The sequence below is a fragment of the Salmo salar genome, chromosome 06 (genome assembly GCF_965601325.2).
Source record: "Salmo salar chromosome 06, fSalSal1, whole genome shotgun sequence".
Taxonomy (NCBI): Eukaryota; Metazoa; Chordata; class Actinopteri; order Salmoniformes; family Salmonidae; genus Salmo; species Salmo salar.
Genome location: NC_138296.1, coordinates 85292348 through 85436526, shown reverse-complemented (window position 1 = coordinate 85436526; position 144179 = coordinate 85292348). Strand labels below are relative to the sequence as shown.

The 144179-nt window shown below is 42.4% G+C and overlaps 3 protein-coding genes across 4 annotated transcripts; 1 reads left to right on the top strand and 2 right to left on the bottom strand.

Annotated features, from left to right (window-relative positions):
• The first annotated feature begins 44458 nt into the window (after window positions 1-44458).
• Window positions 44459-82643, top strand: LOC106608202 (brain-enriched guanylate kinase-associated protein). Its single transcript, XM_014206010.3, has 7 exons — window positions 44459-44669; window positions 66738-66959; window positions 69637-69798; window positions 70197-70263; window positions 77684-77791; window positions 78089-78169; window positions 81132-82643. Exons 2-7 carry the CDS (start codon window positions 66889-66891, stop codon window positions 82641-82643), a joined length of 2001 nt encoding a protein of 666 aa, XP_014061485.1. The 5' UTR covers window positions 44459-44669; window positions 66738-66888.
• A 1874-nt stretch (window positions 82644-84517) lies between these two features.
• On the bottom strand, window positions 84518-87027 carry rdh14 (Retinol dehydrogenase 14). The gene is made up of 3 exons (NM_001140521.1): window positions 86635-87027; window positions 85927-86153; window positions 84518-85665 (listed from the first exon to the last, which is right to left on the bottom strand). The coding sequence occupies exons 1-3, from the start codon at window positions 86986-86988 to the stop codon at window positions 85263-85265; spliced, it is 984 nt and encodes a 327-aa protein (NP_001133993.1). The 5' UTR covers window positions 86989-87027; the 3' UTR covers window positions 84518-85262.
• Window positions 87028-89152: 2125 nt separating this feature from the next.
• Window positions 89153-99348, bottom strand: LOC100286606 (cysteine-rich protein 2). 2 transcript variants are annotated; one of them, XM_082976050.1, is made up of 8 exons: window positions 99297-99348; window positions 95155-95249; window positions 93990-94047; window positions 93692-93820; window positions 93497-93565; window positions 93082-93176; window positions 90186-90243; window positions 89153-90045 (listed from the first exon to the last, which is right to left on the bottom strand). In XM_082976050.1, the coding sequence occupies exons 1-8, from the start codon at window positions 99331-99333 to the stop codon at window positions 89969-89971; spliced, it is 618 nt and encodes a 205-aa protein (XP_082832176.1). In that variant the 5' UTR covers window positions 99334-99348; the 3' UTR covers window positions 89153-89968. The 2 variants fall into 2 exon arrangements, with proteins under 2 accessions (XP_082832176.1, NP_001140017.1); NM_001146545.1 differs by lacking the exon at window positions 99297-99348 and adding an exon at window positions 98248-98417 and having other exon boundaries at window positions 89156-90045.
• Window positions 99349-144179: the final 44831 nt, after the last annotated feature.

The following is a 144179-nucleotide window of genomic DNA, read 5'->3' as shown; positions in this document are numbered from 1 at the left end:
CGGAGAGGGAGTATACGTGACAGTTCTCCTCACTTGGATATGTTTTATTATATCATTGAAAGGCCATTGCTTGTGCATTGCTCTAGGTTACATACTGTACAGATGAGTGTATTTCATACAGTTCACAAATCAAAATTAATACATCTAATTCATGAATGAATTACAAAAAAATGTAAAATCTATTTTAAATTGAACACCATATATTTTAATATTTACTTTTCTGTATGGGTGTGATGAGTATACTTGCTTGAGACCATAAGACTTCTTTTCGCTCCCTGATATACTGTCCAGGCTTTAGCTCAACAGACTACCCCAGTTCTGTGCCATGCTGGAGACCTAGGTTCAAATCCTGGTGGGTTACACATGCTCATTGAAGAAACAGATGCCAATGGTCCATGTTCTCCATTCTGAGGGACTGTAATTGGTCGGTAACTGAGGTTATTCCTGACCTAACAGCGTTGATCAGTAACTGATGTTATTGCAGACTTAACGATGTTGGTAGGTAACTGATGTTATTCCAGACCAAACGGCGTTTGTAGGTAACTGATGTTATTCCAGACCTAATGCCGTTGATCAGTAACTGATGTCATTCCAGACCTAATGGTGTTTGTAGGTAACTGATGTTATTCCCGACCTAACAGTGTTGGTAGGTAACTAATGTTATTCCAGACCTAACGCCGTTGGTTGGTAACTGATGTTATTCCAGACCTAACGGTGTTGGTCAGTAACTGATGTTATTCCAGGTCTAACGGCATTTGTAGGTAACTGATGTTATTCCAGACCTAACGGTGTTGGTCAGTAACTGATGTTATTCCAGATCTAACGGCGTTTGTAGGTAACTGATGTTATTCCAGACCTAACGGTGTTGATAGGCAACCGATGTTATTCCAGACCTAACGGCGTTAGTCAGTTACTGATGTTATTCCAGACCTAACGGTGTTTGTAGGTAACTGATGTTATTCCAGACCTAACGGTGTTGGTCGGTAACTGATGTTATTCCAGACCTAATGGTGTTGTCGGTAACTGATGTTATTGCAGACTTAAAGGCGTTGATCCATAACTGATGTTATTCCAGACCTAATGGTGTTGTCGGTAACTGATGTTATTCCAGACCTAATGGTATTGTCGGTAACTGATGTTATTCCAGACCTAACGGTGTTGGTCAATAACTGATGTTATTCCAGATCTAACGGCGTTTGTAGGTAACTGATGTTATTCCAGACCTAACGGTGTTGATAGGCAACCAATGTTATTCCAGACCTAACGGCGTTAGTCAGTTACTGATGTTATTCCAGACCTAACGGTGTTTGTAGGTAACTGATGTTATTCCAGACCTAACGGTGTTGGTAGGTAACTGATGTTATTCCAGACCAAATGGTGTTGTCGGTAACTGATGCTATTCCAGACCTAACGGTGTTGGTAGGTAACTGATGTTATTCCAGACCTAACGGTGTTGGTCAGTAACTGATGTTATTGCAGACCTAACGGCGTTGGTAGGTAACTGATGTTATTCCAGACCTAACGGCGTTGGTAGGTAACTGATGTTATTCCAGACCTAACGGTGTTGGTCAGTAACTGATGTTATTGCAGACCTAACGGCGTTGGTAGGTAACTGATGTTATTCCAGACCTAACGGTGTTGGTCAGTAACTGATGTTATTGCAGACCTAACGGCGTTAGTCAGTTACTGATGTTATTCCAGACCTAACGGTGTTTGTAGGTAACTGATGTTATTCCAGACCTAACGGTGTTGGTCGGTAACTGATGTTATTCCAGACCTAATGGTGTTGTCAGTAACTGATGTTATTGCAGACTTAAAGGCGTTGATCCATAACTGATTTATTCCAGACCTAACGGTGTTGATCGGTAACTGATGTTATTCCAGACCTAACAGTGTTGATTGGTAACTGATGTTATTCCAGACCTAACGGTGTTGTCGGTAACTGATGTTATTCCAGACCTAACGGTGTTGATAGGCAACCGATGTTATTCCAGACTTAAAGGCGTTGATCCATAACTGATGTTATTCCAGACCTAATGGTGTTGTCGGTAACTGATGTTATTCCAGACCTAACGGTGTTGGTAGGTAACTGATGTTATTCCAGACCAAATGGTGTTGTCGGTAACTGATGCTATTCCAGACCTAACGGTGTGGGCTGGTAACTGATGTTATTCCAGACCTAACAGTGTTGGTCAGTAACTGATGTTATTGCAGACCTAACGGCGTTGGTAGGTAACTGATGTTATTCCAGACCTAACAGTGTTGGTCAGTAACTGATGTTATTGCAGACCTAACGGCGTTGGTAGGTAACTGATGTTATTCCAGACCTAACAGCGTTTGTAGGTAACTGATGTTATTGCAGACCTAACGGTGTTGTCGGTAACTGATGTTATTGCAGACTTAAAGGCGTTGATCCATAACTGATTTATTCCAGACCTAACGGTGTTGTAGGTAATTTATGTTATTCCAGACCTAACGGTGTTGATCGGTAACTGATGTTATTCCAGACCTAACAGTGTTGATTGGTAACTGATGTTATTCCAGACCTAACGGTGTTGTCGGTAACTGATGTTATTCCAGACCTAACGGTGTTGATAGGCAACCGATGTTATTCCAGACTTAAAGGCGTTGATCCATAACTGATGTTATTCCAGACCTAATGGTGTTGTCGGTAACTGATGTTATTCCAGACCTAATGGTGTTGTCGGTAACTGATGTTATTCCAGACCTAATGGTGTTGTCGGTAACTGATGTTATTCCAGACCTAACGGTGTTGGTAGGTAACTGATGTTATTCCAGACCTAATGGTGTTGTCGGTAACTGATGCTATTCCAGACCTAATGGTGTTGGTAGGTAACTGATGTTATTCCAGACCTAACGGTGTTGGTCAGTAACTGATGTTATTGCAGACCTAACGGCGTTGGTAGGTAACTGATGTTATTCCAGACCTAACGGCGTTGGTAGGTAACTGATGTTATTCCAGACCTAACGGTGTTGGTCAGTAACTGATGTTATTGCAGACCTAACGGCGTTGGTAGGTAACTGATGTTATTCCAGACCTAACGGTGTTGGTCAGTAACTGATGTTATTGCAGACCTAACGGCGTTGGTAGGTAACTGATGTTATTCCAGACCTTACGGCGTTGGTCGGTAACTGATGTTATTCCAGACCTAACGGTGTTGGTCAGTAACTGATGTTATTGCAGACCTAACGGTGTTGGTCAGTAACTGATGTTATTCCAGACCTAACGGTGTTTGTAGGTAACTGATGTTATTCCAGACCTAACGGTGTTGGTAGGTAACTGATGTTATTCCAGACCTTACGGTGTTGGTCGGTAACTGATGTTATTCCAGACCTAATGGTGTTGTCGGTAACTGATGCTATTCCAGACCTAACGGTGTTGGTCGTTAACTGATGCTATTCCAGACCTAACGGTGTTGGTAGGTAACTGATGTTATTCCAGACCTAACGGTGTTGGTCAGGTAACTGATGTTATTGCAGACCTAACGGTGTTGGTCAGTAACTGATGTTATTCCAGACCTAACGGCGTTTGTAGGTAACTGATGTTATTCCAGACCTAACGGTGTTGGTCAGTAACTGATGTTATTCCAGACCTAACGGCGTTTGTAGGTAACTGATGTTATTCCAGACCTAACAGCGTTTGTAGGTAACTGATGTTATTCCAGACCTAACGGTGTTGTCGGTAACTGATGTTATTCCAGACCTAACAGCGTTTGTAGGTAACTGATGTTATTCCAGACCTAACAGCGTTTGTAGGTAACTGATGTTATTCCAGACCTAACGGCGTTTGTAGGTAACTGATGTTATTCCAGACCTAACGGCGTTTGTAGGTAACTGATGTTATTCCAGACCTAACGGCGTTTGTAGGTAACTGATGTTATTCCAGACCTAACGGCGTTTGTAGGTAACTGATGTTATTCCAGACCTAACGGCGTTTGTAGGTAACTGATGTTATTCCAGACCTAATGGCGTTTGTAGGTAACTGATGTTATTCCAGACCTAACGGCGTTTGTAGGTAACTGATGTTATTCCAGACCTAATGGTGTTTGTAGGTAACTGATGTTATTCCAGACCTAACGGCGTTTGTAGGTAACTGATGTTATTCCAGACCTAACGGTGTTTGTAGGTAACTGATGTTATTCCAGACCTAACGGTGTTTGTAGGTAACTGATGTTATTCCAGACCTAACAGCGTTTGTAGGTAACTGATGTTATTTCAGACCTAATGGTGTTTGTAGGTAACTGATGTTATTCCAGACCTAACGGCGTTTGTAGGTAACTGATGTTATTCCAGACCTAATGGTGTTGTCGGTAACTGATGTTATTGCAGACTTAAAGGCGTTGATCCATAACTGATGTTATTCCAGACCTAACGGTGTTGATCGGTAACTGATGTTATTGCAGACCTAACGGTGTTGGTCAGTAACTGATGTTATTTCAGACCTAATGGCGGTTTTCCACCGAGATCCCAGGAAACCAATCTTACATCCTTCAGAATGGTTCTTCCCTTACTCAATATCTGTTTGCTGGCATCTAGAGGTTACTCTGCAGCATGAGATGGGTTACTGATGTCATATCGACTACCAGGTCTTTACCGTTATGACTTTCACAAGTTCACCTGTTAGCAGTTATTGACACACATTCGTAAGATCATGTCCAATCGAATTTTAAGCTTCAGGAAAAGAAACGATTGAACGATTCTCTAAAATTCTTTCAAACAAGCTGAAATCAATGGTTACTCTGCCTGTGTTTTTTAAAGAGCAGAGAAGTCAGGAGTGTCGTTAAGAAGACGCATAGCCTTAGAGATGAGTGAGAAATTATTCTAGTGGTGTTCCCATACCTCTTATTAATTAGTTCACTGACAAAATGCTATCTATCTCAGGAGGAATGACATTAACTGATTCTGAGTGTGGGGATACAGTGGTGAAGATGATTGCTTTTGTGTCTCAGGGTTGGAGATTTATTTTTCTAAGTGTGATGGGAAATTGCCCAGCTCTTTGTTATCTATCACACAATGTTTGTTGCTCGAAATAAAAAACAACGGGCGGGCGGGCGGACGGACAGACGGACAGACAGACAGACAGACAGACAGAGATGAATGACAGACTGACAGAACAGGCGAGTGTCACGTCCTGGCCAGTATAAGGTTAATTGTTTTTGTAGTTTGGTCAGGACGTGGCAGAGGGTATTTGTTTTATGTGGTTCGGGGTGGTGTGTTTGTGTAAAGGGGTGTTTGATTTAGTATTTCCGGGTTTTTGGTTGATGGTCTATGTGTTTGTAGTCTATGGTTAGTCTGGTGTGTGTGTTTCTATGTTTGGTTAATTGGGGTTGGGACTCTCAGTTGAAGGCAGGTGTTGTCTATCTGCCTTTGATTGAGAGTCCCATATATTAGGGTGTGTTTGTGTGTGTGTTTTGTGGGTGATTGTTCTGGGTTGAGCCTATGCTTTGCCAGACTGTTTGTTGGTTGTTCGTTCATTCATTCTCATGGTTTGTTATTTTGGCATTCATTTTGATAGTGAATAAAAGTCAAGATGAGCCTGCACATACCTGCTGCGTTTTGGTCCTCTTCTCTCCAGTACGACATTTTCAAGGATGAGTACAACTATTTTTATGACAGCGAGGGACCTAATGGGTCTCCTGACATGTCTCCCAGACACAAGCTAATACCATGGTAACTACTTGGAGACACATAGCCTTTTCCATGCCTTTACTGGCCAGCCATTGACCATGGCAATAAGCTATGGCTTAGTCCGAGTGGACCTGCTGCTCCAGCCTGCTCCCTCCAGAGACCACCTGACCAGCCAGTCAAGTTGAGGCATGGCCTGTGCCCTAGAACCAGTCGACCATGAGGATCAAAATACAGTGCAACCATTGAACAAGCATCCCCCCAATTATCTCCACCTCTGCCGCCTGTGTAGCAGGAATTTATTAATTTCAGGACTATTACCCCACGACAGCCTCTCTCTATCTCTTTGTCAGGGCAATACTTATAAATTGGCTACCTCCCCTCTCCTCCTCCTGAGATTGAAGAGAGATTATTGAAGACATTTATAACAGGAGACGCTAAGCCTGTTGAGAAAAATGTCTGGAGATAAGAAGACAGAGAGAGACTCTATATATACATAATATGACATTTGTAATGTCTTTATTCTTTTGGAACTTCTGTGAGTGTTATGTTTACTGTTCATTTTTATTGTTTATTTGACTTTTGTATATTATCTACTTCACTTGCTTTGGCAATGTTAACATAAGTTTCCCATGGAAATAATGCCCGTTGAATTGAATTGAGAGAGAAACAGAGAGAGAGAGAAACATAGAGAGAGACAGACAGACAGACAGACAGACAGACAGACAGACAGACAGACAGACAGAGACACTGAGATAGACTGGCAGACAGAGAGAGACACAGAAAGACACAGGGAGAGAGAGGCAGACAGATAGAGAGACACAGAGAGAGTCAGAGAAAGACAGAGAGAGACACAGAGATAGAGGCAGAGGGAGGGGGAGAGAGCAATATGGAAAGAGAGAGAGCAATAGAGGCTGAGAGAGGCAGAGAGAGACAGAGAGAGAATTGAATTGAATTGAATTGAATTGAATTGACAGAGAGAGAGCGCAATAGAGACAGAGAGAGAGGCACAGGGAGACAGACAGAGAGAGAGCAATAGAGACAGAGAGTGAGGCAGAGAGACACAGAGAGAGGCAGAGAGACAGAAAGAGTCAGAGAGCGAGAGAGAGAGTTAGAGAGAGACAAAGAGAGAAGCAGAGAGTGAGAGACACAGAAAGATTCAGAGAGACAGAGAGAGGCCAACCAACAACATAGAGACCCGGAAAACCTGACTCTACGCCTTCACTATGGTGAATCACTAAAACAATACAGAAATACACTACGGAAAAAGAAGGAACAGCATGTAAGAAATCAGCTCAATTTAATTGAAGAATCCATAGACTCTAACCACTTCTGGGAAAACACTAAACAAACAACAACACAAAGAATTATCTTCTCAAAATGTAGATGTATGGGTAAACCACTTCTCCAATCTTTTTGGCTCTATAACAAAGAACAAACAGCAAAAACATATACATGATCAAATACAAATCTTAGAATAATCTATTAACCTCTCTAGGGTCGGCGGGACGAAATCGTCCCACCTACTCAACAGCCAGTGGAATCCTGTGGCGCGTTATTCAAATACCTTAGAAATGCTATTACTTCAATTTCTCAAACATATGACTATTTTACACCATTTTAAAGACAAGACTCTCGTTAATCTAACCACACTGTCCGATTTCAAAAAGGCTTTACAACGAAAGCAAAACATTAGATTATGTCAGCAGAGTACCCAGACAGAAATAATCAGACACCCATTTTTCAAGTTAGCATATAATTTCACATAAACCCAAACCACAGCTAAATGCAGCACTAACCTTTGATGATCTTCATCAGATGACAACCCTAGGACATTATGTTATACAATACATGCATGTTTTGTTCAATCAAGTTCATATTTATATCAAAAACCAGCTTTTTACATTAGCATGTGACGTTCAGAACTAGCATACCCCCCGCAAACTTCCGGTGAATTTAAATAGCTAGCCCGGCATCGCAGGGCTAGCTATTTATACACCCACCAAGTTTAGCACTCACCAAAATCAGATTTACTATAAGAAAAATGTTATTACCTTTGCTGTCTTCGTCAGAATGCACTCCCAGGACTTCTACTTCAATAACAAATGTTGGTTTGGTTCAAAATAATCCATAGTTATGTTCAAATATCCTCTGTTTTGTTCGTGCGTTCAAGACACTATCCGAATGGTAAAGAAGGGTGACGCGCACGACGCATTTCATGACAAAAAAAATCTAAATATTCCGTTACCGTACTTCGAAGCATGTCAACCGCTGTTTAAAATAAATTTTTATGCAATTTTTCTCGTAAAAAAGCGATAATATTCCGACCGGGAATCTGTGTTTAGGTTCAAAGACGAAAGAAAATAAAAACATGGGGTGGACTCGTGCACGCGCCTCAGCCCATAGTACTCTGATAGAGCACTTGCCAAAAGCGCTAATGTGTTTCAGCCTGGGGCTGGAATTATATCATTCAGCTTTTTCCCGCCTTCTGAGAGCCTATGGGAGCCGTAGGAAGTGTCACGTTACAGCAAAGATCCCCAGTCTTCAATAAACAGAGTCAAGAAGCTCAAGGAATGGTCAGAGAGGGCACTTCCTGTACAGAATCTTCTCAGGTTTTTGCCTGCCATATGAGTTCTGTTATGCTCACAGACACCATTGAAACAGTTTTAGAAACTTTAGGGTGTTTTCTATCCAAAGCCAATAATTATATGCATATTCTAGTTTCTGGGCAGTAGTAATAACCAGATTAAATCGGGTACGTTTTTTATCCGGCCGTGTAAATACTGCCCCCTACCCCCAACAGGTTAAAGACTACCAGAAACCACTGGATTAGCCAATTACCTTGAATAAACTACAGGACAAAATAAAAACCCTCCAATCCAAAAAGGCCTGTGGTGTTGATGGTATCATCAATGAAATGATCAAATATACAGACAACAAATTCCAATTGGCTATACTAAAACACTTTATCATCCTTAGCTCTGGCATCTTCCCCAAAATTTGGAACCAATGACTGATCACCCCAATCCACAAAAGTGGAGACAAATTTGACACCAATCACTACCGTGGGATGTGTCAACAGAAACCTTGGAAAAATCATCTGCATTATCAACACCCTAAAGTTTCTAAAACTGTTTGAATTGTGTCTGTGAGTATAACAGAACTCAAATGGTAGGTCAAAACCTGAGAGATTCCTTTACAGGAAGTGGCCTGTCTGACGATTTCTTGAACTTCTTTTCCATCTCTATCTTTTACTAAGGATCTCTGCTCTAACGTGACACTTCCCACGTCGTCTATAGGTGCTCAGAGCCCGGGAAAAAACAGAATGTCGTCATTCCAGCCCCAGGCTGAAACACATTATCGCCTTTCTCAAGTGGCCGATCAAGGGACTCTGGGCTTATGCGCATGACCCGACCGCCCCTGCCTTTGTGATTTTTTCCTCTGTTTGCCGAAAAGGAGATTCCCTGTCGGAATATTATCGCTTTTCTACGAGAAAAATGGCGTAAAAATTGATTTTAAACAGCGGTTGACATGCTTCGAAGTACGGTAATGGAATATTTAGAATTTTATTGTCACGAATTGCGCCATGCGCGCGACACTTCTTTACTATTTCGGATAGTGTCTGGAACGCACGAACAAAACGCCGCTATTCGGATATAACGATGGATTATTTTGGACCAAACCAACATTTGTTATTGAAGTAGCAGTCCTGGGTGTGCATTCTGACGAAGACAACAAAAGGTAATCAAACTTTTATAATAGTAAATATGATTATGGTGAGTGCTAAACTTGCCGGGTGTCTAAATAGCGAGCCCGTGATGCCTGGGCTATGTACTTAGAATATTGCAAAATGTGCTTTCACCAAAAAGCTATTTTAAAATCGGACATATCGAGTGCATAGAGGAGGTCTGTATCTATAATTCTTAAAATAATTGTTATGCTTTTTGTGAACGTTTATCGTGAGTAATTTAGTAAAATGTTAGCGAATTCCCCGGAAGTTTGAGGGGGATATGCTAGTTCTGAACGTCACATGCTAATGTAAAAAGCTGGTTTTTGATATAAATATGAACTTGATTGAACAAAACATGCATGTATTGTATAACATAATGTCCTAGGGTTGTCATCTGATGAAGATCATCAAAGGTGAGTCCTGCATTTAGCTGTCTTCTGGGTTTTGGTGACATTATATGCTGGCTTGAAAAATGGGTGTCTGATTATTTCTGGCTTGGTACTCTGCTGACATAATCTAATGTTTTGCTTTCGTTGTAAAGCCTTTTTGAAATCGGACAGTGTGGTTAGATTAACGAGAGTCTTGTCTTTAAATAGCTGTAAAATAGTCATATGTTTGAGAAATTGAAGTAATAGGATTTTTAACGTTTTGAAAATCGCGCCACAGGCTGCCAGTGGCTGTTACGTAGGTGGGACGCAAGCGTCCCACCTAGCCCATAGAGGTTAATACATTTTATACAACCATTTAGATGCAAGTCCCATAGCTGAGGCTATTATATAAACAGTATTATGGTAATATGGCTATATTGTCTCTTCTGAGTATCACAAAATTGTACCAAGCGGACCAGTTCGTAGCTGGATTCTTCACCAATCTTTTATACCTTCACCAGAACATAAATGTCGTTCGGTTCCCCAATTCTGTGAGTTGGAAGAATTTCCTGTGTCTCTCTATGAAACCCCTCTCTGTCTCAACTGGGCCTGTTAGGCAGGACATTTCCTTTGGAATTTACAACCGCCTTGACAGGGCCTGGGTAGGGAGAGGTAGGTAGGGGGATGGTGCAAGGGGGAGGGGGTCAACTGTGCTCCCTGTTCCCAGAGAGAGGGCAACGTCATGACAACATCATAATCGCCACCGATAAAAGACAATACTGTGCAGCCGTATTCATCAACCTGGCCAAGGCTTTCGACTGTCAATCACCACATTCGTATCGGCAGACTCAACAGCCTTGGTTTCTCAAATGACTGCCTCACCTTGTTCACCAACTACTTCTCAGACAGAGTTCAGTGTGTCAAATCGGAGGGCCTGTTGTCTGGACCTCTGCCAGTCTCTATGGGAGTGCCACAGGGTTCAATTCTCGGGCTGACTCTTTTCTCTGTATACATCAATGATGTCGCTCTTGCTGCTGGTGATTCTCTGATCCACCTCTACGCAGACGACACCATTTTGTATACTTCTGGCCCTTCTTTGGACACTGTGTTAACCTCTCTGGGCTAGGCGGGACGAATTCGTCCCACCTACGCAACAGCCAGTTGAATCCCGTGGCGCGATTTTCAAATACCTTAGAAATGTGTCGTGTCTTTGGGGTACCATTAAACTGAAGACATGTTTATCAATTAACTCCCTGTAATTATTATCACGCGATTAAACTGATTAATCGTTTAATTGTAATTAACTAGGAGATCGGGGCACCAAGGAGAATATTCAGATTACAAAGCTATAATTTTCCTAATATAACTTTCCTGTATTATAATATTATATTCTATTATAGTATAGGCCGATTATCTTCTGGTTTAAATGGTGTATTTTACCTCGAGTCCAGTCTCATTCCAAACGTCGTAAATTGTTGTATCTGCACGAACCCAGTCTTTACTAAAATCATCCATACATCAATTGTCTTAAAATCATTTATTTACTACACTAAGTAATTAACAGAAAACATACAAACAGTAATTATCGTCACAAAGGATTGGTAGCGTAATGTGCCCTAATGGGCTAAACAGGCCAGTCGGCCTGTTGAACAATGGATCATAAAAGTCAGCTGAGGATGCACACCTACAGAGTTCATTAATATTAACAATTGACAATTGAAGGCTCACTCATTCGGGAACAATTGCAATCAATATATATTTACGCTCAGTGTGTCGTTCTGATTCTTGTTGGAGAGTTCTGTTCTGTTGGGGAGTTTTGTCCGCGTTCTCTCTCTCTCTCTCTCTCTCTCTCTCTCTCTCTCTCTCTCTCGGTTAGAATGGATCTTTCAGAGCGACATTCATTAATGTCGTCATAGAATGGATGTTTCGTTGGTCTTCGCGTTCGATGATATAATTTACTTAGCTGCAGACTAATAATTAATATCAAAGACTTGTTCTTATTCTGTCGGTATCAATAGTCTAAAAGTTAACCACGTGGTATAGTTCACTTTCAGTAGAGGAATTGGATGGTAAAACCTATTGGCCATGGAGTGGAGGCCTGGTCTAAAGAAATGTAAATCAGGTTGGGTTTTATAGTGACCCTTGAACAGGCTTGTCAAATGACGCCTGGTCCTGTATGTGTCCCTGGGGGCGTGCCTATGACTGAGTTAGACTTGGTTACAGAAATACAATTCTATCACATTACATCAGTACATAGCATCTCAATGTATTACAAAAGCTTTATCCTTATTAATACATTCTATACAACCATTATGATGCAAGTCTCAAGCTGAGGCTATTATATAAACAGTTTTATGGTAATATGGCTATATTGTCTCTTCTGAGTATCAAAAAATTGTACCAAGCGGACCAGTTCGTAGCTGGATTCTTCACCAATCTTCCATACCTTCTCCAGAACACACATGTCGCTCGGTTCTCCAATTCTATGAGTTGGAAGAATTTCCTTTGTCTCTCTATGAAACATGTGGTAGGAGATTCTCCTCTTAGGGTTTTTACAACCCTCTCACACAGGGCCTGGGTTGGGGGGAAGGTAGGTTGGGGAATGGTACAAAGGGGAGGGGGTCAACTGTCCTTCCTGTACCCAAAGAGGCCAACGTCATGACAAATGCTATTACTTCAATTTCTCAAACATATGACTATTTTACAGCATTTTAAAGACAAGACTCTCGTTAATCTAACCACACTGTCCGATTTCAAAAAGGCTTTACAACGAAAGCAAAACATTAGATTATGTCAGCAGAGTACCCAGCCAGAAATAATCAGACACCCATTTTTCAAGCTAGCATATAATGTCACAAAAACCCAGAAGACAGCTAAATGCAGCACTAACCTTTGATGATCTTCATCAGATGACTCACGATAAACGTTCACAAAAAACATAACAATTATTTTAGGAATTATAGATACAGAACTCCTTTGTGCAATCGAGGTGTCCGATTTTAAAATAGCTTTTCGGTGAAAGCACATTTTGCAATATTCTCAGTAGATAGCCCAGCCATCACGGCTAGCCATTTAGACACCCACCAAGTTTAGCCCTGACCAAAGTCAGATTTACTATTACAAAAGTTTGATTACCTTTGTTGTCTTCGTCAGAATGCACTCCCAGGACTGCTACTTCAATAACAAATGTTGGTTTGGTCCAAAATAATCCATCGTTATATCCAAATAGCGGCGTTTTGTTCGTGCGTTCCAGACACTATCCGAAATGGTAAATCAGGGTCACGAGCATAGCGCAATTCGTGACAAAAAAATTCGAAATATTCCATTACCGTACCTCGAAGCATGTCAACCGCTGTTTAAAATCCATTTTTATGCCATTTTTCTCATAAAAAAACGGTAATATTCCGACCGGGAATCTCCGTTTAGGTAAACAGAGGAAAGAAAACAAAGCATTCGGTCGACGCGGGCACGCGCCTGAGTCTCACAGTACTGTAACCAGCCACTACCCAAACGCGCTACTTTTTTTCAACCAGAGCCTGCAAAGCCACGATTCAGCTTTTTGTCGCCTTCTGAGAGCCCATGTGAGCCGTAGGAAGTGTCACGTAACAGCAGAGATCCTTTGTAATGGATAGAGATAATCAAGAAGGGGAAGAAATTGTCAGACAGGCCACTTCCTGCATGGAATCTTCTCAGGTTTTTGCCTGCCATATGAGTTCTGTTATACTCACAGACACCATTCAAACAGTTTTAGAAACTTTAGGGTGTTTTCTATCCAAAGCCAATAATTATATGCATATTCTAGTTACTGGGCAGGAGTAGTAACCAGATTAAATCGGGTACGTTTTTTATCCACCCGTGTCAATACTGCCCCCTAGGCCTAACAGGTTAACTAACCTCCAGACGAGCTTCAATGCCATACAACACTCCTTCCGTGGCCTCCAACTGCTCTTAAATGCAAGTAAAACTAAATGCATGCTCTTCAACCGATCGCTGCCCGCACCTGCCCGCACCTGCCCGTCCGTCTAGCATCACTACTCTGGACGGTTCTGACTTAGAATATGTGGACAACTACAAATACCTAGGTGTCTGGTTAGACTGTAAACTCTCCTTCCAGACTCACATTAAGCATCTCCAATCCAAAATTAAATCTAGAATCGGCTTCCTATTTCGCAACAAAGCATCCTTCACTCATGCTGCCAAACATACCCTCGTAAAACTGACTATGCTACCGATTCTTGACTTCAGCGATGTCATTTACAAAATTGCCTCCAACACTCTACTCAGCAAATTGGATGCAGTCTATCACAGTGCCATCCATTTTGTCACCAAAGGCAGAGAGACACAGAGAGAGAGCAATAGAGGCAGAAAGATACAGAGAGAGAGTCAGAGAGAGACATAGAGAAAGCAATAGAGAGACAGAGCCCCATGTACTGTAGGCCATGCTTGACTGTCTTTCCCAGCAGCAGACAGACTGGTGGCCCCTGGGGGTCTGTTGGACTGGCTGGGCTGGAGCAGCAGGCAGGGTGTGGAGCCCCAACACCAGAGGGCCCCCACAGCACAGCCATGGCTAAAGCCTACATAACGGATGGAGCACTAATGATCAGCCTGGAGACTAGGAGATTCTGGGTTTTACCCAGCAAGAGACTCAGAATACAGACTAAAGACATCACAATATACTGTATCCACAGAATTAACTGGAACACTGTTATCCTGTATTTATATATATGGCGGTATCTAGGTTGACTTCACAGTCTGTGATTATGCCATAGAGATAGATAGAGGACTCATCTCTGTATCAGTGCCATTATAGCGTCTGTGAGAGCATGGGCAGCACCAGCATTCTGGGTGTGGTATGTTACTAAATGTCTCCCTAGTTAGGAAGCATGCAGAGTGAAGTACTACAGTACAGGGTTGAGCCCTTAATGTGACTCAATTGGCCTGCTGATCCATTTCAATAAGTAGAGTTCATTGATATCTGACTGTCTGCCACTCAATGATGATCTTTCACACACACCCTTCTGCCCTCACATACACAGAGGAACAGAAGCGTTATCGACCAAATTATGTAACGTGCTGAATATTGATGAACATCGCACACCAGCCCATTATCAGCCTGAAAACGTCGCCCTGGCACGTTTTTGCAAAGGATGACGTTTTTCTATCATATCATGTTGCACACACCGCAAATTCTCCAATGTTAAATGAACACTTAGAGTGTTACATGTAACATTGTTCCAGTGTTTAAACGTGTCCACACTTTTCACATTTTATGACGATACTTTACATATACTGTATCACAAGGCCTTACTTTCATTGCCTAGTTTTACCCTAACACAGTGGTGCTAAGAAACCCCTGGTTTACAAGCCACATCAGGCCTGCAAGTCACATTATTCTGGCTTGCAAAGAGATGTGCAATTCCTATTGGAATCGAGCCAATGTTATCATATCTAGCAGTTAGAATTGTATTCGCCCGCAACCTGCATTCAGAATGACTGTCAGGATTAGGAACATTGATAAAGGAGACTACCTACACCATTTAAACTGGAACAACCATTTCAGTAACGGGTGCAATACATCTAATTAACTGATTGAATTAGTTTAGATAAATGTATGTTGTTAATTTTTGTATATTATAAGATTCATCAATCATTACACAGTGCATTTGGAATGTATTCAGAGCCCTTGAATTTTTCCACATTTTGTTACATTACAGCCATATTCTAAAATGTATTAAATTAATGTTTCCCTCATCAATCTACACACATTAACTCATAATGTCAAATCGAAAACAGGTTTTTAGAAATGTTTGCAAATGTATTAAAAATAAAAAACAGAAATACCTTATTTACATAGGTATTTAGACCCTTTGCTATGATACTCGAAATTGAGCTCACGTGCATCCTGTTTCCATGGATCATCCTTCAGATGTTTCTACAACTTGATTGGAGTCCACCTGTGGTAAATTCAATTGATTGGACATGATTTGGAAAGGCACACACCACTCTATATAAGGTTCCACGGTTGACAGTGCATGTCAAAGCAAAAAACAAGCCATGAGGTCGAAGGAATTGTCCATAGAGCTCTGAGACAGGATTGTGTCGAGAAACAGATCTGGGAAAGGGTACTAACACATTTCTGCTGCTTTTAAGGTCCCCAACAACACAGTGGCCTCCATCATTCTTAAATGGAAGAAATTTGGAACCACCAAGACACTTCCTAGAACTGGCTGGCCAGCAAAACTGAGCAATCGGGGAGAAGGGCCTTTTTTCTGTGAGGTGACCAAGAACCCAATGGTCACTCTGACAGAGGCCCGGAGTTCCTCTGTGGAGATGGGAGAGCCTTCCAGAAGGATAACCATCTCTGCAGCACTGCAACAACCAGGCCTTTATGGTATAGTGGCCAGACGGAAGCCACTCCTCAGTAAAAGGGACATGACAGCCCGCTTGGAGTTTGCCAAAAGGCACAGAAAGGACTCTCAGACCATGAGAATCAACACTTTGGCCTGAATGTCAAGCATCACGTCTGGAGGAAACCTGGCACCATTCCAATGGTGAAGCATGGTGGTGGCAGCATCATGCTGTGGCGATGATTTTCAGCGGCAGGGACTGGGAGACTAGTCAGGATTGAGGGAAAGATGAACGGAGAAAAGTACAGAAAGATCCTTGATAAAAACTGGGGTGAAGGTTCACGTTCCAACAGGACAACGAAACTAAGCAAAGACAACCCAGGAGTTGCTTCGGGACAAGTCTCTGAATGTCCTTGAGTGGCCCAACCAAAGCCACTCAAGGGGTCTGAATACTTTCCGAATGCACTGTACATGAAAAAATACAGATAAAAAAAATATATTTCAAAAATAACTGCAGTAACGCATGCTGAGACTTGATAATGATGGTCGTTGTTTTGATGGGAATGTTTTACTCTCCACAGAGTAAAAATGGTAGAATCACACTCTCATACTCAACTCTGGTTATTAACCCAAAGACTAGAGTTATTTTACACCACTGAGTGTTAATTTAACTCCTGAATCAACAGTAGAAATGTTATATTGAAAAATCAATACTATGCAACACTGGCCAATTTGCTATGCAGCTATTGAATAGAGCATGTTCAGTATTCCTCTTATACTCTAGAACTAGAAAGATAGGATTTGATGGAACATTATTACAGACAAGTATGAATCAGATGGATATAAAATGGAATGAAAGGTCATTAACTGCATAATTAAAGCTACACTCTATCATGAGTGTTAAAATGGTACTTTTCTTTGAGTTCAGGTTGAAATAGCGCCCCCCTCTGGGAAAACCATTACAATTCATCTCAAGACCAATGATTTTGTTTAGATGAATGAAACTTTCAAATAAACACATTATGTTAAAAGCAAAAAGCAATAAAATTGTCTGTAAAACAGTTGGATAACAACATCAAAGGTGACACATATGTCTGTGTGTAGTGAGAATTACCATCAATCAATATTAGAATAAAAAAACGAATGTATTTGGTTGCTAAATTATCTCCATGTTCTCTGCCGACAGGTCATAAGAGGAATTGCAATTTTGAACTGGTTTCTAAACCAACAGAGGGTCTGCAAAGTAAATGTGTTGAAATGTTCTTCAGACACAATCAGGAAGTAGAGACTTAACTGCGTCTTTAAATGTCTTTAAATTGTATATGTCTAAGTTAATGTCCTGTCTCTGGAGACAGAGCTGTCAATACATTTCAAACTTGACAAAATCACAATAAAATCTGAATTTAAAACTATGGTATCTTTACCAAGTCACCTTCTGTCTGATTAGGACGATAGCAAAATTCTAAATAATACATAATACTTAGGAGTGAGATCCAAAGCTCACCCACTGCTTGTGTAAATAAGATATGAATAATTCAGTTATTTGTAAACCCAATGTGCGGGGTTCTAAGTTCGTAGGCCACCTATTGAAGGATATAAGACGCCCTTCTCCTCTTGAACACACACATCAAGGTGGATGTGGTCAACCAGAAGATTTAAAAATATGCATCATATACAAATAAATTGGTCCCTTGCACATCCACAGAAGCCATTTTGTCTAGCATTGTGTGTGACAACAAAGGGATTTAACGTGGTCACCTAAAACAAGACACGTTATCTGTGTGTTAGTAAGTGTGTCAGTATATTTTTTGAGCAACACGTCAGGTTGTTCTCAAGACAGGACAGAAAAATTCAACATATAACAATACATAGAACATATAACGTGGACAAACGTAGGCCTATATCTGGGACAAAGTGAAGGAGTTGCCTTGGCCAAGGACTTCTATCAAAGTCAGTTCAAAAGTGGGAGAATCATAATCTACTATTAAAAATGCATTAAACTCTACTGTTTCATACTGAGAGCTGAGTTTGGTATGGAGAACCAGCCAGGCCAACGTAATTCCCTTTTATAGTGCACATAAAAGGGGTGTCGAGCCGAAGCAAAGAAACTCATCCAAGGACACAGCTTTCCATAGTGTCAGTGATTAGCTAAAATGCTACAAAAATACAAAATAGGTTGAGTCAGAAAAAGATCAAATCTGAAATCAAAGCAATCTTTGCCTCTTTGCCTTGTAAGGGAAATAAGTCAATCATCATTATAACAACAAGTAAACAAATGTAATCTTCTTCTTTTAGGTTTTATTGGCGGATTGCAACCAACAGGTGCATACCCCACCATCTACTGTATTGGAGTGTGAGGCCGGTAACGACCTGTCTATACACTATATTCTCTTAGTCTCTTAATAACCGACCCTGAATTCCGAACAAAAACAACAAACTGTACTCTTTCAGTCGGATTGAAATGTCTATTCAGATCCATACACAGGCTCAGGAACTTGGGAGGGGGAACCTCTTTATTCAGTATTCCCTGTAACATCTCTGCTTAAAGTCCTGGAGATCCAGAAACTATTTTCCGCCTTCACAATGATGTTTAATTTCTTCGATTTTTCATTAGTTTGACTAGTGCAATTTATCACTTGCGCTATAAATGCTACAAAGTCCACCTTCTACACTTGTAGTGTGTGGGGATCCTTCTCCTGCATGGCACTGTAGACTGTGGGAGATCCACTACCATCTCATCTCTACCTCGGCTATTTTCACTGCCTTCACATAGGAGACCTGCTGGATTGACCTGATCTTAGCTACTGCGACCTCCATCTTTACAGGGCACTCCTGGAACTCGGGAACATGATTCCCATCACAGTTACATCAACATGCTTCATCTGACTCTTCAACTGTGACATTTTTATTACCGTAATTTCCGGACTATAAGCCGCTACTTTTTTCCCAGACTTTGAACCTCGCGGCTTAAACAATGACGTGGCTAATATATGGATTTTTCCCGCTTTCAAATTAAAATAATAAAAAAAAAAAAAACATTCTGTGACGTGCTCAGTTTTTTGGCGGCATGAAGCTTTCATTAGACCAATGAAATTGCCTAACGGGTTAAGGTCAAACAACTTTTTTGTTTACTGTTTAGATTAAATCGAGCGCGCTCAAACTTCCCATCATTCTGATTACGGTAGTCATTTTATCACCCTCATCATGGCAAAGACACGGAGAAATGCATATGATGCAGCTTTCAAGTTGAAGGCGATTGATCCGGCTGTTGGAAAAGGAAATAGAGCTGCTGCACGGGAGCTTAGTCTGGAGCAATGGCTTTCTTGGTAGGCTACTGTTTACTGCAAATTTTTTATTTTTTGTTACAAGCCGTGTTTCGTTAAAGCCTATTTATTTTTGTTACAAGCCGTGTTTCGTTAAAGCCTGTGTAAAGTTCATTTGTTTCAATGTACCGGTAGGCACCTGCGGCTTATAGACATGTGCGGCTTATTTATGTTCGAAATATATATATTTTTTAATTCAGTGGGTGCGGCTTATATTCAGGTGCGCTCAATAGTCTGGAAATTACGGTACTTTGACAAACAATTGCCACGTGTTCAAACTTTTTACAATTGTAACACTGCAGCAGCTTCTGTATATACGGTCTTATCTAATATCTCACATACCCAAGTTTTACATGTCAGGAGAACTACTTCATTAGTAAAACCAATAGACTTCGCTCCTTCTTTCCTTCTATCATTCCATTCAATTGACGTGCGTCTACCACTCCTGGCATGTTATCTCTAAACCACACAGCCTTGATGTCCAACGACATGCCAGAAATGACACCTTTAACCGGTGCCCTACTCTGAAAATTATAGCTTACCACATCATACCGAGTTGTGCCACAGAGTTTTCTACTTTTTGCCATCTTTGAGACCGAAGAACGGGTCACCCAAAAAAACATCCTTGCCCGTGAATCACTCTCTAACCATAAACTGCTGTTCATTTCCAACTTTAGCCCTTTTCACTGCACTCTTCTTCCCCATCGTCCCCTCATTCTCATCAACTGTACTCGCGCTTAAAGAATAGCGCAAGTCTTCCAGAGGAAGGCCCTAAAAATTCCCAAAGACTCCAACTGCTCTAGTCATATACTGTTCTCTCTGCTACCGCACGACAAGCGGTACAGGAGCGCCAAGTCTAGGTCCAAAAGCCTTCTCAACAGTTTCTACCCCCAAGCTGCTGAACAGCTAATCAAATGGCTACCCCCCCACCCTCTTTTACGCTGCTGCTATTCTCGGTTATTATCTATGCATAGTCACTTTAACTCTTCCTACATGTACATATTACCTCAATTACCTCGACTAACTGGTGCTCCCGCACATTGACTCTGTACCGGTAACCCCTGTATATAGCCTCACTATTGCTATTTATTTTATTTTTTTTACTTAATACGTATTTTTCTTAAAACTGCATTATTGGTTAAAGGCTTCTAATTAAGCATTTCATTGTAAGGTCTATATATACCTGTTGATTTGATTTGATGTCCGCTTCCGCCATTGCTCTCCAGACATACACCCTCCAGAGTGTCACGTCCTGACCATCGTAAGCTGTTATTTTCTATGGTAGAGTAGGTCAGGGCGTGACAGGGGGGTTTATTCTATGTTTTCTATGTCTGTGTTGTTAGGTTCTAATTTTGGTATTTCTATGTTGGTTTGTTTGGGATGATCTCCAATTAGAGGCAGCTGGTCCTCGTTGTCTCTAATTGGAGATCATACTTAAGTAGGTTTTTTTTTCCACCTGGGGTTGTGGGATCTTGTTTTTGCACAGCTCTGTCAAGCTTGCAAAACGTGACGGTCGTTTTCTGTTTGTTTGTTATTTTGCTTTAGTGTTCTGAGTTAAAATAAATATTTATCATGAGCACTCAACACACCTTGGTCACCTTGGTCTCAACACACCTTGGTCTACTCCTTACGACGATCGTCACACAGAGATCCTTTGTCAGTTAGCGACAGGCCCTGTCCAATTCCCCCAATGGCTCTTTGCCACACCTCTTCATGGAACCAGGAAACTCCTATCAATTACCTTAGACCAGGTATTCCCAAACTGGGGTATGCGTAACCCCAAGGGTATGTGCAATGCTGTCGGGGGTACGCCAAATAAAAATGTGTTTTTGTTTTTTACAAAAAAATAATAAAACATTTGTCACATTGTCAATCTAGATTTTCCAACGGGGCTATACATTTGGGTGAGGTTTTTTTCTCCCCTGAGTAGCCTCGTTTTAGTGCCCAAAATAAAATTAAACCATCTAGTGTTCAGCGAAATAACAACACAATGTCAAGTACAGGTAACCTAGTCAAATAATTAACATCCAATCACATTAACCATTACTCTTTCGCGGGAATTCCACTAGCGGTCCGTATGTAGCCAAACGTAGCTGCTGCTCATTCCGTTTGCTCGAATGGATAAAAAGGCCCATGTCCATAGAGACACATACCAGCTCTACTGGTAGTACTGCTACTACCAGCAGTACTACATCTGCACCTGTCGACGACACAAGTTGTTCTGCTTCCATGAGCACATCCAATGCTAGCATCAGTATTTCTACATTTGTTGTTAGCCCAGCTAGCATGGACACTGACAGATGTGAATCTAATGCAGCCGAAGAGCTACTGCCCCCTTACCCGGGAAAGCACTGAACAACAGGACGTTGGACCATCGAAGAGGCGCAAATATAATGAACTACATTGATTTGGGGTTCACTTATATTGGAAGTAGTGCCTTTCCTCAGCCACAGTGTGTTATATGTGCAAAAGTACTATGTCACAACTCGATGAAACCTTCACTCTTGCGCAGATATTTAGAAACAAACATGCCAATTTGAAAAATAAGCAGCAGGGAGTTTTTTGAGCGAGAATGAAGACGACTTTCGAGTAGTAAGACATGTATAAAAGCAACAGATACCATTAATAAGAAGGGTCTAGAAGCGTCTTATATGGTGAGCTACCGAGTGGCTAGGACAGGTGAGCCCCATACTATTGTGGAGGACTTAATTCATCCTGCTGCTGTGGATATGGCTGGGACAATGCTGGGGGAAATGACCCAAAAAAACTATACAGACAAAGACTTCATCAAACAACACTGTTTCACAACACGTCAGTGACATGGCAGGAGATGCTTTGAAACAATTAACATACAACATACAAGCCAGTGAATTCTACACGTTACAGCTGGATGAGTCAACAGACGCGGCAAGCCTGGCACAGCTCCTGGTATATGTTACGTTTATGGGGGGTCAATTAAGGAAGACACCCTCTTCAAAGGCAACCTGCCTAAATGACCAGGAGGAAGACATCCTCTTCTGCAAATCGCTGGAAACCAGGACAACAGGAGAGGATATTTTTAAAGTACTGGAAAGCTTTGTGACATCAAATGGACTTTGGTGGTCAAGATGTGTTGGTATCTGTACTGATGGCGCAAAAGCCATGACAGGGAGACATAGTGGAGTGGTAACGCGTGTGCAAGCAGTTGCTTCCGACGCCACTTGGGTACACTGCAGCATCCACTGAGAGGCTCTTGCTGCCAAAGGAATGCCTGACAGCTTGAAATACGTTCTGGACACTACAGTGAAAATGGTTAACTTTGTTAAAGCAAGGCCCCTAAACTCTCGTGTATTTCCTGCATTATGCAATGATATGGGCAGCGACCATGTAACGCTTTTGCAACATACTGAAATACGCCGGTTATCAAGGGACAAAGTATTGACACGTTTTTTTAAAATTGAGAGACAAGCTTAAAGTTTTCATTATTGACCATAATTTTCACTTGTCTGACCGATTGCATGATGACGAGTTTCTCACACGACTGGCCTATCTGGGTGATGTTTTTTCTCGCTTGAATGATCTGAATCTAGGATTACAGGGACTCTCCGCAACTATATTCAAGGTGCGGGACAAAATTGAGGCTATAATTAAGAAGTTGTAGCTCTTCTCTGTCTGCATTAACAAGGATAACACACGGGTCTTCCATCATTGTATGATTTTTTTGTGTGCAAATGAACTCAAGCTTACGGACAATGTCAAATGTGATATAGCAAACCACCTGAGTGAGTTGGGTGAGCAATTACGCAGGGACTTTCCTGTAACGGATGACACAAACAACTGGATTGGTTATCCCTTTCATGCCCTGCCTCAAGTCCACTTAACGATATCTGAACAAGAGTGCCTCATCAAAATTGCAACAAGCAGTTCTGTGAAAATGGAATTTAATCACAAGCCACTGCCAGATTTCTGGATTTGGCTGCGCTCAGAGTATCCTGCTTTGGGAAATCGCGCTGTTAAGACACTGATGCCCTTTGCAACCACGTATCTACTGTATGTGAGTGGATTCTCGGCCCTCACTAGCATGGAAACTAAATACAGGCACAGACTGTGAATGGAAAATGATTTAAGACTGAGAATCTATCCAATACAACCCAACATTGCTGAGTTATGTGCATCCTTTCAAGCACACCCTTCTCATTAACCTGTGGTGAGTTATTCACAATTTTTTATGAACAAAAACGTTTTTATATGTTAGATGGCTAAATAAAGAGCAAATTGATTGATTATTATTATTATATTATTATTTGCGCCCTGGTCCTATAAGAGCTCTGTCACTTCCCACGAGCCGGGTTGTGACAAACTCACACTCATTCTTATGTTTAATAAATGTATCGTATAGTGTGTGTGGTAGGCTTACAATGATGGCAAAAAACAACATTTGAGAGTGTGCTGACCCTGGTGCTAGAGGGGGTACGCAGCTGGAGGTCGAATTTTTGAAGGGGTACGGGATGATAAAAAGTTTGGGAACCACTTAGACCATCCTGTGTAGCCTGTCAATGAACAGCAACCCAGCCAGCTGAGGAATGGGACAGAACTCATAACTCACACACATCTTCACAGATCAGATGGACTTGGTCATATGCACAATACGCATAGGAATAGCAACCTATTCAACGAAATCTGTGAGCAGCTGATTAACACACAATATTAAAAGGGTTAAATGTTATAAACATATGTTTGAGACTATATTGTTGCAGCCTGCCCGGCTGTGTTAGAATTACAGTTAGTCTGAGCGTCTGAGCTCTAGGCAACTACATTTTGAGTATAAATCATTGGGGTTGCGTCTGCACCGTTTCTCAAACAAGTCAGGATATTACTCAAATTGGGTTTTCAGGATAATTTGCTCTATAATTACCAGCTCACAACACGCAGTGAGAGGATGCCTATACATTGTAATTGCTAAAGTTGAAACCTGTCCTACGCGTAACCAAGACAACCACAGCATAATTAACCTCCACGTCTCCCAAAAATACACTACGGTCTGTCAAATGATCGCGTTGTCGGTTAAAACTTGCTATTCAGGTTAAAAAAACAAGGAACGCTTCACGAATTAGAGTTTGAATTCATAGAAAAAATTGCTTAGCTCTGTAGCTTGGCTTGTTTGTTTGCTGGAGAGAGGCACGAACAGACGAATCTTATTCAGGTCTGAAACATATTGAATGCTCTGTGTCTAGGTTGATTCCCGAATCCAAGGTTCCATCACTTCCATACTAGATGACCCGTTCCTGTGACAGACAGTACATTGACTGGGAGTGTAAGAGTTTCCCCCTTCGTCCCTCCCCAGATCCCAACAAGTTTTCACTACACGTTGCGTTCGTTTGCAGTGAGCACCCCGTGTAGTGTGCTGTTTAGGGATGACATAGTTAGATTCAACAGAACATGCCTGGTTAGGATATCCTGTCCTATATTTAATATTAGTGGCCCATGTAACAGTTGCTTGGAATGTCTTATCTGCAGGACCCCCCCAAATCAAACTCTTTCTCGGAAGCCAGAGTTGCGTGTTAACATTGTTTGTAGCATGTCATTGTCACGTGATGGGGTTTATTGGCCAGAATATCCTTATGAGAGTTTCCACAGTTTCTCTGCGTACTGCGCGAAAGGTTCTTGTGTGCCCTGCTTGCATGCCTTGAGCCTAGTCCAGTCTGCATGAGATGGACCCCAAAGAGCGAGCAAGTTTGCTTTGAGCCGCTCTGCATTGCTTTCGGTTTCAAACAGATGGTTGACAATTGTGTCATCCTTAACATCATCTGTGGCTCTGTGGCCAATTTCACTTGGAATTGAGAGTAAAAGTACTTGCCATACATCTCGCATTTCTAGGCCATGCACATTGTACTGGGTCCTCACCTGTTTCCACCATGGTGTGAAAAACATTTCACTGAGAGTTGTCCAATATTATTTTGGTGTGAGGTGGCATTACGGTTTGTTAACCGGTGCGAAATGACAGACTGCACCTGCATTGTTTGTCCTTGTCTTAATAACTGAAACATGACCTTCTGCTGCCCTAAATTGACTCGCTAGTCTATGAGAAGTGCGACAGTGGCTGGGAGTTCGAATATGGCGACGGCAGAATGTGTGTTTTGGAGCGCGGCTGGGTTCTCCACACCACTATCGGTGTCACATCACCAGTACCTGAATGGTCGACCTCAAAGCACAGCTGTGGGCCCGGTGATCCAATGTCTGGACAATCATTTTTTAGTGCTTTACATTGCTGCTTCAAAAGCGCCACCTCTCGTTCTAAGGAGGAAACATTGTCAACATTACGCTCATGTTTCCTTTTTGCGACGGATCTCGTCAGAGAGATTAGCAAAACGTGCATCCTTTCCTTCTCTGCCTCCTTTTTATGCATGCCAATTGTTTGCCAGCAATCGAGTATTTCATCGCTTGTCTGATTAATGTAAAGACCTTTCTGGTCTTTATTGATCAGTTTTGAGCCAAATCATGAATACGAGATTCCCATAACTGAAAAATATTTGTTGCCTGCATATTCTCCATCATACATGTGTTCGTTATATATCGGGGAATCAATCTAAAATAAGTAATCAAAACTTCCTACATTAACTCACCTGTCAATAAAACTCAAAATGATCTGTAAGATACAACAAGTTGAAGGTTGCCATTTACTGTAGTGGGATAATATTTGATGTGTATGCACATTATATACACCTCACATGTGACCAATAACAATACAATGCAATTAATATGATTAAAGTCTACTAAACTGAATATCTGACTCAATTTAACATGATAGTAAAACCATGTGCAATCAAGTATGATGTGTTTAAGTTGACTAAGATGAAGGGATGGTCATGAGAAGCAAACATCAAAGCAAATATTATTGAATAAAAAGAATGGATTCACATACAAGGCATAAAGCTTCAGTTACAAGCCAATACTGACATTAAAGCAATATTCTAGGCATATAGATCCTAGGTTAACTTACAAGAACAAAGAGATGAACAAAGAGATGCCAACTAGGCCAGATGCCTAAAAACCTAGGAAATGAGAATTGATAATACATCCTTCCTCCAGGGACTGGATACAAGATAAGAGACAGAACAAAGGAATTTCATTCCATTTAGAACAGCTGAAAACCAACCACCATTGACCAATCAAATGATACCAAGTTTACAGTAACCTGATCACCCAGGCCCAATATCTCCACAGCGTGTCACAGCATCTAAAGGCCTGTGTGGGGGATGAGACCAATGGAAATAGACAATAAAACCCCCCTTGCATCGAGTAATTTACAGTTCACCCTGTACAGATACCACAGAGATCATACATCCATATCTTCAGAGTTTCAGATAGATACCGAACATGGATACTGTAGTAGTATTCTGTCTCGGGCCATTTGCCATTTGGTGACAGAGAGCACATAATGTAGGGCAGAGCCCAGAACAACTAGAAAAATAGGCTGACATTTTTGTAGTCCAAAAAAGTGCCATAAACTTCCTTGTAATATGTCAATGTGATCTAATTTGAAACTTTTCTTCAGTAAAGTTACTAGGAGCCCATTATTAAACTAGACTTTAGTAAACTGAGAAATGCATAATAGTTGTCTCCTCATAACATTGTAGATTATGATGAGGTTTCTGGTATTCTTTTGCCATGATCTGTGTTATTTGTTACTGTGTAAATGTGCCCACAGTAGCCTGTTGCTTGTATGCCATACCAGTAACTGTTTACTACCATAGTGCGGGAAGTCATTTAGGGGTGATGGTGGTGCCACAGTTTATTTTGTTGCCCACGTTACAGACGGATATATCGGTCTGCTAATACAGGACTAGTAAAGGCCCAGTGCTCTACTTTTGTGAAAAAATATTATTTTCAATGTTTTATTTTTTGTTATTAGTTGCAAATGTTCATAAATAACCAGCATGGTCAAATAATAATAATCACAGTTGTCGAGGGTGCAACAAGTCAGCACCTCAAGAGTAAATGTCAGTTGGCTTTTCATAGCCGATCATTGAGAGTATCTCTACCGCTCCTGATGTCTCTAGAGAGTTGAAAACAGCAGGTCTGGAACAGGTCAGGGTTCCATGGCCGCAGGCAGAACAGTTGACCCCTGTCTTAGCCTCCAGTATTTATGCTGCAGAAGTTTATGTGTTGGGGGGCTAGGGTCAGTCTGTAATATCTGGAGTATTTCTCCTGTCTTATCCGGTGTCCTGTGTGAATTTAAGTATGCTCTCTCTAATTCTCACTTTCTCTCTTTCTTTCTTTCTCTCTCTCGGAGGACCTGAGCCCTAGGACCATGCCTCAGGACTACCTGACATGATGACTCCTTGCTGTCCCCAGTCCACCTGGCCATGCAGCTGCTCCAGTTTCAACTGTTCTGCCTGCGGCTATGGAACCCTGACCTGTTCCAGACCTGCTGTTTTCAACTCTCTAGAGACATCAGGAGCGGTAGAGATACTCTCAATGATCGGCTATGAAAAGCCAACTGACATTTACTCTTGAGGTGCTGACTTGTTGCACCCTCGACAACTGTGATTATTATTATTTGACCATGCTGGTTATTTATGAACATTTGAACATCTTGACCATGTTCTGTTATAATCTCCACCTGGCACAGCCAGAAGAGGACTGGCCACCCCTCATAGCCTGGTTCCTCCTCATAGCCTGTGGCCCCATCCGACAATACCCTCGGACAGGGTCAAACAGGAAGGATATAACTCCACTCACTTTGCCAAAGCACAGCCCCCACACCACTAGAGGGATATCTTCAACCACCAACTTACCATCCTGAGACAAGGCCGAGCATAGCCCACAAAGATCTCCGCCACGGCACAACCCAAGTGGAGGGCGCCAACCCAGACAGGAAGACCACGTCAGTGACTCAACCCACTCAAGTGACGCACCCCTCCTAGGGACGGCATGGAAGAACACCAATAAGCCAGTGACTCAGCCCTTGTAATAGGGTTAGAGTCAGAGAATCCCAGTGGAGAGAGGGGATCCGGCCAGGCAGAGACAGCAAGGGCGGTTTGTTGCTCCAGTGCCTTTCCGTTCACCTTCACACTCCTGGGCCAGACTACACTCAATCATAGGACCCACTGAAGAGATGAGTCTTCAGTAAAGCCTTAAAGCCTGTCTTTTCTTGAGATCCAGGTATGTCTTCGGCTGCCTTTATCAATAGCAACGCTATGCTCACTCAGTCTGTACATAGTCAAAGATTTCCTTAGTTGTGGGTCAGTCACAGTTAATTGTGGGTCAGTCATAGTGGTCAGTAGACATGTGACTGTACGAGGATGCCCTGCACCATTACTGTCCCAGACTTATAGAGGTTGACAGAGGTTGGTTCAATTTCCTCAATGTCTAGTATTCTGGGCTTCAATTGGATGTTTGTCCCACATTTTAAAGTCCAGTTTATTGAGTGGCACCCAAACCTCACTTCCGTAAAGAGCTATTGATAGGATTACGCTGTCAAATATTTTGGTCCAAATTCTATTTGGGATGTTGATTTTGAATAATTTCATTTTTATTGCATACAATGCTCTGCAGGCTTTTTCTTTGAGTGCATTCACTGCCATATTAAAGTTTCCCGATGCAGATATGGTCAGACCACGGTATGAGTCATTTTTAGTGTGTTCAATTATGTTGTTCAGGGTGAATTTGTAATGGTCGTCGTTTGTAGTTGAAGAAGAAGTGGACCAAAACGCAGCGTGGTAAGTGTTCATGATATTTATTACCAAGAAACACTCAAACAAGAAATAACCAAAAAACAACAAAACAAAAGCGAACAGTTCCGTCAGACACAGACACTAAACAGAAAATAACATCCCACAAACACAGGTGGGAAAAGGCTTCCTATGTATGATTCCCAATCAGAGACAACGATATACAGCTGCCTCTGATTGGGAACCCTACTCGGTCACAACAAAGAAATATACAACATAGAATGCCCACATCACACCCCGACCTAACAAATAGAGGAATAAAACATCTCTCAAAGGTCAGGGCGTGTGTAACGATCGTCTGACAGAGGGGACCAAGATGCTGTGTGGTAAGTGCTCATATTAACTTTAATGACACTTTAAATAAAACAAGAAAACGAAAGCCAACAGTTCTGCCAGGTGAACACACAAGACAGAAAACAAATACCCACAAAACCCCAAAGGAAAACAGGCTGCCTAAGTATGGCTCCCAATCAGCGACAACGATGTACAGCTGTCCCTGATTGAGAGCCATACCAGGCCAAAACAAAGAAATACAAAGCATAGAAAAAAGGACATAGAATGCCCACCCTAGTCACACCCTGGCCTAACCAAAATAGAGAATAAAACCCTCTCTATGGCCAGGGCGTGACAGTGTGACAGAATTTATATTTGTGTTTCTAACATCTTATTTTCGTTTTTATTTAAGTTTACTGCCAGAGCCCAATTATTGCAATATTGCTCTGGAATATTAAGGTTCTGTTGAAGACCTTCTTTGGTTGGTGATAGAATTACCAAATCATCAGCATATAGCAAGTATTTTACCCCTGTGGCTGGAGAATGGTCCAACATGTCCAACATGGTCCAACATTGATATAAATGTTGAAAAGATTTGGACTCAAACTCTAGCCTGGTCTCACACCTCGACGTTGTGAAAATAATTATGTTCTTTGGTTTTTGATATTTATTGCACACTTGTTTTCTGTGTACATACATTTAATTAAGTCATACACTTTACCACCAAGCCCACTTTGAAGAATTTTGTAGAATAGCCCTTCGTGCCAAATAGAATCAAATTATTTTTAAAGTCAATAAAGCAATCAAATATTTTTCCCTCTTTTTTTTGGTGGACGTGTTTATTAATTCGTGTGTGTAAGGTGTATATGGTCAGTAGTGTGATGGTTGGGGAGAAAGTCAATTTGACATTTACTTATTAGATTTTTTTTCTTGAAGAAAGGTTTGAATTTTCAAATTCAAAATGCTACAGAAAACCTTTCTCAAGTTGCTGTTTACGCAAATCCCCTTGTAAATATTGGGGTCTGATTTGTCAACACTTTTGTGGATAGGGGAGATGAGCCCCTGCTTCCAGACATCAGGAAGCAGCCAGAAGTTAATACCATGTTGAACAATTTAAGCACAGAATTTTGCAACTCAGGTGTGCTGTTTTTCAGCATTTCATTTCTGATGTTATCTAGACCACAAGCCTTCTTTGATTTTATAGATTAGAGCTTTTCATTTAGTTCTTGTTGGGTTAATGGGTAATCTAATGGATTTTGGTTGTTTTTAATGACTGATTCAAGGATGTTCAATTTTTCTTGAGTTTGAGTTTAGTTTATTTTTACAGGGACAGTGCACATTAATCAACGTTTCTTGAATTTCTAATTGGTTCTGTTGTAAGTCTTTTGTGGGATGTTTTTGCAGAGATGATCTAAATATGTTTTCCAGATTCCTTCCTATTGTATGGCTAATTCCTGTGGCTTTGTTGTGTTTAAATTGTTCCACATGTCCCAGAACAAGAATTTGGTCAATTGCGTTTTCAATTTCATCAAGTGTCTTGTTGGTATAATTCAATTTCCTGCGTTTCAGTGCATGTTTATACTGATTCAGAGTTTCAAAGTATTCATATCGTAGCTCTGGGTTGTTTTGCTGCTTATGTTTTTCATTTGACATTTGTCTTAGGTGTTTTCTAATTGTCTTACATTCGTTATCAAACAATTTTTCAGAAACATTTTGTTTTTTGTTTCTGATGTTGCATTTCTTTGGTTTGCTCAAATTTGCTTTTGATGCTGCTTTTTGGAATATGCAATTGACATTTTGAGTAGCCGAATTGACACCTTCTTTATTGTTTTGGTATTGTGAGTTAATGAAGAACTGTATAGAGTTCATCATTTCATTTGAGTTCAATGTTTCACTGAATCTCTCTGCACGGTTTTGAGCACATCTGTACGATTGGTTTATGTTGTAGAGTTTATTGGGCTGTTTTGTTAATGAATATTGCCGGTTCATTTCTTTAGAAACACGTTGATCTGACTGTGATCTGACAACGGTGTCTGTGGTCTGATAATGAATGCACTAATGGAGGAGGGGTCGATGTCAGTGATGGCATAATCGACTACACTTGTCCCAAGAGCTGAGCAGTAAGTAAACTGACCTAAAGAGTCCCCACTGATTCTACCATTAAGCATGTACAGGCCTAAGGCTCGACAGAGATGCACTAACTCCTTCCCATTTCGTTCAGTATTTGGTCAGGAATGTTTCTATTATTTATAATAGGGCTCCTGTACAAGGAGGGGTGTCCACATATGTGGTGGTTACCTCCCTCATCAGTGTAGTCAGGCTCAGAACCTGTTATTGCATTGAAATCTCCACAAAGAAGCACTTTACCCTCTGCCTGAAATGTAATGATTTCTGTGTGGAGATTGTCAAAAAACAGATCATCATAATATGGTGAATCTGAAGGAGGAGCATAAGCTGCACATATGTAGACATCATTGTCACAATAGATTGTACATTTGTTAAGTTTTAGCCAAATGTGGATAGTAACTTTTTTCATGTCATTTAGTGCTAAGTCTTGCTTATGCCAAATTATGATTCCACCTGAGTCCCGGCCCCATTTAACATTTTTATGTTTGATTGATGGCAGTAAACTTTCTCTATGGCCTGAGGGACACTGAGTATCTATGTTTCCACGACACCATGTTTCCAGTAGGATTATGATGTCCTGTCCCTTGATGTTTTTAAGATATTCTGGATCTGTCTGTCTGTCTGTCTGTCTGTCTGTCTGTCTGTCTGTCTGTCTGTCTGTCTGTCTGTCTGTCTGTCTGTCTGTCTGTCTGTCTGTCTGTCTGTCTGTCTGTCTGTCTGTCTGTCTGTCTGTCTGTCTGTCTGTCTGTCTGTCTGTCTGTGTCTCTGTCTCTGTCTCTTTCTGTCTCTTTCTGTCTCTCTCTCTCTCTCTCTCTCTGTCTCTCTGACTCTCTCTCTCTTTCTGTCTCTCTTTCTGTCTGTCTCTCTGTCTCTCTCTCTCCCTGTCTCTCTCTCTGTCTCTCTCTCTCTCTGTCTCTCTTTGTCTCTATCTGTCAGATGCCACGTGTTTCTATATGAGATCAATGCCCTGTTGCAGCCACTGACCTGAAAAGGCAGAAAAAGCCTCATTGGCCCCACTGTTATCAATAGATGTCTAATTAAGGACTTGATACTTCCTAAGAGCTAAACCTACATATTCTACTGCTGCTTGTTTTGCTGATTTTCTGAGATAATATTAGAGGAAACAGAATTGTTGCTTTTTTGCAGTAATGCTGGTTTCAGCCTGTTGTAGGGTGGTGGATTTGTGATAGTAAATAACACATCTTTCAGTTTAGCCTGGCTGTTACAGGGGGGATGGGGGCTGTATTATGTGGGCCACATATCAAGGCTAGAGTGCTCATTTTGTCAGACTGGCAATGTGGCACACCTCACAGGGGGCCCTAGTTTAATATCCGATTTGGGATGGTCCTGGGACAGATTGCCATGGTAGGGGGCCACTTATTTGGCCTGGAGTGTTAATGAACTAGACAGGCCCTAGGTCAACCTGACCGGCAGAAGAGGACAGAATTGGGGATGAACACTTTAAAATCAGTGACGTGCACTGAACAATGGTTCAGTCATTAATGCCAATTGAGAAAGTGAGGGAGTGCTGCAACACTTCCCCAAACTGTCTAGGTAGTAGCTACCATGCAGAGGAGCTCCAAGCTGACTGACCAGACAGGGACACCCTGCTCTCCCAGGGGGCTGGGCAGGCCACCCCCAGGCTTCTGGGCCTCCTCCACCACCTCTGGCTCCTGCCCTACATCCATGCATTTCTGTTTGGAGGAATCTGATGTTTCAGCCTCCTCTTCCAGCAGGTCCTCCCCATGCAGCCTGACATCCAGCCCCAGCCCTAGCAATGCTCAGAACAGCAGCAGCCCGATCAGCAGCAGCAGTGAGGCTTACGACAGCATGGACAGCTGGAGTTCCGGGTCCACCTGCCTGCTCCACAGCTCCATCAGTAATCACAGCCAGGAGACCTTGCAAGCCAGATTCAGCAGCCCCAGCTCAGCCAGAGGGCCTCACGGTGGAACTTGTGCACACAGACTCCAGGGAGGGGCATACTGCCTCGTGGGGCTACATGAGGGGGCAGCACAGGCAGCACTGGGAGGGGTAGCATGGCTGGGGAGAGGGAGGGGGAGGAGGGCTGGTTCTGTGCACAGCCTGACCTCCAGTAGCCAGTACACCACAACTGCCACCAGCATTAGCAGCAGTTGCAACACGATCAACACATCAGTGTGTTATTGTTGGCTGGAGCAAAAGTTCGAAGCCAAACTTAAGTTCTCACAGTTCCTGGACGACGTGAGCGGAAGAGTGCTGGTCCCAGGCAACCTGGAGGCTTTTAGGAAACTCCCGCCGCCCCCTCCTCCCCAGAGATCCAGCTCCCTCAGCCCCAGAACCAGCCTCAGCACCACCACAGAGTCCAGAGATGTGATCCAAGTGGAGTGCCAGTGGAGCAGCACTCCACCATGCTCGGTAACCCAGCAGCGCAGCACCCGGACTGGCGAGAGGATGCAGGAAGAGCAGGGTCTCATTGAGACGCCCGTGGAGAAAACCTACCTGGAGACGGACATTGATAGCGTCCGTAGGGAGGATGAGCTGAAGGACATTAAGATCAGGAAGGAGAAAACGTTGTCAACGCTAGAGAGGGAGAGGAGAATGGGTGTGGGAGGAATAGCACCTCCTCCAGAATTCCGTCAGGACACATTGGGAAGGTATAGAAATCCCAGTCCAGTTTTGTGGGATGAGGGATTGGTGATGAGATATCCCAACTGCTCTAACTCTCTCCCCAGAGGGATCAACATGGTGAGTAAGGTTATACCCCGTTGTGGTGTGCCATTTTTTTATACACATCCCGTATGTCTACTGAGCATGCTCAGTACATTACAGTGATTGCGCAATAGTGCGTAGTACAATGTGTGTCATTACAAAAAGCCTGATGCACAATAATATCAGATTGTCTTCAACTAAATAATGTCTGAAGCGAATAAAGGCTAACATTTTAAGTTGGAGAATTTTGCCTTGTTCAAACACCTGAAACAGCTTGTTCCTGCAATCTAGAGCCATAATCCATTTTTTTTGCATATCTAAGCATACCTCTTGAGCTGTCTGTATCCTCCTGACTGATGGTGTTTTTTTAAAGAAACTACATTTGCTTCTCTGCATCTCTGCTAAAGTCTGGGTGAAAGATTTCAAGGAATGTGAGTCTTATTCCACTACATTTCGTTATTGCTTCCTTTTTAAAAGTCTAGCAACCTTGCCAGCAGGCATGTCAACTGAGATAAGCTAGCTACTCTATCTTGACTGATAGCCTGAAATGGCTTCTTTGTAGCTAGTTATTTATTTCATCTTTATTTAACTAGGCAAGTCAGTTAAGAACAAATTCTTATTTACGATGACGGCCTACCCTGGATCAATTGTGCGCCACCCTATGGGACTCCCAATCACGGCCGGTTGTGATTCAGCCTGGAATCGAACCAGGGTCTGTAGTGATGCCTCTAGCACTGAGATGCAGTGCCTTAGACCGCTGCGTCACTCGGGAGCCCTAAATTATGAGGTTGGGAGATTGGGAACCTATCTGGGCTAGCGAAAGCCAACTTCATAAAATTGCTTGGTGGGTAGTAGTTTATATATATATATTCCATTTGTATTTTTTAACTGGACAAATCTGACTGGACACGTACCCCTGTGTCCCCTATGGGCATTATGCCTGTGATATTACAATTATATTTGTACGTTTCATTATGGATAGCACTAGCCAGATTCATCACACAAACTACTGAACCATAGAACCATCTAGTCACTTACTAATTACACAAACTACTGAACCATAGAACCATCTAGTCACTTACTAATTACACAAACTATTGAACCATAGAACCATCTAGTCACTTACTAATTACACAAACTACTGAACCATAGAATCATCTAGTCACTTCCTAATTACAAAATCTACTGAACCATAGAACCATCTAGTCACTTACTAATTAGACAAACTGTTGAACCATAGAACCATCTAGTCACTTGCTAATTACACAAACTACTGAACCATAGAACCATCTAGTCACTTACTAATTACACAAACTACTGAACCATAGAACCATCTAGTCACTTCCTAATTACACAAACTACTGAACCATAGAACCATCTAGTCACTTACTAATTACACAAACTACTGAACCATAGAACCATCTAGTCACTTCCTAATTACAAAATCTACTGAACCAAAGAACCATCTAGTCACTTACAAATTTGCTAATAACATCTCTATGTATGGCGTCTATCATTTGTGACTCAGTTGGTAGAGCATGGCTTGCAAGGTCAGAATTATGGGTTTGATTTCCCCTGGATTCCCGCTTACCTTGGCACTTGCAAGGTCAGAATTGTGGGTTTGATTCCCGCTGGGAACATATATATGAAAATATATGCACCCATGACTGTAAGTCGGTTTAGATAAAAGTTTCTGCTAAATGGCATATATTATTGTTATTACCATTATTAGAATTATTATTATTACTATTATTGTTCTTATTATTACTATTATTAATACTATTATTACTATTGCCTTTATTATAATTATTATAATAATTATTATTACTATTATTATGAGTACCATTATTATAATTATTATTACTAATATTAGTATTACCATTATAATAATAATTATTATTACCATTATTAATACTATTATTATTACTTTATTATTATTATTATTATTATTGCTACTGCTATTATTAAAGCTATTATTATTATTATTAATACTATTATTTTTACTATTGTTACTATTATTATTATTGTTATTACTATTATCAATACTATTATTATTCATATTGATGCTATTACTATTATTATTACTATTAATACTAGTATTACTACTAGTAATAATACTATTATTATTGCTATTGCTATTATCAATACTATTATTAATACTATTATTATTACTATTATTAATACTATTACTATTAGTAATACTGTTATTATAATTATTACTGTTGCTATTATTAATACTATTATTATTATTGTTGCTGTTATTATTATTAATATTATTTATATTATTATTGTTATCACTATTATTAATACTACTATTATTATTAATGCTATTAGTATTGTTATTACTATTATTATTATTATTACTACTCTTATTATTACTATTATTTTTGTTATTATTTTTATTATTACTATTTTTGTTGCTACAAAATTATTATTACTATATTATTACTAATATGTTTACTATTGTTTTTATTATCGCTATTATTATTACTATTATTTTTAATATTATTTTACAATTACTTTATTATTATTATTGTTACTATTATTATTACTATTATTATTATTATTCATATTATTTTACAATTATTTGTATTATTATTATTATTATTAATATTATTATTACTATTATTATTATGAATAATATTATTATTACTATTATTATTACCATTATTATTATTATCTTTACTATTATTTGTATTATTATTATTATTATTGCTATTATTATTATTATTACTAATATTATTATTACTATTATTACTATTATTTGTATTATCATTATTACTATTATTATTATTACTATTATTATTATTGCTAATATTATCACTATTATTTGTATTATTATTACTATTATTTATGTTATTATTACTATTATTTGTATTAGTATTATTACTATTATTATTATTATTGCTATTATTATTACTATTATTGTTATTATTACAATTATTATTACTATTATTTGAATTATTATTATTATTACTATTATTATTAATATTATTATTATTATTCTCAGTATGTAGGCTAATGTAGGAAGGAATGGCTTTGTAAATACTCACAGAACTAATTTAAACCGGCTGATATTTACTCCAACACAACACAGTGGTCTCCTCAAAGCTACTTTGATACTAAATCTAATTACCAGTTAAAACACTAGAACTTATGCATATCTATATATATATTATACAAAATAAACCAAAAAGTTTAGCCAATCACTAAAACAACATGGAATGTCATGCATTTGCAGCGTCCACCCCATGCTGCTAACCCCTTTCTGGAGAGTTATCAACATTAGCAAATTAACGATAATGCATTTTCTCTCTTGTAATTGTTAGCCTTTTGGCTATGAGTTGTGTAGTCACTCAGAGTGGCCCATTGTTAAGTCTGTGTCCTGTTTATGACACTCTCAATTGTTACACATTCATAATAAGACAGTATTATAACATTAGACATAAGAATGTGCATATCTGTTATCCAACAGGTATAATCTCGAACACCCAGAACTAAAATCTTGAAGTAATTGCGTCGGATGCTTGATTAGGTTCTGGGGGAGATTAGCGAAGTCTCCACTCCGTAAAGATAAAGTCTCAGACAGTTTTGGGCCAGTCCATGGGCCAAACGACCCTTGCCCTTCTGAAATTCGAAGGTCTCAAGTGTAGTACTTGGGGTTTGTCCTTTACAGAACACCTGAAAAATCGTGATTTGTCTGAATGATCGATCAGTGACGAAAAGTCATCGTACTACTATTATGCTACTACTACTATTTATGTTACACACATCTGTCCATGAGAGAGTACAACAGATATTGCTGCTGTTGCTAGGTGCTTTATAATTCAGAATTTCAGTGTTATCATGGATTTAATTGGTAACAAGGGAAATATCAAATATCTCATTCTGCATTTATTCAGTAAGGATCATATGTCATTTGCCTTTAAAACGGCAATCAGCTGTTGAAACAATAACAAAGCGTGTTTCGGTAGGTTGTTTCAGTAAAAAACATGGGCTGGAAAAATGTAACCACTCTAAAATTCATAGACAGAGCTATGTGTGCAGGGACTGACCATCCATTACATAAAAATTATAGTTTCAACCATGTTTTGAGGCTATATAGTGTTTATATACATTTACTTTGTTTACAAACATTGGACTAAAACAAACTTATATTCTGGGTTCTGATAGGGTATGAAAGTTCAACACAGCTAATGAGGCATTTTTAAGTTATTTTCTTCAAGAATAAATGGGTCCAGATCGTTAATTTAATAAGTCCAAACATGGATGTAGCAACCGCAGGTTGCCCCTTTAAGGCTTTCAAAAGCCTAAATATCTCTGAGACATCATCTCCACATAGGTATCACAGACATTCAGTAATGAAAGAGAAAATAACATTGCCTTAATTTATTGTCTGATTAAAATTCAGTCTTTGCCGTCACCTTAGCAACTGCTTTATAAAAGGTGGGCGGTGAGGGGGCTGAGAGACAAGTGTGTATGTGAGCTTGTTTGTGTGTTTGTGTCAGTGTCAGTGTGTGTGTGTGTGTGTGTGTGTGTGTGTGTGTGTGTGTGTGTGTGTGTGTGTGTGTGTGTGTGTGTGTGTGTGTGTGTGTGTGTGTGTGTGTGTGTGTGTGTTTGAGTGAATGTGCACGTGTGAGTGTGTGGGTATGTGTATGGATGTGTGCGCACGTTCATGTGTGCTCGTACATACACGTAGGTACACAAGCGCGAGCGTGCGCGTGTATGTGTATCTGTAAAGTTGATTTCTCTCTCAGTAGTATTTCACAGGATTCCTTCTACAGCATGGTGCTAGCTGAGAGCAGTGCCATCATGACAGGCACATGGCCTTCTGCTCTCATACCACTTCCTGTCAAATAACAATTGAACTCATTAACTATGTTTCTTTTACGGCATTATTTGTTTGTTTGACTGCGCAGCAAAATAAATATTTTTTACAGTACAAGTCAAAGTTTGGACACACCTACTTATTCCAGGGTTTTTCTTTATTTTAATAATTTTTCTACATTTTAGAATAAAGAAATAAAAACTTTGAAATAACACATACGGAATCATGAAGTAACCAAATCCAAATATATTTTATATTTGAGATTCTTCAAAGTTGCCACCCCCGCCATGATGACAGCTTTTCACACCCTTGCCATTTTCTCAACCAGCTTCATGAGGTAGTCACCTGGAATGCATTTCAATTAATTTCAAGTTACTTTGTGGAATTTCTTTCCTTCTTAATGTGTTTGAGCCAATCAGTTGTGTTGTGACAAGGTAGGGGTGGTATACAGAAGATAGCCCTATTTGGTAACATACCAAGTCCATATTATGGCAAGAACAGCTCAAATAAGCAAAGTGAAACAACAGTCCATCATTACTTTAAGACATGAAGATCAGTCAATCCGGAGAATTTCAAGAACTTTCTTCAAGTGCAGTCGCAAGAATCATCAAACGCTATGATGAAACTTGCTCTCATGAGGACCGCCACAGGAAAGGAAGACCCAGAGTTACCTCTGCTGCAGAGGATATGTTCATTAGAGTTATCTTTAGCTCAGATTGCAGCCCAAATAAATGCTTCACAGAGTTCATCTCAACATCAACTGTTCAGAGGAGAATGCGTGAAACAGGCCTTCACGGTCAAATTGCTGCAAAGAAACCACTACTAAAGGAAACCAATAAAAATACGAGACTTGCTTGGGCCAAGAAACACAAGCAATGGTCTTTCAGACAGGTGGAAATCTGTCATTTGGTCTGATGAGTCCAAATGCTGTATTTTTGGTTCCAACCACCATGTCTAGATGAATGGAGGGTAGGTGAACGGATGATCTCTGCATGTGTGGTTCCCACCATGAAGCATGGAGGAGGAGGTGTGATGGTGTGGGGGTGCTTTGCTGACGACACTGTCTTTGTTTTATTTGGAATTCAAGGCACACTTAACCAGCATGGCTACCACTGCATTCTGCAGCGATACGCCATCCCATCTGGTTTGCGCTTAGTGGGACGATCAACAGGACAATGACCCAAAACACACCTCCAGGCTGTGTAAGGACTGTTTGACCAAGAAGGAGAGTGATGGAGTGCTGCATCAGATGACCTAGCCTCCTCAATCATCCATCCTCAACCCAATTGAGATGGTTTGGGATGAATTGGACCGCAGAGTGAAGGAAAAGCAGCCAACAAGTGCTCAGCATATGTGGGAACTCCTTCAAGACTGTTGGAAAAGCATTCCAGGTGAAGCTGGTTGAGAGAATGCTAAGAGTGTGCAAAGCTGTCATCAAGACAAAGGGTTGCTAATTTGAAGAATATAAAATATATTTTGAATTGTTTAACACTTTTTTGGTTACTACAAGATTCCATAAGTGTTACTTCATAGTTTAGATGTCTTCACTATTATTTTACAATGTAGAAAATAGTAAAAATAAAGAAAATCTCTTGAATGAGTAGGTGTGTCCAAACTTTTGACTGGTACTGTATATTAAAACATATATTTAATTACATTAGTGCACACACACACACACACACACACACACACACACACACACACACACACACACACACACACACACACACAAACGATACAAGATCTTTCAATTAATGCATCATGGTTTTTATTACATGGTATATTAAACAGTGTTTTCCCCCATTGAAAACAATAGACAATGAGGTTCTACCTATATTCATGAGATAACTCAAACCTAAAGTGTTCCTGCCACTTGGTTAGCACAGCACTCTAAATCTGAATGGAGATGAGAATTCCATGATTCCTAGGCCTAATCTGACCTGATACAGAGAGACAGAGAGAGAGAGAGAGAGAGAGAGAGAGAGAGAGAGAGAGAGAGAGAGAGAGAGAGAGAGAGAGAGAGAGACAGAGAGAGAGAGAGACAGAGAGAGAGAGAGAGATGGGGGAGAGAGAGAGACCAAATTCAAGTCTCCAATTTAAAGCACTTCAAATCTAACAGCTGAGCCCAGAAACGAGCCCTCTCAGTCAGCTGGTGTTGGACCTATCCAACCAAGCTGACACCAGCACTGCTTTAAAATAAATAATCAAAATCAACAAAACATAAACATGTTTACTATACTGGAAAAACAAAACAAAATCTCAAAGCCGACTAAATTGCTATCTGACCCTAAACAGAGAATATGAACTGGCCAATTATCTCTACTCTGTTAGAGATATGAAGCAGAGACAGATCCTTACCAAGTACAGGCTGTGACCACCGATTGGAGATATAAACCAGCAGACATAAAAAGACATGGCTACCCAAAGAGGAGCGTGTATGTGGTCACTACACAACAGGGGAGGTAGAGACAGAGATACACTTTCTCCTCTACTGTCAGAAATATTCCTCACCAAGTGATTCTTTATTAGCAGAAATTACCAAATGTATACAAAATGTTATCTTATTAAACCCAGAAGAAAAACCAAAAATACTCATGGGCGAAGGAGCAATGGCTCCTCTTGCAGCCAAACTTGTACAGTTTATTCGCAAATTTATTCAGACCCCTTGACTCTTTCCACATTTTGTTACGTTACAGCCTTATTCTAAAATGGACAAAGAAAAAAAACTCATCAACCTACACACAATACCCCATAACAACAATGCGAAACAAGTTTTTAGAATTGTTTGCTCATTTATTTTAAAATATGTCGAGGCACAAATCTGGGGAAGGGTACCAAAACGTTACTGCAGAATTGAAGGTACCCAAGAACACAGTGGCCTTCATCATTCTTAAATGGAAGAAGTTTGGAACCACCAAGAGGCCAAACCAAGTCCCTACTCCCCACCAGGCCAAACTGAGCAATCGGGAAGGAACTTGGTCAGGAAGGTGACCAAGAACATGATGGTTACTCAGAAAGATCTCCCGAGTTCCTCAGTGGAGATGGGAGAACCTTCCAGAAGGACAACCATCTCTTTAGCAGTCCTCCAATCAGGCCTTTATGGTAGAGTGGCCAAATGGAAGCCACTCCGTAAAGCCACTCTGTAAAAGGCACATGACAGCCCGCTTGGAGTTTGCCAGAAGGCACCGAAAGGACTCTCAGACCATGAGAAACAAGATTCTCTGGTCTGAATGCCAAGCATCACGTCTGGAGGAAACCTGGCACCATCCCTACGGTGAAGCATGATGGTGGCAGCATCATGCTGTGTGGATGTTTTTCAGCGGCAGGGACTGGGAGACTAGTCAGGATCGAGGGAAAGATGAATGGAGCAAAGTACAGAGAGACATTTGATGAAAACCTGCTCCAGAGCGCTCAGGGCCTCAGACTGGAGCGAAGGTTCACCTTCCAACAGGACAACGATGGTGGTGGTGGTGGTATTAATATTAGTAATGATGATGGTAGATGTAGTACTGATCTAATGGTGATGATGACACTTAGTGATAAGTTAGTTATAGTTTTAATAAGTGGTAGATAGTGGTATTAGAGGTGGAAATTCTACTTGTGTTAATGGTAGAAGTAAGGATGGTTGTAGTATTAGTGTTAATAATAGTAGCATGTTCATTTTCCATGTTTAGCCTTTTATTGTCCCTGTTATTTATTATATGTTCCTATTACTATTCACAGTTACCATTATCTTATTGTCTCACCGCCTGGTGAGAGTCTCATTCCTCTCCACCGCCTGGTGAGAGTCTCATTCCTCCCCACCGCCTGGTGAGAGTCTCATTCCTCCCCACCGCCTGGTGAGAGTCTCATTCCTCCCCACCGCCTGGTGAGAGTCTCATTCCTCCCCACCGCCTGGTGAGAGTCTCATTCCTCCCCACCGCCTGGTGAGAGTCTCATTCCTCCCCACCGCCTGGTGAGAGTCTCATTCCTCCCCACCGCCTGGTGAGAGTCTCATTCCTCCCCACCGCCTGGTGAGAGTCTCATTCCTCCCCACCGCCTGGTGAGAGTCTCATTCCTCTCCACCGCCAGGTGAGAGTCTCATTCCTCCCCACCGCCTGGTGAGAGTCTCATTCCTCCCCACCGCCTGGTGAGAGTCTCATTCCTCCCCACCGCCTGGTGAGAGTCTCATTCCTCCCCACCGCCTGGTGAGAGTCTCATTCCTCCCCACCGCCTGGTGAGAGTCTCATTCCTCCCCACCACCTGGTGAGAGTCTCATTCCTCCCCACCACCTGGTGAGAGTCTAATTTCTCCCCACCGCCTGGTGAGAGTCTCATTCCTCCCCACCACCTAGTGACATAATATGAAATTCAACAGATGGTGCCACCTGTTCCCCTCTCCCCCTCCTCTCTCTTTGTTCTCGCTCTTTTTTCTCTTCAGCTCAATACATATACAGAGTCACTGCCAGCATCTCTCATGGGGGGTTGCTATGTATCTGCAGTCTGGCTGCAATGGAGGTTTCTTCTCTCCCTCTCTCTCTTTCTCTCTCCCTCTCTTAATATGACAGGATTGTTCTTTTTACAGATGTAGACAGACTCTGTAGCCTGACGGGCTTTCTGCATGAGAGATAGCAAGAAGGAGAGAGAGGGAAATGGAGGGAAAGAGGTAGGGAGAGGGAGATTTTTGAAAAATAAAAGAGAGAGTGAGAGAGAGAGCAGAGATGGAAACAGAGAGTGTTAAGTGAAATGAGTGAGTGAGTGTTTGTGTCTCGTCTGTTCCTCTAATCTCCTGTGATTTTCTTTTAGGTTCCTGATGAGGAGATGAATACCATAAGGTAAGATGACATTCTCTCTCCATTATTCCCTTCCTGCCTCCTCAGCCAGGTCACCCGTGATACAAGTCAGTATTAGACGTCCATCCACGTCTGAGGACATTGGGAGATGACGTGGAAACCGGCCACTAGGGACAACAGTGAGAGCTGTTACCTTCAAGTAGGTTTGGGTTTTGCTAGGGTGTTGAGGACGGGGATGCTGGATGGGCGTAAGGATATGCCGCATGTTTGAATCTAGCGATAGAAAGTTGTTTTTGATTGTTTTTAAATTAAGGTTATCCCAAACCTAAACCCTTATCTTAACCATTCGGAGTTAATGCCTAACCTCACAAATTCGGAGTTAATGCCTAAACTTAACCCTAACCTTAAAAATTCTCAGTTAATGTCTAAACATAACCTTAAACATTTCTAAATTTGACGTTTGAGAAACATAGATTCTGAAGTGAGACTGTGAGAGCTTGTTGTGCCTCTTTCCCTGCCTGCCCAGTCCTCCATCTCTCTCTCTTTCTCTCTCGCTCTCTCTCTCTCTCGCTCTCTCTCTTTCTCTCGCTCTGTCGCTCTTTCTCTATCTCTCTCTCTCTTCTCCCTCTCTACCTCTCCTCTGCTACTGGGGGTTTCTCCAAGCTTGGTAAGCCAGCCCTCGATCACACGGAAGGGCTTTCACCAGCAGCCCCAGCACACACACACACACATACAGACTCAGCACCTCTCCCCTCACACATACAGCAAGGAGTGGAGGCAGCAGGCAGGATTTCTGTGTCATCATCACCAGCACCAGCGATTCACAATGAGACTCTGTGTGAGCACCAAGGGAAGGTACTGCTCCTTCAACAGAGGGAACGTCTTTCATTGGGATCTGGGGGTGGCATTGTGTGTGTATGTCACTGTGTGTGTGATTTATCGGTACTGTATGTTTGCGCAGTTTTCGTTTGCTTTACATCGGTGTAGCCTAGAGCTTGAATGGTATTTGGAATTATCATACATGTCATTCTTTGCAAAGGACAGTAGTAAAATGCCTGAATAGAGCATGTAGTTCCACTGCACTGGTACAGTAGTTATACCACTGAATTATTTTCAGGCTTATTGTTCAATACAGGGAACATGTCAAATAAGAACTGGCGTATATTGTATTTAAACATTTCCTCCTTTGAAAGCGAGAGAGAAGGCTTGGCCAAAAGGTGTTTAAAGGTTTGTTGAGTGAACTAGGATGTTCCTGTAGTGTTTTAGCACTCTGATATGTCTGATATAATTCTGGGAAGTCACCTGTAGTTTCAGGGAAGCCACACATCCCTTTTCAGTGTACGGTCATTTAGAGGGAGAAAAAGATTTCTTTACCCTGGTTCCTCTTTAGGTTTCTTCCTAGGCTCCTGCCTTGTAGTGAGTTTTTCTAGCCACTGTGATTCTGCCTCTGCATTGGGTATCTGTAAAGGATTTTGTGACAACTGCTGATGTTATATAATACATTTGATTGATTGATTGATTGATTGATTGATTGATTGATTGGTTGACATGGATATTTAGCTACCCAATGCTTTTCATACTATGAACATTTCTTATAAACCTCCCATACCCCTCTCATGTGTTTAATTAGTAACATGTTTAATGTTATTACAATTGTATTTTCTGGGAGAAGTAAAACCACCTCTTATACCTCTTTAAAATGATATTGCTCTTCCCTCCATCATATTGCTATTAACTTTCCATCAGATCAGCTACAATCTTACTGTCAGAATAGTTTTTGTTCAACCGGTCCTTAATTAAAAAAATTGCCTGGAAATAGCCTATAAATAGCCTGGAAATAGCCTGGAAATAACCTGGAAATAGCCTGGAAATAACCTGTAACACATAGTACTATATACCTTGGCTATTTGGTGTAATGATTTTCAGATGAGTGAGGCTAAATGTCTTTTTTAAACCCCAGGGAGGGTCAATTCATTTGATGGGCTGTTTTTACCAACACCCTGTATTGATTATCATCACTTCTGTGACCGACATTAGCCGCTAACCGTTTGCCGCTTTAATTATACAGTACAACAACACAAGTGCCAAATCTACATTACGATGGACTAGAAAATTATACTCCATTCTAGATTTAAAAAAATATTGTCCATAAAGTTTGGAAATTCCTCTTTGTCTTCACGATATATGATTGACTTAAAGACATTTAATCATGAGGAGCAGGTACAGCGGTTCAATCCTCTTATTTCTCTCCTCTCAAACCTTAAATAGACACACAGCCACCTGGCTGTCCAACCCCAGAGAGATAGAGTAGTAGGGTAAAGGGAAAAAGAGAAATGGACCTACAGGTTTGACACCAACCCCCAGATTGAATCACTCAGCCCTCCTGTCCCAGTGACCCCAGGCCTCCCAAGTATCCCAGACAAAGACAATTATGAAATGTGTTCAAATCTCTTCAATGTGTGTCCTCATTTGTATTTGTATTTATTATGGATCCCCATTAGCTTATTCCTCCCTACCAGGGAGGTGCCAAGGCAGCAGCTACTCTTCCTTGGGTCCTGCAAAATTAAGGCAGTTGTACAATTTTTAAAACACTACAATACATCCATAAGCACCTTATTCTGGCTCAAATTTCCTGTATGTATTTTGGCCTCCATCATATGTAGTAAATGTATATTTTATTGAGAGACAAATTTGAGGGATAGGTAGAGGGAGAGAGAGAGAGCTGTATGGCCCCATGGCCCTGTCATGGTGTGTAGGAGTGAGGAGTCTTGCAGTGTTAAATGAAAAAGAAGTGAGTTGGGTTAGAGACTGTCTCCCAGTCTAGAATGGACTGGGCTGGATGGCTATTCGCTAATGATCTACTCAAACACAGTGAATGGCTACTTGCAGAAGAAGACAGTTAGACCTGCCAGGGGTTGATCTTCTCCCTCTCTCTCTCTTTTTCTCTCTTTCTTTCTTTCTTTCTTTCTTTCTTTCTTTCTTTCTTTCTTTCTTTCTTTCTTTCTTTCTCTCTCTCTCTCTTTCTCTCTTTCTCTCTCTTTCTTTCTTTCTTTCTTTCTCTCTTTCTCTCTTTCCTTCTCTCGCTCTCTCTCTTTCTCTTTCTTTCTTTCTTTCTTTCTTTCTTTCTTTCTTTCTTTCTTTCTTTCTTTCTTTCTTTCTTTCTTTCTTTCTTTCTTTCTTTCTCTCTCTCTCTCTCTCTCTCTCTCTCTTTCTTTCTCTCTCTCTTTCTCTCTCTCTCTCTTTCTTTCTTTCTTTCTTTCTTTCTCTCTTTCTTTCCCTCTCTCTCTCTCTTTCTCTCTTTCTCACTCTTTCTCTCTTTCTTTCTCTCGTTCTCTCTGTCACTCATAATATGTGAGATATTGACAGCTCCTCTGGGGGTCATTACTTTCTCCCTCTCCCTCTCCAACTATCTCTCTCTCTCTCTTTCTCTCTCTCTCTGCCTCTCTGTCTCTACAACTCTCTCTCTCCATCTTCCTCTCTCACACACAGGCCTCCTAGCAAATCTTTTGTATTGTTGTTGTCCATTTGAGCTAGTCGGCCCGGTCGCTAGTCGGCCCGGTCGCTTATTGTGAATGTGTTCTATTTTTAATGACGAACCAGTTTTTTACTGTATTTTTTGTATCTCACTGGGTCCAATTATCTTATCTTTTCCAACATATCCTGCCATTTGAATTAACAAACCACTGTTTTCATAATGTGTGAAAAGCAAAACGTATCATGTCCTTTTGATAAAATGACTTGTTTTCACAATCTGTGACTCGGTCATCCTCTGCCAGAAGAAGTTCTGCATCTCAGTTCAAGTGTAACTTTGGGAAAACAAATCACATTCCGGTAAAGAATGGAGAATTCCCTGTGGGGTTTGCTCGGCACCATAACAGGTTTTATATGCCTGCGAGTGGAGGCTGTGTTTATTTCAGAACAGCATGTGTATGTGTGTGTGTGTGTGTGTGTGTGTGTGTGTGTGTGTGTGTGTGTGTGTGTGTGTGTGTGTGTGTGTGTGTGTGTGTGTGTGTGTGTGTGTGTGTGTGTGTGTGTGTGTGTACTCGCTCATGTAATTTTTTTGCTCATGTTGTGTTTCCGACATTGGCTCCATCAGGTTTCCCACTTTCCGTTGATCCCAAATCCCTTCCATGGTACCTTCAACAGTGTATGAAATCCCTTCTTTCAGCTAAGTACCATCAACAGTGTATGAAATCCCTTCTTTCAGCTAAGTACCTTCAACAGTGTATGAAATCCCTTCTTTCAGCTAAGTACCATCAACAGTGTATGAAATCACTTCTTTCAGCTAAGTACCATCAACAGTGTATGAAATCACTTCTTTCAGCTAAGTACCATCAACAGTGTATGAAATCACTTCTTTCAGCTAAGTACCATCAACAGTGTATGAAATCACTTCTTTCAGCTAAGTACCATCAACAGTGTATGAAATCACTTCTTTCAGCTAAGTACCATCAACAGTGTATGAAATCCCTTCTTTCAGCTAAGTACCATCAACAGTGTATGAAATCACTTCTTTCAGCTAAGTACCATCAACAGTGTATGAAATCCCTTCTTTCAGCTAAGTACCTTCAACAGTGTATGAAATCACTTCTTTCAGCTAAGTACCATCAACAGTGTATGAAATCACTTCTTTCAGCTAAGTACCATCAACAGTGTATGAAATCACTTCTTTCAGCTAAGTACCATCAACAGTGTATGAAATCCCTTCTTTCAGCTAAGTACCATCAACAGTGTATGAAATCACTTCTTTCAGCTAAGTACCATCAACAGTGCATGAAATCACTTCTCCCGGTAACTAGCCCAATGCTTTTGGTAATGAAGAAGGTGGAGGTGGTGGCTGGGAAAGGGAAACTAGTAAGTTTGTTCTGAGTGGATCAATGCTCTCAGGTGGTGGTCCACTGTGGGGACTGTACCACCAATAGGAATAGAACTAATTGGACATTCTAATTCCACGCTACCACTGGTCTCACAGACAGGGCCTACTGGAAGTGGGGACAGGAGTTTTTCCTGTTTAGGTCAAAATAAGAAGAAGAATAAGAAGAAGGAGAAGATTTTTTAAAATTATATTTAGTGCTTTTCATACGGAATCGTAAAATCGCTTTAAAAAAAACACATTCAGGGAGCTGGTAGTTGATGGGATATGGATCTTCCACAGCCAGATGATGATGCATTTCAGTAAAGGAGCAGCTTGAGTGGAGGAGGCGTTGATGGTAAAGCCAGGGTGTGAGAAACATCAGTCAGACAGGCCCAGAGCTTTTCATTAGGCCCCTCTGTCAGTCACAGCTACTCTGTAGGTTAGGCTGGAACATTCACCACTGAATGTGTAGCACCCGCCTAGGTGGTAATTTGGTAGCTATAAACGCCCAAGAGACCATCACACCTCAGCAGTAATCAGCAACAGTGTCCTGTGAGGTGAGCCTCTGTCATCCCCTCACACCACAGTCCACATCTTTCCAGAAACCAGGACAGCTGGAATAAAAATATGATCATGTGTTTATCAGGTGTTGATGGATCATTCAGATTAGATTAGATTAGCTAGCTATATCATCAGTCCTGCAACTCCATGAATCACCACTAGATATTTTAGCTCAACCCTCAACAGGATATCAAAACCCCCCAAAATACACAAAATAACAAAAATATGTACAATATTTGCAGAGTTCTCAGCCAAGGTCTCTTCACGGTGCCATGGCAACCATAGGTGACACTTGCCCTCTGATCAGAGCCTGACTCAGGTCTGGTCCATCAGTTAATAAGTGTAGTTACATTTAGTAAGCCAGGTAGGAAGGACAAGCAACAGTACTACTGACAGTTTAATAGCCCTGCTATAACTGGTCAAGTTATGTGGTAAGGAAACCCCTCCTGGCCGATCCTGCCGATCGTCTATGGTCATGGCTCTGTGGTTAGGCAAGCTACTCTGTCTGTCAGAAGGCAAGGCACACACACAGGCAGCCTGCTCATCCTGCTACTGCGGCTCCTCCTGCTGCTCCTATTCCTCCTGCTCCTGCTCATACTCCTCCTGCTACTGCTACTGCTCCTCCTGCTCCTGCTTCTCCTGCTACTACTCATCCTCCTGCTACTGCTACTGCTCCTCCTGCTCCTATTCCTCCTGCTCCTGCTCATACTCCTCCTGCTACTGCTACTGCTCCTCCTGCTCCTGCTTCTCCTGCTACTACTCATCCTCCTGCTACTGCTACTGCTCCTCCTGCTCCTATTCCTCCTGCTCCTGCTCATACTCCTCCTGCTACTGCTACTTCTCCTGCTACTGCTCCTGCTCCTCCTGCTGCTACTCCTCCTCCTGCTACTGCTCCTCCTCCTCCTGCTACTGCTGCTACTGCTACTGCTCATCCTGCTACTGCTCCTCCTGCTGCTACTACTCATCCTCCTGCCACTGCTCCTGCTGCTGCTGCTTCTCCTCCTGCTACTGCTACTGCTGCTCCTCCTCCTTCTCCTACTGCTCCTCCTCCTCCTCCTGCTACTGCTGCTCCTCCTCCTCCTCCTGCCACTGCTCCTGCTGCTGCTGCTCCTCCTCCTGCTACTGCTACTGCTGCTCCTCCTCCTTCTCCTGCTGCTCCTCCTCCTCCTCCTGCTACTGCTCCTGCTGCTACTGATCCTCCTCCTGCTATTGCTCCTCCTCCTGCTACTTCTCCTGCTGCTCCTCCTCCTCATCCTGCTACTGCTCCTGCTGCTCCTCCTCCTCCTCCTGCTACTGCTACTGCTGCTCCTCCTCCTGCTACTGCTACTGCTGCTACTGCTCCTCCTCCTGCTATTGCTCCTCCTCCTGCTACTGCTGCTACTGCTCCTCCTCCTGCTACTGCTCCTCCTCCTGCTACTGCTCCTGCTGCTCCTCCTCCTACTGCTACTGCTCCTGCTGCTACTGCTCCTCCTCCTGCTACTGCTCCTCCTCCTGCTACTGCTCCTGCTGCTCCTCCTCCTACTGCTACTGCTCCTGCTGCTACTGATCCTCCTCCTGCTACTGCTCCTGCTGCTCCTCCTCCTCCTCCTGCTGCTACTGCTCCTCCTCCTGCTATTGCTCCTCCTCCTGCTACTGCTCCTGCTCCTGCTGCTCCTCCTCCTCCTCCTGCTACTACTACTGCTGCTACTGCTCCTCCTCCTGCTACTGCTCCTGCTGCTCCTCCTCCTCCTCCTGCTACTGCTCCTGCTGCTCCTCCTCCTCCTCCTGCTATTGCTCCTCCTCCTGCTACTGCTACTGCTGCTACTGCTCCTCCTCCTGCTACTGCTCCTGCTGCTCCTCCTCCTCCTCATGCTACTGCTACTGCTGCTACTGCTCCTGCTGCTCCTCCTCCTCCTCCTGCTATTGCTCCTCCTCCTACTGCTACTGCTGCTACTGCTCCTCCTCCTGCTACTGCTCCTGCTGCTCCTCCTCCTCCTCCTGCTACTGCTGCTACTCCTCCTCCTCCTGCTACTGCTCCTGCTGCTCCTCCTCCTCCTCCTGCTACTGCTCCTGCTGCTCCTCCTCCTCCTCATGCTACTGCTACTGCTGCTACTGCTCCTGCTGCTCCTCCTCCTCCTCCTGCTATTGCTCCTCCTCCTACTGCTACTGCTGCTACTGCTCCTCCTCCTGCTACTGCTCCTGCTGCTCCTCCTCCTCCTCCTGCTACTCCTCCTCCTGCTACTGCTACTCCTCCTCCTGCTACTGCTACAGCTGCTACTGCTCCTCCTCCTGCTACTGCTCCTGCTGCTCCTCCTCCTCCTCTTGCTACTGCTACTGCTGCAACTGGTCCTCCTCCTGCTACTCTCCTGCTGCCCCTCCTCCTTCTCTTGCTACTGCTACTGTTCCTCCTCCTGCTACTGCTCCTGCTGCTCCTCCTCCTCCTCCTGCTACTGCTCCTGCTGCTCCTCCTCCTCCTCCTGCTACTGCTACTGCTGCTACTGCTCCTCCTCCTGCTATTGGTCCTCCTCCTGCTATTGCTCCTGCTGCTCCTCCTCCTGCTACTGCTGCTACTGCTCCTCCTCCTGCTACTGCTCCTGCTGCTCCTCCTCCTCCTCCTGCTACTGCTACTGCTGCTACTGCTCCTCCTCCTGCTACTGCTCCTGCTGCTCCTCCTCCTCCTCCTGCTACTGCTCCTGCTGCTCCTCCTCCTCCTCCTGCTACTGCTCCTGCTACTGCTCCTGCTGCTCCTCCTCCTCCTCCTCCTGCTACTGCTCCTGCTGCTCCTCCTCCTGCTCCTGCTGCTACTGATCCTCCTTCTGCTACTGCTCCTCCTCCTCCTCCTGCTACTGCTCCTGCTACTGCTACTGCTGCTACTGCTCCTCCTCCTGCTACTGCTCCTGCTGCTCCTCCTCCTCCTCCTCCTGCTACTGCTGCTCTTCCTCCTGCTACTGCTGCTGCTGATCTTCCTCCTGCTATTGCTCCTCCTCCTGCTACTGCTCCTGCTGCTCCTCCTCCTCCTCCTCCTCCTGCTACTGCTCCCGCTGCTCCTCCTCCTGCTACTGCTACTACTGATCCTCCTCCTGCTACTGCTGCTCCTCCTCCTGCTACTGCTCCTGCTGCTCCTCCTCCTGCTACTGCTCCTGCTGCTACTGATCCTCCTCCTGCGACTGCTCCTCCTACTGCTGCTACTCCTCCTACTGCTGCTATGCCATCCTCCTCTTTCATGTTGTCTAGAAGGTCTATGGTTTTGTCATACAGTACATGCTTTTAGTTTTTGTTGTCCCAGGCTACCTGGCTAAAATGCTTGCTTGTTAGTCTAACTTCCGTTCATGGGCAACGATGTGCCAGGCCAGTTAGTTAACATTAGCCTGCTACGTCTAGTTACATATTGAACGTCCATCCTCTCAGGCACAATGTATTCATTTGTGGTTGGATCAGAATCGCTGTTTTAATCATTGGCCAGTAGGAGAATTAAGTTAAAAACACAAGTTGAAATCCCTATCTCCCTCCAAGGCTAATTTAGGAAAGGGATGATTTTAGCTAGCTAGTTGGCCAATGAAGGTCAATGAAACAACGAGGTCATGCAACAATTCAAAAAAAAAATTCTGTCAATGACGTTTGGCTTCTGATGTGTTGTGATTGGTGTGACGCCAAATTCAAACCGGTGCTGGGACCATTCACAGCTGAGCTCACTCAGTTTAGCTCAACACTGATTGGCTATTATTTTATAAACGTTTTTATCAAGGGAGGCCATTGCATTCAATGCTACGGGCAGCAACAATGTTACACTCTTTTTGACCAGACAGCATCAGATAGATGGGCTACACATACAGAGGCAGAGAGGTGCTGTTTCGCTCAGATGCTTTATCCGGTGAGATACATTCAGCCTCTTGCAAATTTGAAGGACATTTATGAAACACAGAAATATGAAAGATACCTTATTTTGTATGTTTTGGGGGGGAGCCTGGCTTCCCTTGGAATCCATTATATGCCACTGTGCATGAGTCAGCCAGGCAGCCACTCAGGGCTCACCCCCTTTAATGCTGAGTCTGAGCCTGCCATTAGGGCTTTCTCCTTTAATGCTGAGTCTGAGCCTGCCATTAGGGCTTTCTCCTTTAATGCTGAGTCTGAGCCTGCCATTAGGGCTTTCTCCTTTAATGCTGAGTCTGAGCCTGCCATTAGGGCTTTCTCCTTTAATGCTGAGTCTGAGCCTGCCATTAGGGCTTTCCCCTTTAATGCTGAGTCTGGGCCTGGGCTTTCCTGACAGCTAATCCGTCTACCGAGGTAGACGAGTGCATGGAGAGGTGGAGAGATGGAGGGTTTGAGAGGAGGAGAGATGGAGGGGGAGTGGTGGAGAGATGGAGTGGTGGAGAGATGGAGGGTTTGAGAGGAGGAGAGATGGAGGGGGGAGTGGTGGAGAGATGGAGTGGTGGAGAGATGGAGGGTTTGAGAGGAGGAGAGATGGAGGGGGAGTGGTGGAGAGATGGAGTGGTGGAGAGATGGAAAGGTGGATGGGGTGGAGAGATGGAGAGGTGGAGAGATGGAGAGGTGGAGGGGTGGAGTGATGGAGAGGTGGAGGGGTGGAGTGATGGAGAGGTGGAGAGGTGGAGAGATGGAGAGGTGGAGGGGTGGAGTGATGGAGAGGTGGAGGGGTGGAGTGATGGAGTGATGGAGAGGTGGAGAGGTGGAGAGATGGAGAGGTGGAGGGGTGGAGTGATGGAGAGGTGGAGGGGTGGAGTGATGGAGAGGTGGAGGGGTGGAGTGATGGAGACATGGAGGGATGGAGTGATGGGAAAGCCATTCTTGGTTATTTTTTCTATGCTCCCTTTCGTTCTTTCTTTCTCTCTGTCTTTCTTGTTCATTTGTTCTTTTATCGCCTCTCTCTCCCTCTCTCTCTCTGTCTCTCTCGCTCTGTCTCTATCTGTCTCTCTTTCTGTCGCTCGATTTCTCTCTCTCTGTCGCTCTCTCTCTCCCTCCCTCTTTACTGCAGGAGGGCAGATCTGAGAAGCAGGCCCTTTCCTCTCCTTCCCTGCAGCCACTGCTGTCTCTCTCTCTCTCTCTTCCCTCCTACCTCATTCCCTCATCACCCCTCCTCCTCTCGCTGCTCTCAATACCTTCATTTTCAGCCCCCCTCTCAAATGTCAGGATGGCACATGAGTGGGAGGCAGCAGCAGTTCCATCTGAATGGAGAACAGTCTATGTTTTCTCCGATATGAGAGGATTGGGTCAGGGGAGGGATTTAGAGGAGAGAGGGAAGATCTCAATTGCATACTCCTCGCGTCCTCTGTCCTCGTCTCCTTTTCAAAATCCATTGGATGAGAAAGCCAGATGTCACTCCCCTCTGACCTTCTCCTCCAATGAGTTTTGAGAAGGAGGATAGGAGAGAGGACAGAGAACGTAAGGAGTATGCAATTGAGATTCTCCCAGTGTGAGGGTGTTTGACACCAGGAGAAATGTGTGTGTGTTTGTGTGTTGGTGAAGGTTGTCCGTTACGTCGCAGCTAGAAGACATTGCTAATTTATCTCCCAGGGAGGATTAGATTGAGTGGGTAGTCTTGCTGAGATACACACACTGAGAAACACGCACACACACAAACGCACAAGCAAACAAGAAAAAGCACACACACACATACACATTCACACACGCACACACACACACACACAGACACACTGTGTGTGATGACTCAGAAGGGTGCAGCTGGAGTTGATAAGGCCCCAGTCGTGAGGATGAGCTGTCAGCACAAATGATCTCTCAATGACAGTGTGTGTGTATGTATCTGCATGCGTGCATTCGTTTGTGTGTGTGTGTGTGTTTGCGTGTTTGCGTCTGGGTGTGTGTGTGTTTGCGTCTGGGTGTGTGTGTGTGTGTGTGTGTGTGTGTGTGTGTGTGTGTGTGTGTGTGTGTGTGTGTGTGTGTGTGTGTGTGCGTGTGCGTGTGCGTGTGCGTGTGCGTGTGCGTGTGCGTGTGTCAGCCATAACATTTCATTTGTAAGGCACAGTCTTGCCCACCACCGCTGTGGCTCTGAGTCTTGCTGTGTTCACTGCTTGACAGTCCATCTTATTGTAAGCCCAGAGGTGCTTTGATCAAGTCGCAGTCTGTCTCCTCTCATTACCTACAGTTTTTTTGCCTGATGACAGCTGCACCTGTGCTGTGGACCCAATCGAGACAGGAGCTGAAATATTTACAGAAGTGGCCTCTGTCATAGTGATTTAATGCTAGAGAGTGAAGATGTGAAGATGTTTCCTCCTGTGTGTGCACCGCATGTCCACTTGAGAAATTCATTTGGTTTGATGATTCGGATGTCAAATATCTGATCACTGTTGTTGGGTTTGAATCAGTGGCGTAGGCAGAAATCCATTGATGGCAGGTCCAGCATAACATTAGGTGGGCCAAACTTTGGGCTCTCAAATTTTGGGCTCCCTGACAGAGCAGTAATAATCCAGGGCCGGTGCCCTGACAGAGCAGTAATAATCCAGGGCCGGTGCCCTGACAGAGCAGTAATAATCCAGGGCCGGTGCCCTGACATAGCAGTAATAATCCAGGGCCGGTGCCCTGACAGAGCAGTAATAATCCAGGGCCGGTGCCCTAACAGAGCAGTAATACTCCAGGGCCGGTGCCCTGACAGAGCAGTAATAATCCAGGGCCGGTGCCCTGACAGAGCAGTAATAATCCAGGGCCGGTGCCCTGACAGAGCAGTAATAATCCAGGGCCGGTGCCCTGACAGAGCAGTAATAATCCAGGGCTGGTACCCTGACAGAGCAGTAATAATCCAGGGCCGGTGCCCTGACAGAGCAGTAATAATCCAGGGCCGGTGCCAGAATGAATCAGTTGAATGGACATTTCTAAACGTTGGCTCTGTTTTTTCCCCCTGTGTGCCTGTACAAGAGTTTTGTAATGGGTGTCATAATAAAGACCATTTCTACCTATCTGCGCGCCAGTATTTTTATATGCGCATTTCCTTGGAACAGTCTCATTTCAATAATAACGGTTAATCGTAAAAAATATGAATTAAAATGATAAAAATCTAAATGTTAAAATTCAACTAATGCAAGAGCACCAGCCTTTGCTAAATGGACACATTGACAGCCTACACCGTGATTCATTGGCGGCTAAATAAATTAGGCATTGCACTCAGAGATAGCCTATAGGCCAATACAGCAGTAGGCCTATAACTTCCATCTTCAACTAAGTGAAATACATAAAGGCCTAAAGCAGACAAATAAAAACAGTAGAAAATATCCTGATGAAAATTCAGGTTCTTTCAATTGGATGAATCTCTTTATACCGCCTGTCTGCCTCCCTTTTTATATATCTTGACTTGAGCTATTGCTAGTGATGTGCAACATTGTATGAACTCAGCTGGTTGGCGTGCTCCCTCAACGTTATCAGGACAGAGAAACCACCGGTGGCGATTTTAGCATGTAAATCTTGGTGGGGCAAACAAACAAAAAAAGTGGTCTGTATGCCAGCAAAGCCACTACACAACATCATGCTAAACAATACATGAATTGCACTATAACGGTGACAAACGGTGCCCACAAACTGTTAGGGCCTACATAAAGCTGTCCCAAAAGCAGAGTCCACAAAGCAGTTCCAACACCTTACCACTACTAGGACGGACGAAGTCAATATAACTATTTGTTCAGCACTTTTGAATTTCAGAACATGGGCCGTTCTTACAGTGTTGTACACCAAGTCAGAACCGTAGGATAAATAAAGGGAACATATAAGCAGACAATGAAAGCTCTTAAAATATTCAATGATTACATTTCTCTAAAACAGGTTATAGGCTACATGTGCACCACCAAGACAGAACAGTAGGCGAAATTAAGAGGTGAAAATAGACCAAATTATTAGGGTGAGGCACATTGGCTACTAACAGCTTACTACACAATATACACTTAGTATTACTTTTACTTATCTACAGTATACATATCTCCCTGGCATTTTACATAATTTATGAAGCAGCATACACAACATTTTTGGAATTATTTAATTTAGACAGGAGTAATTATATAATTTTGGCAAAATATCAATTGACTTTAGGGGAAGCCAACATCCGCGCCAACTTTCCTTTCCAATTCGCAAGTGACTGAAATGAGAGATCTGTATATAATGACAAGATGCTCATGTCTCCGCCCAAACAATGCGAGTCGTTGTCCCAAAGGCGGGAATGCAGGTGACAAGCCTAGGTCTGCATATTATGCCCATACAAACGCATTGGGTTTATTCAGGACAGATTTAGGCGAGAGTGAGCCCTTTCGCTTCGCCTCTTCCTCTTTGCCAAAACTAGCGAGCAAAACAGCGCCGCTCTCTCTTACTATAGCCCATGTATCTGATGCTGTCTGGCCAGAAAAAGTATGACATGCCATACACCTTTTGTCCAGACAGCATCAGATACATGGTCAACACATACGGAGACAGAGAGGTGCTGTTTCGCTGTCCAGACAGCATCAGATACATGGTCAACACATACGGAGACAGAGAGGTGGTGTTAATCTCACTTGGATTCTTTATCTGAGAATGATGCGTCTTTCAGTCAGTGCGTGTCTCGGTCAAATAAATGATCATTATTTCAATCTTTTATTTGGACGGGCAAGGAGGTTTTATTTGGACCGGGCAGCCCATAACACCTGCCCGGTAATAATCTCAATAGGCAGACATAGCTTATATAGACTAGAACAGCCTTTTCTTAGTAATGGAAATCGATTATATCATAGTCTATGTGGGTTTTAATGACATTATTAAGGGCAGTTCTGAAAAGTTGAAATTGGATTTTAAAGAGTTGATTGACTCTCTCCTGAACACTAACAAAAAACCCATCATATCTGGCCCTCTGTCATCTCTGAATCGCAGCATTGAACTCTTTAGCAGGATTCTTTCTCTTCATAACTGGCCACGTGATTATTGCAGCTCAACGGGTGTAACTTTTGTTGACAATTTCGATACCTTTTGGAATCAAAACACGTTATATAAGGAGGATGGTATCCACCCAAATCATTTGGGTTCCTGGATCATTTCACAGCATCATAAGGCTGTGTTGAGACAATGACTTATCAATGACCCAAGTCCAGCTCAGGTAATCCCTACCATTGTGATGCAGAGTTGTCATAATGTTTCAGCAAATGTACATTATACCAGGGGTGTCAGTAGACACAATGTAAGTAACCTAATGTATGTCCCTTTAACTGGCCTGAATGCCTCAACTGATCCTACAGCTATGGTATGCAGTAATAATGTGCCTATGAACCAGATTTATACTGTTAGCACTAAACCAGTGTGCCCTAGGAGCAAGTCCACTGTGAGCAGCTCACCCTGCACTAACATAAATAACATGAGCACATCTACTGCTACTTAGCTTCCCAGTAAAGCAATGAAAGCAAGTAAGCATCCCAGAAGAAAGTGCTCAAAATAGCCCACGTTAACATATGCAGCTTAAGAAACAAGGTTCATGAAATCAATAATTTGCTTGTAACAGATGACATTCACATTCTGACTATCTCTGAAACTCACTTAGATAATACCTTTGATGATACAGTGGTAGCAATACAAGGTTATAACATTTATAGAATATATTCAGAACCACATTCCTGTAAAGATTAGAGAGGATCTCATGGTAAATACTGTTGAAGTAATATGGCTACAGGTTCATCTGCCTCACCTAAAGCTCATTCTGGTGGGAAGCTGCTATAGACCACCAAGTGCTAACAGTCATTATCTGGATAACATGTGTGAAATGCTTGATAATGTATGTGATATCAACAGAGGTATATTTTCTGGGTGATTTAAATATTGACTGGCTTTCATCAAGCTGCCCTCTCAAGAAATATCTTCAAACTGTAACCAGTGCCTGCAACCTGGTTCAGGTTATCAGTCAACCTACCAGGGTATTACAAACAGCACAGGAACGAAATCATCAACATGTATTGATCACATCTTTACTAATGCTGCAGAAATTAGCTTGAAAGCAGTATCCAGATCCATCAGATGTAGTGATCACAATATAGTAGCCATATTTAGGAAAACCAAAGTTCCAAAGGCTGGGCCTAATATAGTGTATAAAAGGTCATACAATAAGTTTTGTAGTGATTCCTATGTTGTTGATGTAAAGAATATCTGTTGGTCCGTGGGATGTAATGAGGAGCAAACAGACACTGCACTTGACACATTTATGAAATTGCTTATTCCAGTTACTAATAAGCATGCACACCCATTCAGAAAATGACTGTAAAAACTGTTAAATCCCCTTGGATTGATGAGGAATTGAAAAATGGTATGGTTGAGAGGGATGGAAAATAAGTCTGGCTGCACAACCGTTTGGCAAACGTACTGCAAATGGAGAAATCATGTGACTAAACTGAACAAAAAGAAGAAGAAACTACACTATGAAACCAAGATAAATGAAATAAAGACTGGTAGTAAAAAGCTTTGGAGCACCTTAAATTAAATTCTTTGAAAAAAGGCAAACTCAGCTCCATCATTCATTGAAAGATATGGCTCATTCATTACAAAACCGACTGATATTGCCAACTACTTTAATGATTTTTTCATTGGCAAGATTAGCAAACTTAGGCATGACATGCCAGCAACAAATGCTGACACTACACATCCAAGTATAACTGACCAAGCATTGCAATTTTAAATTCCATAAAGTTAGAGTGGAAGAGGTGAAAAAATAATTGGTGTCTATCAACAATGACAAGCCACCGGGTCTGACAACTTGGATGGAAAATTACTGAGGATAATAGCGGACGATATTGCCACCCCTACTTGCCACATCTTCAATGTAAACCTACTAGAAAGTGTGTGCCCTCAGGCTTGGAGGGAAGCAAAATTCATTCCGCTACCTGAGGATAGTAAAGCCCCCTTTACTGGCTTAAATAGCTAACCAATCAGCCTGTTACCAACCCTGAGTAAACTTTTGGAAGAATGTGTGTTTGACCAGATACAACGCTATTTTACAGTAAACAAATTGACAACAAACTTTCACCATGTTTATAGGGAAGGACAGTCAACAAGCACAGCACTTACACAAATGACTGATGATTGGCTGAGAGAAATTGATGATACAAATATTGTGGGGACTGTTTTGTTAGACTTTAGTGCGGCCTTTGACATTATTGATCATAGTCTGCTGCTGGCAAAACTTATGTGTTATGGCTTTACACCCCCTGCTATATTGTGGATAAAGAGTTACCTCTCTAACAGAACACAGAGTGTGTTCTTTAATGGAAGCCTCTCCAACATAATCCAGGTAGAATTAGGAATTACCTAAGGCAGCTGTCCAGGCCCTTTACTTTTTTTCTATCTTTACTAATGAATTGCCACTGGCTTTGAGGAAAGCCAGAGTGTCTATGTATATGGATGACTCAACACTATACATGTCAGCTACTACAGTACAGTGACTGAAATGACTGCAACACTTAACAAAGAGTTGCAGTTAGTTTCAGAGTGGGTGGCAAGGAATAAATTAGTCCTAAATATTTCTAAAACTAAAAGCATTGTATTTGGGACAAATCATTCACTAAACCCTAAACCTCAACTAAATCTAATAATGTGGAAATTGAGCAAGTTGAGGTGACTAAACTGCTTGGAGTAGCCCTAGATTGTAAACTGTCATGGTCAAACATATTGATACAACAATAGCTAAGATGGAGAGAAGTATGTCCATGATAAGGTACTTGACAGCACTGTCAGCAGGGCAGGTCCTACAGGCCCTAGTTTTGTTTCACCTGGACTACTATTCAGTCATGTGGTCAGGTGCCACAAAAAAGGAAAATTGCAGTTGGTTCAGAACAGGGCAGCACGGCTGGCCCTTGGATGTACACAGAAAGCTAATATTAATAATACGCATGTCAATCTCTCCTGGCTCAAAGTGGAGGAGAGATTGACTTTGTCACTGCTTGTATTTATGAGAGGTATTGACATGTTGAATGCACCGAGCTGTCTGTCTGAACTACAGGCACACAGCTCAGACACCCATGCATACCCCACAAGACATGCCACAAGAGGTCTCTTCACAGACCCAAGTCCAGAACAGACTATGGGAGGCACACAGTACAAAATAGAGCCATGACTACATGGAACTCTATTCCACATCAAGTAACTCATGCAAACAGTAAAATTAGATTTAAAAAACAGATAAAAAAACACCTTATGGAACAGCGGGGACTGTGAAGTAACACAAACATAGGCAGAGACATGCATACACACAAACACGATAGCATACGCACTATACACACATGTACACATGGATTTTGTACTGTATATACTGTATGTGGTAGTGGTGGAGTAGGGGCTTGAGGGCACACGGTCTGTGAATGTATTGTAATGTTTTTAAAATTTTATAAACTGCCTTAATTTTTCTGGACGCCAGGAAGGGGCTGCCTTGGCAGCAGCTAATGGGGATACATGATACATACAAATACAAATTAATGAGTCAAAATGCAGGAGATCAAGTGCACCTACAATATATTCTGTGTTATCAATTAATTGATCAATAGCCTATAAGGACTAGTGCATGGGCTATTTACATTGACTGGAAATATTGTTTCATGCATTTGCCTATTTTCATATATAATAAGAGAGGTGTGATTTTCTCCATGTAGGCCTACCCTTTGTTAGAAATAACTTAGAGTTCCCTTATATTTCAAAACTCGAGTCTTAAGCTAGGCTGTATGATGACGCTGGTAATATGTCAGTTGTTATAGTCTATTACTTGCAAGGCACATCGGAGTATAAATTGAAATATAAATATATGTTATTTTTTTCACTGGACTGATGTTCATGTCTCAGCTGAAGGAGGGAGACGAAGTAGAGGAGGGAGGGTTCGAAGTGGAGGGGGTCGAAATGGAGGAGGGAGGGGGTCGAAGTGGAGAAGGGAGGGGGTCGAAGTGGAGGGGGTCGAAGTGGAGGAGGGAGGGTTCGAAGTGGAGGAGGGAGGGTTCGAAGTGGAGGGGTTCGAAGTGGAGGAGGGAGGGGGTCGAAGTGGAGGGGGTCGAAGTGGAGAAGGGAGGGGTCGAAGTGCAGGGGGTCGAAGTGGAGGAGGGAGGGGGTCGAAGTGGAGGGGGTTGAAGTGGAGGGGGTCGAAGTGGAGGAGGGAGGGGGTCGAAGTGGAGGGGGTCGAAGTGGAGGAGGGAGGAGGTCGAAGAGGAGGGGGTCAAAGTGGAGGGGGTCGAAGTGGAGGAGGGAGGAGGTCGAAGTGGAGGAGGGAGGGGGTCGAAGTGGAGGGGGTCGAAGTGGAGGGGGTCGAAGTGGAGGAGGGAGGGGGTCGAAGTGGAGGGGGACGAAGTGGAGGAGGGAGGGGGTCGAAGTGGAGGGGGTCAAAGTGGAGGGGGTCAAAGTGGAGGAGGGAGGGGGTCGAAGTGGAGGAGGGAGGAGGTCGAAGTGGAGGGGGTCGAAGTGGAGGGGGTCGAAGTGGAGGAGGGAGGAGGTCGAAGTGGAGGAGGGAGGGGGTCGAAGTGGAGGAGGGAGGGGGTCGAAGTGGAGGAGGGAGGGGGTCGAAGTGGAGGAGGGAGGGGGTCGAAGTGGAGGAGGGAGGAGGTCGAAGTGGAGGGGGTCGAAGTGGAGGGGGTCGAAGTGGAGGAGGGAGGGGGTCGAAGTGGAGGAGGGAGGAGGTCGAAGTGGAGGGGGTCGAAGTGGAGGGGGTCGAAGTGGAGGAGGGAGGGGGTCGAAGTGGAGGAGGGAGGGGGTCGAAGTGGAGGGGGTAAGGGGAGGAGGGAGGAGGTCGAAGTGGAGGGGGTCGAAGTGGAGAAGCATATTTCATGATTTCTAAAAGTGTTGAATAAAAACAGTGTTGTAGTGCTGATCGTTGTCTCTGAACAGTCTTTAAGGCCCTGCATTAGATTAATGCAATCAGTGAGGATATAAAGGGGCACTGGAGGCCCTTCATGGTGAAATCACTGATATCAAATAATTTGGCAAATGCTCCAACATCCTCTTCAATACACAGTCTCTTTGTTCAGACATTTTACTTGTTTTCTCTAACCAAGTTGGCTAGTGAGTCTTAGCTAGCTAGCTAACGGTGAATAGCCTCCACGGCGTAGCCTAGTCTGCACAGCGATAGCTACTGTTTACTGCACATGGTATAGGTTCGAAGTGACTTGCATAAACCCGCTCATTACTTTAAAATTGAGAAGCCATTTTTGAAAATATATAATCAAGCATAATTCAAATTCATTACATCGGCCTAAATGAAATATATTTTATGTACAGCATTAGATTTTATGTAAGATGTCCTTGAGTGTCTTGAAAGGCATCTGCCAAATAAAATGTATTATTATTATTGTCAATATACACTCAGTGGTCAGTTTATTAGCTACACCACATCGTTTACGAAAGTGGTTTGCTCCGAAAGACAGTAAGCCACATCACTTGGACATGGCTTGCTATATAAAGCCAACAGACAGGCTTGGAGGCATTCAGTTACTGTTTGATTGAACGTTATAATGGGAAAAACGATTGATTTAAGCAACTTTGAGTGTGGTATGATCATCAGCGCCAGTCACGCCGGTTCCAGTATTTCAGAAACGGACGGTTTCCTGGGCTTTACCGAGGGTTTACCGAGAATGGTGCGACGAACAAAAAACATCCAGTCAGCGGTAGTCCTGTGGGAGAAAACAGCTCATTGATAAGAGGTCAAAGGAGAATGGCAAGAATTGAGCAAGATAACAGGTGGGCCACAAACAGGCAAATAACGCTGCAGTACAACAGTACAACGCTGGTTCTTGTCACGGATGGGCTATTGCAGCAGACAACCACACCAGGTTCCACTCCTATCAGCTAAAAACAAGAAGAAGCAGCTCCAGTGGGCATGAGATCACCAACACTGGACAACTGAGGAGTCAGACGAATCCCGGTTCCTGCTGCTTCAGGATTTGGCGTAAGCAGCATGAGTCCATGGCCCCATCCTGCCTGGTGTCAATGGTACAGTCTGGTAGAGGTGGTGTAATGGTGTGGGGAATGTTTACCTGGCACACATTAGGTCCCTTGATACTAATTGAGAAACGTTTCCATGCCCTGAACAATTCAGTCTGTTCTGGGGGCAAAGGGGGGGTCCGACCTGGTACTAGATAGGTGGACCTAATAAACTGGCCTCTGAGTGTATATCCCTTTCGTTTACCCACCCCCTCCCTACTGCTTGCTTTGAATTCCATGTGATGGTGTATGCATGTTTAGGCCAGTGCTTGACTTGACTTGGACTGAAATACAGTTGAAGTCGGAAGTTTACATACACTTAGGCTTGAGAGTCATTAAAACTAGTTTTTCAACCAGTCCACAAATTTCTTGTTAACAAACTATAGTTTTGGCAAGTCGGTTAGGACATCTACTTCGTGCATGACACAAGTCATTTTCCCAACAATTGTTGACAGACAGATTATTTCACTCTATCACAATTCCAGTGGGTCAGAAGTTACATACACTAAGTTGACTGTGCCTTTAAACAGCTTGTAAATTACAGAAAATGATGTCATGGCTTTAGAAGCTTCTGATAGGCTTATTGACATCAGTTGAGTCAGTTGGAGGTGTACCTGTGGATGTATTTCAAGGCCTACCTTCAAACTCAGTGCCTCTTTTCAAACTTAGTGCCTCTTTGCTTGACATCATGGGAAAATCTAAAGAAATCAGCCAAGACCACAGAAAAAAGTCTGGTTCATCCTTGGGAGCAATTTCCAAACGCCTGAAGGTACCACATTCATCAGTACAAACAATAGTACGCAGTATAAACACCATGGGACCCTGCATCCGTCATACCGCTCAGGAAGGAGACGCGTAAAGTCTCCAAGAGATGAACATACTTTGGTGCAAAAAGTACAGAACAACAGCAAATTACCTTGTGAAGATGCTGGAGGAAACAGGTACAAAAGTATCTTTATCCACAGTAAAACGAGTCCTATATTGACATAACCTGAAAGGCCACTCAGCAAGGAAGAAGCAACTGCTCCAAAACCGCAATAAAATAGCCAGACTACGGATTGCAACTGCACATGGGGACAAAGATCGTACTTTTTGGAGAAATGTCCTCTGGTCTGATGAAACAAAAATACAACTGTTTGGCCATAATGACCATTGTTATGTTTCGAGGAAAAAGTGGTTAGGCTTGCAAGCCAAAGAACACCATCCCAACCGTGAAGCACGGGGGTGGCAGCATCATGTTGTGGGGGTGCTTTGCTGCATGAGGGACTGGTGCACAAAATAGATGGCATCATGAGGGAGGAAAATTATGTGGATATATTGAAGCAACATCTCAAGACATCAGTCAGGAAGTTAAAGCTTGGTTGCAAATGGGTCTTCCAAATGGACAATGACCCCAAGCATACTTCCAAAGTTGTGGCAAAATGGCTTAAGGACAACAAAGTCAAGGTATTGGAGTGGCCATCACAAAGCCCTGACCTCAATCCTATAAAACATTTGAATGCAGAACTGAAAAAGCACGTGCTAGCAAGGAGGCCTACAAACCTGACTCGGTTACACCAGCTCTGTCAAGAGGAATGGGCCAAAATGCACCTAACTTATTGTGGGAAGCTTGTGGAAGGCCACCCGAAACGTTTGACCCAAGTTAAACAATTTAAAGTCAATGCTACCAAATACTAATTGAGTGTATGTAAACTTTTGATGTGATGAATGTGATGAAAGAAATAAAAGCTGAAATAAATAATTCTCTTTACTATTATTCTGACATTTCACATTCTTAAAATAAAGTGGTGATCCTAACTGACCTAAGACAGGGAATTTTTACTAGGATTAAATGTCAGGAATTGTGAAAAACTGAGTTTAAATGTATTTGGCTAAGGTGTATGTAAACTTCCGACTTCAACTGTAGGTGCCGATACTCATTTCGGTGCCGAGACTGTTTAAATTTAGGTGCAGGAATTCCTCAATACTTTTGAGATAATATTCTATAGGAGGTTCAGGGACTGAAGCAGAAGAAAATTGTAGGTGCCGTTGCTCAGTTCCGGTGAGCTCCTGGCCAAGTCAAGTACTGTAGTGTGTTTAGGTAAAATTACAAATAATCTGTTTTAAACACTGACAAGGGGAGAATAAAAAATATATACTATATATGTATGTTTTTGTTGCTCAATCTGATTACATTTTTTTTTTGCCTTTACCTCCCTTATCTCACATCATTTGCTCACATTGTATATAGTCTTATTTGTTTTTTTGTATTTTTTGTTTTTTTTGTATTATTTTAGTATTTATTTTTTTAATTTTTTTAATATTTTTTTCTACTGCATCATTGATTGTATGTTTGTTTTACTCCATGTGTAACTCTGTGTTTTTGTATGTTGTCGAACTGCTTTGCTTTATCTTGGCCAGGTCGCAATTGTAAATGAGAACTTGTTCTCAACTTGCCTACCTGGTTAAATAAAGATGAAATAAAAAAATAAAAAACATGGGCCTGGCTTCCCAGTGGGTGGGCCTGGCTCCCCAGTGGGTGGGCCTGCGCCCACCCAAACCCACACGTGCCTATGCCCCTGGTTTGAATGTTTTTTAATGGCTGCCGAACTGTCTCTTTGCTCTGTTGACAGGACCAGCACAGGTAGACAACTCCCTCAGACAACTCACTCAACAGGTCAAACTTAACCGACCTGACCTATGACCTCTGCCCAGAAAAATAGACGCACTCCCACTAACCATTTGAAACACAAAATCACATGAGAGGGAGCGAACACAGCAGACATGAAAAAGATATATATCGGCAAAACGGCCCTAAAAGTCTCCCGAAATGGCAGTAAACATCAGAAAAAGAGGTAAGAGAGAATAATTCAGAAGCTATTCATCCCTCCATCTCTCCATCTGCCCACTGGGTTCATTTCATCCTCCCCATCTTTGTCAAGTGGTCGTGAACAACTCAAACGTCCGTCCTCCTAACAGAATCATTATCCCGCCTCATTGTTTTCTCACCGCCGACCGCCATCTAAATGAAAACACTCATTACCGTGTGACTCAGCTGCCGTTTCCAGAGGTCACTAATGTGTGATTCCCATTGGGAGATTGACTTCATAAACTCATTCTATTGTCATGTAACAAACACCTGTGGTGAGCCATGCATCGTGTTGCTAGTACCTGGCAAGGGGGTTGTTATGCAGTAGCATGAAAAGCATTCAAACAGTGCCCCCCAAAAAATATTTTACTAACCATTGGTTATAGAATGGGATGATATTCAAATATTAGGATATTGTTATTCCATTTAGTCATAAACGTGTTAGGTGTGAAACTTAGAGCAAGTAGGAAGGTAACTGGAGATGAGTAATACAAAACACAGGAGGGAATAACAGTATTATCACTCCACTTACTGTACCTTCTTTAATTTATTTTTTATCTCAGAAGCAATAGCTTAGTTTTCAGTCATATGTTAAGAGCACGTTCTGCTTGCCTTAATGGGAATCTGAAACGTTGTTGCATGTGTATCATGGGCTTTGGTGGTTGTGTTTTGTCTGTGTGCTGTAGGAGTGTGTGTGTTTGGAATGTGGATTGGATCATTTGTGTGTATGTGTTTGCGTCGTTCTGGTGAATTCATGTAATTTGCACAGTCATTGTATTCAGTTTAATTCAAGATATTATCTCCATGATTAAAACCCCCAAAACATTGAAATGATAATTGAATTGCCCTTTTAATTAAGGGACGTCACCTTTAAAAGGAAACATCTTCATTTTCATCCTCTTACGTTTCTCTTGCATTTTGCTACACCCGCAATAACATCAGCTAAATACGTGTGACAATACATTTGATTAGATTTGGCCTCTACCCGCAACCTCTTCCTCATTCTATGATCTTGTTAAGGAGATAGAGGGATGACAGCACAGTGGCCACATCTCTCACCGCTCTCTCCTTCTCTTCCATTTCTCTCTCGCTCTCTCCCTCGCTCTCTGTTATTGGTGATCTCCCAGCGATAGAGTCATTACCATACTTCCTCCATCTGTCCATCAATACAGGCCCATTAGCCTGCCATGGAAACTCAGACCCATCAAAGGGGAGAGGGATACATTTATTTTACTTCTCACACCTACTTGTTATTAGATTGGGTCTCAGGTTGTGCCGGGGCTTTATAAATAGTCCACATTGTGCTCTCGTTGAATTACACATGGGATATTATTATTCAGTGAATTACACATGGGATATTATTATTCAGTGAATTACACATGGGAGATCACTATTCAGTGAATTACACATGGGATATTATTATTCAGTGAACTACGCATGGGAGATCACTATTCAGTGAATTACACATGGGAGATCACTATTCAGTGAATTACACATGGGAGATCACTATTCAGTGAATTACACATGGGATATTATTATTCAGTGAATTACACATGGGATATTATTATTCAGCGAATTACACATGGGAGATCACTATTCAGTGAATTACACACAGGAGGTCACTATTCAGTAAATTACACACGGGATATCACTATTCAGTGAATTACACACAGGGATCACTATTCAGTGAACTACACATGGGAGATCACTACTAACTGAATTACACATGGGAGATCACTATTCAGTGAACTACACATGGGAGATCACTACTAACTGAATTACACACAGGGATCACTATTCAGTGAACTACGCATGGGAGATCACTACTAACTGAATTACACATGGGAGATCACTATTCAGTGAATTACACATGGGAGATCACTATTCAGTGAATTACACATGGGAGATCACTATTCAGTGAATTACACATGGGAGATCACTATTCAGTGAATTACACATGGGAGATCACTATTCAGTGAATTACACATGGGAGATCCCTATTCAGTGAATTACAAATGGGAGATCACTATTTGCTGAATTACACATGGGAGATTACTATTCAGTGAATTACACATGGGGGATCACTATTCAGTGAATTACACATGGGATATCACTATTCAGTGAATCCAAGCCGTCTAAATATTTTCCTTTGATTGATTACAGATCATAGAGCCATATTTCATAGTAGGGTATGTCCCAAATGGCACCCTATTCTCTATAGGGCACTGCTTTTGACCAGAGCCTTCTGGCTAAAAGTAGTGCACTATATAGGGAATAGGGTGCCATTTGTGACAAAGCCTTAGTTTAAAGTGATCCTGTAAGTCACTGTAACCACTCTGGCTGATTATGGTGGTTGTGTTCTGTTCTATGCGTCAAGGTTGTAAAGTATTAGGTGCTAGAGCTGAATGTTACTGGAAGTTAAAGGCAGCCTGAACTTTATATTCTTTAAGTGCATATAGAATATATGATTTGGGAATTCAAAATGTTTTCATCACCACTGTATGATGCATATTTTTCATGGGTCATCACACAACACTCCCATTACATCGTATTTATACTCAATGTAACATACAAAATATGTGCATATAATATAACATGAAGTTACCCCAGTAATATGTATTTTACTATGTCTGATGCCTGGTGTGTGTTTGTGTCCCTCACAGCTCTTTGCAGGAACAGAAGGAGGACCTCCGGAAGCGTCTGTCCTACACCACCCACAAGCTGGAGCTGCTAGAGAGCGAGTTTGACTCCACACGCCAGTACCTGGAGACAGAGCTACGCCGTGCCCAGGAGGAACTCGACAAGTTCACCGACAAACTACGCAGGTATTCCTAACCACATAACCACACCTTTTTTAATCACATTCTATTGATTTTGTGTTTTTCTGTCTGGAAATATATCAGACTGGATAAATATACCAGACTGGATACCTATCAAGGTAAAGCCCTAAAACTAACACAGGATACCTATCAAGGTAAAGCCCTAAAACGAACACAGGATACCTATCAAGGTAAAGCCCTAAAACTAACACAGGATACCTATCAAGGTAAAGCCCTAAAACTAACACAGGATACCTATCAAGATAAAGCCCTAAAACTAACACAGGAATGCATTATCATGACGGACACATAGCATAGACATCATTAATCCAAAGGGTGCAGAATGTGTTCAATTATTAATAGTGTGAGTTGGTAAGCCAGTGTCATTGTGTGTCTCCTGGTAGAATACAAAGCAGCTACTCAGCACTGCAGAGGATCAACCAGGACCTGGAGGATAAGATCCATAGAAATGTAAGTGAAGTGTGCGTGTGTCCGTGCATGCGCATGTATGTGCTTGTGTTTGAGTGTGCGAAAACGTTCATGGATGTTTGTGTACACCTGTAGGTGTGTGTCCAGGCATAAATGTGTGCATATTTGTGTGTGCGTGTTGTGTGTGCGTGTTGTGTGTGTGTGTGTGTGTGTGTGTGTGTGTGTGTGTGTGTGTGTGTGTGTGTGTGTGTGTGTGTGTGTGTGTGTGTGTGTGTGTGTGTGTGTGTGTGTGTGCACGCGCATATGTGCCCATACGTGCATGCATGTTTGTGTACACCTGCAGTTGTGTGTGCATGCACACGCATCTAAGCAAGCAGTGGTCTTTACTCTTTAGAAAAGGCAATGAAAAGCACTGAGCAATGGATTTGAATATGAATATACTAGCTGTTGGTACCACTGACGTTAATTGCAGCCTATTTCAATAGCCTGTCCTCCTTCCTATGGCAGTTGGATAGCAAGCCCATTGTTCTGAGCTAGCCTTGCGACTTACATCTTTGTCAGATGGCAAAAGGAAGGATACAATTAACCATCCTGCCATTCCAGCATTGTACGATCATCATGTGTCTTCTTCCTCGCTCTGAATAGACAGCTGAATATCTCCCTCTGAATCTGTTTAGGAAAAGATAATGAGCTGGAACGTTAAGATGTTGCAGGCTGATAGCGAGGAGGAGTGGAGCGGGTCTTTGCTTCATGGAACGTAGAGGGACTGAATCATTTATCAAAACGCATACGTCTTTTTTTATTGGATGTTAAGCTGTGAATCCTTATCAGTTATATGTCTATTCAGCTCAGATGCTCCCTCTTTAGGGGTTACGAAGGTGATGATGTAGTTATCCTGTGCTCAGTAGATAATTGACAAACTTTTTTTACACTTCACAAACCCCTGATCTGAGTTTATTGCAGTTCGATAGGGAAAAAAACTTAAACATAGTCTCCCTTTCTCTTTTTTAAAGATTTAATAAAAATGTCAAACAAAATATAACCTACAATAAACAGATGCACACAAATTCCAACAAACATCAATGACATCACAGTTGCTCAAAACCACATGTTCCCACAGCATCCATCCCCATCCCATTTGTCTCACTCCAACTTTTACTCTCATTCTTCATACCTTGGACGTTTCCAGTGTATGTAACACTCTATGCCATTATGCCCTCAAATTACACTATTCTATTTCTCTCTGTAACCAACACTTTTTCAATATTTAAATAATAATGTATTTGATTTATCTACTGTCTTAACGATGGAGTTTAAACGTTTTTTCAAAATGATTGACGAGAAAAGTATAGTCCTACCCATTGGGTATCTCACTGCCACCTCATATGCCATGTTTTGAAATATGCAGATAGACCGATTCAAAGTCATCTTAAATTGTAAAACTTTAGACAGGCAACTTTCTAACTCTGCCCATAACTGTTGGACTTCATAGTACTCCCAGAAGGAATGAATTATTGAGTCATTGTTAATTTTCCACTTAAGACATGACTGCCGTTCTGCTGTAGAATTTGTGAATTTTGTATCTTGTACAATACACGACTATATAATCTCCCTCCATCTTGTGCCAATGTCAGTTATTTCTGATATTTAAGTCTTGGTTCCAATACTTTATATTTTCAGTTGGATAGGCTCTCTGCAAGGATTTGTATATCTTTCCTATCATATTAGTATCCTTTTCCAACTCAAATAGGATTTCCTCAACATTGCTCTGATGTCCAAAATAAAATAGCTATGTTTTCCAATCTCGAGGTGAAATATTTTTTTACTGTTGTAAGTGCCAAATAAAGTAACAGGGTTGACCGTAACAGGGTTAACCGTAACAGGGTTGACCGTAACAGGGTTGATCGTAACAGGGTTAACCGTAACAGGGTTGACCGTAACAGGGTTGACCGTAACAGGGTTGACCGTAACAGGGTCGACCGTAACAGGGTTGATCGTAACAGGGTTGACCGTAACAGGGTTGACCGTAACAGGGTTGACCGTAACAGGGTTGATCGTAACAGGGTTGACCGTGACAGGGTTGATCGTAACAGGGTTGACCGTAACAGGGTTGATCGTAACAGGGTTGACCGTTACAGGGTTAACCGTAACAGGGTTGACCGTAACAGGGTTGACGATTTCATCCTAAATCAGCCATGATTCCCCTTGTGATAGGGGAATGAAAGTGTGTTGTGTGCAACAGGGAGGGACAATTGAATGCAAGCTTCACATTTTTATTTTTTATTGTTACAAACATTTTGAGCCTGTCTGTCTGTGGGTAACAGGGTTGACACGTTATGCTCGACCCACTCAGTTTTCCACCACAAAACACCAGAAAGTGGCCAAAAAGAGTAAAGCCTGCTCACCTCCCTTTACACTATGACTTGACTACTAGATGTTCAATGTTTCTTTTGAAAAACATATTTAAAAATGATTATTTCACCATATTAAAACAAGAGTTCGGGTTCACATAACAGCGTTCTTTGGCTTGTAAAATCCAATGTTTGTGGACAATTTCTAGTTAATATATCAAAGGGAAGCAAAGGTACTCATTTTGCGGAATGACCAAACAAAGGTACTCAATTTGTTGGAATGACCAAACAAAACATTTACATACCTTTTATGCACTTACTTCAATAAACACTTTGCGGCCTCCGGTAAAAAAAATAGGTCAACTATGTTTCTGGGATAAGAACAAAATGTTTTATTTTATTTTGGGCAAAAGTAAAGCATGCTTGAAGTTATTGCACTCTTAATCCTCCTGTTGTGTTCGTTTCATGTTAATTAATTCTGTGTTCCCGGTCCAAAATGACAGCCCCATTATAGCTGATTATAAATCCATAATAATACATATATTATCACCTAATGTTGTGTTAGATCTTTTTAATCAACTTAAGTTCTTGTGAACATTACAAGTTTTGAACTTCTATTTGCTATTTATGGCCTCTAGTAATGGCCTTTAGTAAAAAATGCATAATGTATGGATTATTTTGACTATAACAAATACTCAGATGAAACATATTGTGCTATTTATCACAGACTACTTTGTGTCAAAGTTAAACAAGGACTCTCTCCTCCTCACCAGTGTCATGATCAAAGACATGATCAAGAGCCTCACATACAGTATATCGTTTGGTCATTGTGCTGCCACAGAATGAATTGTGAGCAAGGCCTCAAAAAAGCTTTATATACCAGAGCTGCAAGAAAAGTTCAATATATTATTGAAAAAATGTTGCGATTGTTTGTGAGAATGCCAACAGGTGTGGTTCCCGTGGTGGAAAGATTCTATTGGGTAAAGGTTCCCGTGGGGGTTGCCATGGAAGCCAAGAATAGGGAGTGAGGTGTATGTGTGTGTGCTCAAACACACATGCATGTGGGGGTCTGGGAGAGGAAGTGTATCCATCTGATGAATGGGCATGTTCCTGAAATCAATTTTATTCACTAATTGTAGTCTCACCCATTCATTTCTAATGACTGGTCATTTTTGACAGGGAACACCACAGGTGTACAAATGTTAAATAAAACACCCAAAACGTAATGAAAATCATCAACATGTATTTTGTGTGTTCAGATGCCCTGTGTGGACAAAGTCATGGAACCTTATATGACAATCAGATTAAATTAACTACATTTGTCAGAGAGAAAACTTGTAAAAAGGTTCAATTCGACCGGAACACAGCAGGAGGGTTAAAAAAAGGGTTTCGAAAGCGTTCTTCGGCTGTACCCATACCACCCTTTTTGGTTCCAGGTAGAACCCTCTGTGGAATGGTTCTACATTGTACCCAAAGGGGTTCTACCTGGATCCAAAATGGTTCTACCTGGAACCTTTTAGGTATGTAGCTCAACAGAACTGTAACGTTCGTCGTTATGGGTAGACCAAGGCGCAGCGTGAGTTGGGTTCATCATAATTTTATTTAAGGTGAACCAGACAAAAACAACAATAAACAACACAACAAACAAAAAGTCTTGCAGGCTTCTAACAGCTATACAAAAACAAGATCCCACAACTGAAGGTGGGAAAAAGTGCTGCCTGAGTATGATTCCCAATCAGAGACAATGATAGACAGCTGCCTCTGATTAGGAACCATACTCGGCCAAACACAAAGAAATAGAAAACATAGAATAGAACATAGAAATACAAAATCTAGAATGCCCACCCAAATCACACCCTGACCTAACCAAAATAGAGAAATAAAAGGGCTCTCTATGGTCAGGGCGTGACAAGAACAATATTTAGGCTACAATGTGAGACGGTTCCACTAAAAAAGGTATTGTTTGTTATACAAGATTAGACCGGAACGTTCCAGGGAAAAACCTGAAAAAATAAAAAAAACAATCTACAGTACAATTTGGTTATTCTTCCACCATTACTATCATCCACTTTCATATTCCTGCCTTCATGATGTTCACATTGCTCTTCCCTTCGGCCTCATCTGTAGAGTCAGGTAGTTCTGTTCTCCGGGTCTCAGGAAGCAGGAAGACCAGAGCCCCATCAGTCAATGACAGGCGGCTGAACACTGCTGTAGGGATGCACCAGTGGTACACGGCCAATAGATAGAGCACTGAACATCAGCTGTACCAGAAAGATGTCCCAGCCAAATTTAACAACATTTAGAGAGAGGCAGAAGTAGCCAAAGATTAATGCAAACCATGCAAATGATAAAATAAGGAAATATTTTCTTAGCACAGGTGAAGCAAATAGGACCTTTATGCCTCATTTATGTATTTTCCTCACCTCTGTCACTCCAGTAGAGTATCTGTATTTTCCTCACCTCAGTCACCTCCAGTAGAGTATCTGGAACTCTGCGTTTGTTGTTCGCTACAACTCTAAGAATCAACTCGTTAGCTTCTTTGGTTTTCCCCCGACCAAGTTACCACCTTGCTGACTCCGGAATAAACCATATGTAAATGAGAAACAGTGCCTGTGGTGCCACCATCACATATTGGGTAATTCTTCAGTCCCAGATGAGGCACACCAAACCAGCCAGGACACACAGTCCAACACCAGCAAACATCTAGTTTAGACAGGAGGCAAAGGATCGCCTGGTCATTCCAACCCATTTAGTGGCTAATACAGTGCTGTTGATTCAATATCCTCGTAGGGCAGCCGCTAGTATAAACTGGGATACCAGGTATACGTACAGGTTTGCAGACAGGCCTGTCGTCACAGTAAAAATTTGCATGAGAACCACAGGTAGCTGAGTTGTTTGTCTATGACCGTACGATTCAGCAAGCGGGAACCAAAAACAATACCAGCCATGAACATAGTTTGTGCGACTCCAACTAAATGATCTTCCCCACACACCAGATCAAAACTAGTGACTATGGTGGTTTCATACAGTGTCTTGTCGTAGACCCATCCCTTCTGGCACTCAAGGGTCTGAATCCATTCTCCCTGATGGTGTTGATGTCCCAGTCCACTGGGTTAAACATCAGACACCTACTGAAGGCTCCATGCTGCTCCCGGGGCATGGTCAGATTCAGCTGTTCCTCACTGCTCAGATTAGTACCAGCTCTAAGGATCCAGTCAGTGTTACAGTGATGCCCAGAGTCTGTCTGGACAAAAAGAAAACTAGTGAATAGGACTGGGAATATGAGGTTTGGCAGACATAGTCCAAACATTATAAGCTAACAATCCAACGTCTCCAACATTAATCAGGATCTTGCCAAATTCAACCATCTTGATACCAGGCAGTGCCAGAGATTCCTAGCAAGTGGCAAGAAAATTATGCTTCAATCAGAAGCCCCAGACAGTTCATTTGGCTCAAAATAGAAGCAACTTCTGTAGATGATGCAACTTAATGTCTAACTACTGGACAATCTTCAACTGGTATGTGGATCATTCATTTTGGGGGGGGAACAGCTACACACAATGCCAAGTTAAGGCAAGGGCTGTCTTGGTGGACTTATTAGAGTCTTGTTTTATAAAAAAAATTATGAGGTACAATCTGTCTTGGTGAAGCCTGTAGCTGTAATTTCTGATACGTTGACTTGGTGAAGCCTGTAGCTGTAATTTCTGATACGTTGACTTGGTGAAGCCTGTAGCTGTAATTTCTGATAAGTTGTCTTGGTGAAGCCTGTAGCTGTAATTTCTGATACGTTGACTTGGTGAAGCCTGTAGCTGTAATTTCTGATACGTTGACTTGGTGAAGCCTGTAGCTGTAATTTCTGATACGTTGACTTGGTGAAGCCTGTAGCTGTAATTTCTGATACGTTGACTTGGTGAAGCCTGTAGCTGTAATTTCTGATACGTTGACTTGGTGAAGCCTGTAGCTGTAATTTCTGATACGTTGACTTGGTGAAGCCTGTAGCTGTAATTTCTGATACGTTGACTTGGTGAAGCCTGTAGCTGTAATTTCTGATTCGTTGACTTGGTGAAGCCTGTAGCTGTAATTTCTGATACGTTGACTTGGCTGGAGAGAAAGGAGACTCAAAGCCACAGAGCTTTGTAGTACAGGTAGTCATATGAGAATACAATGGCTAATAGCACCAGAGGCTAATAGCACCAGAGACTAATAGCACCAGAGACTAAACAGGATGGTATAATAGCCCTGGTGGCAAACATCAGCTAAACGCATGATGGCTAGAAAGGCCTGAAGGCTGAAAGCATTATGGCTAGAAAGGCCTGGAGGCTAAAGGCATGATGGCTAGAAAGGCCTGGAGGCTAAAGGCATGATGGCTAGAAAGGCCTGGAGGCTAAAGGCATGATGGCTAGAAAGGCCTGGAGGCTAAAGGCATGATGGCTAGAAAGGCCTGGAGGCTAAAGGCATGATGGCTAGAAAGGCCTGGAGGCTAAAGGCATGATGGCTAGAAAGGCCTGGAGGCTAAAGGCATGATGGCTAGAAAGGCCTGGAGGCTAAAGGCATGATGGCTAGAAATGCCTGGAGGCTAAAGGCATGATGGCTAGAAAGGCCTTATGGCTAAAAGGCACATTTTCTCAAGATTATATAGTCATTCTGAATTGTGTATACATGCATCCTTACAGATGTTGGTAGATATGAAACTGATGCAACTTTCAATTAAATAATGAGAACACCTACTATGCTGTGATCTTGTCCGGAACAGAGAGGGAAATTCAGCTGTTTTAGCCAGTTAAAGTTTGGATTGTCATGACAAGTTGAGGGCCTCTGTGATTTCTATGTCCTGTGTGATCTGGGGCACAGAGAATTACACAGGAATACTTTAGAACATTTGAAGTCATGTGTAAGCAATTAAGCAGTTTACTCATGATATGGTATCTGGCTTGAGTTCTCCCCCGTCCTCAATCTAATTTACTCTCTGAGGCACAGCAAATCTCATCTGACCCCACAGCCCTCCAAACCAAGTGGGAATTAGCTACATTACATGAAATCAAAGAAAAAACAATAATGTATTTGCAACGTGATTCTGATTTGAGTCTGACATGAGTCTTTGTTTTCCTCAGTCTCAGCACCATGACAACGAGAAGAGAGCCCTGAGCAGAGAGATCATCGTGCTCAACAACCACCTGATGGAGGCCAAGCTGACCATTGAAAAACTACAAGAGGACAATGTAAGGGCCTGGCTAGTAGGGACTCTATCAACACTCTATGAGGTCAGATGTAGAGGTCATCAGAAGTGTAGTCCCAACCCTCAAAGTGTATTGTAACGACCTTAGTATACATCACCTATAGCGTCCTCGCCACGAGGTTACGAATTCTTTGTGTAATAGCAAAGGTGTTGCACTAAGACAGACCTGAGTTCAAGTCCCGGTTCTGGCTCCTCTCCTAAGTCAGTGCTGTGTGTTCTTTAGATTAACTCTTTAAAGCATGTTTTCTTCTAACACAGTGTAACACATTCTGTCCTATAGGACCTGTACAGGAAGGACTGTAACCTGGCCGCCCAGTTGCTCCAGTGCAACAAGTCCCATTATAGGACCCAGCTTTCTGAGGTGAGTCCTCCACCAACAGCACTACCAATCAGACCAACTGGGTTCAAATTTAGAATTAGCTTTGTATCAAATACTTTGAGCATTTGAGGTATGGACACGATGTGCAGGGCTGCAAATATATGCATGAGTCTTGATCCGTTGACATCGATCAATGCATGAGCAAGGATTAAGGGCTAAAACCTGGGCTCTCAACACAAGCTCATGCAGTTCTAAACTTCCAATATATCAACAGTCTGAATCATGATTACTCCACTGATGGATTGCTAATGAAGCAAATGTGATTAACAATGGAAAGCTGTAGCTACACTATGTGACAGATGGGTGAGTAATTGATGGAAGATAGCGAAGCACTAAGTCACTAACCGCTAAATATATGCAGAGGTAGATGGAGATTTGAGTGTGCCCAACAGTGCCCATGCTACTTTTGTTGCCCAGCAGCAAAGGAACAAGTGAGTATTGATCAGTGCGTTAGTGCCAGGGCGGATTGGCAAGGCTTTCCACTGTATTAGCCCTGGGCCTCGTGCCCAGCCTGCATGGCAAGAGCAGATTCCAAAGCTGGCACGTTGCCTATACCGTTAAAAAATGCCTTATCACATTTGGCACAATGAGGACAGAATGGAAATATCAATGCAAACACGATTTATCAGTTACATAATAAACTAGTGATGGGTCCCCTGCGGGGTGTGTGTGTTCATATGTGTGTGTGTGTGTGTGTGTGTGTGTGTGTGTGTGTATACTCTTTCACAGGAGGTTGGTGGCACATTAATTGGGAAGGACGGGCTCATGGTAATGGCTGGAGCAGAATAAGTGCAATGGTATCCAATACATCAAACATGTGGTGTCCATGTGTTTGATGCAATTCCATTTGCTCCATTTCAGCCATTATTATGAGCCGTCCTCCCCTCAGCAGCCTCCGCTGGACTATATGAGTGTGTGTTGTTCCTATGTGGAGTGAAAACAATAAACAGATCACACCTCGGATATATACTGTCCACCGCCGCAACGGGGTCAAAAGTTACAGTCCTACTTATGTCCTTCATCCTGTTTATTTGTGGGCTGGAAAGTAATCAAACAATTATAGATGGAGTGTGGTGCAACATGGTGTTGGAGTACTGAAAAAAGAGGATCCAATAACTGACTCCTATCTTTATCTTTTATTACTTGTTTTTGTCTGATGTTGGTATAAAATAATTGACATTGAAAAAAAAAATTGCATAAAATATAGCTCAGTATTTGTATTATGTATTTTATACAATTTTTTTGCTCATCTTTATCAGGGATCCAATAATTATGGACCTCACTGTACGTGTTGACAACTAAATGTCTCATGGTAATTGGGTATTTACATAAAAAGTGAAAGTGTGATGCAACTTCCTATTAGCCAATGCAGCTATAATTAAGTACCTTCTTATTAGCGATAGTTGACTAGATTCATGTTGATAACGTTCTGCAATTGGCTTAATTATTGTTGCAATGGAGAGGTGGCCTCAACAGGTTTCTAGTGCATTTCAGTTTGCATCGAGAGTTGCCCAGAAGAGTAGAACCTGGGTACAAATATCAAACTAATGATCTCATGATGTACAGTGCCTTTGGAAAGTATTCAGACCCCTTGACTTCTTCCATATTTTCTTACGTTACAGCCTTATTCTAAAATGTATTAAATATATATTTTTTTCTCAGCAATCTACACTCAATACACCATAACGACAATGCGAAAACAGGTTTTTAGGATTTTGGGGGGAATTTATATAGAGGCCTCCCCAGTGGCGCAGCGGTCTAAGGCACTGCAGTGCTTGAGGCTTCACTACAGATCCTGGTTTGATCCCAGGCTGTGTTGCAGCCGGCAGCGACCGGGAGACCTATGACGCGGGGTACAATTTTCTCAGCGTCTTCCGAGTCCGAGGAGGGTTTGGCCGGCCGGGTTGTCCTTGTCCCATTACGCTCTAGCGACTCCTGTGGCGGGCCGGGTGTAATGCACGCTGACACTGTCGCCAGGTGTACAGCGTTTTCTCCGACACATTAGTGCAGCTGGGTTCCGGGTTAAGCGTGCATTGTCTCAAGAAGCAGTGCGGCTTGGTGGGTCGTGTTTTGGAGGACGCACGGCTCTCGACATTCCCCTCTGCCTAGTGCGTACGGGAGTTGCAGCGATGGGACAAGACTGTAACTACCAATTGGATATCATGAAATTGGGGAGAAAAAGGTGTAAAAAAAAATATGAATAAAGACCTGATGGTCCCTCTGACAGAGCACTAGAGTTCCTCTGTGGAGATGGGAGAACCTTTCAGAAGGACAACCACCTCTGTAGCACTCCACCAATCAGACCTTTATGGTAGAGTGGCCAGATGGAAGCCACTCGTCAGTAAAAGGCACATGACAGCCCGCTTGGAGTTTGCCAAAGGGCACCTAAAGACTCTCAGACCATGAGAAACAAGATTCTCTGGTCTGATGAAAGCAAGATTGAACTCTTTGGCCTGAATGCCAAGCGTCATGTCTGGAAGGTCCCTGGCACCATCCCTACAGTGAAGCATGGTGGTGGCAGCATCATGCTGTGTGGAGGCTTTTCAGCGGAAGGGACTGGGAGACTAGTCAGGGTTGAGGCAAAGATGAATAGAGCAAAGTACAGAGAGATCCTTGATGTAAACCTGCTCCAGAGTGCTCAGAACCTCAGACTGGGGTGAAGGGTCACCTTCCAACAGGACAACAACCCTAAGCACACAACCAAGACAACGTAGGAGTGGCTTCAGGACAAGTCTCTGAATATCCATGAGTGGCCCATGGATATTGGGCCACTTCCTGTCTGTTTTCCATATGGTGCCATTATCGACACGTTGTTGCAACTGTGTTAAAATAATGTTTGTAGTTTCTATGTCTTTTTTACATCTTTCATGAACTTTGCACTCTCACCATAGGTCGCTTTATTACAATTTCTCTCTCTCTCTCTCGCTCTCTCTCTCTTTCTCAGTTGCCTGCTGAATTCCAGGAACGAGTGACCATGCACATGGATGGCTCACCTCTTTGCCACACCGTCTACGCTGACTCCGTCCCCGCCTCCGTCATCGCCAAGGTATTGGAGAAGCCCGACGAGGCCTGCAGCGGCAGCCAAGCTTCCAGCTCGCCTAGCCCCCAGCCCCAGGACCAAGGCTTCCTCCTGGACACCCTGGACAGAGACGAGCGCCTGGGCTTCCGGGCAGCATACAAGTCAGACCTGTACAGCAGCGACACAGCCCTCTATTGCCCGGTCGATCAGAACCGCGAACGCAGGCCAAGCATGGACGTCCACAGCCAGAGGAAGCTGCTCTACGGCCCCCAGAACTCCACGGACAGTAACCCAGAGGAGGGTACCTTGTTGGGGCTGAGATCTGGCTTCTCCCAGGAGTGCTTCGCCAAGTTCCCCACCTCTCTGGGCCCCGCCTCAGGCAGCTCCTACTCCAGCTTCAGCGGAGGGGGCTCAGACGACAACAAAGGCAATGGCCCCCCCAGCAGCACAGCCTCCTCTCCCCACCACCACTCCCTATACATGGACTGGAGGGATGGGGGAGACTATGAGAGGAAGAGCGACTCCTCTTGGGAGAAGGACAGTCCCAGCGGTGGAGGCTTCGCCAAGGTCCACGCCGTCTTCCAGCAGGCCGGCGATCATGGTGGAGCACACCACCAGAATGGCAGCTCACCCGTCTACAGCCGCACCATGTCCTCGTGCTTCAGCGAGCCCTACGAACCCCTCCCTCCCTCCTCCTCACCAAGCGTTGCCTACGGAGACAGCCGCCGCGGCAGCACGCTGGCGCCAGAGGAGGAGGAGCCGATTGGCCGCTGGAGGCAGCTGAGCGCGGAGGATCTAAACTCCCACTCATACTGCTCGCCCGGTCGGGCCTCACCCTACAGCTTCTCCGAGCAGCACTTCTCAGTTCGGCCCGCCAAGATCCGCCTTGGACCCCTCTACAGCAGCTTCCAGGAGGGGCCCGACTACTACCAGGGAGGGGTAGGACCCATCATGGACCCCCCGGTGTGCTTCTCAACACCCAGCCTTGAGTGCAGCCCTGTGGGGGGCCTCCGTCAGTCCCATCAGTCCCACAACCAGCAGGCCCACCAGACCCATCTCTACCGGGCCAAGGAGGACAGCCAGGAGTCGGAGCCCAGCCTTTACCACTCAGGGAGCCCCAAAAACAGGGAGGGCAGCTTTGATGTGGCGGGGGCCGGGGGAGGTGGTGGAGGAGCGGGACAGACCAAGGAGTACGTGGACATCAGCCCCAACAGCTCCAATGAGTCCCTAAACCAGAGGTCCCTGGAGATGGCTGCCGAACTGCAGCAGCACTACCAGTCCGAGATGCAGCCCCCTTCGCCCCCCCAGGGCAGTCCGCCACCGCCCCCTCCACCACCTTGTCCCCCTCCACCGCAGTATCACAATTTTGGCACATTGGGACTTTCCAGAAAGGACAGTCTCACCAAAGCCCAGCTGTATGGAACACTTCTGAACTGAGAGAAGAAGGTATTCTGACTTACTGGTCTCTCTCTTTTTATCCATCTCTTTCCCTGGTGGGATGTGAGGTGAGAAGTCTTGGTGAATCTAGCAAAACATATTGATTAGTGTGAGGCTAGCCAGTTGTTCAGTTTAAGGACAACCATTTTGAAACGACAGTTGGAAGATACAGTAATTAAGCATGAATTTATCAGATTGTTTCCACAGCTGTGAAAAACGGACAAACTAGTGGTTCGCATCACTAGTTTGGGTCAGGTGAATTGACAATTCATTACTGTGCCAAATGAGTGGGGCCTATAGGAAAATACTTTGCTACCTTTGGTACATTTGGTACATAAAATAGTCTTTGGAGGTACCAGAGACCAGTCGTTCCATGTGCCGTACACAAAGCACAGTGAGCTTGTAGACAAAGGAAATATTTAAAGTAACTGTTGAAATATATTAATATATTTAATTACAACAACAAAAATGTAATAGAAATTACTACATTGTAAATATGTCTGGTTAAGAGCATCTGCCAATCAAAGAGAGATACTTGGGGCTCTATTCAATCTTTAAAGATTCCGCCATAGAAATGTAAAGGTGAATTCCGATTGACCCGACATATGCAGCGTTTAAAGTGAATGCAGCCTCCCTTAAAGCGGGAACATTGCCTTTAAATTTCAATCACGCTTTAAAGCTGAACTTCCGCAATGTGGCTTGAATAGAGTCCTCAAAATTTGAAGATTCAGAGGACTGTCTAAACTACAATTATAGATTTGTTTATTGTCAATCACAGGCTGAAAACTGTGCTGCATTTATGCAGAGTAAAATATGTATGACCAATGAGGTATCCTGGTAAACATTGCAGTACTATACAGTAAAGGGCCAGGGGAATGGGTTAAAGTTGCAGCACTATACAGTAAAGGTCCTGGGGAATGGGTTAAAGTTGCAGCACTATACAGTAAAAGGTCCTGGGGAATGGGTTAAAGTTGCAGCACAATACAGTAAAGGGCCAGGGGAATGGGTTAAAGTTGCAGCACTATAGAGTAAAAGGCCTGGGGAATGGGTTAAAGTTGCAGCACTATACAGTAAAGGTCCTGGGGAATGGGTTAAAGTTGCAGCACTATACAGTAAAGGTCCTGGGGAATGGGTTAAAGTTGCAGTACTATACAGTAAAGGTCCTGGGGAATGGGTAAAAGTTGCAGTACTAGGTGTTTTTACAAAAAAATATAGATGCCCCTAGGCTGAACCCATTTCAGTGTAGCTCTGTCCACTCATTCAGTTTTTGCTTTGACATGATTTTAAAATATACAGAGCACTTAAAGAGACCGTTCAATGTAGGTATTACTTTGTTAACAATGGACTTCTTTTGAGATGTAAATATTTGTCCTACCCGTTGATACTATTTTTTTCTCTATAACCTTTGGATAAGTTTTCCTGTCCCACTCTACCTCAGATTCTCATTCTCATACCCCCATCAAGCAACTGCATGCTTGTTACTATCACACCATCATGCATGTTTCTATATTTCTGTTGTTTCGTTTAAACTAATAAAGCACAAACTACGCATTTTGATGCTCCAAGGCTGCCTCAACTGTTTTATTGTGTGGGAGATAAATATTATGTAATTTAGTGTAAAAGATCACAGATACAATGTCACTGTAATGGGTTTAAAAGCATTCAGATCAAACTGTGTGTGTGCGCACATACACCTGTTGAGAAATTATCTTCGGATTGTCGACTATTTTGTTTGACTATATAATTCATAGCATTAGCCATACCTCCGCATTGACATTGAAAACACATTCCCCCCTCTCACTCACTCTGGAGCGAAAAGGGAATGACTTGAGAAATAACATCTATCCAGAGAAAGGAGCCACCACAGCTTCATCTGTCTGAATCTGAATCTCATTGTCAACTTTATTGTTCCCGTCCATCCTGTCACAGCAGAAGGCGACGAATTTACACTTCAATCACCTCATGAGAGGAAAACTGGATTAGGTAACGCTGCCAAGTGCATGCTGCAGGATGCATGAGCTTAGCTGCCTTCGCATTTATTTACAGCTGCTGAACTAGATACCTGTTGGCTTTTTAAATCACCCCGGGGATATTTCTATAGCACTATAACCAATCATGTTAGCACTCGGTAAAAGCAAATATGACAGTCCAGCTCCCCTTTGATAATCGCTACTGGGAATTAGCTCCCCTCCACTTTGACTGTGTGAACTTGTGATTCAGTGAACACGGGTGAAGACAGTACAGAAGATAGAATAGCTGGTTCCTATGGGAACGGATATACTTAGTTACACATTCATGGAAGACTGCAGTTGTCAGTTTCACAGGCACGTTGCTCACAGTATTAGCACTCTGCATGCACACCTCCAATCACACTCGCACTCCATCCACACCTCATTTGCACATCACACAATTATACGTGCACGCACACACACACACCCACCCACACACACACGCACGCACCCACATACCGAGGTTAATTAAAAACAGTGGAAACTTTACCCACTGACCCCAGTTCCAATGAAACCACAAGAAGTCTCAATCAATCATCTCCCAATTCACTTGATTCCCAGGGCAAGTCTCTCATATGGTCTCTATGAGAGAGTCTGGATCCCAGGTCCCTTATTGAGTTTTTATCCCCACCATGGTCTCACTCAGGTCCCACAGTCTCTCGGCCACATGATCGTCCGTCGCCTTGGGCATCAGCTCCTCCTCCTCGCAGTTAGCGAAGCACTTCCCCGCCACGCCCTCCACGTCGGGTGAACACGCCAGGTAGAGTGGCGTCTGAGCACCCTCCAGTGGGCTCTTGAAGAAGAACAACGAGGCCAGGTAAAAGAGAGGTTTGGCCAGGAAGGGGATGTGGATGTGCCTGCCCAACCTGGTCCTCACGATGCCTGGGGTGAGGGCGTTGACCGTTACCCCCGTGACGCCCTCCTCCTCCAGGCGCCGGGCCAGCTGGTGGGTGAAGAGCAGATTAGCCAGCTTGCTCTGGCTGTAGCAGAAGGCTTTGTTGTAGCTTCTCTCACTATAGCGGTGATAGAAGTAGAAAACATTATCCCTCAAGGGGGGAATCATCCATAGAAACACAACAGACATTACACAAGGGTTGTGTTCATTAGACACCAAAATAAAGAAAACTGACCGAAACAGGGAAAGACTAACTTGAACTATTGTCCAATAATAAACAATAGGGTTTTTTGTGCAAACCGTTTTGCTACAGCCTGCACTAATGAATGGGATCCAGGTAAAAACACAATATACACAACATAACATGAACCAACCACACCTGTTGAGGTCGTCGAAGTTGATGGTGCCATACTTGTAGAGCTTGGAGGAGACCACCACCACGCGGCTGGGGGAGGAGCGCTTGAGGAGGTCCAACAGGAGGTGGGTGAGGAGGAAGTGACCCAGGTGGTTGACCCCCAGCTGCATCTCAAAACCCTCCTCTGTCTTCGTGTAGGGACACTGGTAAATTCCTGCGTTGTTGATGAGCACGTCGACCTGTTGTTCTTCCTAACAGGGGCAGTCAGAGGAAGACAGGCATGTATGAGGCACACATACTGTACCATTAGTGGAGGGGTTTTGCTTAGTGGTGTTATGTTGGTCTCTATATCTCAATCATTCATGAGTAAGAAACTACAATCAACGCAAGTGATTTCAAGTGAAGGAATTTGAATAAGGAAGACCTTATCTCTAAATGTAATCCCTTTACAGCTGAATTGATGTTGATAGCTTTAGTAAACAAACGCAAAATGAATGTGTACATGTGACTGTTTCAAAACGTTGGACAACTCACTATGGCGCTTTGAAAGGTAACCTTCATTTAAATCATTCATGGAATGAACGAGACACTCCAATAGCTCAAACAACAGAATATTCCACTGCATCAGTCTTATCTTCGCGGACCAGAATAACATTCTTACATTTTTGTTTATGTACAATAGTTATTTAGCCTAGACTGACCCCAATAAAGTTCAGCAAAATGCATATTTACCTTCAGGATCTCCTCGCAAAAGCTCCGCACAGACTGAAGCGAGGCGAGGTCCAGGTGTTTGATCACCACCTCTCCGTGCTCTGGTCCCGCTTGCTTCTTGATGTCCTGCGCTGCTTCCTCAGCCATCTGCCGGTCCCGACAGGCCATGATCACCCGGGCCTGGAGTTTGAGCAGCTCCCCGGCCGCGGCCTTCCCTATGCCGCTGTTCGCCCCGGTCACAATGACCGTCTTTCCCCGCATCATATCGGCCGGGTACCGGAGCAACTCGACCGCTTTCTTCCGGGGGAACATTCTGCGAACAATTAGCAGTATTCCACCGCCGACGACAGCGGCCACAATAATCGCAGCTGACATTAAAGCGAAGACTTTAATGTTTCACTTACAATATGTATGTAACACAGTGAGCAAGGAATGAACAACAACATCCACAAGGCTTTGCAAAACCTTCACATGCTCACGTGCTCGTGACACCTCGCTACATAACGAGTAGTCGCACCCTGCTGGTAGACATTGGTGATATCACGTAAGGGGCTGTGTTGTACAGTCGTGGCAAAAGTTTTGAGAATGACACAAATATTCATTTCCACAGTTTGCTGCTTCAGTGTCTTTAGATATTTTTGTCAGATGTTACTATGGAATACTGAAGTATAATTATAAGCATTTCATAAGTGTCAAAGACTTTTATTGACAATTACATGAAGTTGATGCAAAGAGTCAATATTTGCAGTGTTGACCCTTCTTTTTCAAGACCTCTGCAATCCGCCCTGGCATGCTGTCAATTAACTTCTGGGCCACATCCTGACTGATGGCAGCCCATTCTTGCATAATCAATGCTTGGAGTTTGTCAGAATTTGTGGGTTTTTGTTTGTCCACCTGCCTCTTGAGGATTGACCACAAGTTCTCAATAGGATTAAGGTCTGGGGAGTTTCCTGGCCATGGACCAAAAATGTCAATGTTTTGTTCCCCCCAGCCAATTAGTTATCACTTTTTCCTTATGGCAAGATGCTCCATCATGCTGGAAAAGGCATTGTTCGTCACCAAACTGTTCCTGGATGGTTGGGAGAAGTTGCTCTCGGAGGATGTGTTGGTACCATTCTTTATTCATGGCTGTGTTCTTAGGCAAAATGATGAGTGAGCCCACTCCCTTGGCTGAGAAGCAACCCCACACATGAATGGTCTCAGGATGCTTTACTGTTGGCATGACACAGGACTGATGGTAGCGCTCACCTTGTCTTCTCCGGACAAGCTTTTTTCCGGATGCCCCAAACAATCGGAAAGGGGATTCATCAGAGAAAATGACTTTACCCCAGTCATCAGCAGTCCAATCCCTTGCAGAATATCAGTCTGATGTTTTTCCTGGAGAGAAGTGGCTTCTTTGCTGCCCTTCTTGACACCAAGCCATCCTCCAAAGGTCATCGACTCACTGTGCGTGCAGATGCACTCACACCTGCCTGCTGCCATTCCCGAGCAAGCTCTGTACTGGTGGTGCCCCGATCCCGCAGCTGAATCAACTTTAGGAGACAGTCCTGGCACTTGCTGGATTTTCTTGGGCGCCCTGAAGCCTTCTTCACAACAATTGAACCATTCTCCTTGAAGTTCTTGATGATCCGATAAATGGTTGATTTAGGTGCAGTCTTACTGGCAGCGATATCCTTGCCTGTGAAGCCCTTTTTGTGCAAAGCAATGATGATGGCAAGTGTTTCCTTGCAGGTAACCATGATTGACAGAGGAAGAACAATGATTCCAAGCACCACCCTCCTTTTGAAGCTTCCAGTCTGTTATTCAAACTCAATCAGCATGACAGAGTGATCTCCAGCCTTGTCCTTGTCAACACTCACACCTGTGTTAACGAGAGAATCACTGACGTGATGTCAGCTGGTCCTTTTGTGGCAGGGCTGATGTCACGTCCTGACCAGCAGAGGGAGCAATTGTATTAGTTTTGGTCAGGACGTGGCAGAGGTTTTTGTGTTACGTGTGAGTTGGTTGTTGGACTCCCAATTGAAGGCAGGTGTGTTGAGTTGCCTTTGATTGGGAGTCCTATATAGTAGTGTGTGTTTTTCCTTGTGGTTGTGGGTAATTGTTTCTGTTCAGTTGTGTTTCAGCTGTCAGTGCTGTTGAGCTGTCGGTGTTTTCTTGTTTTGTAGTGTTCCAGTGTTCTTTTTGAATTAAATCATGAACACTAACTCCGCTGCACCTTGGTCTTCTTCTCTCCATGACGACAGCCCTTACAGCTGAAATGCAGTGGAAATGTCTTTTTGGGATTCAGTTCATTTGCATGGCAAAGAGGGACTTTGCAATTCATCTGATCACTCTTCATAACATTCTGGAGTATATGCAAATTGCCATGATACAAACTGAGGCAGCAGACTTTGTGAAAATTAATATTTGTGCCATTCTCAAAACTTTTGGCCACGACTGTACACTGTAATTAGACTGTAGCTACCAATATGTAATACATTCACAACTTCCTGTATAATAAAACCCTTACATATTTCGCCAAATAAGACACAAAACAACCTTTCATGTTCTCACAATTTTATTGTAGAAAACCTCTGATGACCACTGTTCTTCTCAGTAACTCACATTTGGTACTCAAAGACCCAAAGTACAAAACATATTCAATCACCAACAACAATAAGCTAATACTAATGCACATTCCTAGTAGGCGTATGTTCTATCTATCTACTCTGTCTCTATACTGCAGGGTGAAAATAGGCCCATAGCGGATTGCTTGGAAATCAACATGGCCGGTGTGTCTGCCATGTCATTACAGGTGCACAGACAAATTACATTGTTTTCAGGGAATGACAAACAGTAGGCCTACCACCCCCAAATCTTCCCCTATAGGTCTGTGCTGTATTGTGTAGAGTCAAACCATATGGCGACTTATCATTTAATAAACAGTGTACTGTACATCTTACACACAACTGTTCATTTGACACGAACAACGAGGTAGGGGACACCCATGAACCTACTGTGTATTTCACAGGGAGAAGCTAGATGGGAGAAGGGAGAAGCTATAAAGATGACATTTCGTACACAAAATGGAGGTATAAATAATGTAGAAATACAACAGAACATTCTAAATATCCATCTCGTGAGTTAGGCCTACACTATGTATTATTTGACATGTTTTTTTTCTGTAGATGCTGAATAGCCTAAAGGAGACAATACTATTTAATCATGGCAAGGCTGAACATAGTCGAACGTGAAGGCAGAGGTTGGAAATACAGATAAGGTGAGTCTATCTATGACTGGGGTTAGTAACAAGGCCAGGGTAAGGGAGGCAATGTTGAAGAGGTCTGGGTGGGGGTGGAGGTGGGTATGGGTAAACTCAAGGCTGGGCCTCAGTCTCTGCCTCAGTGCTGGGTTCATTGTAGATGTAGCTTCCTACACCTCCAGTGTTCACCCCTGGAATGGGACAATAGAAAGACGTCAGAATATGGTGATATACAGTATATGAAATATCATAATACATGTAAACCATAGCAATAAGGCGTTTTATCCTTCGTGTGGTTAAGAGGAAGAAAGTTTTGAGTGGGTGAGCCTACCTTTGGGCCCAAACAGGGTGGCGTAGCACGGTTTGTGGCAGTAGGCCTGCCCATCATGCTGTAACAGAATGGAATGAATATAATGTACTGTACTGAGACAGTTCCTGCCACAGCTTTAAAGGTATCTGTATCTATCTATGGCCACAAAAATACTATATATAAACTCAGCAAAAGAAGAAACGTCCCTTTTTCAGGATCCTGTCTTTCAAAGAGAATTCGTGAAAATCCAAATAACTTCACAGATCTTCATTGTAAAGAAGTTAAACACTGTTTCCCATGCTTGTTCAATGAACCATGAACAATTAATGAACATGCACCTGTGGAACGTTCGTTAAGACACTAACATCATACAGACGGTAGGCAATTAAGGTCACAGTTATGAAAACTTAGGACACTGAAGAGGCCATTCTACTGACTCTGAAAAACACAAAAAGAAAGATGCTCAGGGTCCCTGCTCCTCTGCACGAACGTGCCTTAGGCATGCTGCAAGGAGGCATGAGGACTGCAGATTTGGCCAGGGCAATAAATTGCAATGTCCATACTGTGAGATGCCGAAGACAGCGCTACAGGGAGACAGGATGGACAGCTGATTGTCCTTGCAGTGGCAGACCACGTGTAACAACACCTGCACAGGATCGGTACATCCGAACATCACACCTGCGGGACAGGTACAGGATGTCAACAACAACTGCCAGAGTTACACCAGGAACGCACAATCCCTCCATCAGTGCTCAGACTGTCCGCAATAGGCTGAGAGAGGCTGGACTGGGGGCTTGTAGGCCTGTTGTAAGGCAGGTCCTCACCAGACATCATCGGCAACAATGTCGCCTATGGGCACAAACCCACCATCGCTGGACCAGACAGGACTGGCAAAAAGTGCTCTTCACTGACGAGTCGCGGTTTTGTCTCACCAGGGGTGATGTTCGGATTCGCGTTTATCACCGAAGGAATAAGCGTTACACCGAGGCCTGTACTCTGGAGCGGGATCGATTTGGAGGTGGAAGGTCCGTCATGGTTTGGGGCGATGTGTCACAGCATCATCGGACTGAGCTTGTTGTCATTGCAGGCAATCTCAACGCTGTGCGTTACAGGGAAGACATCCTCCTCCCTCATGTGGTACCCTTCCTGCAGGCTCATCCTGACATAACCCTCCAGCATGACAATGCCACCAGTCATACTGCTCGTTCTGTGCGTGATTTCCTGCAAGACAGGAATGTCAGTGTTCTGCCATGTCCAGCGAAGAGCCCGCATCTCATTCCCATTGAGCAGGTCTGGGACCTGTTGGATTGGAGGGTGAGGGCTAGGGCCATTCCCCCCAAAAATGTCCGGGAACTTGCAGGTGCCTTGGTGGAAGAGTGGGGTAACATCTCACAGCAAGAACTGGCAAACCTGGTGCAGTCCATGAGGAGGAGATGCACTGCAGTACTTAATGCATCTGGTGGCCACACCAGATACTGACTGTTACTTTTGATTTTGACCCCCCCTTTGTTCAGGGACACATTATTCAATTTCTGTTAGTCACATGTCTGTGGAACTTGTTCAGTTTATGTCTCAGTTGTTGAATCTTCTTATGTTCATACAAATAGTTTCGCATTTTAAGTTTGCTGACAATAAACGCAGTTGACAGTGAGAGGACACTTATTTTTTTGCTGATGTTTATATCTATGGCCATAGAAATACTATATATATATATCTATGGCTATAGAAATACTGTATCTATCTATGGCCATAGAAATACTGTATCTATCTATGGCCATAGAAGTAGAACTACCGCACTACACTGCATTTGCACTGCAATATATACACAGTGTAGTATAGTGTATATGCACTGTAGTATATTCCATTGTAAATGGTACAGTCTCAGTATATTTCACTGTAAATGATACAGTCTCAGTATATTCCACTGTAAATGGTACAGTCTCAGTATATTCCACTGTAAATGGTACAGTCTCAGTATATTCCACTGTAAATGGTACAGTCTCAGTATATTCTAATTTAAATGGTACAGTGTCAGTATAGTCCACTGTAAATGATACAGTGTCAGTATATTTCACTGTAAATGGTACAGTCTCAGTATATTCCACTGTAAATGGTACAGTCTCAGTATATTCCACTGTAAATGGTACAGTCTCAGTATATTCCACTGTAAATGGTACAGTCTCAGTATATTCCACTGTAAATGGTACAGTGTCAGTATATTCTAATTTAAATGGTACAGTGTCAGTATAGTCCACTGTAAATGATACAGTGTCAGTATATTTCACTGTAAATGATACAGTGTCAGTATATTCCACTGTAAATGATACAGTGTCAGTATATTCCACTGTACATGGTACAGTCTCAGTATTTCCCACTGTACATGGTACAGTCTCTGTATATTCCACTGTAAATGGTACAGTCTCAGTATATTCCACTGTAAATGGTACAGTCTCTGTATATTCCACTGTAAATGGTACAGTGTCAGTATATTCTCAGTATATTCTCAGTATATTCTCAGCACATTTTCAACTATCATTTAGAATCTACTCTTTTATCATGTGTAATTGTTCTATGTTTATTGTATTTATATTACATATACTGTATGTAGATTGTGTAGATTATGTGTAGATTATGTGTAAATTCCTTTTTCTACATTCTGTCTGTATATTTTGTATATTGCTAGCAGCACCATTTCATGTCAAATTCTGTGTATGTGAAAATGTACTTGGTGAAAAAAGGTGAATCTGACTCTGATTCCCATTCAAGTCAATGTTACTGTATGTGAAGGGTGGCCCATTAGCCGTTGTCTAACTGTATTTCTATGGCTCTGCTTCCTGGAATCTGTCTCATTTCCCCCCTCCCCACATCCCCCTCTCCATCCTCCACACCCCCCTCCCCACAGTCTTCTGTCTGTCACCTCTGCGTGACTGCCTGGGGCCAGGGTCTTGCTGCACCTCTCACAGCGCAGACAGGGTCGATGCCAGTCCTTCCCCAGGGACGTCACCTTCTCAGCTGCACACACACACACACACACACACACACACACACACACACACACACACACACACACACACACACACACACACACACACACACACACCACACACACACACACACACACACACACACACATAACACACACACACACACACATAACACACACACACAAATGTCAGACATATCACCATGGAAACAACATTCCTCCACCTCACCATATTCCCCTGGACACCCACTCACAGAGGATGTGAGTGGGAGGTTGTGAGTTTGTGTCCACACACACATTAGCACATAAGAGCTCCAATATGGCATGGGCAATAACATAACACACGTACCGAAATACACTGTCTTGCTGCACCTTGGACATTTACTGGGTTCTCCAGAGAAAGTTGAGAAGCTTGCGGCTGTGTCAAAAAGAGATTGAGAAGAAGAGGCTTGTTACAGCCAGTGGTGAAAATACACTGTTACCTTCATACGGGATATAATAACACGACAGCAGATCTGTTACTCTTTTCTTTCATGTTGCTTACCCTTCACTGGGCCTCTGGCATGAGCTTTCTTCTCCTCAGGTTTGGCCTCTGTTTCCGTGGAAACGCTGGCAGGGGTATCATTGACAGGAGCCTCGTAGACATAAGAGCCAGCACCTCCGATATTCACACCTACAGAGAGAAATGCTTAATTCAGTCAACATACAAACACATTGATCATAGTTTCCTTTTATAAGTCTCCCTGCAAACGCATACATTAGGCCTATCTTATAGGCTTACTGTAAGCACATAAAGCACACATAACTAAATAATGGATGGCTATAAAGTTAATGCATTGCACCTTTTGGTCCAAAGAGGGCAGCATAGCATGGCTTGTGGCAGTACGGAGTTCCATCATGCTGTGAACAGAGGGAAAGACAATGAGCAGAAGAAGTATCTGGGAACAAACACATTGGACTTTGTATCTTCTTTTTACCTATATTTAACAAATTCTTATTTTCAAAGACAGCCAAGGAACAGTGGGTTAACTGCCTGTTCAGGGGCAGAACGACAGATTTGTACCTTGGGACTTTGAACTTGCAACCTTTCGGTTACTAGTCCAATGCTCTAACCACTAGGCTACCCTGCCGCCCCGTGGATCTTGGTATAACTTGAAGTAAAAATGCCACTATAACATATTGACGTCCACTCTAGCATTGAATGCTACATGACTGACTTGAGTTTAAAACAGCCGGTGTAGCTTTAGAGGGATCTTTGGATATGTGAAACAAGCAACAGAAATGAGAGGAAACCAATGGATTTTAGATGCACTGCACACTACACATGATAGCACCCCACTCTTTAGTAGCCTACTGTACCCTAAATTAACTATAGAAGAATCCTCTCTGTTCGTAACTGGCCTAGGTCCCTGTATAGTACTGTACAGTACCTATATTGATGAACAGGCTCCGTCAGAATAACTCTCTCAGAATGCCGATACTCTCCCCGTGAGACCTTAACCCTCCATAACCTTCCCAGAGATCTATGGGAACAGAGCCAAAATGTCCTCTTAGTTACTCCTCTCTATTGTACACAACACTCCCTGCAGTTTCTGACCGTTTCTGTGTGAAGAAATGTAGAAACCTTTTTGGAAGCCAAAAGGGTTCTACCTGGAACCAAAAAGGGTTATTCAAAGGGTTCTCCGTTGGAATCAGCCAAAGAACCCTTTTCAGTTCTATTTTATTTTGTATTTTTTTTATTTAACCTTTATTTAGCTAAGGAAGTCAGTTAAGAACAAATTGTTATTTACAATGACCGACTACCCCGGCCAAACCCTAATCCAAATGACGCTGGGCCAATTGTAAGCCGCCCTATGGGACACCCAATCACGGCCGGTTGTGATACAGCCTGGAATCGAACCAGGGTCTGTAGTGACGCCTCTAGCACTGAGATGCAGTGCGCCACTCGGGAGCCCAGTCTAGATAGCACCTATTTTTCTATGAGTGTAAGCTACTGAATCCTCTTACCTCAGCATGGCCCCCTGGGTTCAGGGTCTTGTTACAACGCTCACATTTCAGACAGAACTTGTGCCAGTCTTTCCCCAGAGACGTCACCTTCTCCGCTGTGTGGGGGAGGGGGGGGGGACTGGTTACATTACTGTACAGGAAACTGACATTTGTAGTTGAATTTACCCATTTAGAGGGACATGTCAATTCAGTATAAGATGCTATAGAGTGAGCTGCTTCAGTAGGAAGGGTTCTTCATGGAACCTAAAATGGTTCTACCAGGAACCAAAAGGGTTCTACATGCAACCAAAAAGGGTTCAAAAGGTTCTCCTATGGGGACAGCCGAAGAATCCTTTAAGGTTCTAGATAACACCTTTCATTCAAAGAGTGTTGGTCAATACAGTATACAGAAATGTAGTGAAGATAAGGCTGTTATCTCTAACCTCAGATATCCCATCCTCTTTAGATTGGCGACCTGTCACTAATGCAAGACACAGTTAAGTGGGAGGCAGTGAGCACTTTGTGCTGTCCCTGCAGGGTGTTTTCTCTCACTCACTCCCTCTCTCTCACTCTCTCTGTCCATCTGTCTGTCTTTCTCTCTCTCTCTCCGTCTGTCTCTCTTCCTGCCCTTCCAGTCTCTCTCTCTCTCTCTCTCGTTCTCTGCCTCTACTTTTTCTAGCTGCACAAGCATAGCACGCACACACACACACACACACACACACACACACACACACACACACACACACACACCACACACACACACACACACACACACCACACACACACACACACACACACACACAGGGTAAGAGTGAGTAAGCAAGAAAGAGATAAAGACAGGGTGAGGAAGTGAGAGAGGAGGCTGTGGGGGGTTGTTCATTCTAAATAATTAAGGTTGATTAAGGGTATTTTGTTTGCCCTCTGGTACAATATGTGATTATGTCTCTTCCTGTATCTGTTGATGAGATCCATCCAGTGTAGGAGCAGGACTCTATGGCTGAATCACAAATGACACACTCTTCCCTATGTAGTGCACTACTTTTGACCATGGCACAGGTAGGGCTCTGGTCAAAAGTAGTGCACTACATAGGGAATAGGGTGTTAATTGGGACAGCCCAGAACTCTGACAGTCAGAGAGGAGTGAGGATTATTATTATCAGTAGCTTTCAAGGACAGCAACGGGCAACACTAAATTACCCACAAAGTCAGTACACTTTCAGAGATATGGGTGATGACTATTATGCAACAACCCAGATTACAATGTTAAAATGAGAGAGGAGAACTCATGGGGCCTGAATCAAAGACTGGGAGTTACATAACATACATCATCTGAACTCCTGAGGCAGAGGGACTCTGACAGAATATGAGGTATTTCATAATGAGAGTGGGAGTAGACTGAGAGAAGTAAACACTGTAGATATAGCAGCACTCAAGGATACCATCAAGCAGACAGGGACTAAAGGAACTAGGAACCTAAGGGGGGCAGTGTGTAAATAATGGGAACAAACAAAAATAGACTGACAAGCTACAAAATATGGCTCGGAGGGAAAATTCCATAAGTGAAAGTACTAAGATGCTTAGTTTTCAATGTCTCATACAGCGAGCAGATTTCAAGTAAAAGGCTACCAGGTATTTATTCAGTCGTTCATTACCAGATGGAAAACCCAAACCATTGCCCATTTGGAGACTAATTAGGCAAAAGAAACAGATGCTTCAAGATGAGTGAAAAGTGTTGCAGGTTTCCAGAAGTTTCATTCTGACACACTGCCACTGACTATCATACACGAAAAATAAAGAACCCCACAAGCAAGTACCATCTGCTTACTGTTTTTAATTTATGAATTAACAATAAATGAGTCTAATATAGTCTAAGAAGAACTATCAAAACTATTTCTTTATTTAGTTTTTTACTATGGTGTATAGGGGCTTCCTATGACAGGGAAGTGGGATAAAAATGTACGATACTGGATTGAATCATGTAATGTATGTTTCAGTTTCAACATAGACCAACAGGTCTGGATCGAACATATGAATGAACATGTTGAATCTGCTTTTATTTTAGAGTGTCTCACACTTTACACGCATGCTCTGTCATTTTAAGGGTGCGGTTTGGCCGGCCGGCTCGCGCGCGGCTCCACTCCATTTCATTCTTTGGGAGATTGGGAGCTGTCCATGCCAGGTAGTGCTGAAATGGGAATCCTATTGTTCTCCAGAGATAGATCAACGTCGATCCATCACACATATGCTACGAATTAATAATGTATATGCAAGGTATAGGGCAAATCTATCTGCGCAGCAACATTAATAGCCTTTACCTTATTAATTGCATTAGCTCAATCTCTCTATTGTGCCACGCATCTAGGCTAAAGGCTATCTCAAATCTTTTAAAACTACGAACACATTCCCTGAATAGGCCTACTGTAAACAGGCTATCGGTTAAGGATAAGAGATTGCTTTTAGATCCACCTAATAGCCATCAATGGGATAGTCTGCTTATGTCACTAATCTGGGGACAGATGTTTTCACTTTATATCCCTCCAAAAACCCAACTGGTCAGCTGCAGGTAAGTGGTGTGCGCACGGAAACCCTTGCGTACCGCTGGCGTTTTATTGGACTGATATGACCGATGTATAGCCACGAGCTACATGAGGTCATACAGTAGGTTTCCGATATGACCTCATGAAATAATAAATGATCACACCTGCAAGGACATGGCTTTGGTTTGTCAATCAACACAAAGACTGCATAAGCACATGTAGACAATACCACACAGAACGTCTGAAGTCATTTACAGTCAGCAACCAGGCATAATTGGTTTAATCTATATAGGAACGCCAGGCTGACCAATACTTATAGTAAATAGCCTAATACTGGTTCATTCTTATACAATATATCAAAGGCAGTACAACTGCTTATTAGGCCTACCCCCAATCGATAGGCTAATATGCATACGGTATAATTATAACGTTACAACATTTGGCTCAGATTTTAGACAAAATAACGGTGACTACAATAGTCATTACATAGCTGACTCGGGGTGTGGGGGTCGTACATAAAACACATGGGAGGATAGCATGGAAGGATATGCATGATCATATGAAAAAATGCACTTACCAAAATAAACTGTCTTGTCGCATTTAGGACATTTCGATGCCATGTTAATTGTATTCTGGACTAATGCCCCCTTGAGAATATTATATCCTTTTTTCTTTTTAATTCAGCAATTTGAATCGGCTAGCTTTTATTGATGGAAAAGTGGAAATAGCAGACCGCATCCTCCCTTACATTACTCTGCGAAATTTACATAGCCCCTCCTTTACCATGACGTTGTGCTGCTGATTCTGGCCCCATCCCAATACTGTTTATTGCTCCCTTGGCCACTGCACCGCAGACTTGAACCTAGTCCACGAGGACAGGCATTTCATTTAACATAAATGTACATTTGAACTAAATAATGCCTAGTAGCAGTAGTATATCTGTGCTTATTTATATTTGCGAGCTAATTTTAAATGTGACAGCAGGCTTAGGCTTACAGTGAATTAGTTCAATGAGAGTCAATGTAATCACTTGTATGTCAGGTGTCCCTATATTTGAAGTGTGAGAGTTCCCCTCTCGCACTTCATCTTTCAACAGACATGTTTGTTTCCACTTTGTGTGGTTGTTAGGATACGCTCTTCTACCTCCGTGCTACTCAGACGGAATGTTAAGTGATGTTCTTACAATTCCCTAGAATATTGAGTTGAGGGGAAAGATTAATACATTTTCAAAAAATTCAGAAGTTCAGCTAAGGCTATTAGACATGACCAATGAGACAAGCCTCATAAGAGGACTTTAGTCCACCTCATTATTCACAACGATTTACATTCTTACTCTTGATTCAATTCCAAGAGAAATAGCCTTCCATTAAAATCCCACTAATGCATGCTCTATTTTTATAATAAGATAAACACACTTAAACAGCATCAACGTAAATGGAAACGGTGTTGCTATTTTCCACAGAAGCTTGCTTGCTTTCCCTCTGGAGCCTGGGAATGCACTGATCTTAAAATAAACACTTCCAGAATGGTCTGTCAAGAACCAAAGTTTTGGCTCAGCAACCAAGAATGGGTGGAACTGGTCTGTTGGGGAAATGTTGGTCTCTGTAACAGACCATCAGAACTCACCCGAGCTCCATTCCCCAGTCTCTGTACAGTCCCTCATGGTCCCGTCTCTACTATTCCTCTGCTATGCACCCTATATTACACCATACCTTAACCACAACAGCTTCCCTATGTGGTATTTCAAGCGTTAGTGTTACAAATACTACTAGTCCAGTGTTGCCCATTTCCCCTTGGTGATAACTTGGCAGAGCAAACAGCACTGGTAGCCTTAACATTGGGCTTATCAACCAGTCCCTCTCATCCTCTATTTTAACTGGCCACATCAGCAACGGGACATGACATGCCTACCTCTGGGTGCAGAGGAGGTTCTTATCTCTCTGGTGATAAGGGAGAACCCTGCCATGATGGCCCTACTTGGGCCTCCATCCCACCCCAGTCACATTCCAAATAATAGACAGGATTGATAGACACAGCTGGGGGAGATGGAGACTCTCAAGTTAAGAAACAGTGAAGAATTGCAGGAATTTTTTTTTTTTAAATGCAATAATTTCCAGAGGAAGGTCACCTCAGCTTTTGCACCCCCACTTTCAGTCAAAGTCAGGTGCCCATGGATGGAGTGATGGGGTCTAGACAGAGAGAGGGAGACAGAGAGATGATAAACAGGGTATAATTCATATGTGATGGGTTACTGCTGCTGTCTACTTTACAGTCTCACCACATCACAATAACACAATATGTCCACTGTATTTCATTTGAAAGAATGTGTTTTTTTTTTCTTTTTTCTTTAGAAATGCATTAGCCCGGCCCAGGCCTAAAAATAGTGCATCAAAGTATGGACACAGTGCAGTGTGGTAAGAGATACTTCTGAGGAGATGGGAAACTATGTTGGGATCGAATTAACGCCCATTGTGTACGTTGCCCAAGTGTTGTCAATGGGCCGCGTGGTGCATTCTGGGCGATTCTGGGACAAGGAGATCTCCTCCAAGAAGTGAATGGGAGTCAATTGGGCACTGTCTCAAAAACCCAACATTAGTATGAATTTTGTGAACAAGAAGTACAACATTACAAATATTTTCAGATGTGAGATAATGAACTTGTTCTCTGTAATATCGTATTGATTTGGAATCGTGACATTATACTTTTGAGGAAAATAGGCAGGTTTGTCGACTCATACCCTGACTTTGAGAAGGGATTGCGTGACGATTAGCTTAGCAACTGCGTGGCGCGGCATGACAATGTGAACGCTATTGGTCGACAGTCTGCTGGGTGGGGCATTGCATGTTCCTTCATTCATTGCCAAATGAAATTGCTAATTCCTCCCTTCGCTAATATCTTTGGTGTGGTTTTGACAGCCCCATATAACTACATTTACAAAAAATGCAAAGCTAAGTGGAGGTAAACTTTTTTTCTGTCACACACTGCTGTCTAGGCAACAAAACGTATGTAGCTTGCTAGCTAGTATAGAAGTGAAAGTAGATGAGAACATAAAAAATGTGTAATGTCTTATATTTTAGACATAATTTGTTTGCACGAGCAAATAGTAATAGTAACTGTTAGCCTAGCGTTTGCAAGTTTGCCATAGTTAGTTCAAGGTAGTTACAGCTGAAGTTGGAAGTTTACATACACTTAGGTTGGAGTCATTAAAACTCATTTTTCAACCACTCGACAAATGTCTTGTTAAGAAACTATAGTTTTGGCAAGTCGGTTAGGACATCTACTTTGTGCATGACACAAGTAATTTTTCCAACAATTGTTTACAGACAGATTATTTAACTTATAATTCACTGTATTACAATTCCAGTGGATCAGAAGTTTACATACACTAAATTGACTGTGCCTTTAAACAGCTTGGAAAATTCCAGAAAATGATGTCATGGCTTTAGAAGCTTCTGATAGGCTAACTGACATAATTTGAGTCAATTGGAGGTATACCTGTGGATGTATTTCAAGGCCTACCTTCAAACTCAGTGCCTCTTTGCTTGACATCATGGGAAAATCAAAATAAATCAATTGTTGACATCCACAAGTCTGGTTCATCCTTGGGAGCAATTTCCAAACGCCTGAAGGTACCACGTTCATCTGTACAAACAATAGTACGCAAGTATAAACACCATGGGACCACACAGCCGTCATACTGCTCAGGAAGGAGACATGTTGTGTCTCCTAGAGATGAACGCACTTTGGTGCAAAAAGTGCAAATCAATCCCAGAACAACAGCAAAGGACCTTGTGAAGATGCTGGAGGAAACAGGTAAAAAAGTATCTATATACACAGTAAAATTAGTCGTATTTCGACATAACCTGAAAGGACACTCAGCAAGGGAGAAGCCACTGCTCGAAAACCGCCATAAAAAAGCCAGACTACGGTTTGCAACTGCACATGAGGACAAGGATCATACTTTTTGGAGAAATGTCCTCTGGTCTGATGAAACAAAAATAGAACTGTTTGGCCATAATGGCCATCATTATGTTTGAAGGAGAAAGGGGGATGCTTGCAAGCCGAAGAACACCATCCCACGGGGGTGGCAGCATCATGTTGTGGGGGTACTTTGCTGCAGGAATGACTGGTGCACTTCACAAAATAGATGGCATCATGAGGAAGGAAAATGATGTGGATATATTGAAGCAACATCTCAAGACATCAGAGGAAGTTAAAGCTTGGTCACAAATGGGTCTTCCAAACGGACAATGACACCAAGCATACTTCCAAAGTTGTGACAACAAAGTCAAGGTATTGGAGTGGCCATCACAAAGCCCTGACCTCAGTCCTATTGAAAAGTTTGGGGCAGAACTGAAAAAGCGTGTGCGAGCAAGCAGGCCACAAACCTGACTCAGCTACACCAGCTCTGTCAGGAGGAATGGGCTAAAATTCACCCAACTTACTGTGGGAAGCTTGTGGAAAGCCACCCAAAATGTTTGACCCAAGTTAAACAATTTAAAGGCAATGCTACCAAATACTAATTGAGTGTATGTAAACTTCTGACCTACTGGGAATGGTGATGAAAGAAATAAAAGCTGAAATAAATTAATCTCTCTACTATTATTCTGACATTTCACATTCTTAAAATAAAGTGGTGATCCTAACTGACCTAAGACAGGGATTTTTTACTAGGATTAAATGTCAGGAATTGTGAAAAACTGAGTTTAAATGTATTTGGCTAAGGTGTATGTAAACTTTCGACTTCAACTGTAGCTTGCTAAAGAATTTGTTTCAATTTTGTGGTTAGCTAGCAAGCTTTTTACTCTTCCTCTCCTCCAATAATATATTTTCTAGGTATTAGCTAGCTAGTTAGCCAATATGGCAAGTAAAAAGCAGGTGGTCACTCGAAGTATGTGAACGGCTCAAGCGCCAAACAAATTGAAACTTTCCAGGTAGCTGACAACCCGTGTACTACTGGCGGTGCCGCGCTGTGAAACACCGTTTCCCATTCATTTTCAATGGAAGAGATGCGGAGTGGGCGGTGACCGTTGTACGGCGCGAACGTGGCGTGGGAGGCAAGGAACAAGTTCAGCATTCTCCGACTTTATGCAAATCACCAGTGGCAAACGCTGGGCAATGACCTATCATATCGAGTGGTTCCCATGACGAATTTGACGCTATGCAACCCAACGCTGGAGACTTTCTTCAGTAAAGATGGTTGACAAAAGTACTAGGATGGAAGCAAATGTAAGTAATTATAATGTCATAAAGAATCATGCAAAAAAATGTACAGTTGAAAGAAATAATAGTTAATGTAAAGACAAGCAATTATGCTTTTTTTTGTCATGAAGTTCATTTAGAAAAATCGCTATTTAGCAAGCTAACTGACTAGCTAACATTAGCTAGCTTTATGCATGTTGTGACATGAGTATAAAATTGTAATTCGTGTTGTTTAATGTTTTAGGGTCTCCTGAGAAAACCAGCAAACCAGGCTGTCGTCTTGTGAAACAGTGGATGCAAAAAATCTAGCTAGATAAAGCATTTACTGAAAATTGAATATACAATTTTGTAAGCTTGCCTTGCTTATATTTGCCATGCAATGCAGCTGAAGTAATGGAGTTAGCTAACTATTTTCTTGCTTATTGTGTAGTGGAGTATAAAAATACCTGTATACTTATGGATGTGTAGCTATCTATGTAGCCAATCTGTGTATGGACCCTAAAACGTTTGGTATAAATATTAGTTCAGAACCTAGCTATGAACCTCAGCTATCATAGACAGTTTTATCAACTTCAAAACAGTCTGACTGGCATCAATAAAGCCTATGCATTGAGTATAATATAACTTTATTGTGCCAAGGATGCAAGTCGTATATACATGTAGTTATTACCAAGCACGAGTTCCCACACTTTGTAGCCTGTCATTGAATATATTCACTGATCATGTACTTTACATTGGCATGATTTAACTAGTTAAAGGCTGATTTGTAATTCCTATATACAGAAACAGAATTTAAAAAACAGTACACTACACTTCCTATGCATCATGTAAATATTCTGAAACAGATTAATCTCAATATTTAATTTCCTTCATCTGCACTGATCTGAGGACACAGGATAGGTCTACTTTTAAACTCGGACAAAACAGAGATGCTTGATCTAGGTCCCAAGAAACAAAGAGATCTTCTGCCTGGGTTGGCCCCCCCCCCCCCCCCATTGGGTAGTGCCATGGCGGAGATCGTTGTGGGCTATACTCGGCCTTGTCTTAGGACGGTAACTTGGTGGTTGGAGACATCCCTCTACTGGTGTGGGGGCTGTGCTTTGGCAAAGTGGGTGGGGTTATATCCTGCCTGTTTGGCCCTGTCCGGGGGTATCATCGGATGGGGCCACAGTGTCTTCTGATCCCTCCTGTCTCAGCCTCCAGTATTTATGCTGCAGTAGTTTATGTGTCGGGGGGCTAGGGTCAGTCTGTTACATCTGGAGTATTTCTCTTGTCTTATCCGGTATCCTGTGTGAATTTAAATATGCTCTCTCTAATTCTCTCTTTCTCTCTTTCTGTCTTTCTCTCGGAGGACCTGAGCCCTAGGACCATGCCTCAGGACTACCTGGTATGATGACTCCTTGCTGTCCCCAGTCCACCTGGCCGTGCTGCTGCTCCAGTTTCAACTGTTCTGCCTGCGGCTATGGAACCCTGACCTGTTCACTGGACGTGCTTGTTGCACCCTCGACAACTACTATGATTATTATTATTTGACCATGCTGGTCATTTATGAACATTTTAACATCTTGACCATGTTCTGTTATAATATCCACCCTGCACAGCCAGAAGAGGACTGGCCACCCCTCATAGCCTGGTTCCTCTCTAGGTTTCTTCCTAGGTTTTTGGCCTTTCTAGGGAGTTTTTCCTAGGGAGTTTTTCCTAGCCACCGTGCTTCTTTCACATGCTTTGCTTGCTGTTTGGGGTTTTAGGCTGGGTTTCTGTACAGCACTTTGAGATATCAGCTGATGTACGAAGGGCTATATAAATACATTTGATTTGATTTGATTTGATTTGCTAAATCTGACAATTAGTCTTGATGGTTGTACAGTCGTCTCAAATAAAGCTGTGAAGATCCTCGGCTTTACTTTGGACCCTGATCTCTCTTTTGACGAACATATCAAAGCTGTTTCAAGGACAGCTTTTTTCCATCTACATAACATTGCAAAAATCAGAAACTTTCTGTCCAAAAATTATGCAGAAAAATGAATCCATGCTTTTGTCACTTCAAGGTTAGACTACTGCAATGCTCTACTTTCCGGCTACCCGGATAAAGCACTAAATAAACTTCAGTTAGTGCTAAACACGGCTGCTAGAATCTTGACTAGAACCCCAAAATTGTATCATATTACTCCAGTGCTAGCCTCTCTACACTGGCTTCCCGTTAAGGCGAGGGCTGATTTCAAGGTTTTACTGCTAACCTACAAAGCATTACATGGGCTCGCTCCTACCTATCTTTCCGATTTGGTCCTGCCGTACATACCTACACGTACGCTACGGTCACATGACGCAGGCCTCCTTACTGTCCCTAGAATTTCTAAGCAAACAGCTTGAGGCAGGGCTTTCTCCTATAGAGCTCAATTTTTATGGAATGCTCTGCCTAACCATGTGAGAGACGCAGACTCGGTCTCAACCTTTAAGTCTTTATTGAAGACTCATCTCTTCAGTAGGTCCTGTGATTGAGTGTAATCTGGCCCAGGAGTGTGAAGGTGAACAGAAAGGCACTGGAGCAACGAACCGCCCTTGCTGTCTCTGCCTGGCTGGTTCCCCTCTCTCCACTGGGATTCTCTGCCTCTAACCCTATTACAGGGGCTGAGTCACTGGCTTACTGGTGCTCTTCCATGCCTTCCCTAGGAGGGGTGCGTCACTTGAGTGGGTTGAGTCACTGACGTGATCTTCCTGTCCGGGTTGGCGCCCCCCCTTGAGTTGTGCCGTGGCGGAGGTCTTTGTGGGCTATACGCAGCCTTGTCTCAGGATGGTAAGTTGGTGGTTGAAGATATCCCTCTAGGTGTGTGGGGGCTGTGCTTTGGCAAAGTGGGTGGGGTTATATCTTGCTTGTTTTGCCCTGTCCGGGGGTATCGTCGGATGGGGCCACGGTGTCTCCCGACCCCCTCCTGTCTCAGCCTACAGTATTTATGCTGCAGTAGTTTATGTGTCGGGGGCTAGGGTCAGTCTGTTATATCTGGAGTATTTCTCCTGTCTTATCCGGTATCCTGTGTGAATTGAAGTATGCTCTCTCTAGTTCTTTCTTTCTTTCTTTCTTTCTTTCTTTCTTTCTTTCTTTCTTTCTTTCTTTCTTTCTTTCTTTCTTTCTTTCTTTCTTTCTTTCTTTCTTTCTTTCTTTCTGTCTCTCGGAGGACCTGAGCCCTAGGACCATGCCTCAGGACTACCTGACATGATGACTCCTTGCTGTCCCCAGTCCACCTGGCCGTGCAGCTGCTCCAGTTTCAACTGTTCTGCCTGCGGCTATGGAACCCTGACCTGTTCACCGGACGTGCTACCTGTCCCAGACCTGCTGTTTTCAACTCTCTAAAGACAGCAGGAGCAGTAGAGGTACTCTGAATGATCGGCTATGAAAAGCCAACTGACATTTACTCCTGATGTGCTGACCTGTTGCATCCTCGACAACCACTGTGATTATTATTATTTGACCCTGCTGGTCATCTATGAACTCTTGAACATCTTGGCCATGTTCTGTTATAATATCCACCCGGCACAGCCAGAAGAGGACTGGCCACCCCTCATAGCCTGGTTCCTCTCTAAGTTTCTTCCTAGGTTCTGGCCTTTCTAGGGAGTTTTTCCTAGCCACCGTGCTTATACACCTGCATTGCTTGCTGTTTGGGGTTTTAGGCTGGGTTTCTGTACAGCACTTTGTGACATCAGCTGATGTAAGAAGGGCTTTATAAATAAAATTGATTTGATTTGATAGTATTAATTTCAACCAGTAGAGAATGTGAACCCATTCCAGTAGACAATGTGAAACACTTTATTGAAAGAAGTTCAGTTTTAAAGTGTTATAAATACATAATGCATGCATTATAAATATTAGAATTGTAATATTATATTATGAATAAAAGTTCAATCTGTACTTCAATGCACATCTGGTGTGCACTATAAAAACAGAGGAAGAAAGAGGAGGTGGGGAGAGAGGTGTGAGAAGAGTGTCAAAGACAGAAAGGGAAAGAGATAAGAACATAGGAGCAGGGATGACCGCATATGATTCATGAATTACAGTGCTACTATGGAAGAAAGCATATGATTCATCAATTACAGTGCTACTAAACTTCATATTCTCTCAGTTCATCACAGTTACATAATAGTGTCTCTAGCGGTGTCTCCTAACCAGCCTTGGGCCCCCAGTTGGCCAAAAGCTTATCTTGAGAGTGGGTGAGGTGGCGATGACGGGACTGGGGTGTTGGCATTTCTCACATCAAAACATAGCTGCAGAAGAGAGACAGATGGAGAGAGAGAGAGCGAGAGAGAGAGAGAGATAGCATGATTAAGCCTTGTGTTTTTTTTTATTCTAACACTGTCAGTCATCATAATCATCAGGAGGTAAAATGACATTGGATCATTAACTCTGGGACTACTACATCTCTATCTGTATTTCAATGTAAAGCATATTTTTAATAATACTTCCAGTTGACCCGACCAAGTGACCTCTCACCTCTGATCATGCTGTGACCTCTATGTAGCCAGTTCAGATGCGGGAGGGGTTCACCGACACAGCTGATATAACCGAGAGGATTTAGGGAGAAGGAGTAAGAGGGATGAAGTGAAGGAGAGAGACAGTGATTGAGAAAATAAGGTAGTTAAAGAGACAGTGAAACCCTGATGAAGACAGCTTGTCTGTCCAAACGTTGGATATTAGGTTATTCAATTATTGCATCTGAGCTCCTAGAGTGTGCGACTCTCCTTTTCTCTCTCAAGTGTTCTACTCCGCTAGCCAGCACCTCGCCTAAACAGTTGTCCATTTCTTTCGCCTCCAAAGAGACAGTGTTCAACAGGAAACTGTGTGTGTGGCCTCACCTGGTGTCCACACTAAGTGGCTGCAGAGTACTTTATACTGAAACACATGCTCAGACACAAGAAGACAAACAATATAGCGTAGTTATAGAAGTGTCTTACTATTATCCATGGATGGCCCTCTTGCCTATTCTTTGAAAGTGGAAGGAGCCACAGTTATACACCTGATCCTGCTTACTGCACAACACAATCCATCAATCAGATTGATACGCAAGTGGGTAGGTGTGGGTTATAGGGTGTCTAATTGTTCAAACATTTTTCAATATGGGTGACTCTTTAAAGAGTCTGTTTTGTTTTGTTCAGACATCACCCTTACCTAAGCAGCACCCTCATTTGAGAAGTAGAAATCAAAGGGAGAGAAACTGAGAATTGAATAACTGCAGTTGACAAAGCTAACTAAATAGAAGAATACTATAAGTGCAATGTGGATGGCTCTTAAAAGAGCCTATGGTTGTGTATAGTGTAGTCTATGGTGTTGCCAGGGAACAGCATCCTCTTCGAAGAAGTAAGAGGTGAAGATCTCCCGCACACGGATGGCCTCCTATGCTAAGTTGTTGGCCCCCATCCTTGCAACATCCTGCAAAGCAGAAGACCTCTCCTCTGGCACACGAGCTGCAGGTCTCCTCCTGGTCCTCGTGTCCATCCTCATTAAGTTATGCAGGACACAGGTAGCCTTCACACACGCCTGAATTTCCCCACGAGGCAGTCCCAGATGGCCCTGGTCAACCAACCGTGGAGTGCCCTACACGGTAACTGTAGCGAATCGTTTTGAAGGAATCTCCAGTTGCAAGGCATCTGTAGGAATATGGAAGATAATGTCACTATTAGACTTTTACCTCACCAGGTCATTGCGGATTACTAAAGTATAATATCTCTTATAACAAATCATGATAACATTGGATAGATAGATAAATGTGCACACACGTGACAATAGCAGGATCAGATTAGGGATAGCATCACAAATGAATACATAAATACCACCTGAAGCTTGATGATGAGTTTGTTGATCATTTGAATCAGCTGTATAGTGCTAAAGCAAAAACAAAAATATGCACCCCTTTAAGTCCCCAGGACCAGGACCTCTTCATTTGCAGACAGGCTTACACAGATCTCTGTATCTGAGGTAGTGACGATCTTAGCATGTAAATCTTGGTGGGGCAAAACATAAATTAAGTGGGATGCATGCCAGCAAAGCTACTACACAACACAACACTAAACAATACATTAATTGCACTATAACGGTGACAAACGGTGCCCACAAACTGTTAGGGTCTACATAAAGCTGTCCCAACAGCAGTCCCAACATCTTACCACTGTTACACCTGGCTTTCAGCGGAGCCTTGTCTGGCAGTGAAACAGTTCATTCAGCCTCATTTACTGCCTTAAAAAAAAACATTGCTGATATGGTTGACTTGCTTAAATATGTGGTTTCTAATGACAATTGAGATGTACAAACTATGGCATAAGGGGACGACAAGTGGATAAGAGGCAATCTGTAATTTCGATTAAGACATGAATGAGCGAGCTAGGACTGACATAGTCAATATAACTATTTGTTTAGCACTTTTGAAATGTACAGCGACAGAATTCAGAACATGGGCTGTATGTACAGTGTTCTCCCTGTACACCAAGTCAGAACTGTGGGATAAATAAATGGGCCATATAAGGAGACAATGAAAGCTCTTACAATTTTCAATGATGACATTTCTCTAAAACAGGTTATAGGCTACAGTCAGAACAGTAGGTGATATTAAGAGGGGTAAACCAAATGACTAGGTTGAGGCACATAAGCTACTAACATCTTACTACACAACATACACTTAGTGTTAGTTTCTTAGCTACAGTATACATATCTCCCTGGCATATTACATAATTTATACAGCAGCATACAATACATTTTTGGACTCACATTATTCTTCTGTGCTCCCTTGAACAGGAAGGTGGTGCGGCGGTCCTTCGTGGGCAAATTTTGTCATCAAAGTGTGGCATTCTCTGGATTTATGGTGCTTTCAAAACAACTGTGAACTCAGAAAAAAACAAGGTCAAATCATGGTGACGTAATTGATCTTCAGGTCATAGTTCTAGAAAGAGGCCAGATTTACAATTCCAAGTTGGATGACCGTTCAAAACGTTCAAAATGGAGCTTGTTTATTCCTGATGTCCCAGTTGTCTTGAACTCACTGAAGTCAAGTTTTTGCAGTTCCGACTTAACAGTTGTTTTGAGCGCGGCATGGCCAATGTTGAATGTTTTTCATTTTAAACTTAGAAAAGAGCCCCTTATTGTAATCCCAGATTTGGGACCACACATCCACTCCACTGAATAGCAGGCTAGTGATTGCTTTGCAATGCTTGCAGTTAGCCACTGTCACTGATTCCTTCCAAACTGCTCACTGTTGAATTTGCAATGATGAGCATCGATACTTTTGATCTTACATTTTTCTTCATTATTTCTCTTCATATGACAAGGATTTGTATTTGTATTTATTATGGATCCCCATTAGTTCCTGCCAAGGCAGCAGCTACTCTTCCTCTGGTTTATTATGGATCCCCATTAGTTCCTGCCAAGGCAGTAGCTACTCTTCCTGGGGTCCAAACACATGAAAGCATCCACATTACATATACAACAAAAGATAAAACAGTGAACTATGTTTGTTCTGAATGAGCTAAATATAAAACAGTACATCATATAACATCCCTACACCACCACATATCCACAACACAAAATGTTCAATACCACCATACAACAATATCACAATGTGTGCATATGCATGTCCCTGTACCCTTGTGTGTGTCTCTTCACAGTCCCCGTTGTTCCATCAGGTGTATTTTTACCTGCTTTTTAAATCTGATTCTAATGCTTGTATCAGTTACCGGATGTGGAATAGAGTTCCATGTAGTCCTGGCTCTATGTAGTACTGTGTGCTTCCCATAGTCTGTTCTGGACTTGGGGACTGTTTAGAGACCTCTGGTGGCATGTCTTGTCGGGTATGCAATGGTGTCCGAGCTGTGTGCTATTAGTTTAAACAGACATCTCGATACATTCAGCTTGTTAACTCCTCTTACAAAAACAAGTAATGATGAAGTAAATCTCTCTTCCACTTTGAGCCATGAGAGATTGACATGCATGTCATTAATGCTCTCTGTGTACTTTCAAGGGCCAGCCGTGCAGCCCTTGAAACTGCAATTTTCTCAAGTCCCTCTTTGTGGCACCTTACCACACCACTGAACATTAGTCTAGGTGTGACAAAGCTAGGGCCTGTAGGACCTGACTTGTTGATTGTCTTGTTAAGAAGGCAGAGCAGAGCTTTATTATGGACAGACTTCTCACATTATAGCAGGGGGTGTAAAGCCATAACACATATATGTTTTTCCAGCAGCAGACTATGATCAATAATGTCAAAAGACAGCCCCACAATCATTTTGTCATCAATTTCTCTCAGCCAACCATCAGTCATTTGTGTAAGTGCCTGTTGAGTGTCCTTCCCTATAAGCATGCTGAAAGTCAATTGTCAATTTGTTTACTGTGAAATAGCATTGTATCTGGTCAAACACCATTTTTTCCAGAAGTTTACTAAGGGTTGGTAACAGGCTGATTCATCGGCTATTTGAGCCAGTAAAGGGGGCTTTACTATTCTTGGGTAGCAGAATGACTAACTTCCCTGCAGGCATGAGGGCACACACTTTCTAGTAGGCTTAAATTGAAGATGTGGCAAATAGGAGAGGCAAAATCATCAGCTATTATTCAAAGAAATGTTCCATCCAGATTGTCAGACCCCGGTGGCTTGTCATTGTTGTCTCCGTTTGTCACCTCTTCCACACTGACTTTACGGAATTCAAAAGTACAATTCTTGTCAATCATAATTTGGTCAGATATACTTGGATTGTAGTGTCAGCGTTTGTTGCTGGCATGTCATCCCTAAGTTTGCTTATCTTGCCAACCATACAATTTTGAATTCCTCATCAACCAAATGGGATTTAACAGTTTTTACATTCATTTTCTTAATGGGTGCTGTCACAGGGGTCGTGAAATGGAGACCAAGACGCAGCGTGGATAGTGCTCATTCTCAGTCTTTTAATGAAGACGCTTGACAAATTAACAAAAACGACCAACACAGTCCTGTCAGGTACTTAGACTAGAACAGAAAACAACTACCCACAACCCCAAAGGAAAAACGGGCTACCTAAGTATGGCTTCCAATCAGAGACAATGAAAGACACCTGCCTCTGATTGGAAACCATACCCTGCCGAACATGAAAACCAACACATAGAAATAGACAACTAGAACAAACCCACATAGAAACAGAAAACCCCAAATACATACAAAACAAACCCCCCCTGCCACGCCCTGACCATACTACTATGGCAAATGACCTCTTTCACTGGTCAGGACGTGACAGGTGCGTGCTTATTAGTAACTGGAATAAGCAATTACAAAAATGTGTCAAGTGCAGCATCTGTTTTTTTAAAATCTTTATTTAACTAGGCAAGTCAGTTAAGAACAAATTCTTATTTTCAATGACAGCGGGTTAACTGCCTTGTTCAGGGGCAGAACAATAGATTTGTACCTTGTCAGCTCAGGGATTCAAACTTGCAACCTTTTGGTTACTAATCCAATGCTCTAACCACTAGGCTACGCTGCCACCCGTTTGTTCTGCCACCTGCTTGTTCCTCATTACACACCACAGACCAGCAAATATTCTTTACATCAACATATGAATCACTACAAAACTTATTGTACGACCTCATACAATATATTAGGCCCAGCCTTTGGAATTTTTTTTATTTAATTTATTTTACTTCACCTTTATTTAACCAGATAGGCCAGTTGAGAACAAGTTCTCATTTACAACTGCGACCTGGCCAAGATAAAGCAAAGCAGTGTGACACAAACAACACAGAGTTACACATGGAATAAACAAACATAAAGTTAATAACACAATATAAAAGAGCATATATACAGTGTGTGCAAATGAGGTAAGATACGGGAGGTAAGACAATAAATAGGCCGTAGTGGCAAAGTAATTACAATTTAGCAATTAAACACTGGAGTGATAGATGTGCAGAAGAGGAATGTGCAAGTAGAGATACTGGGGTGCAAAGGAGAAAAAAAAACTATATCGGGATGAGGTAGTTGGATGGGCTATTTACAGATGGGCTACGTACAGGTGCAATGATCTGTGAGCTGCTCTGTGAGCTGATGCTTAAAGTTAGTGAGGGAGATATGAGTCTCCAGCTTCAGTGATTTTTGCAATTCGTTCCAGTCATTGGCAGCAGAGAACTGGAAGGAAAGGCGGCCAAAGGGGGAATAGGAATTGGTGGTGACCAGTAAAATGTACCTGCTGGAGCGCGATTGCTACGGGTGGGTGCTGCTATGTTGACCAGTGAGCTGAGATAAGATGGGGCTTTACCTGGCAAAGACTGATAGATGACCTGGAGCCAGTGGGTTTGGTGACGAATATGAAGCGAGGGCCAGCCAATGAGAGCATACAGGTCGCAGTGGTGGGTAGTATATGGGGCTTTGGTGACAAAACGGATTGCACCGTGATAGACTCCATCCAATTTGCTGAGTAGAGTGTTGGAGGCTATTTTTTAAATGACATCGCCAAAGTCAGGAATCGGTAGGATGGTCAGTTTTACGAGGGTATGTTTGGCAGCACGAGTAAAGGATGCTTTGTTGCAAAATTGGAAGCCGATTCTAGATTTAATTTTGGATTGGAGATGCTTAATGTGAGTCTGGAAGGAGAGTTTACAGTCTAACCAGACACCTAGGTATTTGTAATTGGAAAGCGGCAGCTTTACAATCTTTGGGGATCTCAGACGATAGGTTGAGAGAGGTTGAACAGAGAGGTTGAACAGGCTAGCAATAGGGGTTGCAACAATTGAGGCAGATTATTTTATAAAGAGAGTGTCCAGATCGTCTATCCCAGCTGATTTGTAGGGGTCCAGATTTTTCAACTCTTTCAGAACCTCAGCTATCTGGATTTGGGTGAAGGAGAAATGGGGGAGGTTTGGGCAAGTTGCTGTGGGGGGGTGCAGGGCTGTTGACCGGGGTAGTGGTAGCCAGGTGGAAAGCATGGCCAGCCGTAGAAAAATGCTTATTGCAATTCTCAATTATCGTGGATTTATTGGTGGTGACAGTGTTTCCTAGCCTCAGTGCAGTGGGCAGCTGGGAGGAGGTGCTCTTATTCTCCATGGACTTTACAGTGTCCCATAACTTTTTGGAGTTTGGGCTACAGGATGCAAATTTCTGTTTGAAAAAGCTAGCCTTTGCTTTCCTAACTGCCTGTGTATATTGGTTCCTAACTTCCCTGAAAATGTGCATATCGCGGGGGATATTCGATGCTAATGCAGTACGCCACAGGATGTTTTTGTGCTGGTCAAGGGCAGTCAGGTTTGAAGTGAACCAAGGGCTATATCTGTTCCTGATTCAAATACTTTTTTAATGGGGCATGCTTATTTAAGATGGTGGGGAAATCACTTTTAAAGAATAACCAGGCATCCTCTACTGACGGAATGAGGTCAATATCCTTACAGGTCGATTAGAAAGGCCTGCTCAATGAAGTATTTTAGGGAGCGTTTGACAGTGATGAGGGATGGACGTTTGACCGCAGACCCATTACGGATGCAGGCAATGAGGCAGTGATCGCTGAGATCCTGGTTGAAGACAGCAGAGGTGTATTTAGAGGGCAGGTTGGTCAGGATGATATCTATGAGGGTGCATGTGTTTACAGATTTGGGGTTGTACCTGGTAGGTTCATTGTTAATTTGTTTGAGATTGAGGGCATCTAGCTTAGATTGTAGGATGGCCGGGGTGTTAAGCATGTCCCAGTTTAGGTCACCTAACAATACGAGCTCTGAAGATAGATGGGGGGGAAATCAATTCACATATGGTGTCCAGGGCACAGCTGGGGGCAGAGGGTGATCTATAACAAGCGGCAATGGTGAGAGACTTGTTTCTGGAAAGGTGGATTTTTAGAAGTAGAAGGTCAAATTGTTTGGGCACAGACCTGGATAGTATGACAGAATTCTGCAGGCTAACTCCGCCCCCTTTGGCAGTTCTATCTTGTCGGAAGATGTTATAGTTAGGGATGGACATTTCAGGATTTTTGGTGGCCTTCCTAAGCCAGGATTCAGACATGGCTAGGACATCCGGGTTGGCAGAGTGTGCTAAAGCAGTGAGTAAAACAAACTTAGGGAGGAGGCTTCTAATGTTAACATGCATTAAACCAAGGCTTTTACGAGTACAGAAGTTAACAAATGAGATTGCCTGGGGAATGGGAGTGGAGCTCGGCGCTGCAGTGCCTGGATTAACCTCTACATCACTAGAGGAGCAGAGACGGAGTAGGATAAGGGTACGGCTAAAGGCTATAAGAACTGGTCGTCTAGTGCATTCGGAACAGAGTGTAAAAGGAGCAGGTTTCTGGGCGCAGAAGAATAGATTCAAGCCATAATGTACACACAAGGGTATGGTAGGATGTGAATACAGTGGAGGTAAACCTAGGCATTGAGTGACGATGAGAGGTTTTGTCTCTAGACACATCATTTAGACTGGGTGAGGTCACCGCATGTGTGGGAGGTGGAACTAAAGAGTTAGCTAAGGCATATTGATCAGGGCTGGACGCTCTACAGTGACAAGACATATTGACATTAGGGAGAGGCATGCGTAGCCGAGTGATCATAGGGACCAGTGGGAAGCTAGGCGAGCTGGAGACACGGCGATTCAGACAGCTAGAGGGCCGGGGCTAGCAGAAGGGCCTTAGGGGGACGTCGTGACGGAAGAAGTCTGTTGTAGCCCCCTCGGATGGTTACGTCAGCAGACCAGTCGTGTTGGATCGGCAGGGCTCCGTGTCGGCAGTAAAAGGGGTCCAGGCCAATTTGCTAAATATTGTATTGTAGCCCAAGGAGTGGCTGATGGACCTCTTCAGCTAGCCGGGAGATGGGCCTAGCATGAGGCTAGTTCCAGGCTCACTGGTGCTTGCGTCGGGACAGAGATGTTAGCCAGGAGGTAGCCACTCGGATAGCAGCTAGCTAGCTGCTATGATCCAGGTGAAAAGGTTCAGAGCTTGCGGTAGGAAACCGGAGATGTGGAGAAAAAGCAGTCTGGTATGCTCTGGGTTGAATCGTGGGGTGCAGACTGGCAGGAGTTGACCGGGCTAAGGTTAGCTGATGACCGCTACCAGTGGCTAACTGACTACTAGCTAGTAGCTAGTTAGCGTCGGTTGGGGGTTCCGGTTCTAAAGTATAGAAAATAGCGGATTCATACCACTTTGGGTGAGGCAGGTTGCAGGAGGGAAAAAAAGATATTCACGGGACACGACAAGACAAAGACGAAGACGTCTGAACTGCTACGCCATCTTGGATCACACTTTGGTTTTCCTAGATATGGCTATTATATTGTGATCACTACATCCTATGGATTTGGATACTGCTTTAAAGCAAATTTCTGCAGAATTAGTAAAGATGTGATCAATACATGTTGATGATTTAATTCCTGTGCTGTTTGTAATACCCTGGTAGGTTCACTGACAACCTGAAGCAAGTTGCAGGCACTGGTTACAGTTTGAAGATATTTCTTGAGAGGGCAGCTTGATAAGAGCCAGTCAATATGTAAATCACCCAGAAAATATTCTTCTCTGTTGATATCACATACATTATCAAGCATTTCACACATATTATCCAGATACTGACTGTTCGCACTTGGTGGTCTATAGCAGCTTCCCACAATAATGGACTTCAGGTGAGGCAGATGAACCTGTATGTGATGGCCGTCGTAGGAAGTGGACCAAAATGCAGCGGGTATGTGAATGCTCATATTTATTTTATGATAAACACTATACAAAAACAATAAAACGAAAAAATGAACAGCTAAACAGTCTTGCAGGCTAAACATAACAGTGCAAAAACAACCTCCCACAATACCCATAACAAACACACCCCTATATATAGGACCTTCAATCAGAGGCAACGAGAAACAGCTGCCTCCAATTGAAGGCCCAATCCCAATTAACTAAACATAGAACTAAACACCCTAGATCAGACAGAAATACACTAACATAGAACATAGACCAAAACCCCAGAAACTCTAAACAAACACCCCTCTACATAAACACACACCCCGAACCACATAAAACAAATACCCCACTGCAACATCCTGACCAAACTACAATAACAAATGACCCCTTTACTGGTCAGAACGTGACACTGTAGCCATATGATAAGAGAATTATCTAATAAAGGTAAATGAATCAATAAACCATGATGAATTATTAGTCATACAGCATGGTTAATGAATAATCAATGTAATGATCAATGTAGGGATCGATTGGTCTGATTAGTTCCGGAAAGTCCAGGAACGACTGGAGAGGGAAAGAAATGTGTGTATGCAATTAGTATAGAGAGTAAAAGAAGCAGATGGTCAAGGGAGTAAAACTTCAAAGAGTTCCTAACCTTGAAGGAAAGGAACAGGCTGAGCCAGAATGTGATAAACAGCGTGAGAAGTCAATGGGGGTTGCAGGTCACCAACAGATTGTGTGTAAATGCATGTGTGTAAGTAAGCAAGAACTATATAATGACTGTTTTGTTATCCTGACGCCAGAATGTTCTCATGAATAAAGCTACAGAAACCTTTTGCAGAAAGCTGAGTCCTTGCCTAATTATTTTAACCAATTGTCTTACAAACCTTGGGCATTAGTCAAGGCAAATTGATTATTGATTATTATCATCAAGATATAAAACTCCTTTAACAATTGGTCCTTCGAGCCGGATCTCAAAAACTGCCGCTGTCGTTCCAAGGAGACACCGAAACCGTGCACGGGCGGATGAAAAATCCGTAAATCAAAGACCTGGCCCTTTACAGGCCGGTGGCAAACTGGTACGCGACAGAGGTGGTGACGAGATTCAACGAACATTGAAAAACTCAGCTGCAAATAATAAGGTTAGTAGACTTATTCATACTTTTGGGGAATAGCACCTGTATGATTTCATTAAATAAGGGGTGAGTGATACACCTGTGTGTCTGCATTGCGTGATGAAATGAGTGAAGTACCTATAGGTCTGCATTACATGATGAAATGAGAAATACACCTGTATGTCTGCATTGCATGATGGAATAAGGGACACAATTGGGTGTTGGCATTAAATGAGGAAACATTGTTGTGAAAGGCAAAAGCGATTGTTGAGAGTGAAAGGCAAAAGCGATTGTTGTGAGTGAAAGGCAAAAGCGATTGATCGCGTGAAGAAAAATCGGTTTTAAAGGGAATCAAGTATTCTGCACGAATGGAAGGCAGGAGGTAGTTGTAAATTCAAAACGACGAATTCGAAAACGAAACAGGGTCCGAAATGACCCTGGGCAACTGTGGCCACTGCATAAAACTAAACTAGGGCTTGTGGTGAGACCTGATAACGTAGCAAAAGGGTCAAAAACCATAAGGGGATAGTCGGTACCTAAATATAGGGATTTAGGTCTGATATCTATGGGTGAAGTGAGACCTAATATGGCGGAGTGAGAAACAGATATTAGTGTCAAGAGTTACATGAAGCAACAGATAAATAGGCTGTTAACTAGGGTTTTACGACCCCTGGAAAATAGTTTATAGTTGCATACGTATGAGACCTAATGTCCGATCAATATCCCCTCTATAGATAAAGTTTCGAGAGAGATAGAGTAACTATACTGGGATGAGGGATTGCGTGTGAGGAGAATTCTGTCAACAATCGCGAGAAAAAGACAGGCAGTAAAACCTAAAAATAAAACGGGTTGCAGTGTTTGTCTATGAATGAGATGAAGACAGGATGTTAGGATAGATACGTATAATCATTCTAGCAGAATAACTCTATATTGTGAGAAGGAAAATTAATGGGTGTTGATACATATAGAAAACATATTGTTAAAATCAACAGTAGCGAAAACAGCTGGTTTGTTCTTTTAAGCTGGAGATAGAAGCAATGTGTCACATAGCATGCGAATAATTATTCTTCAATTCTAGCTTAACAACAGTAAATAGCATACACATAAAGATTAACAGCGAGTAGACACTGATTGTATCTGATCCAGAGTTGTATAAATTAAAGCACATAGAATAAAAGATAGTTTAAGGTTCTTACGAATAATCCTTTTAAAAATTCTAGATAGGAAAAATGAGCAGAATAAATACGAGAGTACTTTAACAACATGGGTAGTAAATCCTCTAAGGAGATCCCGGTATTGACAGGAGATGAACGTTTTATGCTGGGAAAAGATAAAAGGAGCAGAGTATTTGATGGCCACTCTAGGAGAGATTGCAGGGAATGGTAGAGGTGACAAAAGAGAACAGAATAGCAGGAAAGGAGAGAAAGAGGAATACAAGTGTTTCAATTGTCTCAAGCTAGGACACCTTGCTAGACATTGTAAAGCACGGTGTAACCACTGCAAGGAGGGAAACCATTCTCGTAAAGATTGTAACAAAAACAGAGACAAGAAAGGCCAGAGAGGGGGTCGAGACAAATACAGAGAGAAGAAGGTCAGGCGCCCACAGCCAGACTCAGAGGAGGAAGGAAAGGCATGTTCAATCACATAAACCATTGAGGAAGTTTAAAACTAATGATTGGGGGGAGTACAATGGAATTATAAGTATTATTAGGTTTTGTTTATAGTCAACTTTTGGGTTTTTGAATCAGTGTGATAGGATGAAACGCTGACCAAGTGGTTATTTTATGGGAAAAGGAGTGCTTAGCTCTCTTTGGAGAAAAAAAATAAATAATAAATTCTAGGGATAGGATATCTTAAAGGGGTATACACACATGGCATTTTGGAAGTCTTGTTTTATGAGTTTTAATAAACACGTGAAATTCTTTTGATAGGGAATATTCTGGGAACCTGGGATACAAAATGTAAATAAAGTTCTTAGCCTTAATTTGTTTAATGTAGTAAGAAACACGGTTCTGAAAGGGTGGTATGACTTTTGACCCCTCTGGTGACTTTTCCTGTGTGGTCTGATCAGCCACATTGAAAAGCCATTTGGATGGTGAATTTAACCTGTTAGGGCTAGGGGGCAGTATTTGCACGGCTGGATAAAAAAAATGTACCCGATTTAATCTGGTTACTAATCCTACCCAGTAACTAGAATATGCATATACTTATTATATATGGATAGAAAACACTCTAAAGTTTCTAAAACTGTTTGAATGGTGTCTGTGAGTATAACAGAACTCATTTGGCAGGCAAAACCCTGAGACATTTTCTGACAGGAAGTGGATACCTGATGTGTTGTATTACCTTTAAACCTATCCCATTGAAAAACACAGGGGCTGAGGAATATTTTGGCACTTCCTATTGCTTCCACTAGATGTCACCAGCCTTTACAAAGTGTTTTGAGTCTTCTGGAGGGAGATCTGACCGAACAAGAGCCATGGAACGATGATGGCCCATTAGACACCTGGCGCGCGAGTTCATGTTGGGTACCCTCGTTCCAATACGTTATAAAAGAGTATGCATTCGTCCACCTTGAATATTATTCATGTTCTGGTTAAAAAAGGCCCTAATGATTTATGCTATACAACGTTTGACATGTTTGAATGAACGTAAATATATTTTTCCCCCTCGTTCATGACGAGAAGTCCGGCTGGCTTAGATCATGTGCTAACAAGATGGAGATTTTTGGACATAAATGATGAGCTTTTTTGAACAAAACTACATTCGTTATGGACCTGTGATACCTGGAAGTGACATCTGATGAAGAGAATCAAAGGTAATGGATTATTTACATAGTATTTTCGATTTTAGATCTCCCCAACATGACGTCTAGTCTGTATCGCAACGCGTATTTTTCTGGGCGCAGTGCTCAGGTTATTGCAAAGTGTGATTTCCCAGTAAGGTTATTTTTTAAATCTGGCAAGTTGATTGCGTTCAAGAGATGTAAATCTATAATTCTTTAAATGACAATATAATATTTTACCAATGTTTTCTAATTTTAATTATTTAATTTGTGGTGTTGACTTGACTGCCGGTTATTGGAGGGAAACGATTTCCTCAACATCAATGCCATAGTAAAACGCTGTTTTTGGATATAAATATGAACTTGATAGAACTAAAAATGCATGCATTGTCTAACATAATGTCCTAGGAGTGTCATCTGATGGAGATTGTAAAAGGTTAGTGCATCATTTTAGCTGGTTTTATGGTTTTGGTGACCCTGTCTTTGAATTGACAAAACATTACACACAACTCTTGTAAATGTACTGTCCTAACATACTCTAAATTTATGCTTTCGCCGTAAAACCTTTTTGAAATCGTAAAACGTGGTTAGATTAAGGAGATGTTTATCTTTCAAAGGGTGTAAAATAGTTGTATGTTTGAAAAATTTGAATTTTGACATTTATTTGGATTCAAATTTGCCGCTCTTGAAATGCACCTGCTGTTGATGGAGTGCACCACGGGGGGGACGCTAGCGTCCCACCTAGCCCATAGAGGTTAAGGTCATTGGTGATATTGATTTTAAGGGAATTTGGAGAACTGATAATTATGATGGAGTTAAAGTTCTTAGACACAATTGATAATTTGAACCAATGAAAAGACTAAAAGGGCAAAGCCTTAGACTAAGGGTAGGCTTCTTTAAGTCTATTTTCCTAGAACAATAAGGGTAAAATAATTTTTCTTGGTGGAGTAAATCAGATTAGTCATTTTGATCTGATTATGTTATTTGAAAATATTTTGACCAGTAGCAGGGGTATTTTTTTTACATGATCTAGATAAGTTTATTTTCCCTTAGGAAGTCAGCTGTTGTTGAATTCAGTGTAAGAGATTTAACACAACAAGGCTGTGGAATTGATATAATAGTATTACTATATTTTGTTGTGAATAAGTTTAATAATGGTAGACTTATGTCAACAGGACAAGGATATATGACATCTGTAGGTGACCCAGGATTATTGAGGGTATCGAGATAAATCGAAGTAGATATGCAATATCTAGACAGGTTGATTTTTTTAAAGTTCAGGAGTGCAACCAAGGAGACAATGAGACATTTAGTCAATATTTGGAAACAACCCAGATTTGATACTTTCTGTTATCACAAAAAGCTGGAGACATATAGAAGGGCAGACAGAGAGATCCTCCCCTGCACTGCTGAAACCTTGAGGGTTGGGGAGTAGCAGGAAGAAAGAAGGGGGGCCAGCAGGAGTGGATAGGAAGAGAATTTGGTTCACTTAGCTTTAGGATATTAATTCATGGAGAGACTATCGGCTCCGTTGGCAGGCATGTATTTTAGTTTTGATTTTAAGTTTATGTTTGGTAAATTCGCTAGGAGGAGATATGATCATTTTGTTGAAAGTAATTGTTACCCTAACTAAAAGGGCAATGAAAGCTTAGTTGGTTTCAGGTGTTAGACACTGAACCATTGCCCAGACACTATTCTGCACAGTAGGCCGAAATAGTAGCATTGACTAGAACCGGTGAAATAAGAAAGGAGAGAAAAGTTACTATTTACACAGACAAGCACATAGACATTTAAAACCATACAAAGCAGCATAGATAAATCTTAAAGACGATAAGAAACTTGACTGAGGATTGTTAAATGATAGCCAAAAATGAAGGCCCCAGGGAGAATTGGACATGTGGAAAATGAAATGGGGCATCCTACAAGAGAATGTCTGACATAAGGATCATTTAATTATCCTACCAAAGACATTGTATGGATACGCAGCAATATTGATACATAGGCTAAGCAATGTATCAAGGGGAGGGAAGTATAGTAGAGTAGTTAGGAAAGAGTGTTGGCCTAGAGGATAATTACTTTACCTCTATGGTCTAGGTGGGACGCTTGCAGAGTACCAAGCCAGAAATAATCAGACACCCATTTTTCAAGCCAGCATATAATGTCACCAAAACCCAGAAGACAGCTAAATGCAGCACTCACCTTTGATGATCTTCATCAGATGACAACCCTAGGACATTATGTTATACAATACATGCATGTTTTGTTCAATCAAGTTCATATTTATATTAAAAACCAGCTTTTTACATTAGCATGTGACGTTCAGAACTAGCATACCCCCCGCAAACTTCCGGGGAATTCGCTAACATTTTACTAAATTACTCACGATAAACGTTCACAAAAAGCATAACAATTATTTTAAGAATTATAGATACAGACCTCCTCTATGCACTCGATATGTCCGATTTTAAAATAGCTTTTTGGTGAAAGCACATTTTGCAATATTCTAAGTACATAGCCCAGGCATCACGGGCTCGCTATTTAGACACCCGGCAAGTTTAGCACTCACCATAATCATATTTACTATTATAAAAGTTTGATTACCTTTTGTTGTCTTCGTCAGAATGCACTCCCAGGACGTCTACTTCAATAACAAATGTTGGTTTGGTCCAAAATAATCCATCGTTATATCCGAATAGCGGCGTTTTGTTCGTGCGTTCCAGACACTATCCAAAATGGTAAAGAAGTGTCGCGCGCATGGCGCAATTCGTGACAATAAAATTCTAAATATTCCATTACCGTACTTCGAAGCATGTCAACCGCTGTTTAAAATCAATTTTTACACCATTTTTCTCGTAGAAAAGCGATAATATTCCCGACAGGGAATCTCCTTTTCGGCAAACAGAGGAAAAAATCACAAAGGCGGGGGCGGTCGGGTCACGCGCATAAGCCCAGAGTCCCTTGATCGGCCACTTGAGAAAGGCGATAATGTGTTTCAGCCTGGGGCTGGAATGACGACATTCTGTTTTTTCCCGGGCTCTGAGAGCCTATGGAAGACGTGGGAAGTGTCACGTTAGAGCAGAGATCCTTAGTAAAAGATAGAGATGGAAAAGAAGTTCAAGAAATGGTCAGACAGGCCACTTCCTGTAAAGGAATCTCTCAGGTTTTGACCTGCCATTTGAGTTCTGTTATACTCACAGACACCATTCAAACAGTTTTAGAAACTTTAGGGTGTTTTCTATGCATATGTAATAAGTATATGCATATTCTAGTTACTGGGTAGGAGTGGTAACCAGATTAAATCGGGTATGTTTTTTATCCAGCCGTGTCAATACTGCCCCCTAGCCCTAACAGATTAAAAAAAAAAAAATTGTAAGAAGATCCATTCCAACATTTGGAATTGGACTTATTGAACTATTCCGAATTAAGGGGAAGAAGGGGTGTTTAACAAGAATAGATAAGTATAGCAAATGGGTAGAAGCGTTCCCAACTTACTTGGGGGACATGATAATTCTAGCTAAAATATTAAGTCAAGATATTATCCCTAGAGTTGGTTTACTAGGAGCCACCTCTTAAAATGATGGATGACAGTTTAGCTAATCAGGTAGAGCCTATAGAATGCCAGAGTTAGAGATACCAGAACAGGTAGACATAGAAGTTGAAGAAATACTAACAGAACACATGAGAAGACTGTTTGTTAACCAAATCCGTATGTCCAAGATTTTGTGTCCAACAGGTGAATTACAGGAGAAGGTGATTCACTCAATCCAACCAGGAGACTGGGTGTAGATCCAGTCCCTGAGGAGAAAAAACTGGAAGCATTCCCGTTGGGAAGGCCCATACCAGGTTCTGTTAAACCACTGCCTTTGCCATTAGAAAAGCTGAGAGTCACTTGGGTCCACGTTATCCACTGCAAGAAGGTATGTACACATATGAGCACTGCTGATCACACACAGAGTTAGGAGAAGAACCGAGTACCAACAGGGTCCGGGGGTTACCTCCTTAACGAAGATTCCCTATCCCGACCGTTCATCACTTTGTGTGCTCCTAGAGGTGTGAGTATGGGGTGGTACCTAGCAGAGAGACTAGGGGCAGGAGAGGGTTGGCGGTTTTTGGGAAGAGTAGAGACTCTGAGCTGCATCATAGTTTTGGTAACCTTTCTGATACATTCAGATCCACCACCTTCCGGTACTAATCATAGGATACCGTTGTCATTGAGAAGAAGTAGAAGATAAACTATATAATACACTGATGAGTGACATACAGAATAAGGAATCAAAGATCAAGATGTAGAATTTAAGGTAAACATTAAACAACTTCCTGGGGAAGCAGACAACTGTACAGGAATTGGGGTTGGCCAGATTGTACTCAGCCAACCCACCTCGGTTCACCTAAATTCCGGATGAATACCAGTGTTATAGATACAAGAATGGCACCGAGAAATAAGATGATTTTAATGGCTGAAAGGTAATCGTTAATGTGACAGACTTAGGTTTGAAAGCACAGGAGAAAATGTTTAACCTCATAGCACCTATAACTGATGTAGTGTGGGCCAGTACCAGTAAAGGACGCATACGACAGAAATTACCACAAAGGGTGGTTAGGAACTTGCGCCCTGGGGTCATTGGTCCAACCAGTTCGAGTTAGTCATCAGAGGCCAGTTATAGGAGGCTAAAGTAGGCACAGGAGGAGTTTTGACCAGGATGGGAGTAGCTTTACAAGATGGATGCTATTGGCATCCTCAGGGAAGTTCTAGATGAATACAAAGCTATGAATCAAATATGTGAAGGCTTTAACACTACATTATTTTGGTGGTTGACAATAAATAAAAATGTGGATGGGATTAACCTCTATGGGCTAGGTGGGACGCTAGTGTGCCACCCGTGGTGCACTCCATCAACAGCAGGTGCATTTCAAGAGCGGCAAATTTGAATCCAAATAAATGTCAAAATTCAAATTTTTCAAACATACAACTATTTTACACCCTTTGAAAGATAAACATCTCCTTAATCTAACCACGTTTTACGATTTCAAAAAGGTTTTACGGCGAAAGCATAAATTTAGAGTATGTTAGGACAGTACATTTACAAGAGTTGTGTGTAATGTTTTGTCAAGTCAAAGACAGGGTCACCAAAACCATAAAACCAGCTAAAATGATGCACTAACCTTTTACAATCTCCATCAGATGACACTCCTAGGACATTATGTTAGACAATGCATGCATTTTTAGTTCTATCAAGTTCATATTTATATCCAAAAACAGCGTTTTACTATGGCATATATGTTGAGGAAATCGTTTCCCTCCAATAACCGGCAGTCAAGTCAGCGTCACAAATTAAATAATTAAAATTAGAAAACATTGGTAAAATATTATATTGTCATTTAAAGAATTATAGATTTACATCTCTTGAACGCAATCAACTTGCCAGATTTAAAAATAACCTTACTGGGAAATCACACTTTGCAATAATCTGAGCACTGCGCCCAGAAAAATACGCGTTACGATACAGACTAGACGTCATGTTGGGGAGATCTAAAATCGAAAATACTATGTAAATAATCCATTACCTTTGATTCTCTTCATCAGATGTCACTTCCAGGTATCACAGGTCCATAACGAATGTAGTTTTGTTCAAAAAAGCTCATCATTTATGTCCAAAAATCTCCGTCTTGTTAGCACATGATCTAAGCCAGCCGGACTTCTCGTCATGAACGAGGGGAAAAAATATATTTACATTCGTTCAAACATGTCAAATGTTGTATAGCATAAATCATTAGGGCCTTTTTTAACCAGAACATGAATAATATTCAAGGTGGACGAATGCATACTCTTTTATAACGTATTGGAACGAGGGTACCCAACATGAACTCGCGCGCCAGGTGTCTAATGGGACATCATCGTTCCATGGCTCTTGTTCGGTCAGATCTCCCTCCAGAAGACTCAAAACACTTTGTAAAGGCTGGTGACATCTAGTGGAAGCAATAGGAAGTGCCAAAATATTCCTCAGCCCCTGTGTTTTTCAATGGGATAGGTTTAAAGGTAATACAACACATCAGGTATCCACTTCCTGTCAGAAAATGTCTCAGGGTTTTGCCTGCCAAATGAGTTCTGTTATACTCACAGACACCATTCAAACAGTTTTAGAAACTTTAGAGTGTTTTCTATCCATATATAATAAGTATATGCATATTCTAGTTACTGGGTAGGATTAGTAACCAGATTAAATCGGGTACATTTTTTTTATCCAGACGTGCAAATGCTGCCCCCTAGCCCTAACAGGTTAATGACATCTTTTATAATCAACAGAGATTCATGAATGAAAACGGGGATGCAGTAAAGAGGTTCTCTGACCAATTATCCGCCACCCCCCTCATGACCTGGTAAAATAGACTGACTCTCAATATGTTATTGACAGAAGAGGGCAGTGTAGGTAGAATGATTAGGTTCAGCGCTACACGTACATTCCTGATAACACATCCCATGTTTGGGAAATGGAAAAGTGTTGTAAGAACTGTATTATGGGCTGCTTTCACCTGTATGAGTGTGTTTGTGTTGTGTGGATGTTGTCTCGTCCCATGTGTGAGAGGTTTAATCACCAGGACTCTAGAGAGATCGATGACGCAGCAGATGGTGAGATATGGACCAATTCCGAGCTCCGATCAGTGGGATGGCGAATGCGGGCCTCCAGGCCAGGAAGATGGCTCCGTTTCTTTTAATGACGAGGAGCCAATGTTTGATGAAACAATTTTCAACGTTTTGATTGAATTTTCAACATTTAGATGGACTGTTCCTTTAATGAAAATTATGATGAAAATCCTGAATCAAAGTGTCATAATTGGAAATAGGCCTAGGACTGTCATTGATGGGTATAGGAGGAATAATTATGTATTAGTTTTGTTTAATCCTTGTATCACAATTAAGTTACATATAGCGTGTGATTATTTGTGTTTCCATATAGCGTGTGATTATTTGTATTTCCATATAGTGTCACGTCCTGGCCAGTATAAGGGTTAATTGTTATTGTAGTTTGGTCAGGACGTGGCAGAGGGTATTTGTTTTATGTGGTTCAGGGTGGTGTGTTAGTTAGGAGGGCGTTTGATTTATTATTTCCGGGTTTTGAGTTATGGTCTATGTTTATGTATTTCTATGTGTAGTCTAGTGAGTGTGTTTCTATGTTGAGTTAATTGGGGTGGACTTCCAATTGAAGGCAGCTGTTTGGTGTTGCCTTTGATTGGAAGTCCTATATTAGTTGGGTGTGTTTGTCTTGTATTTGTGGGAGATTGTTTTTGCATTGCGTGTTTTTGTGAGCCTGCAAAACTGTCATTGGTCGTGCTTATTGTTTTCTTGTTTTCGTGTTCAACGTATCTTTAATAAATTAAGAAAATGAACACCAACTCTGCTGCATATTGGTCCACCTTTTCAGACGATTTCGCTATATCGTCCTCCGACGAAGAAAGCCGTGACATATAGCGTATGATTATTTGTGTTTCCATATAGCATGTGATTATTTGTATTCCCATATAGCGTGTGATTAATCCATATAGCGTATGATTATTTGTATTCCCATATAGCGTGTGATTATTTGTATTTCCATATAGCGTGTGATTATTTGTATTTCCATATAGCGTGTGATTATTTGTATTTCCATATAGCGTGTGATTATTTGTATTTCCATATAGCGTGTGATTATTTGTATTTCCATATAGCATGTGATTATTTGTATTCCCGTATAGCGTGTGATTATTTGTATTTCCATATAGCGTGTGATTATTTGTATTTCCATATAGCATTTGATCATCATGGTGAATTATTGAATCATTTAAGGGTGGAATTGATAAGAGAATGATCTAATAAAGGTAAATGAATCAATAAACCATGATGAATTATTAGTCATACAGCATGGTTAATGAATAATCAATGTAATGATCAATGTAGGGATTGATTGGTCTGATTAGTTCCGGAAAGTCCAGGAACCACTGGAGAGGGAAGGAAATGTGTGTATGCAATTAGTATAGAGAGCTACAGAAGCAGATGGTCAAGGGAGTAAAACTTCAAAGAGTTCCTAACCTTGAAGGAAAGGAACAGGCTGAGCCAGAATGTGATAAACAGCGTGAGAAGTCAATGGGGGTTGCACGTCACCAACAGATTGTGTGTAAATGCATGTGCGTAAGTAAGCAAGAACTATATAATGACTGTTTTGTTATCCTGACGCCAGAACGTTCTCATGAATAAAGCTACAGAAACCTTTTGCAGAAAGCTGAGTCCTTGCCTAATTATTTTAACCCATTGTCTTACAAACCTTGGGCATTAGTCAAGGCGAATTGATTATTGATTATTATCATCAAGATATAAAATTCCTTTAACACCATATTACTTCAACAGTATTCAACATGAGATCGTCTCTAATCTGGTTCTGAATATAAACAGCAACACTTACACCACTGGCATTTCTGTAAATGTTATAACCTTGTATTGCTACCACTGTATCATTAAAAGTATTGTCTAAGTGAGATTCAGATATAATCAGAATAAGAATGTCATCAGTTACAAGCAAGTTATTGACTTCATGGACCTCGTTTCTCAGGCTGCATATGTTAATATGGGCTATTTTTAGCACTTTTCTGGGTTGCTTGATTGTTTTTAACGCTTTACTGGGAAGCTTATCAGAAATAGACTCATGTTATTTATATTGGAGCTGATAGTGCAGGGTGAGCTGCACAAAGTGGTCTTCCTACTAGGGTACACCACCTCAGAGCTAACAGTGTAACTCTGTTTCATAGGCTCATGATTACTGCTTACAATAGCTGTAGGATAAACAAAGGTATTCAGGGCAATTAGGGGGACATCAATTAACTTACTTACATTGTATCTGCCAACGCTCCTAGGATAATGTACATTTGATGCAGCATTATGATGACTTATTGTCACAATGGTAGGGCTTAACTGAGCTGGTCTTGGGTCATTGATAAGTCATTATTTCAACGCAGACATGAAATGAGTGTGCAGAGTCCAGGAGCCAAGATGATTTGAATGGACTCCGTCATTCCTGTAGAGTATCTTCTGTTTCCAGAAGGTGTCAAAGTTATCAATAAAAGTGACTCCAGCAGAGCTACAGTAGTGTTTTAGGCAGATGTGTAATGCCAGCAGTCTGCTGAATCTTTCACATCCACGGCCCAACGATGATACTGGACCTGAAATTATAGGCTGTTTTTTGGAGTCTTTTAATGTAAAAATCAGTTCTTTAAAATCAATTTTCAGATGTTCCCGAGCTAGCCCTCCTGATGTTGTTTGACCCCACATGGACTATGACAGTGTCAGTTCCCGGCATCTGCAGAACAGTCGGAAGCAGCCTTGTGACGTCCTGTACTCGTGCTCCTGGGTAGCACAGGGTTTTTGCTTTGGGAACCGGGATGTTTCTCACTATAGAGCTGCCTATGATGACAGCTGGTGATGTTGAACCTCTTTTCCCTCCTTCAGGTGATAGGCCCCTCAGGTTGTGGGAAGAGCCGGGTGTGAATGACGCTCAGTGTGCCGGCCACTCTGCCCAAGAACATGGGTGGCCTTGACAGATGTGTCATCTACTTAGATACAGAGTCTAGATACAGGGTATTTCTCAAGTACAATGGATAATCAAATCAAATGTATTTGTCACATGCGCCAAATATATTAGGTGTAGACCTTACAGTGAAATGCTTACTTACCAACAATGTAGTTTTAAGAAAAATAAAAAAAATAAAATAAATAAAAGTAACAAATAATTAAAGAGCAGCAGTAAAATAACAATAGCGAGGCTATATACAGGGGGTACCGGTACAGAGTCAATGTGCGGGGGACCGGTTAGTCGAGGTAATTGAGGTAATATGTACATGTAGGTAGAGTTATTAAAGTGACTTTGCATAGATAGTAACAGAGAGTAGCAGCAGTGTAAAAGATGGGGGGGGGGGGGGGGGTGTTCAGGAGTCTTATGGCTTGGGGGGTAGAAGCTGTTTAGAAGCCTCTTTGACCTAGGACATTTCAACTGGAAAAAGAATCATTAGTCCTTTAGGACTACCACTTCTCATGCCTAATATATTGCACAACCGCCATTCAGACACTAGGTGTCAGAACTATCCCATAAAATAAGCCAAGAGAAAAGAAGCTGCCAACTGTGTGGGATGTGGAAAGGCAATAGTGCAATGCACTTTGTAGGAAAAGTTAAATAAATAACCTTTACAAATAATTGCCTATATCAGAAATTTTATAAATCCCCATATCGCAGAAGGAATAATGAATGTGTTATTGGCCCCAGTGAATTCTTATTCAAGTCAGTAACACAGCTCAGCACAAGACGGCAGGGAAGAACACTTATTGGAGTTGAAAGTGTATGCCACGGGTTATCAGAGTGAGGAGGAGTCCAGATCTCAAAATATAATTACAAATAAATCATAGATTTTTCTTTTTTCTTTCGTCAGGAGAGTGGGTTCGATTCTCGGGACCACCCGTACTTAAAATGTATGCAGGCATGACTGTAAGTTGCTTTGGATAAAATAGTCTGCTAAATGGCATATATTATTATTATATATTAATACAATATAATACAATGTAATATTATGAATCTACAATGTATGTTCTTATCCCTGGGCAACAGGGGCCTGGGGAGGCTCACAGGGATATTGGTATCTACAGTACTCTGTTCTTAACCCTGGGCAACATGGGCCTGGGGAGGCTCACAGGGATATTGGTATCTACAGTACTCTGTTCTTAACCCTGGGCAACATGGGCCTGGGGAGGCTCACAGGGATATTGGTATCTACAGTACTCTGTTCTTATCCCTGGGCAACATGGGCCTGGGAGGCTCACAGGGATATTGGTATCTACAGTACTCCACCAATTATTCATTTTTAAACTCAATACTATCTCCGATGCCAAGAGGTCTTTTAAATGTTCATTCTCTGGGCCTTAGACTTGGTTCGTCCAGCCATGCACTGCAGACATCATAGTAAAACTCCCTATAGACAATTTGTATAGCCCTTGAGTTGTGTTCTGATTATGAGGGGGTTCCTGATGAATTTGCTATCGCAAAAGGGGTCCTCAGCCAAAAAAGTTTGAAAAGCCCTGGAGTATGCAATATCTGATTACATCACCTACTAGATTATATTCTCCAACTGCTAGCCTGGCTAGCCTACTAGCACTATGGAGTGAAGTCAGTTATTACTACAGCAACAACTCTGAATTCATCCCCTGTAACCCCCTCAGTGCCTGGCCTGTGTTGCTCAGGCTTTCCTCCTTAGTCTTCTGGGAGAGTGTATGGATTCCAACATCCATTTCCCCCTAGTAACACGACTCAATTTCCCCCTAGTAACACGACTCAATTTCCCCCTAGTAACACGACTCAATTTCCCCCTAGTAACACGACTCAATTTCCCCCTAGTAACACGACTCAATTTCCCCCTAGTAACACGACTCAATTTCCCCCTAGTAACATGACTCAATTTCCCCCTAGTAACACGACTCAATTTCCCCCCTAATAACACGACTCCATTTCCCCAAGTAACACATGACTCCATTTCCCACTAGTAACACGACTCCATTTCCCTTAATAACACATGACTCCATTTCCCCCTAATAACGCGACTCCATTTTCCCCCTAGTAACACATAACTCAATTTCCCCCCTAATAACACATGACTCAATTTCCCCCTAATAACACATGACTGCATTTCTCCCTAGTAGCACACAACTCCATTTCCCCCCTAATAACACAAAACTCAATTTTCCCGTAGTAACACAAAACTCCATTTTCCCGTAGTAACACATAACTCCATTTTCCCGTAGTAACACATAACTCCATTTTCCCGTAGTAACACATGACTCAATTTCCCGCTAATAACACATGACTCCATTTCCCCTAGTAACACAACTCCATTTCTCCCTAATAACACGACTTAATTTCCCCCCTAATAACACATGACTCCATTTCCCGCTAATAACACATGACTCCATTTCCCCTAGTAACACGACTCCATTTCTCCCTAGTAACACATGACTCCATTTCCCCCTAGTAACACAACTCCATGTCCCTTAAAATAACACATGACTCCATTTCCTCCTAGTAACACAACTCCATTTCCCTTAATAACACATGACTCCATTTCCTCCTAGTAACACAACTCCATGTCCCTTAATAACACATGACTCATTTCCCCCCTAGTAACACATGACTTAATTTCCCCCTAATAACACACGACTCAATTTCCCCCCCTAGTAACTCGACTCCATTTCCCCCTAATAACATGACTCCATTTCCTCCTGGTAACACATGACTCATTTCCCCCCTAGTAATACATGACTCCATTTTCCCTAGTAACACATGACTCCATTCCCCCTAGTAACAACTGATTCCATCTGACAGCCAGAGGTGAACAGGTGGTGTTTCGCACAGCTGTGGCCCAGAAGCTTGTCCTTTCATCATGATTGACAACTTATTTACTGGCGGCTATTTTTTGTCTATAGAGGATGTAGTTGCCGCTACTGTCAAAAAGGTGTAGACAGGGCTGTTTAAAACTAGTCCGAATGTCATGACTGTATTTACACATGTGAACATACCTGGAGTTACATAGCAGTGGGATCCTCCTGATGGTTACGGAACCCTGTAAGCTTCTGCTTACATACTGACTGTACTATACACCATACTCTAGGCCAGGGGTATTACAACATTACCCTACGAGGTCCGGACTAACTGATAATATAATGACCTCCAACTGGCGTGTCACAGGTCTAAATCAGTTCCTGGTTAGAGGGGAAGACTTTGGCTTTGAGGTTCAGATTTGACAGCTCTAGTCCTTTCCTATCCATCTTTAAACTCATTTGACTATGTATTTGCTAGCTAACGTGTCTTCTTTATTTTATCTGTGTACCTTTGTGATCATTGAGCTTGTGTGTAAGTCATACACACCGTGTTTACATTTCAGTCATTTAGCAGATGCTCCTCTCCAGAGTGACTTACAGGAGTATTTAGGGTTAAGTGACATGATTTTTTACCTAGTCGGCTTGTGGCCCAACGCTCTTAACCACTAGGCTACCTGCCACCATTTGCCATACAAGCAAGTTTGTAGTTAAAGTGAGAGCTGTTTGGACTTGACAGAGCGTGCTGCTTTCACCCCCTCCACAGTTAAAGTGAGAGCTGTTTGGACTTGACAGAGCGTGCTGCTTTCACCCCCTCCACAGTTAAAGTGAGAGCTGTTTGGACTTGACAGAGTGTGCTGCCTTCACCCCCTCCATATTATCAACAGAAATGTGCCCTGACAAGAGACCACAGCGAGGTTAGCCTACCTTGCTAGGGGCCACTTATGAGGGCTATCATAATTAAACAAGTAAAGACTTGATATTAGCACCCAGTGCCAAACCAACAGGGTCGTTACATTTACCAGTTCCGGCTTGTATGACACGGTGCCAAATTTTACGAGACTGGATGACTGTGGTAGATTGGAGCCCATTGCCTCCACTCCGCTCTTAGGTTGTGTGGAATTGTTGATTTGGTGTAAGTTTCCAGGATGTAGCCGAGGCTATGGGTTCAAAGTTCAACTGTGTTGTTTCTCTGGATTAAAACTGTGTTGTTTCTCTGGATTAGAACAACACAGGAGAGCTCATTGCTTGCCCAAAAATGAGCTTATTATTGGAGCCTTTTTGTTGACCAATGGATTTATGTCAGCCGCAGCTGGCTACAAGGCACCATGTAGCTTTCTCAAGCCAGAGGCTGGAGGCTTTAAGACAATTATAGCTCTTTTTATGACTCTGTTGTATTGGCAACCAATTTATCACGTTGGTATTTCATCAAGGCTGATTTGATTTACAAAGTGCTACTTTGCGATGGCACCACTGATTATTTGAGTGAATTTACTCAAAATTCTGCTGTGTCAGTCTCAGACCCAATGAAATTCAGAATGCATTTATCTGAGACCTGTTTTGGTTTGGATACATATTGACCTTCCACATTATCTCAATGTTTTTCTTTTCTGACCTACTACTGACAATTGTGTATCAGTCTTTTAAGGTCAAGTAAAAGCAATCTCCCATTTCAATGACAGGTCTTATCAAACAAGGATTATTACTATTTTGTGTTCATAATCTAAAGTTCACTGCTTTCAGATAAAAAACATTAAATTAACATTTAGCATGACAAACCAGCACCCTGTGGAAGGTATTATCGTCATGATATTACTGTATCTTCATGGTATAATCTTCATGATATTACTGTATCTTCATGGTATAATCTTCATGATATTACTGTATCTTCATGGTATTATCGTCATGATATTACTGTATCTTCATGGTATAATCTTCATGATATTACTGTATCTTCATGGTATAATCTTCATGATATTACTGTATCTTCATGGTATAATCTTCATGATATTACTGTATCTTCATGGTATAATCTTCATGATATTACTGTATCTTCATGGTATAATCTTCATGATATTACTGTATCTTCATGGTATAATCTTCATGATATTACTGTATCTTCATGGTATAATCTTCATGATATTACTGTATCTTCATGGTATAATCTTCATGATATTACTGTATCTTCATGGTATAATCTTCATGATATTACTGTATCTTCATGGTATAATCTTCATGATATTACTGTGTCTTCATGGTATAAGCTTCATTATATTACTGTATCTTCATGGTATAATCTTCATGATATTACTGTATCTTCATGGTATAATCTTCATGATATTACTGTAACTTCATGGTATAATCTTCATGCTTCTCCGTTTTCTCCCTCCGAGATGGTCTTGACCAACCAGATCACGACGCATGTGGGCGATCGAGGAGAGAGTGGCGCCGCGTCATTCAGAGTTGGTAAACAAACACAAAAAAAACAGCCTCCATGTTAGCTGACCAAAAGAAACAGCCTCCATGTTAGCTGACCAAAAGAAACAGCCTCCATGTTAGCTGACCACATCTGAATGCAGCTCTGTATATAATGCTAGCCACCCTATTGAACAGAAAGTACTGTCCAGGGGTGTACTTCTACATCAAGCTGTCTCACTCTACAGAAACAGGAGATAGGCTCCTGACTTGTTCAAAGCTACTTACCACTACTACTATCCCTACTACTACTATCCCTACTACCACTACCACTACTACTACTATCCCTACTACTACTATCCCTACTACCACTACCACTACTATCCCTAATACTACTATCCCTACTACCACTACCACTACTACTACTATCCCTACTACTACTACCACTACTACTACTATCCCTACTACCACTACTACTACTACCCCTACTACTACTAGCACTACTACTACTATCCCTACTACTACTACCACTACTACTACTATCCCTACTACTACTATCCCTACTACTACTACCACTACTACTACTACCCCAACTACTACTAGCACTACTACTACTATCCCAAATACCACTATCCCTACTACTACTATCCCTACTACCACTACCATTACTACTACTATCCCTACTACTCCTACCACTACTACTACTATCCCTACTACTACTATCCCAGATACCACTACTACTACCACTACTACTACTACTACTACTACCACTACTACTACTACTACTACTATCCCTACTACCACTACCACTACTACTACTATCCCTACTACTACTACCACTACTACTACTATCCCTAATACTACTAGCACTACTACTACTATCCCTACTACTACTATCCCTACTACCACTACCATTACTACTACTATCGCTAGTACTACTACCACTACTACTACTATCCCTACTACAACTATCCCTACTACTACTATCCCTACTACTACTATCCCAAATACCACTACTACTACCACTACTACTACTACTACTACTACTATCCCTACTACCACTACTACTACTATCCCTACTACTACTACCACTACTACTACTACTATCCCTACTACTACTACCAATATCACTACTACCACTACTACTACCACTACTACTACTATTCCTACTACTACCACCACTACTACTACCACTACTACTACTATCCCTACTACTACTACAAATACTATTACTAGCCCTACTACCACTACCACTACTACTACTATCCCTACTACTACTACAACTACCACAACTACTACCACTACTACTACTACTACTATCCCTACTACCACTACCACTACTACTACTATCCCTACTACTACTACCACTACTACTACTATCCCTACTACTACTACTACTACTACTACGACTACTACTACTACTACTACTATCCCTACTACCACTACCACTACTATCCCTACTACTACTACCACTACTACTATCCCTACTACCATTACCACAACTACTGCTATCCCTACTACTACCACTACTACTACTATCCCTACTACTACTACCACTACTACTACTATCCCTACAACTATTATCCCTACTACTACTATCCCTACTACCACTACCATTACTACTACTATCACTACTACTACTACCACAACTACTACTATCCCTACTACTAACACTACTACTATCACTACTACTACTATCCCTAATACCACTACCACTACTACTACTATCCCTACTACTACTACCACTACTACTACTATCCCTACTACTATTATGCCTACTACTACTATCCCTACTACCACTACCATTACTACTACTATCCCTACTACTACTACCACTACTACTATGATCCCTACTACTACTACCACTACTATCCATACTACTACTACCACTACTACTACCACTACTACTACTCTCCCTACTACTACTACTACTTCTACTACTACCACTACTACTACTACTACTATCCCTACTACCACTACCACTACTACTACTACTATCCCTACTTCTACTACTACAACCACTACTACTACTACTACTACTAGCCCTACTACTACTATCCCTACTACCACTACCACTACTATCCCTACTAGTACTACCACTACTACTACTATCCCTACTACTACTATCCCTACCACTACTATCCCTACTACCTCTACTACCACTACTACTACTACTACTACAATCCTTACTACCACTACCACTACTACTACTATCCCTACTACTACTACTACTACCACTACTACTACCACTACTACTACTACTACTACTACTATCCCTACTACCACTACTACTACTATCCCTACTACTACTACTACCACTACTACCACTACTACTACCACTACTACTACTACTACTACTACTACTACTACTACTACTACTACTACTACTACTACTACTACTACTACTACTACCCCACTACTACTACCCCTACTACTACTACCACTACTACCACTACTACTACTATCCCTATTACCACTACCACTACTACTACTATCCCTACTACTACTACCACTGCTACTACTATCCCTACTACTACTATCCCTACTACTACTATCCCTACTACTACTAACCCTACTACTACTACCACTACTACTACTACTATCCCTACTACCACTACTACAACCACTACTACTACTATCCCTACACTACTACTACCACTACTACTACCACTACTACTACTACTACTACTATCCCTACTACAACTATCCCTACTACTACTATCCCTACTACTACTATCCCAAATACCACTACTACTACCACTACTAACTATCCCTACTACTACTACTCACTACTACTACTACTACTACTACTATTATCCACTACTACTACTACCACTACTATACTACTACTACTACTACTACTACTACAACTACTACTACTACTCACTACTACTACTACTACTTACTACTACTACCACTACTACTACTACTACTACTACTCACTACTACCACTACCACTACTACTACTACTACTACTACTATCTACTACTACAACCACTACTACTACTACTACTACTAGCACTACTACTACTACTACTACTACTACTACTACTACCCTACTACTACTACCACTACTACTACTATCCCTACTACTACTATCCTACTACTACTACTACTACTACTACTACTACTACAACTACTACTACTACTACTACTACTACTTACTACTACTACCACTACTACTACTATCCCTACTACTACTACTACTACCACTACTACTACCACTACTACTACTACTACTACTACTACTACTACTACTCTACTACTACTACTACTATCCCTACTACCACTACTACTACTATCCCTACTACTACTACCACTACTACTACTACTATCCCTACTACTACTACCACTATCACTACTACCACTACTACTACCACTACTACTACTATTCCTACTACTACCACCACTACTACTACCACTACTACTACTATCCCTACTACTACTACAAATACTATTACTAGCCCTACTACCACTACCACTACTACTACTATCCCTACTACTACTACTACTACCACAACTACTACCACTACTACTACTACTACTATCCCTACTACCACTACTACTACTACTACTATCCCTACTACCACTACCACTACTACTACTATCCCTACTACTACTACCACTACTACTACTATCCCTACTACTACTATCCCTACTACTACTACTACTACTACTACTACTACTACTACTACGACTACTACTACTACTACTACTATCCGTACTACCACTACCACTACTATCCCTACTACTACTACCACTACTACTATCCCTACTACCATTACCACAACTACTACTATCCCTAATACTACCACTACTACTACTATCCCTACTACTACTACCACTACTACTACTATCCCAACAACTATTATCCCTACTACTACTATCCCTACTACCACTACCATTACTACTACTATCCCTACTACTACTACCACAACTACTACTATCCCTACTACTAACACTACTACTATCCCTACTACTACTATCCCCACTACCACTACTACTACTACTACTATCCCTACTACTACTACCACTACTACTACTATCCCTACTACTATTATCCCTACTACTACTATCCCTACTACCACTACCACTACCATTACTACTACTATCCCTACTACTACTACCACTACTACTACTATCCCTACTACTACTATCCCTACTACTACTACCACTACTACTATGATCCCTACTACTACTACCACTACTATCCATACTACTACTACCACTACTACTACCACTACTACTACTCTCCCTACTACTACTACCACTACTACTACTTCTACTACTACCACTACTACTACTACTACTATCCCTACTACCACTACCACTACTACTACTACTATCCCTACTTCTACTACTACAACCACTACTATTACTACTACTACTAGCCCTACTACTACTATCCCTACTACCACTACCACTACTACTACTACTATCCCTACTTCTACTACTACAACCACTACTATTACTACTACTACTAGCCCTACTACTACTATCCCTACTACCACTACCACTACTATCCCTACTAGTACTACCACTACTACTACTATCCCTACCACTACTATCCCTACTACCTCTACTACCACTACTACTACTACTACTACTACTACTATCCTTACTACCACTACCACTACTACTACTATCCCTACTACTACTACTACTACCACTACTACTACCACTACTACTACTACTACTACTACTATCCCTACTACCACTACTACTACTATCCCTACTACTACTACCACTACTACTACCACTACTACTACTACTACTACTACTATCCCTACTACCACTACTACTACTATCCCTACTACTACTACCACTACTACTACCACTACTACTACTACTACTACTACCACTACTACTACTACTACTACTACTACTACTACTATCCCCACTACTACTATCCCTACTACTACCACTACTACCACTACTACTACTATCCCTATTACCACTACCACTACTACTACTATCCCTACTACTACTACCACTGCTACTACTATCCCTACTACTACTATCCCTGCTACTACTACCACTACTACTACCACTACTACTACTACTATCCCTACTACTACTAACCCTACTACTACTACCACTACTACTACTACTATCCCTACTACCACTACTACTACCACTACTACTACTATCCCTAAACTACTACTACCACTACTACTACCACTACTACTACTACTACTACTATCCCTACACTACTACTACCACTACTACTACTACTTACTATTGAACAAAGACATTAGATTCACCACATACTGATGTAGTGACGTGTGAAACATGTCCCCTTGCCTGTGACTCTCTGAAACATATCAAGCGTCAATGATAGGTCACTGAGATTTGTTTGATCCCACTGTATACCATCGCCTTGGTAACACAGGTCTCTATTACCTTTATCCACCATCTCCTTGGTAACACAGCTCTTCTATTACCTTTATCCACCATCTCCTTGGTAATACAACTCTCTATTACCTTTATCCACCATCTCCTTGGTAACACAGCTCTCTATTACGTTTATCCACCATCGCCTTGGTAACACAGCTATTCTATTACCTTTATCCACCATCTCCTTGGTAACACAGCTCTCTATTACGTTTATCCACCATCGCCTTGGTAACACAGCTATTCTATTATCTTTATCCACCATCTCCTTGGTAACACAGCTCTCTATTACGTTTATCCACCATCGCCTTGGTAACACAGCTATTCTATTATCTTTATCCACCATTTCCTTGGTAACACAGCTATTCTATTATCTTTATCCACCATTGCCTTGGTAACACAGCTATTCTATTATCTTTATCCACCATCGCCTTGGTAACACAGCTATTCTATTATCTTTATCCACTTTCGCCTTGGTAACACAGCTATTCTATTATCTTTATCCACCATTTCCTTGGTAACACAGCTATTCTATTATCTTTATCCACCATTGCCTTGGTAACACAGCTCTTCTATTACCTTTATCCACCATCGCCTTGGTAACACAGCTATTCTATTATCTTTATCCACCATTTCCTTGGTAACACAGCTATTCTATTATCTTTATCCACCATTGCCTTGGTAACACAGCAATTGTATTACCTTTATCCACCATCGCCTTGGTAACACAGCTATTCTATTATCTTTATCCACCATTTCCTTGGTAACACAGCAATTGTATTACCTTTATCCACCATCGCCTTGGTAATACAGCTTTTCTATTTATTTTATCCACCATCGCCTTGGTAACACAGCTATTCTATGACCTGTATCCTGTATCTCTCTCCATCACTCCCTCAGCCTGTGTGTGAATACGTATCTGTGTCCTGGCGGGGTAGTCGAAACAGTGAATGTTGGACCAACATTATGCTGAGGCTAGCCTTTGAGTAAAGGGATACGGGTTGTTTCTCTTACGTCATCTAATAGACACACGGAATTGACCTGTAATAGTACTCTCTTTTTCTCTCTCTGACAAACTACTCTCTCTCATTAAATACAAAGATCCCCCTCGAAGAAAGGTTGCCTTTCTCTCTCTCTCTCTCTCTCTCTCTCTCCATCTGTCCTGGGACGGAGGGATGAGGGGGCGGAGGGTTCAACAGTAGTGTGTGTGCAATTCACCCCTCTCTCTCTCTCTCTCTCTCTCTCTCTCTCTCTCTCTCCATCTGTCCTGGGACAGAGGGATGAGGGAGGTGAGGGTTCAACAGTAGTGTGTGTGTGGTTCACCCTCTCTCTGCTCACGTAATCAGATTCACATCTCCTCTCCCCGAGTCAGACTCCTCTCTACCCCCCACCAACCCTCCCTTTCTCTCTCAAGCTCCTTTTGTCTCCTACATGCAGGGTTCTACATTCCGCTGTTTTCAACCAGAGATCCTGCGTCTCAGGTTTCCAGTCAAATGTCAGCCTCTGTCGCCGTTGTCCCCGGGTTTCTGCCATCCAGGGGCTCTTGCGATGGGCCGGGCGGCAAGTGTGATGCCCATGATGAGCAAGGTCTGAAAAGGCCCTCTGTCTAGTCTGAAAAAATAGGGAGGGATCGAGTCTGGTTTCTACCTGATGTAGGATCAGTACTGTGAGTGGTGCTGCAGAGGCCTGGTGAGTGTGTAGAGAAACTACTGGGTAGAGATGAGCTGGTTGCTGTACTGACCTATACATGCTGTAACGCAGGGTTTCCCAAACTCGATCCTGGCCCCACCCAGTGGGGGCCCCAGGACCGAGATTGGGAAACTCTGCTCTAAGCCAGCACCCGCTCTAGCCCAGCTATCAGTGCAGAAATACTCTACTGCTGTCATACTGTCTTCAGAGACGTCTAACTGCCTAACTTCTGAAAATGTCTGCATCTGTTTTTGTATGTTGTCATAGACAATATTAGAGAAAGAACGTTTTAAATCTCTGAGGGCCATGGGATCCCTTTAAGGCCTGTCCCAGGTCTCTGTGTTTAATCTAGTGAAACTGCAGTTGTCCAACTGAAGCTCCCTCTGACCTCATTTTGATGAAAACTCAATAGCCAGCCCGGTGCCAACAGGCGATTCCCAAGGCAGGGCACAGAAAATCCCCCAAACCCTTGGCTGGCTGTTCACAGTGGCAAGAGTAAAGCCTAAAGTTATGGATGAAGGTTGGTGTTCCTAGTGAATGCTCGTGTGATGTGTGTGTATGCATGTGCACGCTTGTCTCTGAGTGGGGTGTTTGTGTGAGGGAGGGATGTAAATAAAAATAGGCTTTAATAGAGGTTCAACGGAGCCATCCAGTGGGGTTTAACTCCGTGTGCTCCCTCTGGGGTTAGACGGGAGAGAGGTGGTCATAAGTCAGTCACTGTGAGAAAGCAGGGCCCAGCGGACAGACAGACTTGTTTTCAAAATACTATTTGAAATGATTTTGAATACTTAAGCTATGTGTGCCCTGGTACAATTTAACCAATAGAATAGGTTAGGATTAAGCAAAAGCACAAAGCATTTGAAATAATTTCTAATAGTATTTGAGCCCAGGTCTGTAACGGACAGACAGACAGACAGACTCTCTTTGTCAACAGCAGGGCCCAGCGGACGGACAGACAGACAGATAGACAGACTCCCTTTGTCAACAGCAGAGCTCCTTCATTAACTGTGTGTGACAGAGGCTCCAGTGATCTGCCTCTGATAAGGGAGCCACTGTGTGCAGCCAGCCAGCAACACACTGAGACACTTTTCCATGCCCTCACTCGGGCCTTATCTGCATTATTGGGTTGTCCTCCTCCGTCCAAATCGGTCGCCCTAATCGAACCGCCGCATCCTACCCTCGAGGTTTGGTCACACACAGCTACACAGCACAAAGACTGCCCAGCCACTAGACCACTAGGGTTTACTGAGGGACAGAGGGGAAAGGAAACAGAAGGCAAAAAGAGGGAGAGAGAAAGACAGAGAGAGAGAAAGAGAGAAAGAGTGAGAAACAGACAGAGGGACAGAGTGACAGACAGACAGAGGGAAAAGGGAAAAGGGGGAGGTAGAGATCTGTGCTGGACATGTTTATTGGAGCCCTCCTCTTCCCAGCGGGGCGGTTTTTCCGGAGAGCTCTCTCTCTCTATCAGAGATGGCTATCGTCTCTGTAGCATATTATATCCATTCTCTCTATTAACATAGAGAGGGACGTTTTTTGTCTTTCTTAATGAACTCTTGAGTGCTGGACAAGGTCTTCTAGCTATGTACTAGTAAACACATGTCCTGGGTTGTTGTTGTTGTCATTTTGAAGCACTTCTAATGCACTTGGACTTAAGGTGCCACTCGGAGCTGTCCAGAGGTCAAGTCCTGACTTAGATAGGGTGTTGAACTACTGGAGTGGATTTTAGACTCCTACACCATCTGTTCTCTGTTCCTGTCCAGCTGTGGGAAAACATGTGGGATGCTGGCGTTGTAAGATCAGTGGGGGTTTAGCATGGGGGCAGTGGTGTAGTGGAGGGTCAAATGCATTGAAAGTATACAGAGCATTAATTGTTTCACCGTGACCAGCGATCA

Coding starts and splice junctions, on each gene's coding strand:
- LOC100286606 (NM_001146545.1), bottom strand. CDS start 98,290: ATGGCATCGAAATGTCCTAAATGCGACAAGACAGTTTATTTTG. Junction 95,250..98,247: donor CGACAAGACAGTTTATTTTG/GTAAGTGCATTT, acceptor TCCCCCACACAG/CGGAGAAGGTGACGTCTCTG. Junction 93,566..93,691: donor TGCCAGAGGCCCAGTGAAGG/GTAAGCAACATG, acceptor TTTTTGACACAG/CCGCAAGCTTCTCAACTTTC.
- LOC106608202 (XM_014206010.3), top strand. CDS start 66,889: ATGAAAAAGATATATATCGGCAAAACGGCCCTAAAAGTCTCCCGAAAT. Junction 69,799..70,196: donor TTCACCGACAAACTACGCAG/GTATTCCTAACC, acceptor GTCTCCTGGTAG/AATACAAAGCAGCTACTCAG. Junction 78,170..81,131: donor ATAGGACCCAGCTTTCTGAG/GTGAGTCCTCCA, acceptor TCTCTTTCTCAG/TTGCCTGCTGAATTCCAGGA.
- rdh14 (NM_001140521.1), bottom strand. CDS start 86,988: ATGTCAGCTGCGATTATTGTGGCCGCTGTCGTCGGCGGTGGAATACTG. Junction 86,154..86,634: donor TTTGCGAGGAGATCCTGAAG/GTAAATATGCAT, acceptor TGCCCCTGTTAG/GAAGAACAACAGGTCGACGT. Junction 85,666..85,926: donor AACTTCGACGACCTCAACAG/GTGTGGTTGGTT, acceptor TCACCGCTATAG/TGAGAGAAGCTACAACAAAG.